General features: G+C 47.0%; 1 protein-coding gene across 7 annotated transcripts; it reads left to right on the forward strand.

Moving 5' to 3' along the window:
- Positions 1–57,234: 57,234 nt before the first annotated feature.
- On the forward strand, positions 57,235–107,235 carry LOC142295483 (cysteinyl leukotriene receptor 1-like). 7 transcript variants are annotated; one of them, XM_075338584.1, is made up of 6 exons: positions 57,235–57,302; positions 57,433–57,504; positions 59,882–60,084; positions 82,349–82,489; positions 101,568–101,620; positions 105,957–107,235. In XM_075338584.1, the coding sequence occupies exon 6, from the start codon at positions 105,957–105,959 to the stop codon at positions 106,998–107,000; it is 1,044 nt and encodes a 347-aa protein (XP_075194699.1). In that variant the 5' UTR covers positions 57,235–57,302; positions 57,433–57,504; positions 59,882–60,084; positions 82,349–82,489; positions 101,568–101,620; the 3' UTR covers positions 107,001–107,235. The 7 variants fall into 7 exon arrangements, with proteins under 7 accessions (XP_075194699.1, XP_075194703.1, XP_075194697.1 ...); XM_075338588.1 differs by having other exon boundaries at positions 101,568–101,610; XM_075338582.1 differs by lacking the exon at positions 82,349–82,489.
- Positions 107,236–121,896: the final 14,661 nt, after the last annotated feature.

Genomic DNA, 121,896 nt, shown 5'->3' on the forward strand with positions numbered 1-121,896 from the left:
GTTTTTTTCCTGCCCCGGGCTCTCCAGACCCCTAGGTGGGCGTTCCCTTCCATCTGGTCCCGCCCACTGGTGTGCCTGTCTTTCCCTGGGGGAGGTGACTAAGGTTTCTGGTCGGCTGAGTGTAACCCTGTGAGGGAAGGTGTTAATCGGGGGCCTATGTGTGACTACCTGGTGTCGCCAGGGCATCGCAGATGCCTGCCATCACTAATGTAGGGCTTAGTAGCAGCTGTGGGCTGTTAGGAACTCCTCATTACTCTGATTTCCACCACACCAGGGCCACAGGAAGAGTCGGGCCCAGCACCAAAATTGGCAGATCTAATGGATGCGCTACTTCTGGGGCAGCTGTGGGATGCTATTGTTAGGTTGGAAAGGGCCAAATAATTATGGCCCTTCCTACCCTAATATCAGCCCTCAGTTGTCTGCTGTAGTTCTGCTGGTTTTAGAAAAATGGTGGGACCCACATCATTTTAAAAAAAAAATATTAAATCAAAAATCTATTTTTCATAACCAGCCAGGGTACATCAGACAGCTGAGAGCTGCAGCCTGCAGCTGCTGCTTTTCCTGTGCTAGACATCAAAATTGTGGGTGACCCCACGTCATTTTTTTACCAAAAAAAAAAAAACAGCTGGTCAAGCTAGTTATCCCTCTATCACTCTATTCTGTTCTTTCTATCTATCTACAGTATCTATCTATTCTTTATATTTTTTCAACTTATCTATTTTAGGTATCAATTATCCTATCGTGTTATATTTTTTTTCTCCTTTAAAAAATGCATTGACAAAAATGCTGCAAAAACACACCATTATCACAAGCGTCTTTTAACATTTCCAGGCTCTCTGTGACAGTTTTGGTTGCAGTTTGGGTGCAGTTAAACCTGCAGTGTGTGCATGTAGCCTAATGCCATGTGAAATAATGGTGCAAATCAGGTAGCGGCACTATGCCTGGGTGACATCACATGTATATTGCATGGCTCATATGCTCAACCTGGTTGTACAGACATTTCTTTTGCACTATTCTGACCTGTATGCATTGCTGCAAAAGCCAAGGTCGCTGTGTGCTCACTTTTTAAAATGAACTTAATGAGTTCACTTTACATGTAGCAGAGGAAGGATCGTAGTGTTACCTCGTGTGGATTACGTTGGACTAGGGTGTTTTGGGGGTTAATAAATTGGAGAAAGGGTGTTTTTTGTATTTTATTTCAAATAAAGTATTTGTTCTGAGTTTGTCTTTATTTCTTTTCACTTACAGAATAGTAATGGGGGTTCTTGTAGATGTCTACTATTACTAATCTAGGGCTTAGTGGCAACTGTGAGCTGTCATTAATCCCTTTTTACCCCGATTTCCACCACACCAGTGCAATTGGGAAGAGCTGAGCAAAATTCCAGGATTGTCACATCTACTGGATGCGACAATCCTGGGTGGCTGCAAGCTGCTAATTTTAAGCTGGGGAGGTCCAATAAGCATGGATCTTCCCAGCCTGAGAGTACCAGCACACAGCTGTCGGGCTTTATCTTGGCTGGGTATCAAAATTGGGGGGGCCTCACACCATTTTTAACATTATTTATTTAAATAATTAATAAAAATACTCATGTGGTTCCTTTCTTTTTAATACACAGCCAAGATGAGTGCACGGCTGGGTGGGGCTGCATCCTGCAGCCATATGTTGTATGTGTGCTGGGTATCGTAATATACCCAGCACACATACAACACATTGGACCCTATGCCAACACATTGGCCCCTATGCCAATTTGTTAAAAATCTATTTATTTTTACAGTACGATATTGATGCACATAACATCTGTGCTGTGATTGGAAGTAGATATATGGGATCGGCAGGATTAACCGGATTTTAAAAGAAAAACGGGTCCTGACTGGAATTGACCCTGGATATCTGGCCAGATGCAAGTCCCCATTTAAGTCTATGGAAACCAGAAAACAGCACTTACAAATGGTGGTGAAATGGATAGGGGATTAAAGCAAGCGTGCTGTACTTACCGAGTATCCGGCACAGCTGTAACTTCCGGGCTACTCATTTTACTTCAGGGGCCGCTCATTATGACTCATGCATATTCACTGCTTCTCCCTCCTTGTGTGGGTTATGTCAGCTTTGGTGTTTTGGGATTAATAAAGGGGAAAAGAGGGTGTTCTTGTTGTATTTTATTTCAAATAAAGGATTGTTTTTGTTTATTTCTTTTCCCTTACAGATTAGTAATGAAGGTCTCTCATCGACCCCTCCCACAACTAATCTAGGGCTTAATGGCATCTCTGAGCTGTCATTAACCCCTTATTAACCTGATTGCCACCGCACCAGGGCAATAGGAATGAGCCAGGTAAAGTTGTAGGGTTGTCACATCTAATGGATGCATCAATCCTGGGTGGCTGAAAACAGCTATTTTTAGGCTGGGGAGGGGTCAAGAAACATGGGTCTCACCAGCCTGAGTATACAAGCCCAAGCTATTAGGCTTTATCATGGCTGGTTATTAAAATTTGGGGGGGGACCACATGCTTTCTATAAAAATGTATTGATTTAAGTAATTTAAAAACAAGCTGCATGGAGTTCCTCTTATTTTGATACACAGCCAGGATTAGCGCACAGCTGGGGGCTACAACCTGTAGCCCTATGCTTTATCTGTGCTGAGTATCATAATAAGGGGGGAGCCACGCCAATTTTTTTTACATTTATTTAGTTTTACACCACAATAGGGACCTGCAGATAGGGTCTGTGATTGGTTGCACTCAGACATGCTGTCACACAGGGTGGGGGCGCTGTCTGACTGCAACCAATCACAGATGTGGTAACTGTCTGTGAGAGGGGAAAGCAATGCATATGGATGAGTAATAATGAGCGGCCCCGGAAGCACTTGTAGCTGCCAAGGAGACGACTCAGTAACTCTATTTTTGTCCTTTTCTTTATTTTTCCTTTTAAAGTCTCCCTGAGAACTCTGCACCCAGATGCTTTTGATACCATGCCGATCCACACTTTTGCAGTCCGAGTCCACCCATCACTAATTGGAAGCAGTCAGACACGGTGCCAACCAGGCTGGGGGCGTGTCTGACTGCAACCAATCATAGATGCCAGTGGGTAGCAGTGCACATGCAGGAAGCTAACAAGTTGCTCCGGAAGTAGAAAGAGTTTGCTGGAGCAGTTACAGCCACACCGGAGATTCGGTAAGTATAGCGCGCTTTCAGTATTGCTTTTTCCTTTATTAACCGAGTGCTTCAATACCCGGAGTTCTCTGAGAACTCCAGGTCTGGGTCCAGCACTCGGGTACTTTTGAACTGGCTCAGGTCTGGGTCCGCCCATTACTTTTAGTAAAATCAATCAGGAAAGACTAAAAATGCAGGACAAAAATACACAAAGAATATCAGCATTATTTAATTCTCATACATTTTGCTAGGAGAGGGAAAGACATGAAGTTTTGGTCAACAAGCTGCGCTAAAAAAATGCGTCAAGAAAATGCACCATGCGTATATAACCTTACTCCAGCATTCCTCATCCCCATTTAGGCTCTGTGCACACTTGCCGGATTTTACCGCAGATTTCCCGTGGATTTGCATGTTTCGCTGCAGAAAATGTTTATAACCTTCCTGCAGTGATTCACCAGCCAAACCTATGGGAAAAAAAATGCTGTGTGCACTAGGCGGATTTTGACAGCTACCGGTTTTGCTGCGGTATTCCCGCAGCAAAAACAATTGCATGTCACTTCTCTTCTGCAGGTAGCTGCGGCATTTCACTCCATTGACTGTAATGTAATCGTGAAATCCCACAGGGAATAACGCAGGTAGCACATTCTGTGCGTTTCACTGTTTTCCTGCGTTATTCACTGCGGTATTTCACGTTTTTCGAGACATAATGTTCATCACTGCCTGCGTTTTGCAGGGAAGTGATGTCACTAAGAGAGGAAGAGAAGCAGAGCAGAGAGTAAACACACACAGATCACACTCACATACAGACATATAAAATGCACATAGAAATCAAACATACATATTATAAATAAAAAAACAAAAAAAAAAAAACGGGGCGTATTTTTACCGTCCAGCCGAGGTAAACACACAGCGGCGGCCCGGTATTCTCAAGCTGGGGAGGGCAAGGGCCAGGGTTAATGCCCCCCCACCCGCAGCCTAGAATATCAGCCCGCAGCTGCCCCGGGACTGTCACATCCATTATGCGACAGTCCTGGAGTGTCCCCGGCTTTTCCAGATTGACGTGATGCGGTGACAATCAGGGTAATATAAGGAGTTAATGTCAGTGCATCGCTGCCACTAAGTCCTGGCTTAATAATGGCAGTGTCTATGAGACAGCTTACATGATTAACCCGTAAGTAAAGTGAATAAACAAACACACCGAAAAATCCTTTATTTTAAATAAAATAGCAAAAAAGCCCCTCTTTCACCAGCTTATTAACCTCTCCAAACACATAGCTCCGGCGAAATCCACGCAGGTCCCACTATGCTTGCAGACTGCTGCAGCCGCGTCTGACACACTGTACTGAATGCAGCATTGTAACTGCAGAGGTAACCACAGGACATTTCTCACAGTCGGTAATGTGAACACATTACCGCTCGTGAGAACTGCAGTGTATCCTCACAGGGACTCTATCTATTGATTATCTATCCCTCTATCCATCTATCTATTACTCTATCTATCTATCCATCCCTTTATCTATCCATCCCCCTATCTATCTATCCATTATCTATCTATCTATCTATCTATCCCTCTATCTATATATCTATCTATCTATCTATCTAGTTATCTATCTATTATCTATCTATATCAGACGGAAATTACTTTTTTTTTTTTCTCTTCAATGTGCTTTACTGCATTGAATGCATTAAAACACATGTACCAACCTGCGGACAAACCGCACCAAAACCGGGGCGTTTATTTTCCACGGGTGCGGAAATCTTTCAGAGCCTGCAGAATTTTCTTAACAAAATTCCATTTTCTAGTGCGCACAAGGCCTTACTGTTCATGAGAACTAAATTAGTGTATGAAATCATTTATAGGAAATTGCACTACAGTCTTTTATTGCACAAAAGACACAGCTCATCAAGCAAACCTGTCTGAAGTGTTCACATTTGAATCTAAAAAAAGCTATTTTATAAACCCTGAAGCCACAAACAAATGGTTGTACAGTGGAACCTTGCTTAACGAGAACAATCTGTTCTGGGACTGTGCTTGTTAATCAAGGTACTCATTCAGCAGAGCAAGATTTCCCATAGGAAATCATTGCAATGCTGACGATCCGTTCCACAACTTCTAAAATGTCCCATCCTGGTCCCCTATTCTACCATTCCACACATGCACAAACACACAAGCACGCCCACAAACACACACAAACTCACACAAACACACATGCACGCATGCACACGCACATGTTATATACTCACCTTACCTTCCGTTCCATCGCCAGTCTGCTGGGACTTGCTGTTCTCTGGTACGGGGCCGGACTGTGTAACGCCTTACCATAACGACGAGGGAGGAACTTCTCTGCCTTTCATTAGCGGTGACAGGAAGTTCCTCCCTCGTCGCTATGGATGCAGATACACAGCGTGGACTGGAGCGCAGCGGCGCACTACAGCACCCAGGAGGACGGCGTTGAAACGAAAGGTAAACATATTATGTTATATTATATGCTCACCTTACCTTCCGTTCCATCGCAGGCCTCCTGGGTCTTGTAGTTCGCCGCATGGACGTCGCGATGTACCCGGGAACTACAAGCACCATGAGCCCGGCGGTGGAACGGAAGGTAAGGTGAGTATAATACTGTGTGTGCGTGCGTGCGTGTGTGTTTGTGCGTACATGTGTGTGTTTGTGTGGACTGCAAGTGCGGGTCAGAGCCTGGTGAATGGACGAAACCGGAAGTGTGTGCGGTGAGAATTTCGCTCGTACAGCAAAGCTTTCTCGTAAAGCGGGTTACAAATTTACAGAAAGCTTTGCTTGTTAAGTGAAATTCTCGTTAAGAGGGTTACTCGTTAAGCGAGGTACCACTGTATTTTGGAGTTGTGTTGTACAGATTATTTTTTGTTACTTACACTATTAACCCCTTAAGAATGAAGCCAATTTTGTACTTAATGACCAGGCCAAATTTTAGAAATGTGACCATTGTCACTTTATAAGGTAAAAACTGTGGAACACTTCAACGCATCCTGGTAATTCTGAGATTGTTTTTTCATGATATATTATACTTCATAACAGTGGTAAATTTAGGACGATATTTTTTGCTTTTATTTGTGGAAAAAATTGAAAATTTGACGAAGATTTGAAAAATTTTGAAATTTGCCTTAAATCAGAGAGTTATGTCACACAGAATAGTTACTAAAAAACATTTCCCTTCCCACATGTCTACTTTACATCACCACAATTTTTTAAACAAAATTTTAGGGGGTTAGGAAGTTAGAAGGGTCCAAAGTTCATCAACAATTTCTCATTTTTTCAACAAAATTTAAAAAAACATTTTATTAGGGACCATATCATACTTGAAATGATTTTGAGAGGCCTAGGTGACAGAAAATACCCAAAAGTGACACAATTGTAAAAACTGCACCCCTTAAAGTACTCAAAATCACACCCAAGAAGGTTATTAACTCTTCAGGTGTTTCACAGGAACTAAAGCAATGTGGAATGAAAAAAATAAATTAATTTTACCGAAAAATGTTACTGTAGACATTTATTCACTTTTAAAAGAAATAATACAACAAAATGGACCCCAACATGCGTTACCCATTTTCTTCAGATCGTGGTGATACCCCACATGTGGTCAGAAACCTTTGTTTGGACAAATGGGAGGGCTCGGAACAGAAGGAGCAATATTTGAATTTTGGAAAGCAAATTTGACTGAAATAGATTGCGGGCACTATGTTGCATTTGCAGGGCACCTAAGGTACCGAAACAGCAGAAACCTCCCACCATTGACCCCATTCTGGAAACTGCAACCCTCAACGATTTTATCTAGGGGTATAGTGAGTATTTTGAACCCACATGTACTTCACAGAATTTGACAACATTAGATCGTCATATTTTCATTTTTTTTCAAAAAAGTTTTGCTTTAGCACCAAATTTCTCCCTTTTTCAAGAGGTAACGCCAAAAAAGTGGACCCCCTGGTTTGTTACTCACTTCTTATGAGTGCAGTGATACACCACATGTAATCAGAAAGTTCTGTCTGTTTGGACAAATGGGGGGGGTCGGAACTGAAGAAGCAGTATTTGAATTTTGAACAGCAACTTTGGCTGAAAAAGATTGCAGGTACCATGTTGCATTTGTAGGGCCCCTAAGTTTCCTAAACAGCTGAAACCCCCACAAGTGACCCCATTTTGGAAACTAGACCCTCAAGGAATTTATCTAGATATTTGGTGAGCACCTTGAACAACCAAGTGCTTCATAGAGTTTTATAATGTTGTGCCATGAAAATAAAAAATACATTTTTACTAGAAAATTGTTACTTCAACCAGATAGAATTTTTTTAACATAGGTAACAGGAGAAAATCCACCATACAATTTATTCTGCAATTTTTCCTGAGTACGCTGATACCTTAGATGTGGAAATAAACTTTTTTGGCACACGGCAGGGCTCGGAAGGGAAAGAGCGCCATCTGAATTTTTGAAAGCAAAATTAGCTAGAATCATTAGCGGATGCCATGTCGCATTTGGAGACCCCCTGAGGTGCCTAAACAGTAGAGCTCACAGCTAGAGCTTCCCATGGCCCTCCACCTGTGATCGCTGGGGAGGTCACTGAGTTGACAGACCTGCATCTCCTGGCATAAAACTGCAAGATTTTTGCCAAGAGATGCAGATTTGGTGCTGAATCGCACGCCTGGACACTACTGCACTTGATCCACTAACGATTTGACATCAGGGCAATGGTCTACAGGGTGCACACTTGGGTACCATTCTCCTTGATCTACCAACAATCTGTCATCTGGTAAAAAGTCCATTATTTCCACAATCCTTGTTCACCTAGATGAACATACAACGCAGGCTATGTAATTATACTTATTGGTAATTGCAGCTGACATCTGGGTGGTGTGTGGTCGCCATCTAGTGACAATTTACTATAATGCTTCTATAACGTATTTATGAGCTGTGTGCAATAATAATTTAATATGTCTTCATATGCCTCTTCATTTACTTCACATCTTTCTGTACTATGGGCTATTTTGATGAAAGAATTGATATAAAGCACAATGTATTTTTTATAAGGAATTTTTCTATGTGCTGCTGTCACTAATGTTGGTGTATGAGATTACTATTAGTACTATCACCATACTATTTTGTGGGGATTTTGGACATATTATTTGCCCACGGTATGTTTTCGACTCTCCAGCCACCTGACTTTTTATACACCATTTAGTAAATAAAATAAAAACATGAATTTTGGACGTATGATTGCTTTTTCTTTGTGCAATAAAACTGTGATTTGTCCTTTTTTTTGTGTCCATGCATTCTAATTATTTTTTTCTATTTCTACTTATTGAACTTGTATTATATCTATGATATTATATAGGATGCATATGCTTGCACTGTTGTCTATTTTTTTTTTACATCTGAACTGACAGCGTGCAGCCATATAACATGACCGCACGCTATAACTTCAGGCAAAGAATGAGCCACAGTGGTCACAGGTGTAGGGCCGTGAGAACCTCCACTTGTGACCACAAATAACCTGAGTGACGTCACTGCTTACCACGGCTGCCCAGTCTCTGCCTTAAGTTACAGCATACAGTCATGTTCTATGGCTGCATGTTGTTGTGATGCCCTGGCAAAACCAGGTAGTCACAAATAGGCCCCTGCATAACACCTTCCCTCATTAGGAAACACACAGCCAACCAGTAAACCCTAGTCACACCCCTTAGGGAAAGATAGACACACCAGTGGGCGTGACCAGGCGGTTGGGACATGCCCACCCTCATAGAAGACAACAGCCCACCGATTAGGGATAAGAGGTCACCGCCAGGGCCCATAGATCCCATGGGCTAGCGTCTGCGGACACGGTTCCTTAGGCCACATGCAACCGGGAGTGGACTCCTGAGTTTTATACTGGGAAAGTCCACCTTTACACAATGGTGCAGGAAAAGGATAGAGACCACCAGCTGGATAAGGTATCCCAAACGCAACTGGCCGTGGCACCGGCCACCACCACCTTGGTTTACCAGAGACTTGTGTGTTTTCCTAACAGTGAGTACTCCAGCATCCCCTGCGGTCGTCATCTCTCCTGCACCAGAGCCACCGGGTCCCGGGGCCACCATCCCTACCAACGGAGGGGTTAACAACTTGCTGCACAACATCTCCCCCGGGTGCCCCGTAACAGCAGCGGTGGTGTTCCACCTCATCACACACCGAGGGTGGCGTCACGAACTTATTATGGCCTAGCCCGTACATCTACGTCCTCCATTTTATTTGGTGTGTACGCGAGACCCCCGGGTCCGGAGACCCTCGAGCCACCACCCCTGAAGGTCCGGATCTGAGCAGCGTCGGCTGCTGGCAAGGGGCGGCACATTGTCCATTCAGATGTAGCAGAGCTGAAATCATTGTGGGACCTTGTGAGGATTACGTCAGACCTGGGTCTTTTGGGGATTACTAAAGTGGTAAAAGAGGGTGTCTTTTTGTATTTTATTTCAAATGAAAGATTTTTTCACTGTTTTTGTTTATTTCTTTTGTCATACAAATTAGTAATAACAGGAAATTGTACCGCCCCACGCTCGGCTGCAGCTGAGCCGCTCAGATACGGGCTCATTGGTGGGTGGCTCGAGCGCCTCCGGACCCGGAATCACTTCGCTCTGAAAGGGGTGCTGGCGCTACTTAGGGGGGTGGTAGGTAGGTGTACGGCCGGAGCCGTGTTTGAGTTCGTGACGCCACCCACAGGATGTGGTGAAGGTGTAGACACCACCGCTGCAGTTACGGGGCACCCGGGGGGAGATGGTTATGCAGCAAGATGTTAACCCCTCCGTGGGCAGGGGTGATGGCCCAGGACCCGTTGGGGAGAGTAGCTAGGCGGTGCAGGGCAGTGCGCGGCCAGATGGCACTGTTGTCTCTGGTAAACAAAGTTGATGGTGGTCGGTGCCCGCAGCCGGCTACGTCTGGTCCCCCACCCGGTTCGGTGCTCTTGGCCTTTCTCCTGCACCGTGTAGTGTATGTGTAGACTGCCTGCGCTTCAGCGACGGGAGTCCGCTCCCCGGCTTTGTATATGTCGGGAGAGCCCGTTTGCCCGCAGACGCTGGCCCGTGGGATTTCTCTGCCTGTGCGGGGGCTTTCTATCCCCCTCGGTGGGCTGTTGTCTTCAGTCAGGACTTGGGTGGGAAAGGACCTATAGTCCAGACCGCAATTAGTCAATTAACTCGGTCTAGTGGCTTCTGGACCTTGTTTCAGGGTCTGAGTACCCCCTGTGTGCTCCGGTTTCCAGTCGGTTCCCCGGGTCGGTACCGGCGGGCCACTACCCTGTCCCGCTCCACCATGGTTCCACCGAGCCGTCTTCCCGACTCCTGCAGGCTAGGCTACCGTCTGCCTCCTAGCCAGGGTACCAGGGCTCTGATCCCAGCACCTGTCAGTCTGTCACAGGCCTGTACCACAGGCCTGACCTCCTTCACTGCACTCTCAAACTGAACTGTACTGAACTGAACTGTCTGTCAAACTGCACTGTGTTTCCTGCCTCAGGCCCTCTGAACTCCTTGTTGGGCGTGGCCAACCACCTGGCTCCGCTCCCCCCCTGGTGAGTCCATTAAGCACTGAGGGAGGTGACTAGGGTTTTTGGTTTGGCTGGTGTTACCTTGTGTGGGACTGGTGTTGTGCAAGGCGCTATCTGTGACTACCTGGCTAGTCCAGGGCATCACAACATGACTGTGCATGTTCCATATTACATAAGCTGTTATTAAAAAGTCCCTAGATTGTGTAAGAACAGGATAAAGAGCATCTTGGACCATACAGAGTGCCAAGAATATTATCTTGATATCCATTTGAATCAGGTGGTCTCTGATTTATGTAATATTCCAGATGAACCAATCAGTATAGATGATAGACAAGGGTGTAACCAATCATTATGCAATAGTGATAAGATTGACCAATGTATGATGGTCTACATTAACTTATATGTTAAAGCTTTTCAACAAATCACCCCCTGGGCATCTGCTCAGCTGTGGAACCACACGATTGACGTTGCTGGCTGGCTTCCTCTCGTTGAATGAACCATTCATTGGGCACATGCCTTGGCTGATTGCCATAACAGGTGTGGTTTTTAAAAGGGTATCACTTTTGGAGATTTTTTTATTGTATAGGCCCCTCAAAGCCTGTTAAACTCTGAAGAGTTACCAAAGGAAACAGGTTTTGTATATTTTTCGAAAAAATAAAAAATTGCAGCAAAATTTTAACCATTCTAACATCCTAATAAAATAAAATGACATTTGAAAAATGACACAGATGTAAAGTAGACATATGAGAAATGTTATTAATTATTTTGTATTTAATATTTATTTAACAGCCTTCAGTTTAATCTCGAGCCATGGCTACTTGATGAATACATGGATGAATGCTCTGGAGGAAGTCAATCTTGTGCAAGCCTAGACAAGTCCACCAGGGTCTTTCCCACTGTTATTTTTATAGTATCAAACCATAGGGTTGCTGGTCTTCATCTTCGCCTTGCTCCTTCTATTCTTCCGACCATGATGTCCTTCTCCAGTGATTGCAAGTCGTACCTTGGTGATTCTTGCTTCGAGTGACATAGATGCTATGATTTGTTTCAAATTGATTTGTTTGTACTTCTTGCAATCTGTGGTATTGATAACATCCTTCTCCAGCACCACAGTTTCAAAGAGTTGATTCTTCTTCTCTCATGTTTCTTTATCATCCAGATTTTGCATCCATGTGTTACTACAGATGATATGCTCGCTGGTGCGAGTGGGAGTGAACCCACTAAGCTGCAGCACCAACTTGACCTGAGGGGCATAACTAAGTTACTATCTTGACTTCACTTTGGCCTCTGATGATGAGGATAGGCTTGTGCTGGAAAGTAGCCACCAGGTACTAATGGGGGAAACACGGTACTGCATCAGGTGACCTCAGAGGTAGGAAATACCAGTACAGGTACACGAAAGGCGAGCCTCCAAGCACGTGGCATGATATTAACAAGATTTATTAAGACAAACTTGCCCCTGTTTATGTACCGCCCCCGTGCCAGCAGCTGGGCTGCTGCTGCTCGGATCCGGATCCACGGTGGCTCGAGGGGTCTCTGGACCCGGGGGTCGCGTGGCCACTCAGAAAAAAAGGGGGGTTTATTTACAGGGGGGGATTGGAAAGTTCGTGAGGCCATCCACGGTTGTGGTAATGTGAGGGACCACCGCTGCCGTCGGGGAGCCTGGTCACGATGGTGTGGCAGCCTGATGTTTAACCCCTCCATGGGTAGGGGGTTTGTGTCCCCGGACCCGTTGGATGGTTGGTACTCGGGTGCCATGGGGGATAGGAACAGGGGTTTTCAGTGTACTCACTCAGTCCAGGAAATAACAACACCGACAGCTTGTAAACCAGAATTCTGAGCACCACTGTAGCTTGTAGGGAGCATGCTTGGGTCCGTGCCCTTGGTGTTGCTGTTAGCCTGTGGCCCTGTCCTTTTCACCTCTGTCTCTGTTGGACCCTTGGGTATAAAACTCTTCGGGTCCCGCTCACCAGTATGGCTAACGGAGTGAGCTTGCTCTCAGGGTTCACGCGTAGGATTCCTTTGGTCTGTATTGGGTAAGTCCTATCCCATCGGTGCGCTAGTACCCCGATTTTGGAGCGGGTTGGGGATGAATCTTGAAGTCTTCACCCCCGTCGGGTAAATTACCGGAACGCGTGAAGCTACTTTCCGGCCTAGGGTCAACGTACCCCGTTGTGCCCTGGCCCCTGTCTGGTGATAGCTCAAGGCCGCCAGCTGCCCTCCTCAGCTGTCCATGCCCCCTAACACTATGCCCTGCGACCGGGGTTCCAGCTCCTACCAGGCCCAGATGAAAGTCTGCCACCTAGTACTACAGGAGCCCTGCTTCGTGACCTCTCCTCACGAGGGTCACTACTCCACCACCTCCACTCTCCACTCTCTAAGCTCAACTCTAGCTAAACCTCAGCTCAACTGTCACTTTCTTCACTTTCCCCTCACCAACCCCCCATGTGGGGGGCCCTATTCCCTTCAGGCCCCCCAATGGTGTGTCTGGTGGGTAAAGTGCGAAGTGTTCCTAGGATTTTGATTGGCTAAGCTGTTAGCAACACCAAAGAACCAGGACCCGTAACCAAGGAGGGTGGATACTGTGCAGAAGGGCAGATTGCACAATACCCTGTGACGACCTGATAGGCCAGGGCGTCACATTCCCCCTTGGTTAAACATAGCTCATCCGCGAGCTACAGGATACCAGAGGTTTATTTTTGTTTTGCTTTTAAACTGGAAAAGGGTTAACACATTTTTATTAACGGGTCCATCCCACACAGGCGAGGCAATGCACTTAAACATTTCTAAAATTTTGTTAAAAGTTTGTCGCCCAACGGTGGGATGCTACCGGTTTCCATGGTAACGGAGGCTTAACCTACTCTATTGCAGCCCCTGCCTGCGACAGTCCAGTCCCAACGTCCCGGATCCCAATAACCCACCACCCAAACAACCTGTTCCCCCTGGAAACCTAAGGTGGGTCCTTGACCGGGTTAAGGACCCGGATGTTGTTCTTTAGACGACTCTGGTTGGCACAGGAGGTGCAACTATTATACAAGTAGCCCTCAGCCCCTCCTGTGATGTAAATATTGTAGACCCCAGCCTCTCCTGTGATATATACACTGTAGCCTCCATCCCCTTCTGTGATGTATATAATGTAGTCCACCAGACTCTCTTGTGATGTATACACAGCTGTGTCAGTGTGCACTGTGCACGGATAGGAGTCCAAGAGAATTCCAGCAATCCAGTCCAAAAAATATATTATATAAAAATTACAAATCTTATTTTTAGTTCGTTAAAAAGTCCATGTAGGTCAACATCAGCCCACAAAGAGGACGCGTTTCGAACGTGTTGTTCTTAATCTGTCTCTAACCCATCTGAAATGAAGGACTCATTAAAAGAACTTAGACCCGGACATAAAATCACAAAAAGGAGGGTGCAGCAAACAAAATGAATCTCATTAAGGGCCCATTCACATGACCGTTCCGTTTGTCCTGGTCAGCTCCTGTTTTTTTGCGGACCTACGGAAAGGACCAACTTTTCAATGTCTTTTGTGTAGGATCGGATGGCACATAGAAGCACTTCCGTGTGCATACAATCCTACACAAAAACACATCGGATGTCCGTTCCGTCATTATGGAACATGTCCTATTCTGTTCCGTAATAACGGGCCGTGACTCAATACAAGTCAATGGGCCCGTAAAATCCCTGGAAGCCACACGGAAGCACTTCCGTGTGACCTCCGTCGGGTGCCCGTACAGTCTGTGTCCCACTCCCCGCCAGCCCCGCGGCTGCTCGCACTGCAGTGTGTCAGTGTCTACCCGCACTGTAGTGTCAGCAGCTTCTCACCCTGCAGTGCAGGCAGCCGCAGGGATGATGAGCGCTGCTGTCAGGAGGTTGGATGAGATCATTACCTGCTGTGACGATCTCCTGCACTCCTGACATCAGCGCTGTCACTGCCTTCTATGCCCGCCTCGTTCTCACATCACATCTCGCGTGTGGCCCGAGACTGTCACTAGCAGTGACGTCACGGGCTCCCGCGATTCTTCGCTGTGAACGCGGTGGGCAATTGAAGGCAGTGACAGCGCTGACGTCAGGAGTACAAGAGATCATCACAGCAGGTAATGATCTCATCCAACCTTTTGACAGCAGCGCTCGTCATCCCCTGCAGTGACCTGGGCTGACCTATTCATGTTAGCTCAGGTCACAGCACTGCTCTCCCAGCCAATGGGGAACATTCTGTTCTTGATTGACTGGGACAGTGACTATGGTATGGATCGTCACTGGACCCCCCCCCTTATTGGATTACGCCGGACCTGGATTTGATTGTTCTTTCAATAAATTGGTGAAAGAGGGAATGTTTTGGGGAGTGTTTTTTCAAATAAAACTTTTTTTGTTGTCTATTTTTTTTTATTACTGACTGGGCTGGTGATGTCAGGTATCTGATAGACGCGTGACATCACTAACCCCAGGGCTTGATGCCAGGTGACATTACACATCTGGCATCAACCCCATATATTACCCTGTTTGCCACCACACCAGGGCAATGGGATGAGTTGGGGAAAAGCGCCAGGATTGGCACATCTAATGAATGTGCCCCTTCTGGGGCAGCTGTAGCCTGCTATTTTTGGGCTGGGGAGTGTCCAATAACAGTGGACCTCCCTAGTCTGAGAATACCAGACCCCAGCTGTCCGCTTTTACCTTGGCTGGTGATCCAATTTGGGGGGGACCCCGTGTTTTTTGTTTTAAATTATTTATTTAATTTAAAATAACAGCGCCGGGTGCCCTCTGTTTTGGATTACCAGCCAAGGTGAAGCTGCCAGCTGTGGTTTGCAGGCTGCAGCTGTATGCTTTACCCTATCTGGCTACAAAAGATAGGGGGGACCCCACATCGTTTTTTTTTTTAAATTATATTTTTTGGCTAAATACAAGGCTAAGCACCCTTAAGTGCCACATGAAAGTCACTAAAGGGTTCCAGCTTACAATATACAGGGGGGTGGGATGTTATATATGTCTTTCTCATCTATCTATCTATCAATCCCTCTATTCATTCATTCATTCATCCCTCTGTCTCTCTATCTCTATATCTATCTATCCATCTCTATATCTACTCATCTATTTATCTTTCTTGCTGCTTCCGTTTTTTTGCGGTCCTCAAAAAAAACGAAAGGCACACGGATGACACACGGACCGTGTACGGAACGGCACGGATGTCACACGGATGCCACACGGATGCATCCGTGAAAAAAACAGACCGTTTTTTGCGGCACGCAAAAATGAAATGGTCATGTGAATGTAGCCTAACCCCATAAGAGCCCACATATAGAAATAAAACAAAACAAAAACAAAAAAGTTCATAAAATGACATCAAAAGAGTTTTTTTATACATCGAGAGAAAATATGGAATGCAATAATTCAGAGGATAAATTTACCAATATATATAAATCCCAACTATAGATATAAAACAAGATGTTAATTTTAGTAAGTATATAACATATCATTTCTCTTGCTCCTTCAAATTTCTACCTTTTTTGGGCAATCTCACTTTTTCTATTGCATTAACCTGCATGCTGTTCAAATTGCCCGCATGCGTTTTTAGGAAATGTTGGGACTTGAAGGCTCCTGATGCTTCTTGTTGTAATGTTGTTAGCATCATATGCATGTTCCGACACTCTCTTTCTCAGGGGGCTCGATGTGCAACCAATGTATTGCAAATGACATGTTGTACAGGAGATCAGATAGATTACATGATCTGTACCACAATTTATCATGGAATTTATTTAAAAAATCCTGTTGTTTGCATAAGATGAAATATTCTTAGTATTACCATAAATTTGCACAAACCACAGGACCTGTGTCCACACTTATAAGATCCTCTTGTGGGTAGCCAATTGCCGGTGATATTTTTCCCATCATATTTTTCTAACTTATTTGTATGGTCGCTCGGTGATAAAATAGCACTCAGAGTGGTGTTTCTTTTGGACACGAATTTCACTCCCTTATTTAAAATTTGATATTGATAAGTTTGTATTTTTTATATAAGATATTTTTTGGACTGGATTGCTGGAATTCTCTTGGACTCTAAACCTAAAGCCTTGCCAACTTTTTCCTTCCGTACACGGTCCAAAATCTAACGGTCTCCGTGGAGCAGGTGAGCTGGATAAACCTTTTTTCTCTGTGCACAGCTAGGTCTGTTAAAGTGACATCCATCATCCAGCAGCCTGCTCAGCCACATGCCCAGGAGGAGCTAGGTTAAGACAAGCGGAGGAGGTGAGTGAGGCAGCTGCCGGCTACCCCATTTTAAAAATATCTGTAATGTGTCTGTGTGTACATGTATGATGTGTATCTATATATGTCAGTGTGTATGACTGTGTGTGTGTGTGTGTATGAAGAGGGGAGTCAGGTGATGGCCGAGAGTTCGTTGCCCTGCTTCAGACACTGTGAATGTGCGTATGCAGCTCCCATTTGGACCATACGCATCAGCCGATATCTTTGGTATTTCCTCCATTTCTCCTTGCTGACAATGACAATATACTTTCAGACACATGCAATTTATACTAACACCGTCTTTGTAGGAGAGGGCACTATTCGCCTTCTCCTACACTCCTCCTTTCTTTAATATCAGCCGTCCAGGTCGATTATTTTTCTCTGTAAGATGCTTAGCATCCCGTTTTTCTACTTTTCAAAAGCACACATTTTCCTATCTTTCAAAAACATACATTTTCCTATTTTTCAAAAACACATATTTTTCTACTATCCCACTTACCAGGTAGACTTCCGGGCTACCTTGGGACCCCGGGGATCCAAAAAAGGGCTCGTAATACCCAAAATACCCCACACCACTTGCATTATGACCAACATATCTTTATGTTTACACACAATACTTTAAAATTAACCTTTTTTAATGCAATCCAAGTTGTATCCGGGCCAGCATGACCCGGACAAAAGCAATTCAGTTCTTCTCTATGAAAAAATGTTTTCCTTTGAAAATCACACATTTAATTTTCTAGCCCTTCCTGTATCTGAGCAAATACGACCCGGACTAAAGCACTTTGGCTCCGGTCCGATGACTGGATGAACCAAAAACAGTCCACGCGGAAACCGCCCTTATAACGGTTCTTTTCCAGGTTCGATGACCAAAACACAGTTCTCACAAAAACCATCCTTGAGACAGCACATGTTCCCAGTGCCCACTGACACCAACAGTCCAGGGCAGCTATAGGCTATATGGGCTGCCATTAACTCCTTATTACCCCGATTGCCACCGCACCAGGGCGATTCGAGATGAGCCGGGTGGAGTCCCAGGGCTGTCACATCTGCTGGCTGATATGTTTAGGCTGGGGGGCTCCTCATAACGTGGGGCTCCCCATCCTGAGAATACCAGCCTTCAGCCATGTGACTTTATCTTGGCTGGTATCAAAATTGTGGGGGACCGCACGCCGTTTTTTAAAAATGATTTATTTATTTATTCTACTGCACGATATGGACCCGCCCACCAGCGGCTGTGATTGGTAGCAGTGAGACAGCTGTCACTCAGCATGGGGGCGCGGTGGGGGAAGCAGTGAATACGAGATAGAATAATGAGCAGCTGGCATTTTCAAAAACAGGAGAAGCCGCCAGAGCAGTGTGACAGCTGTGCAGCACTGTGCCGTGATCGGTGAGTATGAGAGAGGGGATGAGAGGGAGAGACCAACTGACAGAGAGATAGAGACCAAGAGAAAGAGAGAGAGACCGACCGGCAAACCGACCGAAACAAAGAGAGAGACTGACAGAGAGAGAAAGAGACTAGAAGTGCTTTTAAACGATTTAGAACGTTCTGCTGGGCATGCTCAGTAGAATGTGACGGAATCCTGCGCTGGAATCCAGCACCATAGAGGTTCATTATGCCTCCTAACGGATCCCAACGGAATCCTGCGGAGTGTTTTTTTTCACAGGAACAAAAAAACGCTACATTAAGCGTTCCTCCCGCCCGATGGTCAGTCACTAAACGACTGATGCGCTGCGGGGTAGATGCAACGCAAGACCATCAGTTGCAATCCGCCCTTAATACAAGTCTATGAGGAATAAACGGATTCCTGCAACGGATGCCACGCAGCGGAAGTGTGAAAGTAGCCTGAAGCTGCTATGTCCTTCCCTCCCCCTCTCAGTCCCGACTGCCTGTAATGATAACGGGGGGAGAGGAAAAGCCCTGGATTATAGACTTGCAGTGGCTTCTAAGAAGTGATTGGGAGGGGGTGTTAGACTTTATCAAGTTTCCAGGGCTCCTTCATGTACCCCTTCATCCTGCCGGCAGGCCCAGCCCTAGACCCCCCCATAGTCCAGCAGGATCAGTCTGTGGTACTGCCATCTGGAGGACACAACAATTATGTTTTCTACTAAACAGAAAACATAATTGCTGAGGATTCCTGATGCTGAGCACCGACGGCCGTTGCACAGTGATGTCACACTACCCATGAGTGGCCTAAGTGGCCCAGTGACTCACCAGCCCAGTGGGCATTTGCCTGCTATGCCAGATTCCCAGTCCGGGCCTGCAAACAATAGACACTGTATGAAAATCTATGAAAGTCTCAGTACCCTTACACAATACTGCCAGTTGTATTTGCCTTTATTCAATATTAGGCAGTCATGCGAGTGCTGCTGGCATTAAATAAACCATCATCATTTTCCTTTGGATGTATAAAGGTTTCACAGCATCTATTTTGTGCTGCTTTAGTAAATGAGCTAATTAAAATGACAAAGGAGTACAAGCAATTCTCTTCTACAAAATCATTTACTAGACAAATTGCTTTCATCCGACGGACTCTAGCACTGTGATCAATATCCACACTGATAAAGTCAATCATTTATGGCTTGTTTATTCTGATTTGTAGTCTTAGTGGTCTGCTTTTATAAATCTGAAATATATTACACTCATTCATTCCCACACTGCATGATTGATGTCCATATTTATACAGCTGGAGAAAGGTTCAGAAACAATATCATACAGAAATAATAGGCAGCTGTCTAAGTTGTTAATTAATTCATGCAGCGCTGCAAGGCTATGTGACTAAATAGAAGTGTAGTTTTCACAAGTAATCCCACACCATCTGCTCTATTAGCATTCAAACTGGATGATGAATGTACATACAACTCAGTCAATAGCGTAAGGTTAAAATTCTGCAGAAAATACATTTCTCTTAAGTAAAACTCTGAAAACGTTGCATCAAGTTTCACTGCAGTGTTATGTAAGACTTTTCAATATGGTCAAAAAGTGACTTATTCATACATTATTAAGTTATAATCTCTCCTTATGTTTGGTAATAATTCACTGATTGTTGGAGTCACACCACTGGAAGAAAACTGGGCAATGAAGTGATCCATGTGATGCCACTTGTTTGTGGACCTGCTGGACATTACAGCACTATGATGTCTCCTGCAATCCCAAAGACAATGACTGGCATAGCTATTGCTCAATTTACTGTAAACAGGACAAACTAGAACCCCCTCCTTGGGATTGACAGGGTCCCAATGGAGATAGGTGATAACTTGCTGATTGCTAATTATTAATTATCAGTCATATCAAACTAATCTGCGCCCACAGCTGGAGTCCTCCACCTGAGAGCGGTGGTAACCTGAGTGACGTCATCGCTGATCACGCGGCTCACTTCAGTTGTTGCGTGGAACTGACAGAGAGCAGTCGTGGTCTGTGGCCGCTCGCTGTCAGCTTCATGTAGCAGAGCTGAAAGCGTTGTGGGACCTCATGTGGATTACGTCGGACCTGGAGGGGTATTTGGGGATTAATAAAGTGATGAAAGAGGTTGTTTTTTTTTTCTTTCATTCCAAATAAAGTATTTTTTGGATGTGTGTGTTTATTTTCTTTAAGTTACAGGTTAATCATGGAAGGTATCTCGGGGAGACGCCTGCCATGATTAACCTAGGACTTAGTGGCAGTTATGGGCTGCCATTAACTCCTTATTACGCCGATTGCCACGTCACCAGGGCAAATCGGGATGAGCCGGGTAGAGTCCTGGGACTCTCCATAACGTGTAGCTCCCCATCCTGAGAATACCAGCCTTCAGCCATGTGGCTTTACCCTGGCTGGTTTCAAAATTGGGGGAGACCGCATGTTGTTTTTTTTTTAAAATATTTATTTATTTTTTTACTGCACGATATATGTACCGCCCCACGCTCGGCTGCAGCCGAGCCGCTCGGATCCGGGCTCGTTGGTGGGTGGCTCGAGTGCCTCCGGACCCGGAATCACTTCGCTCTGAAAGGATGCTGGCGCTACTTAGGGGGTGGTAAGTAGGTGTACGGACGGAGCCGTGTTTGAGTTCATAACGCCACCCACGGGATGTGGTGAAGGTGTAGACACCACCGCTGCGGTTACGGGGCACCCGGGGAGATGGTGATGCAGCAAGATGTTAACCCCTCCATGGGCAGGGATGATGGCCCCGGGACCCGTTGGGGAGAGTAGCTGGGCGGTGCAGGGCGGTGCGCGGCCAGATGGCACTGTGGTATTCATTGTTATTGACACACACAAGTCTCTGGTAAACAAAGTTGATGGTGGTTGGTGCCCGCAGCCGGCTGTGTCTGGTCCCCCACCCGGTTCGGTGGTCTTTGGCTTTCTCCTGCACCGTGTAGTGTATGTGTAGACTGCCTGCGCTTCAGCGACGGGAGTCCGCTCCCCGGCTTTGTATATGTCGGAGGAGCCCGTTTGCCCGCAGACGCTGGCCCGTGGGATCTCTCTGCCTGTGCGGTGGCTTTCTATCCCCTTCGGTGGGCTGTTGTCTTCAGTCGGGACTTGGGTGGGAAAGGACCTATAGTCCAGACTGCAATCAGTGAATTAACTCAGTCCAGTGGATTCTGAATCTCGTTTCAGGGTCTGAGTACCCCCCTGTGTGCTCCAGTTTCCGAGTTGGTCCCCGGGTCGGTACCGGCGGGCCACTACCCTGTCCCGGTCCACCGGGACAGGGTAGTGGCCCGCCCTGTCCCGGTCCACCACGGTTCCACCGAGCCGTCTTCCCGGCTCCTGCAGGCTAGGCCACCGTATGCCTCCTAGCCAAGGTACCAGGGCTCCGACCCCGGCACCTGTCAGACTGCTGCAGACCTGCTACACAGACCTGATTCCACTCTCTTTCACTCCTGTCACTAATGTGTTCTTGACTTAGACTTAGACTACCTGTGTTTCCTGCCTCAGGCCCTCTGAACTCCTCGGTGGATGTGGCCAACCACCTGGCTCCGCCCCTCTGGTGTGTCCATTAAGCACTGAGGGAGGTGACATGGGTTTATGGTTTGGCTGGTGTAACCTTATGTGGGACTGGTGTTGTGCGGGGCGCTATCTGTGACTACCTGGCTAGTCCAGGGCATCACATATAGACACACCACCGGCGGCTGTGATTGGTTGCAGTGAGACAGCTGTCACTCAGTGTAGGGCGCGTCTGACTGCAACCAATCATAGGCGCCGGTGGGCAGGAGAAGGAGGGAATACGAGATTGAATAATGAGCGGCTGGCATTTTCAAAACTGGAGAAGCTGCCACACTGTGAACGCCGTGCAGCGCTGTTCCGGTGATCGTGGATCGGTGAGTATGAAAGAGAGAGGGAAAGACCGACTGACAGAGAGAGAGACCGACCGACAGACAGAGAGAGAGAGACTGACCAACCAACCGACAGAGACCGACAGAGAGAGAGAGAGAGACCGAAAAACCTGCGTTTGTTATGTCAAAAAAACATGCGGATCGCAACAATAATGCAGTGCAAACGCACTGCTTAGCATTTTGGTAGCGTTTTTCTACAACTCATTGATTCCAATGGGTATAGTACGCAGCCAAAACGGACAAAAGAAGTGACATCTTGCTTTTTTAAACGCAGAGAATTTGGCAAATTGTTGACAATCAAAACGCTGCATTTAAAAAAGCATCATGCGCACGGATTTTGTATGATTCTCATAGACTTTGCTGGGGAAGCAGAACGCATGAATTTTGACAATGTGACCCTGCAGCTTAAAATGCTGCAGAAACGCAAAAAAAAATGCAACATGCGCATGAGCCCTAAGTTCCAAACTGGACCAAGGTATGGCTTTGGATTTTGTGTATCTGGGCTTGTCAAGGATGCCAGATATACCACATAAGAAGTTAGTACACAACCAAATTAAGGGACTATCAAAAAGATGAGTGGGTTTACAGATGATTCAAGAATATGCTGAAGTAATTATTTATAGTGAACATACAAACTTCATGCAGATGTTGTCTTTAGTGGGATTTAAACTCAGGACCACAGCGCTGCGAAGAAACGTAGCTATCCCCTGAGTCACCGGGAAGCTCAGCAAGAGATAATTAGTGAAACATAATCTAGTTATAGTTAACAGTAGGATACCATAGGGATTAGTATTGGGTCCTTTTCTTTTTATTATGTTTATTAATGAACTTGAATAGGACTTACACTGTAAGTAAAGTACATAATTATGTACTGACTATGAAAGTCTGGGTAAAACTGCAATCCAAAAAGACATAGGAATATTTCTGACGGCAAAAAGACAATTTGTTAAAGTAAATAAAATCATAGCATGGACATTTGACGCACCCCAGGGCTTTGGGGTACTCGGTCCTGGGCAGTATATTTACTGGGACAGTTCTGCGGGTGGCTATTACCTGGTTCCGTGACCCTGGGGGTCACTTAAAAGGGGAATTTGTACAAGGGAAAAATAATAAAATAAAAATAGTTTTTCGTGACGCCACTTGCAGTGTGTGGCTATATGGGGAAAGCCGCCGCTGCAAAGTCTCTCACTGCTGGGGCTGGTGGTATTGGGCAGCTTAGGTGTGATGGCTCTCCGCAAGTAGAGCTAGGCCCAAGGGGAGGATGATGGTGGTTGTAGTCTATGGGTGCAGAGGTGTAGGAAGAATTCAGACAACACAGTGGCTGCGGTTTAACTTGTGCTTTACTCAGTGGTTTGGAGTTGCTGCCACGCAGTTTGTGCTGGTCTTTACCAATCCGGTATTCCTTTTGTTCCAGTGACAGTGTAGTGAACTGGTGAGCTTTACCTCCATGCACCCTGTAGTAGTCGATGGGTCCCCGTGGCTTAAAGCGGTTTTGGGGTCCCCCTCCTGTTGTCTCTGTCTTGGCTCATACGGCAGGAAGCTTGAACCTCTCATGGGTCGGACTTCTGTCCCCATTCCCAGACTCCCTCTCTGCTGTTGTGCCCCGGACACTAACGTCGGTGAGGTCGTTGATGGTCCCCTCACCGGGCAGATTGTTATCAGGTGAGCCTAAAGTGTCTTCTTGAACTAGGGCTCTGTACGCTGTCGGCGCTCAGTCCAGTGAGTACTTCTCCATACTCTCCCTGGCAACCGTACTCCTTTTTACTCAGTAGTGACTTCACACTTTCCGGTCAGCACGTCAACTTCTGATTGAGTTGGTGTCTGGTTACTATTCAACTCACTAACTGACAAGATGTTCGCCGTCTATTCACTTCACTGACTAGCCCCTCCTCTTCCCAGGTCTCTGACTAGTGGATTGGATGCGTCCCAGCCTATAGGTGACCACCCGTCAAGTTCATCTCTAGCCTATAATCCAGTCTGGGGAAAAGGGCGTGGTTTTGTGTGTGTGTTGTGGTGTTTTACCAGCACTGGTCTTCCAGGAAACCGAGGCTGGATGCAGTACCCTGTGGTACCTGAAAGTCAGGGCGCCACACATTAATAAATGCATACATACCTGAGTTGAGTATCTCTCGAAATTCTCAGGTGGAAAAATTAAATCATATGAAAAATATTTAAATCGGGTGGGAAGGGGTTATAAAAATGTAATTTTATATTCACATCTAGTCAGCACTTACCATGCCATTCCTTTTACGCTCTGTTCTCTGATCAAATCTTTGATCTTTTCACTTATTTTTCGTTCCTGCATGGTTCTCCCTTCATTAGAAACACATGATCAAATAACATGGAATCTTCCTCACATGGTGTTCAAAGGAGCCGTTCATCTTAGCAAAGGTAAATAATAGCACAAAACATGTAGTACTATATTTTACTACACTGATGCGGATGTTTCACTGTTATAATGTGCACGCTGAATCTTACAGTCAATCAGACATCAGTCATTGTAATACTGAATGTGTTTAAAGGTATAACAATCCATATGTATTGTTAAAAATGTTAGAACCTGAGGCAGTAGCAGACACAGATATAAAAAGACTCTTGTGCAAGAAAAGAATTTGGGCCATTTAAAGTCCAATAGTTCTGTCTAAAGCGGGCTTTACACGCTACGATATATCTAACGAGATGTCGACGGGGTCACGTCGTAAGTGACGCACATCCGGCATCGTTAGTGATATATTAGCGTGTGACAGCTACGTGCGATGGTGAATGAGCTGAAATACTCACCTTCTCATTCATCGTTTACACGTCGCTCATTTTCTAAAGATCGAACGTCCAGTTGTTCATTGTTCCCGACGCAGCACACATCGCTCCGTGTGACACCCCGGGAACGATGAACACAGCTTACCTGCGTCCCATCGGCAATGCGGAAGGAAGGAGGTGGGCGGGATGTTTACGTCCCGCTCATCTCCGCCCCTCCGCTTCTATTGGCCGGCCGCTGTGTGACGTCGCTATGATGCCGAACGTCCCTCCCCCTTCAGGAAGTGGATGTTCGCCGCCCACAGCGAGGTCGTTTGGAAGGTAAATACGTGTGACGGGGGGTTACAGCATTGTGCGACACGAGCAACAAATTGTCCATGCTGCACAAATGATGGGGGCGGGTGCGATCGCAAATGCGATCGCACGAGAAATCGACACATGTAAAGCAGCCTTAAGAAAGAAGCTTATTTGGAGATGGTAGTAGCCCTGCACCAATGATATGTCCTCCCCATCTCTGAGGCCAATGTGACTTAGGAGTCTACTGTATATAAAACATTTGACAACTCCTATATTCTGTATTGAATATAGTCCTGTATTGAACTGAAATACAATAGCACACACGGTTCATAAAACTGGTATGCTGCTGTTTGGAGGAAGAAAAAACCCAGAATCCTTTTTTTTATATTGCAGGAGTTTTTCAATGGGTTTGGATATAACAATTAAGTTTATGCTAAGATAAGGTAAGTAGCTAACTACTTCATATCAAATATTATGCACAATTTATTCTGCCATCTAATCGCCTTCATTCTGCCATTAATTTACAAAAAAACAGGTTAAACGCGTAATATGGCGCATATTCACCTGAAATAATAATAAGGAGCAAACAGCAATATTTATGTTGGCCAGATGCCCAGTTTAAGACCTTCACAGGAACCAATTTTAGAGGCTTAGTGTTTAATAAATCACAAATGAAAACATGTTCAAGTGCTGTCAAAATAGTGTCAAGTTACATAAGCACCCTAAATCTGTTGTCTGTATGGTTTTCTAGTTAGTTTTTGTCTGTAGTTAGTTACCTATATATACCATTAGTCTTCAACTTTATTTTAAATGTTGTCTATTAGCAAAATTTACAAATGTTCCGTTTGCAATAAGCCAATCAAACAAGCACAATTTTAATGGTTCAATACAACTAATATAATAAAATGGTTTCTACAAGAAATGAGTGGATTGTTCTGTGGAGGATCATATTTGAGATATAAAAACATTTCAGGCAGACAGCAGGACAGTGAATTCAATTCTCCCCCATTTTCCCATAGTGTCTTTGCACAGCAGGGAGGTATTGTACATGCAACACACAGGACGTGGCTTCGGTGTCTTACATGGGTCAAAAACAGCAGTCATGGTGACTTCTGTAACAGCTGAAGGGTTCTCAGTCACCCCGACAGTAGTGGGTAAACAAGTGAAGGTTCTGTGGTAAGTGACCTGTGTGAGAGTAGTTTTGACGGTGACGCAGGAGGAGGAAGAAGCTGCAGATTCAGTTGATTTGCCGACCGGTGGTTGGGTAGGCCCGGTAGTCCACATTTTAGCGCAGTCAGATTCCCACAGTAATGCATGCTGGTTACTTGTGACGGTTCATGCATGTAGTAGTCAAATTATTTGAATTTTTTCCTCTACTAAGTCGTTGTTTATAAAGTTGGCAGATAACAAAAGTTGGGTCATCCTTTGTGGTCTCAAAAAACGCCCAGTCTAGGCAACCCTTCCTTCAAACTGCAGACCCATAACCACTGCTGGCCAAAGCCAGAGTTGTGGCTGAGGATGTAGTGCTTCTCATGGTTGCATCACAGTTATTTATGTGAGATTTTCCAACATAACCTCCTTGATTTCCTCCTTCTCCTCCTCCTCTACTCAGCTACTCAGCTGCATGCCTCTGGGTTCACACCAAATGGGTTCTACAACTTCATCGTCATGCTCTGTTTTCCCACTCCTCCTTTTCCTGACCTGACATCACAGAACATTACACATGCGCCTCAGGTATCTAAATCTCATCATCATCACCTCAACCCTCGAGGATTAATGTCAGTTACCGAGGGTCGGGATCCTGCTCAGACCCTACTTTGGCCAAGTTCCAACTTAAAAAGATTTTGGGCATCGGTGCAGATGCTTTCCTCCTTTTGAATCTGGGAATCTTTGGAGCAGACCTTTGATGCCCATGGGGTAGAATGTGTGAACACTGCAGATGCACCCATGTGTGGTTCCCCACAGTCAGTTTATCGGTTGGAGATTTGTGACGCGGGGTGAAACAAGTGTAAGTGGGGTTAGGTAATTGTGAGGAATGAAGTGAGTGTGATGTTGAGGTGGAGGGAGAGAAGGAGAGGCCACTTGATGCAGAGTTTGTCATCCTCTCTAGCACATGTGTGGCGCCCCTGACCTGGTCAGGCACCACTGAGTACTGCACCCATGCTGGGGACAGTACAAAACAGGTAATCCAGAAGGCTGACCGAGGTGTGACTACACAGGCGCATAGTGATCAGGTCTCACACATTTACCTTTGAGAGGACCCCTGGGGATCCCAGGAGGGGGCGAAGCCTCCATCTCCACTCGAGGGGTGTGGTAGAGAGCCTGGTTGCTAAGTGACGTAGGCAAGAACAGGAGAGGAGGGAAGAGTGAGCCGAAGACAGTTGAGTGGTGAAGTTCAGGGAGGGCAGAAGCAGACCCTGTAGCTCTACACAATTCTGACAACGTACGCGCAGTGACTACCGACGGGGGAGAACGGTCACCTGGTAGTGCTGCCCGAAATCCACACACGGCTAAAGAGAGAGCAACGGAGTGGAAAGTAAGGAGACTGTCAGGGAGATACCAGGCCCAAACGGGTAACAGGTCCCAGTGCAGGGATAGATCCACCTGTCCTTTGCCAAACCTGCATGAGGGGGCACTTTACACCCCCAAGGCAACACCACAGAGTCCGCAGCCACGTAGCCAAAGTAAGGGGCCCATAGCTCACAGGAGGCAAGCAGCCGGAGTGATCTGGTCCAGGCTACAAGCAAACGGGCCAAAAAGAAGGGGAGAGAGGCACCAGCAACTTCCCTGGGCGACCCCAGCAGGGCTTCAAGCAGGGGTTACCCCAAAACACAACGGGCTAAGGAAGGCGAGTTGGTAGCCACCCTGATAAGTCAGCCTGAAGGACACCTGGTTCCAGCCTGGTTCATCCCAGCTACGCCCGGGTTACTCACCCTGCCACCATCAGTGAGTAAAATCCCTGAAAGACATCCTGCTTGTGCGTGTGAGTCATTCTGCGACTTGTAGTTCCACACACCTACACGGGACCCTGGGGCATGCCTCACTCTCAGGAGGCTATTACAACTGACTGCACCTACTATCAGCCCCAGGCACCCCTAATCTGCAGTGGCGGTCTCCATTGACCGCAATTCTGAGAGTGGCGTCACGACAATCAAAATAGAGGATTTCCTACCTGTGACAAGATCCAGCCGAGTGGAGTCCCTGAAGGTAATGCACCGCTGCACCGACACCGAGCCTCGGGGCCCCACACATCTGGCGTCACGAACAGGATAAGGACTAGACCTGTTCAGACAGGTGACCATGTGCCTGGGCGGTCCGCTTGGAAAATTGGAAGCGCCGCCATATTGCCACCATGAAAAGCGCGCTGAAAAACAACAGCAGCCCGCGCTGGGAGACGTTACCGCCCACGAAGAGGTGTGGCTACCCAGAGATCCCCTGGAGGGTCCTGGCCTCGCAAGTGATGAGAGCGGAGGCGTTCAGAGACGTCGGGAAGGAAAGGGAGCCAGAAGCCTGCTGCTGGAAAAGGCAGAGCAGAAACTGATAAGCCTGCTGTTGGGAGAAGAGTTCAAGGCAGTGAAGGAACTGGCACTGAGACTGCAAGGAAGAGTCGGAGGTCTGCTGCTGAGAAAAGATCTGCAGAGCGGCGACGACGTGGTGAAGATGGCGTCTGAAGATAGGAGCCCAGAGCCGGGTTCCGCTGCCTGGTGGTCCTGGGAGCTTGCCCAGTTCAGTAACCGACTGGAAGCAAGGATCGTGCAGCAGATCCGAGAGGGACGTGCGGAGCTGCAGGAGATGGCTGCGGCGGTTCAGGCCTACGAGAGGGGAACCGCACGACGAGTGCCAGACCGAGCGGCGACGACTCAGGCCCCGACGATGTTACCGATGGGTGAGTCCTGTGTTGCCCCTGTCAGCGCGAGTGCCCCGACCCTTGCTGTCATGCCCGCGGTCCCTGAAGAGGCGCCCGGCGCTGCAACGCTGAATCAGGCCGCAGCCACGCCAGGTGCGGCCCGCCGAGCCCAGGCCGCCGCAACGATGCCCAGCCCGGCCCGCAAAGATCCGGCTGGCGCCGCGACCCTCCTCCACGCCGCAGGTGTGACGCTGACCCAGGCCGCCGCCATGCTAGGCCCGGCCCGCCAAGACCCCACCGCAGCAGCGACGCTCGTCCGCGCCGCAAGTGAGGTGCTGAACCAGGCCGCAGCCACGTCAGGTGCGGCCCGCCAAGGACCGGCTGCAGCTGCGACGCCAATCCAGGCCGCAGAAGCGCCCAGCCCGGCCCGCACAGATCCCATCGCAGCTGCGACGCCAATCCAGGCCGCCGCAGCGATGCCCTGCTCGGCCCGCCAAGACCAGGCCGCTGCCACGCCAGGCTCGGCCCGCCAAGACCAGGCCGCTGCCACGCCAGGCTCGGCCCGCCAAGACAAGACTGTACAAGTATTTACCCCGGCCTGCAAGGCCAGAGCAGACACCGCTCCTCAGCCCAAGGAAGTCCCTGCTAGGAAGTCCCTGCTGGGGGAGGACCCCGAATACTGGAGGCTGAAGGCTGAACTAGAGGCCCACTTCCCAAAGGAGATGGTGGACCGGTATCTGCTCCCTCCGCATACTCACAGGAAGACTCCTGCAACATTCATGCCAAAGGGTCCCCCGCCCTGGCCTGCTGATGAAAATCCATCCCTAGCGCTGCCACAAGAGGAGTGCCCAGAAGAACTAAGGGGGAGGGGAGGCCAGGAAGCTGAGAAGCTGACCCCAGAGCCATCAGCAGTGGATGCAGCACCAGTCCAAGAGCCCGAGATGCTGCCGTACTCCCGCTGGGATGAAGAGGGACCGACATCCTCCGCTGAGGAAGATTTGTCCAGATACCTCACCTGGGAGCCTGCAAGCGGTGAGATAGCAGCCAGGCAGGACCCAGCCCGCAGGACACGGCGCCGCAGCAGGACAAGGGATCCACCTGCACAGCAATCTCCAGATAGAAAAGACAAAGTAACAGCCAGAGACTTAGAGGAAAAGCGGTCCTTGAGAAGAGCCAAATCGCAGGTCAGAGGCCCACTTTGTCGAGGAGTTGTAGAAGACTTCAATCTAAGGTCTGGATATGGCTTTATAGTAGCACCTGGTGTAAAAGAGGGCATCTTTGTGAACAGAAGGGATGTTAGAGCACATTTACCTAGAGGACATCCAGGAAGAAACCTACAGATAGGAGACTCAGTAGAATTCACAAAGCACCAAGGAGAACGCGGATGGTACGCACTAGATGTCAGACCATGTACCAGAAATCCCTGCAGTAACCCTGCTGTCTCAACACTACAAGAAAAAGATAAAGACACAAAAGAAGAGGAAAGAAAAGACAAAGAACCCATTGATGAGACCACTACAGATGATGACAGAGATGGAGAAAGCAACAGGTGCCGCAGCCCTACAGGCCCAAGCCCTGAGGAGGAAGAAGGAGCAAAGTCCATGTAAAGTAAAGTAAGAAGTACAGCAAGTTAAAGTACAGTTTTGCAACGTTTACAAGTTCAAGCATGTGCCCACATGAACTAATGTGAGAAACCTCTTTTTGCACTTTGAAAAATGAACCTTAAGGCTATGAACTGGCTATAGCCACAAACTCTCGCAGTGTTTATAGTTACCCCAGAGGTACCACCACTACCAGGGAGCACGCCTGTTTATGGGGCCTGGCTCTCCACCACAAAGAGGGTACCTGGTCAGCACCAACTGTGGAGGCCGCCTCTACATCCTGCCAGAAGTGGCTGAAGGCGCGGCTCCATCAGGCCAGGTATACCCTGAAACCACCAGACCATGAAAGCCGCCTCTACATCCTGCCAGAAGTGGCTGAAGGCGCGGCCAACGGGAGAGGCAGATGGGAAGAAAGGTCTGGGAAAGCTGATGGCCCAGACCTGGTTACCAAAAGAAACCGGTGACCTGCCGCCTGAGAGGGTTTAGGGTGGGTTAACGGACTTGTGGGTGGAGGGTGGTGATGTATGGTACCTGTTGGTTTTAAAAACGTTTTACCATGTTTTACTGTTTTACGCATTTTAAAATGTTGTCTTGCAGCCCGAGGACGTGCTGGTGATAACTAAGGGGGAATGTGGCGCCCCTGACCTGGTCAGGCACCACTGAGTACTGCACCCATGCTGGGGACAGTACAAAACAGGTAATCCAGAAGGCTGACCGAGGTGTGACTACACAGGCGCATAGTGATCAGGTCTCACACATTTACCTTTGAGAGGACCCCTGGGGATCCCAGGAGGGGGCGAAGCCTCCATCTCCACTCGAGGGGTGTGGTAGAGAGCCTGGTTGCTAAGTGACGTAGGCAAGAACAGGAGAGGAGGGAAGAGTGAGCCGAAGACAGTTGAGTGGTGAAGTTCAGGGAGGGCAGAAGCAGACCCTGTAGCTCTACACAATTCTGACAACGTACGTGCAGTGACTACCGACGGGGGAGAACGGTCACCTGGTAGTGCTGCCCGAAATCCACACACGGCTAAAGAGAGAGCAACGGAGTGGAAAGTAAGGAGACTGTCAGGGAGATACCAGGCCCAAACGGGTAACAGGTCCCAGTGCAGGGATAGATCCACCTGTCCTTTGCCAAACCTGCATGAGGGGGCACTTTACACCCCCAAGACAACACCACAGAGTCCGCAGCCACGTAGCCAAAGTAAGGGGCCCATAGCTCACAGGAGGCAAGCAGCCGGAGTGACCTGGTCCAGGCTACAAGCAAACGGGCCAAAAAGAAGGGGAGAGAGGCACCAGCAACTTCCCTGGGCGACCCCAGCAGGGCTTCAAGCAGGGGTTACCCCAAAACACAACGGGCTAAGGAAGGCGAGTTGGTAGCCACCCTCATAAGTCAGCCTGAAGGACACCTGGTTCCAGCCTGGTTCATCCCAGCTACGCCCGGGTTACTCACCCTGCCACCATCAGTGAGTAAAATCCCTGAAAGACATCCTGCTTGTGCGTGTGAGTCATTCTGCGACTTGTAGTTCCACACGCCTACACGGGACCCTGGGGCATGCCTCACTCTCAGGAGGCTATTACAACTGACTGCACCTACTATCAGCCCCAGGCACCCCTAATCTGCAGTGGCGGTCTCCATTGACCGCAATTCTGAGAGTGGCGTCACGACAATCAAAATAGAGGATTTCCTACCTGTGACAAGATCCAGCCGAGTGGAGTCCCTGAAGGTAATGCACCGCTGCACCGACACCGAGCCTCGGGGCCCCACACATGCTGTTTATCACCCTCATTTCGTTGAAGTAATCTGCAGCTGCCAAAAAAATCTAGTAGAGTAGGCTGTCTAGTAATAGAAGTTATTTTAATTTCTCTTGGAATAGGATGAGCCGGTGTTTGCTCACTAGAGGTTTGACTAACATTAGAACGTATACATACACTTTGAACACCTCATCATAATTTACCACTCATGGCTGATGTACCCTTCCTTTTTCAAACAGATGATTTGCAACCCTACACCTGACACAAAAAATAAATGAATTTCTTGCCAGAGATGACAATATTTTGAAGACACTAAAGTACCAATAACTTGAAATGTGGTTCACTGCGTAATTTGGAACAAAACCGATGCAAAGGAACGAAAAAAAAACGCTGCAGAAATCATTCCTGGAGAATCCAAAAAGGAGCAGAAAAAAATGCTAAAACAAAACCTACAGGGAAAGGCAAAAGCCTCAAAGCTGGAGGACAAATTCAGGACATTTTCTTCTCATGGAGCAGAAACAATTATCACCGGCAAAGGCTAGACAGAAACTGCCTTCCTTAATTCCCCCCAGGCTGGACTCCATAGGCTTCCTGGAACAGCAATCATCTCCTGCACCTGTCTGAGTGACAGATAAAGAATCAGACTCACTACCAGCACTAGCCACCAGAAGGAGCCCAGAAACACTCTCATGAACAGCACCATCTCTGATGATATTCACAACAGCAGACACAGCTGGGTCAGGGGTTTCACTCTATGTGCTCTCTCAAATTTTAATGTGCCTATATTTCTCAGGGTAGTAATCAACTCCTCCATACAGATTCCCATAAACTGATTAGGAGTGATTGTTTCTGGTAAGCTTATTATTGTTAGATTATTTCTCAATGATGGATTTTCCAGGTCGACTTTGTAAGAAAGCTGCTGGATAAGTTTGCTTGCTCTCTGCATCTCTGATTGTAACTTTCCCACCTCATCTTCTGCTGAACTAATTCTAGTCTCTGCTATACTGTATCTATCATTTCAGCATGCTGTTAAATAGCTGACTGCATTTGTTGCAGTATATCAGAGACTGCTTGCTCCAGTGTCTGTCTTATTTCTGGGGCCAGCATTTTTGTATGTTTTGTATATAACGGGCCCTCAGGGTCTTGGGGATTTAATTGTCATCGGGCCGGTGTTTGGGGGGAGTTTGGGTTGTCACAGTGGCCTGGCCCGGCACTGTAATCCTGCGATGTCAACCAAAAATGATGAGGAGGGATGATGGTGGTGATGAATGCGAGTAGTTGTCTTTTATGACGCCACCTGTGCAGCTATAGTTGGAGCTGCTGCTGTGGAAAGTCTCTCTGCTGGGGTGGATGGTAACGCAGCTCGGATGTTGCAGCTCTCCACAGGTAGAGCTATGCCCCAGGGAGGATGATGGGGGTTGCAGTCCACCCCAGTGTGGGAAGGACGGGGCATGGGAAGATTCAGACGACACAGCAGTTGCAATTTAAGGCGTTTACTCACTGAGTTGTTCCTGCCGTTGGACTGCCAGACTCTGCTGTGATGGGCTCCAGACAATCCCAGTGAGTTCGGGGGCCGGTACCAGAGGAATTTGTTGTGAGTCCTTCCTTCCTGCGCTCTGTTGTGTGACTCCCTGCGACTTGAAGCTACACAGGGACCTCGGTCCTTTGGGGTGCTTATGTTCCCCGTTCCGTCTAGCAGGCAGTGCAAGTCCGTTGGTGGGCCACCCTATGGTCATGGCTCCTGGCTCTATATGCTGCTTAGCCCCGGGCGCTGTTGTGTGCGAGAAGACTTGAAATCCTCTGCCCAACGGGGGTCCCGTTCGAGTTTGGCTCGTCGAACGTTCGACGAACCAAACTCGAACCTATAGGCTATAATGGGAGGCAATCACAAACACATAAAAATGCATGATAAATGTACACAAACAGTTAATAAACATTGCCATAACACTTACCGGTCCCCGCGATCCCTCCTGCACTCTGTCTCCTGCCGCTATTCCATCCGATGATCGCTGAATCCTCCCGGTGACCGGCAATGCAAGCAGTGATGCAGGACCTATCGTGACGTCAAAATAGCCATGTGACCAGTCACGCGGCTATTATCTCATTGGCTACAGACTGGTCATATGACTATGACACGTCATGTAGGACCTGCGAGTGCATCTCTCCGGTACACAGTGCACATTTGTGTATCGCCGTGTACCGGCGACATGCTCTAGCACACGGTCGACTCCCCGTTCCGTTAGGGACTGGCTGACACAGCCGGTCATTAACCGAGATCACCGTTGCCATAGCAACGCAGTTAGCGGTGATGTCACCGCTAACCACGGCTCCGAGAGCACCGTTGCTATGGTAACGCGTCTGTCAGCGTTACCGCTGACAGCCAGCAGCACTGATCACTCACGGAGTGAAGGCTGCACGCTGCTTCTCGTGCAGCTTTCACGGAGTGAAGGCTCCACGGGAAGCAGCGTCTTCCCCCATGCAGCAGTGATGTAGCAGAGCTGCATTTGTTGAACGAGAAAGACAGAAGAGCAGGATCGTGGAGGGCTGACAGGGGGTAATAAAGATGGAGTCTCTAATGTGTCTGTGTATTTCTATTAAAGTATTTTTTCTCTGTGTGGTGTCTTTTTTTTTAACCCTTTATTGGAGATTCTTAATGGCGTGCCTGACATTAAGAATCTCTAGCTTAATACTGGCTAGTAAAACAAAGCCAGTATTAAGTCATGATTACCCAACAAGCCACCCGGCTCCAGGGCTGTTGGAAGAGTTGGATACAGCGCCAGATGATGGCGCTTCTATGAGAGCGCCATTTTCTGGGACGGCTGCGGACTGAAATTCGCAGCAGAGGCGCCCAGAAACCTCTGGCTAACCTGTGCTGCGGATTCCAATCCCCAGCTGCCTAGTTGTACCCGGCTGGACACAAAAATGGGGCGAAGCCCACGTCATTTGTTTTTTAATTATTTCATGAAATAAGTGAAATAATTAAAAAAAAAAAGGGCTTCCCTATATTTTTGGTTCCCAGCCGGGTACAAATAGGCAACTGGGGGTTGGAGGCAGCCCGTGGCTGCCTGCTGTACCTGGCTAGTATACAAAAATATGGCGAAGCCCACGTCATTTTTTTAGTGGGCAAAAAACTTCTGCATACAGTCCTGGATGGAGTATGCTGAGCCTTGTAGTTCTGCAGCTGCTGTCTGCTCTTCTCCATACAGACACACAGCAGCTGCAGAACTACAAGGCTCAGCATACTCAGCATACTCCATCCAGGACTGTATGCAGAAGTTTTTTGCTGAAAAAATTATGTGGGCTTCGCCATATTTTTGTATGCTAGCCAGGTACAGCAGGCAGGTACGGCTGCCCCCAACCCCCAGTTGCCTATTTGTACCCGGCTGGGAACCAAAAATAAAGGGAAGCCCTTTTTTTATTATTTCATGAATTTCATGAAATAATTAGAAAACAAATGACGTAGGCTTCGCTCCACTTTTGTGTCCAGCCAGGTACATCTAGGCAGCTGGGGATTGGAATACGCAGCACAAGTTGGCCTGAGCTTTCTGGGCCCCACTGCTGCGAATTGAAGTCTGCAGCCGCCACAGAAAATGGCACTTTCATAGAAGCGCCATCTTCTGGCGCTGTATCCAACTCTTCCAACGGTACGAAAGAGATGTCAATCATAAAGTAACATGTGCAGTAGGTGTAGAGCTACACTATGCATGGCAGAGCTAATGGGTAGACCGACCATAGAAAAAGAACGGAGAAAAAGTGGAGAAGAAGTGGAGAAAAGGTGGAGAAAAAGTGGAGAAAAAGTGGAGAAAAAGTGGAGAAAAAATGGAGAAAAAGTGAAGAAAAAGTGGAGAAAAAGTGGAGAAAAAATGGAGAAAAAGTGGAGAAAAAATGGAGAAAAAGTGGAGAAAAAGTGGAGAAAAAGTGGAGAAAAAGTGGAGAAAAAATGTAGAAAAAGTGGAGAAAAAGTGGAGAAGTGGAGAAAAAGTGGAGAAAAAGTGGAGAAGAAGTGGAGAAGTGGAGAAGAAGTGGAGAAGTGTTTGTTCATGCCAGATGGGAGATAAATAATTTTTTACCGGCGCTGTCATTTACTGTAACGTGATCATCGGTGTACGGTGTATACCTGTGATCACGTGAGCGGGGACCGGAAAAACCGTCCTGAATCATGATCTCCAGGGTCTCAGCTACCCTGAAACCCCGGAGATTTTCTGACGCTGGGGGGCGTTATTCACTTATCTCTGCCTGCTGGTAATAAACGGCAGATCAGAATAAGGCTACATTAACACGACCGATCCATTTTTGTGGTCTGCAAAAAACAGTCCGTTTTTTTTCACGGGTGCATCCGTGTGGCATCCGTTTCCGTTCCGTAGACGGTCCGTATGTCATCTGTTTGTCATCCGTGTGCCTTCCGTTTTTTTGTGTACTGCAAATAAACTGAATGAGGGTAAATGCATAAATTTACCCAGGATCCATAGCTTCATCCTACATGAGGCGGTCACATGTTCACTCCAGTGCCATTTTCTACTGCTTTTCACAGCGTAGAGCGTTCTGGTGATTTTCCTGTGCTTGTGCACTTCATATCAGTCTTTTCTGTCATTATAATGGCAGAAAGACACATAATGTCCCACTCTCCTGCATTTTGTAATTTTGCACCCTTTGGTGCCTTTCATGTGGTACTAAGGGGTGCTTAGCTTTGTATTTAGCCAAAAAAATGAAAAAAAAAAATGACGTAGGGTTCCCCCTAGTTTTGTAGCCAGCTAGGGTAAAGCAGACGGCTGCAGCCTGCAGACCACAGCTGGCAACCTCACCTTGGCTGGTAATCCAAAACTGAGGGCACCCCACGCTGTTATTTTAAATTAAATAAATAATTTTAAAAAAAAAACACGTAGGGGTCCCCCCAAAATTGGATCACCAGCCAAGGAAAAGCAGACAGCTGGGGTCTGATATTCTCAGACTAAGGAGGTCCATGGTTATTGGACTCTCCCCAGCCTAAAAATAGCAGGCCGCAGCTGCCGCAGAAATGGCGCATCCATTAGATGTGCCAATCCTGGTGCTTCGCCCCAGCTCATCCCGCGCCCTGGTACGGTGGCAAACGGGGTAATATATGGGGTTAATACCAGATGTGTAATGTCACCTGGCATCAAGCCCTGGGGTTGGTGAGGTCAGGCGTCTATCAGATACCCGACATCACCAACCCAGTCAGTAATAAAAAAAAATAGACGACAAACACATTTTTATGTGAAAAAACACTCCCCAATACATTCCCTCTTTAACCAATTTATTAGAAAGAAAAACAAATCCAGGTCTGGTGTAATCCAAGGGGTTGCCATGATGATCCACACTGTCCCAGTCAATGAAGAGCAGGATGTTCCCCATTGGCTGGGAGAGCAATGCAGTGACCTGAGCTAACATCAATGGGTCAGCCCAGGTCACTGCAGGGCATGACAAGTGCTGCTGTCAGCGAGGTACATTACCTATGCTGATCTCCAGCACACTGACAGCACCTGTCACTGAGTTCAATGACCGGCGCCTTCACACCAAGTATCGCGAGAGGCCCGTGACGTCACCGCTAGTCAGTCTCGGGTCGGAAGCGAGAGAAGGTGATGTGACAAGTGGCGGCCATGGAGGACAGTGACAGCGCTGAGGTCGGGATGGCGGGACTTCATCACCGCAGGTAAGCCGAGCGGGACCATGTGTGTGTGTGTGTGTGTGTGTGTGTGTGTACATGTGTACATGCCGCGGGCAGGAGGGGGCAGAGTGAGCTGAGCGGGGAAGTGTCGGCTTCCTGCACGTAACTAGGATAAACATCGGGTTACTAACCAAAGCGCTTTGGTTGGATACCCTATGTTTATCTTGGTTACCAGCTTGTGGCAGGCTGCCAGCGATGGCTCCTGCACACTGTAGCTGTAAAAAGCCCTGCTTTTTGCTGCTAGAACCGTTCTCGAACGTATCTAGAACTATCGAGCTTTTGCAAAAAGCTCGAGTTCTAGTTTGATCTAGAACAGCCCCCAAAATCACTCGAGCCCCGAACTGGAGAACCTCGAACCGCGAACCGCGCTCAACTCTAATGTGCGCCAGTCCTGAGGGAGCTATTAGCTCTCCCCTCAGCGACCGTATTCTCCTGCGTCCCACTTCGTTCCCGGTGGTGACTAGACTGACTAAGGGTAAGTTCACACAGTGCGTTTTTCGCGGCGTTTTTGCGCAGTTTTCGGGTGCGTTTTTGCTCAGAAAACTGCATGACTTTGCTTCCCCAGCAAAGTCTATGAGTTTTCATTTTTGCTGTCTGCACACAGCGTTCTTTTTCAGCTGCGTTTTTGTGGTGCCACAAAAACGCAGCATGTCAATTATTCCCGCGTTTTTCACTGCGCTTTTCATCCATTGAGTGCAATGGGATGTTGAAAGACGCAATGAGAAACGCAAATAGCTGCGTTTTGGTGCATTTCTAAGACCAAAAACGCAGCTATAAATGCAGGAGGTGGGTAGTAAAGTGACGTGTACAGGAAGAGGATTCCTTCTGTCAGTAAACACAGAAGCGTGAATCCTCCCGGTACCGTCACCGCCGCTTCCACCTCTGGTCCTATGCTCCCGTGCGGCGCCATGTCTGGGCGGGAGGTGGAAGCGGCTGCGAAAACAAAAGTGAACAGTAGAAAAAAAAAAAGTTATACTCACCTGTCTGCAGCCTCCCGGTGCCATGCCCGCTCCCAGCTCCTCTCACGGCATCGCCGCTCCCGCTCCGGCTGTGTGCAGACGGCCGGGACATCTCCGATAGATGCAGAACCTGGCGATGGATCACCTGATGCAGTCACCTGACGCATCAGGTGATCGTAAGTATCGCGGTGACGCGGGCGCCCGGCCGGTTTAAGCTATCAGCGGATGCGTCAGGAGACTTCATCCCTGATTACCGGCAGCTGCTGCAGCGATCGGACAGGATCAGACTCCCGCCCCATCGCTCCAGGAGCTGCCGGTAATCAGCACATAAGTGAGTATTTTTTTTTTTTTTGCACCGATGCATCTGCTGATTGTATAAACGGCTTTTATACAATCAGCTGATGTGTGATGTGATTCAGGCACTTGATTCTGACACATCATCTGATCGCTCTGCCTTCCAGCAAACGAATCAGATGATATTGGATCTGGATTGGACGGCGCGGGACCCTTGACCCAGGATTACTGCGGAGGGGGGTTCTTTATTTCAATAAAGATGGAGTCACTAATTGTGTTGTGTTTTATTTCTAATAAAAATATTTTTCTGTGTGTTGTGTTTTTTTTTTATCTTTACTAGAAATTCATGGTGGCCATGTCTAATATTGGCGTGACACCATGAATTTCGGGCTTAGGGCCAGCTATACAGCTAGCCCTAACCCCATTATTACCCAGCGAGCCACCCGGCATCAGGGCAGCTGGAAGAGTTGGATACAGCGCCAGAAGATGGCGCTTCTATGGAAGCGCCATTTTCTGGGGTGGCTGCGGGACTGCAATTCCCAGCGGGGGTGCCCAGAAAGCATGGGCACCCTGCACTGTGGATTCCAATCCCCAGCTGCCTAGTTGTACCCGGCGGGACTCAAAAATTGGGCGAAGCTCACGTCATTTTTTTTTTAAAATTATTTCATGAAAATCATGAAATAATTAAAAAAAAAAGGGCTTCCCTATATTTTTGGTTCCCAGCCGGGTACAAATAGGCAGCTGGGGGATGGGGGCAGCCCGTACCTGCCTGCTGTACCCGGCTAGCATACAAAAATATGGCGAAGCCCACGTCATTTTTTTTGTTTGGGGGGGCAAAGAAATCCTGCATACAGTCCTGGAAGGAGGATGCTGAGCCTTGTAGTTCGACAGCTGCTATCTGCTCTCTTGCATACACTATTGGATGGAGGATGCTGAGCCTTGTAGGTCTGCTCCCCCTGACTCTCCCTCAAGCATACAGTCCTGGATGGAGCATGCTGAGCCTTGTAGTTCTGCAGCTGCTGTCTGCTCTCCTGCATACACTATTGGATGGAGTATGCTGAGCCTTGTAGTTCTGCAGCTGTCTGCTCTTCTGCATACACTAGTGGAGAATGAAGAACACATTGAAGAAGGAAATGACATCAGACCTTTTTTTTTTGTTCACTGATAAAAAACGCATAAAGACGCAGTGAGCAAAAACGCAGCAAAACGCAGCAAAAAACGCACCAAATCGCGTGCGTTTTTTGCCGCGTTTTTTTGATGCGGGTGCGTTTTTGTGCGATTTTTGCCGCAAAAAACGCACAAAAACGCAGCGTCAAAAAAACGCAGCGTGTGAACCTAGCCTAAATGTGTGTATGGCTCCTGCTCCCCAGATCAGTTGCCCCACCCACTCAAACCCCAGAGTTAGTGGGTAGGAGGCCCCAGACGATATGGTGACCATCCTAAATGACCCTACCCTAACCCCGTCCCAGTGAGTGGGCAACTGCCTTATGTGTGGTGATGGATGTTGTGAACCGGCACGACCTCCTCCTTACCCAGGATGAGTACCGCACCTCTGGTGAGATGCAGTACCCTGTGGCGACTGAAGCCTCAGGGGTGCCACATTCTCCCACAACGAATCCCAGCACGTCCACGGGATGGAAAAAGAAAAACAATACAATGGCAAGTACTTCCAAATTGTGTGATGCTGTAAACATTAACATTTCTTCCCTTTATGGGAGGCATGGTCTCTTGAACATTGCGAACACTTACAACTCTAGCATATCAATAAAACCTTTGGCAGAGGCAATTCAATAAAACTTTTGGCATATTAAAGACTTATACATTTTGGCATTACAATTCTATAAAACATTTTTACATTCTTACATAAAATTTAGCATTTGGACATTTGGCAATTGCACTTTTCCTTGGAGTCCACTGTGCCAGATCTCTTTACACTGCTCCCATGGTATGCAACAAATGCAGCATCCACATTATGGAACTGAGGAACCTGCCACCCCCAACATAGGCTCTGAGCATGTGGCAGAGCGTTCCTAAACACGCTTCATTGCTTGGGAACGCATGACAGGTTTTGAGTCTTGTGGTCACATTAATTCTGATTTGGTGCACAACAGGTGAAATTATTTACAAACAAAGTTCCAGCCACCCATAGTTCAGTGACCCGGTTGTCCATCAAACAAAACACATCAATTACTATGCAGAGGATTCTAACTATTTACATTCTCTATAGCAATACTTTACTCCTTCTTGATGGTTGGTTCCTGAGGGCCGATTCCTGCCTTCAGGTTTGGTCCACTCATGGGACATTCTCGGGCATAGTGCCCTGCTTTATCACAGCGACGGCAAATCAGCTGTCCGTCGGAATCATAGTGATCAGGAATCTCGGGCAATGGCTTTCGTCCTCGCCGTGAGAAGGTTGTCAGAACTGGAGGCCAGCTCGATGGTTGTCGGTCGCTTAGCTTCCTGCTGTGTTTGCACTATTTTGGTTAGAGTATTCATACCGCGGATTAGTCCCAGGATCTGGAGCCGCAATTCAGCAATAGGATCTCCCCCTAGGGTCTGTTCACTGGACCCCACGGTCACTCGAGTAGCTGGTGCAGACCCCAGCTCGGTTGCAGACAGTTGACGAGATCCTGAGTCTTGCAGAGCCGACTCTTTTAACACTCTGATGGCCTGCTCTTTGAACTCGGCAAAGCTGAGGTTGGAATTCTGCAGAGTCATGATATGTAGCTGGGCCCGATGGGTATCAGATAGGAGTCCCTCTATGAACTGATCAGTTAACAGCCGGTCCTCATCCCAAGCTCCATCTGGTTCCACCTGTAGGACAGCTTTCATAGCCTCTTGAAGATTTAAAGCGAAATCCCGGATACTGTCCTGCATCTTTTATTTACACACATAGAATCTCATTTTAACCTCGGCTGCTGTGCGGGTGTCAAAAGTTTCCTTCAGCTTAGCCAAAATCTGCTTCATGGTTTTCTTTTCAGCCTCCGGCCAGGATCTAACCTCCCGCTGAGCTGCCCAAGTTAACTGGCTGATCAAGATGCTGGTTTTCTGGCCTTCGCCAGAGGGAAAACTCCGAAGAAACTGTACAGTCTTTCTTAAAATCAGCCAGAGTATATGCCTCTTCCGAGTACTGCGGTAGCCAGGTTGCTCCGGGGAAGTACGGCATCGAGAATGGTAAAACCGGCGCTGTAGCTACAGCGACGGCCTGTTCCTCTTCAGAAGACATATCCCATTTTCTCGCCTCTCTCTAGCAGCGGGGCTCTACTTCGCGCGCTTTCTTGAGTTCCACCCACAATGACACGCCCTTTTTCCTTCCCGCACTGCGCAATTAACGGCGACTGTTGTTTTCAGCATACACGATATACACAATTTTTTTAGGCACACAGTACCCATTGTTGCGGGCATGAAATCCTGTTTGTGACGCCAAAAGTTGACATGCCCGCGGGGTCTTGGGGATTTACTCGTCACCGGGCCATTGTTTGGGGAGAGTTTAGGTTCTTACAGTGGTCTGGCCCAGCTCCGTGATCCCGCGGTGTCAACCAAAAATGATGGGGAGGGATGATGGTGGTGATGAATGGGAGTAGTTGTCTTTCGTGACACCACCTGTGGCATGCAGCTATAATGGGAGACGCCACTGCAGAAAGTCTCGCTTTGCTGGGGCAGATGGCAGTACAGCTTGGATTTTGCAGCTCTCCATAGGTAGAGCTAAGCCCCAGAGAGGATGTTGGGGGTTGCAGTCCACCCCAGTGTGGGAAGCACGGGGCATGGGAAGATTCAGACGACACATCAGTTGCAATTTAAGGTGTTTACTCACTGAGTTGCTCCTGCCGTTGGACTGCCAAACATCACTGTGATGGGCTCCAGATGATCCTGGATAGTTCCAGGGCAAGTACTGGAGGGATTCTTCATGAGTACTTGTGTTACGGGGGGCTGTCTGATAATATCTGAAAGGAGTATCAGACAGTCAGGGTCCACCGTGCAAAGACTTTGCTGCAGACTATGGCAGAGTGCAATACCTCTGTTAACTCACAGAAGGATATAATAAGTAAGTAAAGCAATTCCTCCCTTACTTGGAGGGTGTGTGGAATGATCTCTGTTAATAATCACAGAGACAAAGGCAATGTGTGCGAAATGGCACCTACCTAGGTCCGCTCTTCTAGTGGTGCAAAAGAGACGAACAGCAGCTTAAGCCGCACAAAGCTCCTACCTGCGTTCGCTCCACTAGTGTGCGAGGACACGAACCACTAGATATGGCACCTGCCTAGGTCCGTTCTTCTAGTGGTGCAAAAGAGACGAACAGCAGCGTAAGCCGCACAAAGCTCCTACCTCTGTTCGCTCCCCTAGTGTGCGAGGATACGAACAACTGCCAGACGCAGTATAAGGAACGTTACCCTAACGGCAACGTCCACCTACGAGTAGAATCACAAGGCCCAGCCAGACCATGTGCCTCAGGCACCTGCCTATGTCCGCTCCCCTAAGAGGTAAGGATACGGACAGCAGCCGAAGCTGTAAGGTATAAGAACGCTACCCTGCCGGTAGCGCTCACCTAGCATAGACAGAGGAATGCCTAGAGGAACGCGCACAGAGCGTCTACTCATATGCATGAACCAAGAGGACTGAGCACCATGCGGCGTGTGTCAGGGTCTTATATAGACTCTGTGCCTCATCCAAGATGGAGGACACCAGAGCCAATCCGCTGCCAGAACGACAGGAGTGACGTCATGCTGGCCTATCACCGAGCAAGACGTCACAAGCACATGACCAGCGACCAATCGGCATAGAAGGTGTCAGAGACATGTGACCTCGTGTCAGCGATGATGTCACCCGCACATGTGCAATGGCTCCAAGATTGGACTTAGTCTCCGGCGCTCGCACATGTGCAGTAGCAAGAAATCTGGACTTAGTCTCCAGCGCTCGCACATGTGCAGTAGCAAGAAATCTGGACTTAGTCTCCAGTGCTCGCACATGTGCAGTAGCAAGAAATCTGGACTTAGTCTCCAGTGCTCGCAGCAACCGTAACAACTTGCTTCCTCCGCTCTGTTGTGTGAGTCCCTGTAACTTGAAGCTACCGAGGGACATCGAACCTTTGGGGTGGTTATGTTCCCCGTCCCGTCTAGCAGGCAGCGCAAGTCTGTTGATGGGCCGCCCTATGGTCACGGCTCCTGGCTCTATATGCTGCTTTCCCCTGAGCACTGTTGTAGGCCAGAAGACTTGAAATCTTCTGCCCAGTGGATTCTGCTGGCATGTTTTGAAGTGCCCACCAGCTTAAGGGCTCCACACCCTGAGATGTGCATCGGTCCTGAGGGAGCTATTAGCTCTCCCCTCAGTGACCGTATTCTCCTGCGTCTCACTTCGTTCTCGGTGTTGACTAGACTGACTAGACTGACTAAGTGTGTGCATGGCTCCTGCTCCCCAGATCAGTCGCCCCACCCACTCAAACCCCAGAGTAAGTGGGTAGGAGGCCCCAGACAATAGGGTGACCATCCAAATGACCCTACCCTAACCCCATCCCGTGAGAGGGCAACTGCCATATGTGTGATGATGGATGTTGTGAGCTGGCACCGACCTCCTCCTTACCTCTGGTGAGATGCAGTACCCTGTGGGGACTCAAGCCTTAGGTTCGCCACATATACCACATTTATTCTGCGAGAATTTCTTTCTCATCCCCTGTCTTTCTCTCCTGGAGTGTATGTGAGGGTTGTGTACAGGACTTAATGGTCCTCCTGGACCCCGTGCCATCTTTTTCCTGACGCTTCTCTGTGCCAGAGGGTATTTTTGCACTGCAATTGCTTCTTTGTTAAGGTATCTCTCCATATAGTGGGAGAGGCGAGCGGAGGATCTCACTCATAGGTACTGATCCTTTTTGTAGCTTGTGTGCATGCGGGAACCTAGGGGATTAGGTCTGTGGTGTGGATATTCTCTCACTTGCTGCCATCCACTCTTGTGCCTGAACTGGAAGTCACTGGCCAGTGGTTTTGACATTAATGGCTGTGTGTTGAGCTATTTAGGGGGCACACCACATATACACTGTTATACAAGTTGTACACTGACTACTTTACATTGTATCAAAGTATCATATCTTCAGTGTTGTCCCATGAAAAGATATGATAAAATATTTACAAATTTGTGAGGGGCATACTCATTTTTGTGATATATTGTATGTTCTTGAGGTTGCAAAGATGTTCTTGTCGGCCAACTTTTTTGGCTCCAGTAATGACTCTTATCTTGGCTGTCCCATTCACACAAAAAACATAGGTACTTTGTGTATCCCTCTTGCTGTCCAGGAAGCAAAGATAGAATTTTCAGATCACCACATATTGACCATCATTGATACTTGTAGTTAGGTTTCTTGAGAATAAAGTGTAAATTCTCACAGCTTTCCTTCAAGTGCACAGACTGCCCTACAGGCACTCAAGCATACTTGCTGTCATTGTGCAGTAGCCCAGCTTTCTGACTTTTTGGGATAAATCAATAGAATTTCCATAGGCTCACATTGTACTCAATGTAAAATTTTTCCATCAGCGCAGAAACATTATTGCAATAAACTAAAACACCATCTTGAGAAAACTATGGAAGAAATTTCTTTTGGAACTCTATGGAATTCTGTTCTTTTGGATGCCTATGGAGTCGGTGTTTGTGAAAAAAAAACTGTATGTGAAGGAATTTTTTTGATATTTTTTCAGAGTGCAGCAATCGAAAATTTATAAAAGTCACCTATTAGTTTTCAAACAATTTTACCGTTGTAGACCTGTGCAATTTCATATCTTTTGTATTACATTATTGTTACCCACTTCCTTTATGTATTAGAAACAGCAAGATCAGTGTTTTAACACTTCTCCAAAAAGAGATTTCAAAATATTGCAGGTTTGATTATTTCCTTCTTTTAACACAAGCCAATGAGCTGTTCAGATACTATTGTTAGTGCCTTACAGTTGATACTTAGGGTGTCTTCTCTTGTTTCTTAAAGAGTATCTTTCACCAGGTTTTTGCTATGTAATATGAGAGCTCTGAAAGAGCAGCATCCCTGATTACATAGATCTGTTACTAATTAGGCTGAGTTTTGCTGTTTCAGTATAATTAGTGTTTTACTAGCAGGAGATTACTATTACAGGACAAACTGGCACATGCACGGTATTTCAACCACTTACCCTACCCTGATTAGCAGCTCTCTTTCACTATACAATGTACACAGGCAGGGCCGGCGTCAGCACCCGGCAAACCCAGTCAAATGCTGGGGCCCTGGGCTACCGGGGGGCCCACTCGCGGTGGCAGGAGTGGCGTACCACTACTCATGGGGTCCGTTGCCTGAGCTGTCACCGCCCCCCCTCCTGCCGAGGATCGCGCTTTCAATTGTATCGGCATCACAGTTGCTGATACGATTGAAAGCAATGATGAGAGAGGGAGCAGCGCGCTCCCTCTCTCATCATTCTCCTCACTATGACTGTCTGCACTCTAACAGTCCTGCAGTGGAGCGCGGTGACGTCAACACTGTGCACCTGCTGAGAGGTCAGAGCGACAGCAGTGAACGCACCGAGTAGACCGGAGCAGCAGGGGAATGAGGAGAAGTGAGTATGCACAATCACTGTGGTCAGACGACCAGGGGGGCTGTATACTACGTGAAGGTGCCTAATGCTATCTTGGTTTGTACTGTGCTATATGGGGCTGTATACTACATGAAGGTGCCTAATGCTATCTGGGTCTGTACTGTGTTATATGGGGCTGTGTACTACATGAAGGTGCCTAATGCTATCTGGGTCTGTACTGTGCTATATGGGGCTCTATACTACATGAGGGTGCCTAATGCTATATGGGTCTGTACTGTGCTATATGGGGCTGTGTACTACATGAAGGTGCCTAATGCTATCTGGGTCTGTACTGTGCTATATGGGGCTGTATACTACATGAAGGTGCCTAATGCTATCTGGGTCTGTACTGTGCTATATGGGGCTGTGTACTACATGAAGGTGCCTAATGCTATCTGGGTCTGTACTGTGCTATATGGGGCTCTATACTACATGAGGGTGCCTAATGCTATATGGGTCTGCATTGTGCTATATGGGGACTGCTTAATGTTATATGGGGGCTGCATAGTGCCAAATGGAGGCTACATAGTGCCATATGGGGGCTGCATAGTGCCATATGGGGGGCATAATGCCATATGGGGGCTACATAGTGCCATATGGGAGCTGCCTAATGCCATATGGGTAAATAATAGGATAAAGAGTTACACAACAGTCACAATGTATAGGGGAATAATGAAAAGCAGAACTGCTATGGGAATACTAGACTGAAAAATACAATGGACTATCTGAAAAAAGGGAAAAACATGAAAATGGTATGTGCATATTGTGATGACATGGACTCTCATGGGTTAACGTTTCTTAACATTCAGCCAGACGTATTGTTCTTTTGTGTTAACTCATGTTTGCTAAACTATTGTTTGGGACCAGACCCTTCGGAGCAATCATTGTAATGTAGTTGTGTATTGCTAATGTGATTACCTTAGTAGCCATTGTCGAGTCTGTGACTTGCAGACTCCATGTAGACATCCTCAGTCCTTCTGTAGACATCATTTGGATGAACATTGTCCATGCAGCTTGAGATTCATCCAATGGGAGAGGCGATCTTGTCCAACCAATCGATGAGGACGCAGTGTATCCAAGTGGAAGGCTGTGGCTATAAAAGGGATTTCTTTAAGCCACCAGGTTGTCATTGATGGATGCTGATGGATCCAGTCTAAGCTCTTTGGAGCTGACTCGAGGATCAGGATATCTTATGGCTTCAATCTAGGGACTCCGGTTCCGGTTGGAGACCATATCCACAGCCTAGGGATTTTGACTCCGGCTGCCAGGATTGTAACATCATACCAGGACTACCTAAGGAGGACACTCAGGTTGGGACAGTTCAGTCACCTGGTACAGACTTTGCAGACCTCATACAGCTTCCTAAATCTGACATTATTCCTTTCTCGGTGGGTGCCCGCCAAAAGCGGGGTGCTGCTGGATTGGAGTAAATAGCCCTGGAACCTCTGAGGCATGGACATTCTAAATCCCTGGTGAGCCAGCGGAAGGGTGAGACTCTGTTGCCTGTTACATTTGTGTTTTGCTGGTTATATGTTATGTGTCGTTAATTGTTTGGGGATCCAACAAAGTCTAATTATTGTGGTTCCCTCACCCTGTGTTGTCTGAGTAGTGTTACGCCCACGGTTAAGGAGGCCGGCGTTCAGTTGGGATGAGCCCTGAGCCACGCTGTCTTTCTAAAGGTGGCGGGTTTTAGTGGACGAGAGCACCCACTGAGCCCCGTGTCTCCACACATATTTGCTATGAAAAATAGTAATGAGAGATGTTTAGCCATTGTATTGATTAATGCAAAGGAGCCCCAAAACCAAACGCCAAGGTAACTTTTGGGGTCCCTAACCTACGTGTAACCTCACCTGCAGTTAAAAAACTTGCTCTGTATGGGAAGCAAAGGACAAAGCTATAAATGTAAAATAGCCATGTGTCTTATTTTGCATATATAGCTTGGTCCTTTGCTTCCCATACAGAGCAAGTTTTTTAACTGCAGGTGAGGTTACACGTAGGTTAGGGACCCTAAAAGATTACCTTGGTGTTTGGTTTTGGGGCTCCTTTGCATTGCAATACAATGGCTATACATCTCTCATTCCTATTATTCATAGCAATTATGCACATACCATTTTCATGTTTTTCACTTTTTTCAGATAGTCTATTGTATTTTTCAGTCTAGTATTCCCATAGCAGTTCTGCTTTTCTTTATTCCCCTATACATTGTGACTGGTGTGCAACTCTTCATCCTATTATTTAGTTGTATATTTTTGAGTCTTGCACCTTGTTCATACTATATGGTGTTCCAGACGTCCATTCTTTAATTAATGCCATATGGGGGCTCCCTAATGCCATATGGGGGCTGCCTAATGCCCTATGGGGGCTGCCTAATGCCATATGGGGGCTGCATATGGGGACTGCATAGTGCAATATGGGGGCTTCATAATGCTACATGGAGGCTACATAATACTATATGGAAGACTATGGGGGCTTCATAACACTATATGGAAGACTGCATAATACTATACCCCAGAGCTGCATGTCTCCTCCACCCCGGTGCTGTATATGACTCGCCCACCCCAGGGCTATGGGACACCCGGTGCCGGGCCGAACTAGTCCGGTAGTAGTCAGTGGTGGCTGGGCCCGGCTCCGTGGCCCTGGTGGGTGTCAGTAGAATATGTGGCTTGAATTAAAGTTTGTGTTCGTGACGCCACCTGTGGTATGCGGCTATTAAGCCGCCGCTGCTGTGTAAGGCCTCCGGGGTGATGTTATGGCAGCAATGGTGGTGCTGCTCCCCACAGGTGGAGCAATGCCCGGGGCACAGTTGGTGCTCGTGAATGTCTATGCAGCTGAAATAACAGAGACCACTCCAAGGGTGCAGTTCAAGTTCTTTACTCACACTTCTTGTCACAGTACTGTAGGGACCCTTGGACTGCTGGGACCACTGTCAGGGACCTCCGCCGTTTCTGGGTGATTCTGAGAGTGAAAGCCGGTACCCTTCTCTTAGTGTCTCTTTCTTTTGCTGTTTTCCTTAGCCTTGCCTTTGATAGGATAAACCTGGCTTGGCCTCCACTACAGCCTCCAGGCTGGGGGGTCACCTGTCGGCTGATTACCCCTTTTCTGAAAGGTCTGCTATGGGTTCTTGCCCTGGGAGTCTACAACGTTCCCTGGGCCTCGGTTTTTACTGTTTGGAGATTGTCTTTGCACTCCTCCAGTCTCTAGGGACCGTCCCCTGTCGCAGCTTGATCACTCCACCGATGTTCTTGTGGAACAGGCCACCATAGCTCTAAACTGCCCCGACAGCTATACAGACTACCCGTGGCCCTGCGACTCCTTCTGTCTCCTACGTGGTGTCACCTGGACCTCTGGGTCCCAGGATCTTCACCAGGAAGCGTCTCCTTCTGTTTCTCTGCTCCTGTCTGACTTGGAGCTTTCTTTCCTTCTTTCTTCTTGCTTTCTTTCTTTCCTCCTCCTTGCCTGCCTCCAGCAGGCCTCCTCCTCCCTCCTTTCTCTCGTTCTTCTTCTCCAACTACATGCTGGCTCCTCACTCTCTCACTCCCTGAGGTAGACTGACTAAACTTGACCTTCCTCTCTGTGTCTGCTCTCAGATGGCTCCTCCCACCTCCCCAGTTGCCCTGTTCTACCCTATAGGAGCAGGGATGGGTCTTATGACCCCTCCCAGCATGCAGCATGGGAGGGTTGTCTGCCACTTTCCCTGGTCTTAGTGTGTTCCTAGCAATGGGTGTAGTGTGGATTTACCAGGGGACCGGAGTTCACTCTCTTCCTCTCCCAGAATGGGGCATCACACCGCTGGATGGGGTGCAATGACCTGTGGCGACGGAAGCCTCAGGGGCGCCACATATACCCCTCAGAGCTGTATGTCCCCCCCACCCCAGAACTCTATACCCCTAGAGCTTCATGTAACCCCCCGATCTCAGAGCTGTTTGTCCCCCAACCCGAGCCACTGCCTCCCTCTAGAGTTGTATGCCCCCCCATTGCTGTATACCCCTTTCCTCAGTAATATGTATGCCCCCCCAGTAATGTGTATGTCCCCAGCTTCTCTTGTGATGTATATACAGCAGTTTTAGTGTTCTCTATGTGCAGCCATGTCTGTTAGTGATTGCCACCAATCAGCGTGGCACATACACATGCCCAGGAGGAGCTGGATGGAGACAAGGAGGTGAATGAGGCTGCTGCTAGCTTCCCAATATTAGAAATATCTCTAATGTGTCTGTGTGTGCATGTATGATCTGTATCTATGTATGTCTGTGTATATGACTGTGTCTAGATTTATGTCTGTTTATATGTGTTTTTGTGAATTTCTCTTTAAATATATATGTGTATGTATGCCTGTATGTGTATGTCTATGTGTGGATGGGGCCCACTGAGACTCGGTCGCCCAAGGCCCACAAAAACCTGGATCTGGCCCTGTACACAGGAAGTTGTGTTGTGGGCAGCGTTATACACAGATTAACAACTAAGAAGACAGGGACACGGGGTCTCTGCCCCTACTTCATATTTTTGTCAGATTACATAACAAATACTTGCTGAGAGATTTCACTTAAAAGTAGTCTGTCAGCATAGAATGACTGTTCAGACCAAATAGAGGCACGCATTGCACTCTGGGTATGGCCAAACATTTAAAGCACCAATCCAGCGGGTTTTTATCAGCACTGAAGTGGTTCTTTTAACATAAGGTCCCTGCCCCTAGTAATATACTCACCTGCCACCGTCTTCATCATACAATGCCACTTGTCCAGTCCTGCAACACCATCTTTTGATCGCAACTACTGTCTGGCTGGAAGTAAGAAGTTAAGTTACAAACACTGAGTGCAAGTCTATGAAAGCCAGAAAGAGGCTCTCCTAAACTTGTTTTGAAAGATGACCTCTAGCTGTCTCCATGAAACACTTGAGCAACTGGCAGATCAAACAAGAGAAGACAAACTGGAATGGTAAAGCTTAGATATGAAGATGCGGGAGGGTAAGTAGGAATTGGACTTACATTTAAAACACCACTCGAGTGCTGAAAAAAAAAAAATATTGGTGTGGTGCTTTAAGTGCCCCTTTTCACCCACTTGATTTCCATCTATGTCTTCTCTGCCCTTCTCTGACTCTGTAAAACCAAAACTATCAATGAAAGAAGAGGGGAGAGGAGTGGAGGAAAAACAAGTATATTTTAAGGTGCACTTAAATAATTGGCAAGGGTGCACTAAGCATCCCAATGTATTGTTACCCCACTATAAATCACTTGTAAGGCCATGACTTAGAATATGGCATTTATGACTCAACATTTTAAAAAGGATATTATGAAGTTAGAGTTAGTTCAAAGGCGGGCAACTGAATTACTAAATTGGATGGAAGGATTCTCCTTTGATTGGAAAAGATGGTCAACTCAGTGACGTCACCGCTCACAGCTGCGGCTCAGTCAGTGTCTCACTGATGCCACAGTGAGCAGTCACAATTTTAAATGTGATCTTGCACTGTGATCTCAGATGTAGCAGAACCGAGATCATCATGGGACCTTGTGTGGATTATGTCAGACCTGCAGGGATCTTTTGGGGGTTAATAAATTGGAGAAAGAGGTTTTTTTTTAATAAATAAAGGAATTTTCTTTGTTTTTATTTCTTTTGGCTTACAGGGTTAGTAATGGGGAGGTCTCATAGACCCCTCCCCATTACTAACCTAGGGTTTGATGACAACTGTAAGTTTTTGACAAATCACTGCTCTCTTTAACTCCTTATATTACTCACAGCAACAAGAGGGCAGCAGCTTTAACCTGTTCAGGCCAAAGGATCTAATGCACTGACAAGCTGTAGCAAAGCCACCCAATAATGATGGAGGCATCACAGGTGCAAAACACTAAGGAAGCAACCACTCACAAACTTCCAATGCATGGAGGTGGTGATTGCTTGGTGATAACATTGCACACAAAATAGACTTGTTTGGAGGGAATTATATTCCTATCTTTGTTCTTATAAAAAAAAATTGATTGATATATATATATATATATATATATATATATATATCAATCAGTGTAGGGACCCACAAATTTGAGGACCCTCAATATTGGGTTGTGGGCTTCTGCATTCTGGACAAAATATCAACTAATACCTCATATATATTTGATATATATTTTTCTGCAGATAATATGGCACATTAATGTAGGCCTTGTAAACTGGGATCTCCATTCTTGTATAGTGCACTTATATAGTGCTGAGCAGCCCGCCTAGTCTAATAGTGTGGACGTAACTATCAGGCTGCTTGCCAGACACTGTGCACCTACATGTGTGAACAGTGCCCCATACAAGTCTATTGTTACGGTTCGGGATTTCCCTGAGCTTCGAAATGCCTCTGTGCCATCTTTGTCTCCTGAGTTCAGGTTGGCTGACTCCGCAGCGCCACCTGTCCATTGCTCTAGGCATCTGGCTGAGAGGAGTCAAGTATCTAGGGTCTTAAGCCATCCTGAGCCTAAGTCCCCATTTAGCATTACCGCGCATGTCTCTCCAGGCTCTAAGTACGGGATTCCTATTACTGTGCATGTTTGTGATGTCACCAATGACGCAGTGGCTACTGAATGGCGGTCGTGGGCGTCACCGATGATGCAGTGGCTGCTAATTGGCCATCAACGACGTCAGTGGTGATGTGGCGGCCAATGATTGGCCACTGATGATGTCAGTGGTGATGTGGCGCCCATTATATGGCCACAGCCGGCGCCACTGCCATCTGGCGTCTGGCTTGGGGCAGGGCTTAGAATATAAAAGACCCTAGGCCACGCCTATCGGCGTGCAAGCGTCATTTTTAATTGTTTGTGGCTCAGTCAGCAGGCTGAGCTGTGAGCTGCAATTGCGTCAACAGTGCTAGTCTGCAGTGCTTGTGGCAGACTAGCGTGTGTGTGTGTGTATAGGACAGTGGTATGCAGGGCAAGGCGAACAGTGCCTGTCGCGCCAAGACACCCACGACTCGGCACACCTAGGGTCAGCTCCTGTCCTACCATCCATTAGGTGCCCCAGTGACGCTAACTGGGCAGCCTCCTCGGTCTGTTGTGCCCCTATGCACGTGACCAATCCTGCGTCCCCTGTGCAGCTAACAGAAGAGGAAGGATAAATCCAGTGAGCTCAATGGTTGTTGATGAATAAAAATTATTTTCTTTATTTCAAAAATAAATAAAAAATACAGATAGCAGCAAAAAAGGCAGGCAGAGATGGAAGATTACTGCTGTAAACGCACGGCAAGACGCGTTTTGGCTACACCTTTATCATTGCCATAATACACATTGCTGTTTCACTGGGAAATAAAAAAAATAATTTTCAAGGTGGATGGTGGAGGTGTACCACCCCGCTCTCAGCAGCCGACGCTGCTCGGATCCGGACCTTCAGTGGGTGGCTTGAGGGTCTCCGGACCCGGGGGTCTCGTGGTCACTTCAATTGAACAGGGGGTTATGGTGTATGGGATTTTGGATGGTTTGTACGTGACGCCACCCACGGTATGTGGTAAATGGGGTTCCACCGTTGCCGTTGAGGGGACTCCCGGGGGCGTTGGGCTGGCAGCTGGATGCTATTAACCCTCTGTGGGTAGGGATGGATGCCCCGGGGCTCAGTGGGAGTTGTGGTGTGGTGGCAGAGATTGCAGGGAGAAGGAAACTCACAGTTCGGTTGTCCTGGTGTTGGAAGAGGCTGCTTTCATGTGTAGGGTCAGGAAACACAGAGTCCAGCACTTAACCAGAAATTGCCGGTGTCCGTAGGCCTTTGGTACGGGGGTGTTCGGATCCCACACCTGGTACAAGAAGCAGGGCCCTCTCTCTCTCCTACACGCCAGCTAAGAGTCACCTACTCTGTTTCAGACGAGGGAAGTCCTCTCTTTGCACAAGTCCGGGGTCCCTTGCACACTACTGGCGAGATGGCAAGCGATCGTACCTGCCCCCAAGGGTTGTGCGGCACGGGCAAATCGCTGCCCGTCGTGTACAACCTCGCTTACCGCCGTCACACGGACTTACCTGTCCTGTGACGTCGCTCTGGCCGGCAAACCGCCTTCCTTCTAAGGGGGCGGGTCATGCAGCATCACACGGCAGGCGTCCAATAGAAGCGGAGGGGCGGAGATGAGCGGGACGTAAACATCTCGCCCACCTCCTTGCTTCCACATTGGCGGTGGAGGCAGGTAAGGAGATGTTCGTTGCTCTTGCGGTGTCACACATAGCAATGCCGCAGGAACGACGAACAACATCGCTAACATGCAGAGAACGATTTTTTGTTTCAGGACGATCTCTCCGCGGTAAACGATTTTGCCCGCTTTTGCGATCATTTAAGATCGCTTGAACGTGTCACACACTGCGATATCGTTAATGACGCCGGATGTGCATCACTAATGACGTGACCCCGACGATAATTCATTAACGATATCGCAGCGTGTAAAGCCCGCTTAAATGTTCTTATACAAATCTCTGAGGCCTTCACAGTACAGCTGTAGCTATACTGAGAATAAGATACACAAATATGGACTCCTTTTTTTAATTTGATGCATTCTGCAGGCAATTGGTCACTTACGACTTTACTAGAGGTGTCTTACTTACTTACTATCTTTACTTAGATCCTGTGATCCCAACATATTGTTACCCCTCTTTAAATCACTTGTAAGGCCACAGCTGGAATATGGAATCCAGTTTTGGGTTACAAATTTTAAAAAGGATATTAAGGAGATAGACTCAGTTAAAAGGTGGGCAACTAGACTGCTACAAGGAATGTAAGGCCCGCCATATGATGAGATGTTGAAAAAGTTGGATTTTGTTCGGTTAGAAAAATGACGTCTCAGCGGAGATCTCATTTCTATGTGTAAATACATGTGTGGTCAATATAAATGACTGGCACATGACTTATTCCTTCCAAAGACAATTCTAAGGACCAGGGGGCACTCACTGCAAGTGGAAGAAAAGCTAAATAGGAAAGGGTTCTTTGCAGTTAGAGCAGCCAGACTGTGGAATGCCCTAACTGTCAACTTTTAAAATAGGGCTGGATGATTTCCTCAGTACACACAGCATTTTTGGTTCTAAATTATTTAATGACAAAATATATAATTGTGTTCACATATCACATAAAATCCAAATAAAATAAATTTAATTTGTGTTTAACGTGAAAAAAATGTAAAAAGGTTTACTAGGTAAGAACACTTTTTTAAGGTATTGTATCCCCATAACATATCTATTAGTTTGTTTAAGGCCTGCGACACACATCCGTGCATCCGGTACGTGTGTGCCTTTTTTTTTCACGTACCGGAGACACGGGCCCACGTGGTCCTATGTATTGTTATTGTTTTGGACAAACATAAGTATTCAGGAACGGAACGTGTGTCCGTTCCGTACTTACATGTGTCCGTTTTTTAAAACCGCTGACATGTCCGTGTTGCTCCAACAGCACGGGTGTCACACGGCCCGCACCCTTACCACACGGATGTAGTGTGGATGCGGGCCCGTGTGACACGCGCCGGAGAAAGACACGTGTCAGGTTAAAAATAATAAAAACACATACTCAACTCCACCATACCTGCAGTCTCTGCCGCGGCTGTCCCCTGCATCCGTCCCCCAGTGAATTTGAACAACGCTTCTTCTTCACTGGGGGCTGGAAGCAGCGTCAGCGGGGCGTGGCTTTGGCCGGACGCTGTCATTCAGTACCACAGACAGCACCGGATGATGCAGGTAGGCGGGGCTTTCCGTTCTCCGTGTGTTATTACGTTTAACACATGGAGAACACGTACGTGCCACAAAAACGGCACACGGGGAACAAACCACCCCTTTAACACGTACGTGACAAAAACGTTACGTTTTGTCACGTAAGTGTGGCAGAGGCCTAACAGGAAGTGCGCTAACATCATGCTGATTAGACCCATAGAAGCCATCGTCTGCTCGGATTCTGCATATCCCCTTAGCATGTATCTTTTTACAGTGTTTTTTGAATAAAGTTTTTTAATGTTTGAGTTCCTCTGTTTTGGATATCATACACCTGTTTTCTGAAGGGTGTACGGCATTAGAAGGTTAAACACTATATAAAATAACGTAACCTTTTTTTAATTAATATTTATCACTCGGTTCTTGAAAAACATAAATGACGTAATGTTTGGTCATTTCTAGGGTCTGCTTAGTTTGTATCCAGGCATTAGTCCTAAGTGACAACAAATAGTAGCCTTAATATGTGTTCTGTTGCTTAAACTACAGGAAATAAGAATTGTGTAAGCATAGTGGAATTATATCAACATATGCAAAAAAACAGATACTTCCCCATTTGTCTCTGCTTTCTCATTCTCTTGCATTCTATCAGTGTGTCTATACTCTTGGTAATATTTCTCTCTTTACTTTAAATTATTTCCTTTGATTGTTTTCAGACAGAATATTTAATAAGGACGTCAGGATTTAAAGCACATTTTAGCTTTTGTATAATGCTTTGTTTTCTTGTCTCTAAAATAGCTCCTCGCTACGGATATAAAGATTCCTGCAACTCTATAGGATCCCTTTATAACAAGTAGTAATTTCTCCAAGGTAAGAAACCATTTTTCCACAAGAGGGCGCATCAAATACGTAAGTCAGTTTAATACTCTTTGTATCACAACAGTATTATAGAATTTAATAGTATTAAATGTGCATTACTTAAGATTTTCTGATATTCATTGCTTCACCAATATGTTATTAGTTCAATAGTTTATTAAGAGTTTTATGATTTTCAATATGTTGATAAAATATCTTTAGAGCATGTACAGTGCTTTTAAAATGACTATAACACATTGTATTTTGCATTTAGACTTTTTAATCACTAATCAACAGTCTGCTATATGGAATCTGTCAGCATGCTTTTGCTACCTTATTTGAGAGCAGCATGCAAGGAGGTTCTGATTCCAATGATTGATCACTAAAGGCCCCGTTACACGCTAAGATATATTGGGCGATATGTCGTCGGGGTCACGAATTCCGTGATGCACATCCAGCATCGTTTGACATATCGTAGCGTGTGACAGCTACAGCTGTTTACGAGCAAAAATACCTTATCGTTGCTCGTTGACACGTCGTTCATTTTCAAAATATCGGTCACATTCCTGGATGCAGGTTGGTCGTCGTTCCTGAGGCAGCACACAACACTCCATGTGACACCTCGGGAATGATGAACACAGCTTACCTGCGTCCCGCCGGCAATGAGGAAGGAAGCAGGTGGGCGGGATGTTATGTCCCGCTCATCTCCGCCCCTCTGCTCGTATTGGGCAGCCGCTGTGTGACGTCGCTGTGACGCCTCACGTCCCTCCCCCTTCAGGAAGAGGATGTTCGCCACCCACAGCAAGGTCGTTCGGGAGGTAAGTATGTGTGACAGGGGTGACCGACTTTGTGCAACACGGGCAACAAATTGCCCGTGACGCACAAACGATAGGGGCGGGTGCGATCGCAAATGCGATCGCACGATAAATCGACGCGTGTAACGGGGCCTTTAGATTGCTGGGTGCAGCGTTTCTGATATAATCAAAGTTTTTAGATTTAGCCATGCAGCAGAGCTGAGAAAGCTGCCATCGCCCACTCCGGGCTTTGTATATTCATTTCTATAGATAGTGAGCTGCTAATCACAAGAGGAGCAGAGTTGAACAACATTGCATGAGCCAGTTAAGCTGGGTTCACACTAAACGACAGCGAAAACGACGTTGCTGTTACGTCACCATTTTCTGTGACGTAGCAGCGACCTTGTAAGTCGCTGTTATGATCGCTGCTTAGCTGTCAAACACAGCAGCCGAAGCAGCGATCATAACGACACGCGTCGCTGTGCTGCAACATGTGCAGAGAGCAGGGAGCCGCGCACACTGAGCGCTGGCTCCCTGCTCTCCTAGCTACAGTACACATCGGGTTAATTACACGGTGTACTGCAGCTACATGTGCAGAGAGCAGGAGCCGGCGCTGGCAGCGTGAGAGCAGCGGAGGCTGGTAACGAAGGTAAATATCGGGTAACCACCTTGGTCACCCGATGTTTACCTTGGTTACAGCTTACCGCAGGCTGCCAGACGCCGGCTCCTTGTTCGCTTCATTTCGTCGTTCTCTCGCTGTCACAGACAGCGATCTGTGCGTCACAGCGGGAGAGCGATGACCAAAAAATGAAGCTGGACATTCAGCAACGAGCGGCGACCTCAGAGCAGGGGCCAGCTCGTTGCTGGATGACACACACAGCGACAGCGACGGTACGTCGCTGCAACGTCACAGAAAATGGTGACATAGCAGCAACGTCGTTGTCGTTGTCGCTGTGTGTGACACCACCTTAAGTCACAGCAATGATAATGTCCTAATGATTTAATTGTGAAGTGCTGGAAGATAAGAGGAAGCGTAAATAGGGTCTTAAACGAAACTAGAAAGTCTCACATTTTGAGGGTTGTGTGAGTCAGAATCAATTGCATAAAATATGTGTCACACGACTGCTGCAGCCCCACATGTAAGTAGAGGAAACAGATGAAGAGACTGAGTGTTGATGCCGCACCGCTGTTGTAAAAAGATGATTCCAGTTATATTAATAAAAGTGATTTTACGCATTTTGGAGAGCCACCCTCTCCTTCTTCAGGAAGGTATGATAAATGGGATTTTGTCCTGAAGAAAGAGAGGGTGGCTCTCCAAAACGCGTAGAAATAAATCCCTTTTATTAATATATCTGGAATCATCCTTTACAACGGTGGTGCGACATCATCATCCAGTCTCCTCATCAATGTCCTAATGATTAAACACTTAGTTTAATCTCTTAAGGACCGGGCAATTTTTCATTTTTGCATGTATTGTTTTTTTCCTGCCCTTATTCCAAGAGCCATAACATTTTTATTTTTCTAGAGCTGTAGCCATACGAGGGCTTATTTTTTGCAGGATGAGTTATACTTTTGAATTAAACCATTCATTTTATTAGGTCAGGGAAGGAGTCTTGCGAGGATAATTTGCATATTCCCAGTGCCTTCTGGGATAAGTGAAGAGTCACCGCGAGCTCAAGGAGAACCGGGTTTTGGCCGTTACATCCGGAAGGAAGACTTCTGAAAACCGCGCGCCGCTAGGCGCACGAATTTTAGCCTGTCTTCTTCATTGTGAGCGTGAGTCAGCAAAGTGTGAGCAAAAGTAAGTGTGAGTAGAATTGTTTGTATTTAGTTGTTTAATTACTTAACATTTGTTTAGTGCTATCTCCATTAGAAAATGTGCTCCACTATTGCTAATGCGATCCAGTGTACATCTTGTCTCATGTATGCAGTCCTTGAAAAGCCGTTCGAGGGTGCATACTGTTGTTCGAGATGTGCGCAAGTTGCACGTCTGGAAGCCCAGATACTGGATCTAAATGAGCAGCTGGCAACTCTGAGATGCGTTAGCAATGTGGAAAGGAGTTTGCTGCTCACTGAGCAGCAGCTTGCTGTGTCAGATGTGGGGGAGGATCGTAGTAGGGAGCGTCAGGACTGTGAGGTAGGTAGCTGGGTGACAGTTAGAAAGGGGGGTAAAGGGAAAAGTGCTAGGAAGGCTAGTCCTGAACTGACACACCCCAATAGGTTTGCAAACTTGGCAGATGAGGGGGATGTCATTACAGGGGTAGCATTGCTGCAGCAAGGCATGACCTCTGAACGCCAGAGGAGTGTCTGCTCCAGTAAGGGGGGGAATAGGAGTGCAGGGCAGGCAAGACAGGTACTGGTAGTGGGGGACTCAATTATTAGGGGGACAGATAGGGCAATCTGTCGCAAAGACAGGGATCGCCGAACAGTGTGTTGTCTTCCTGGCGCTCGAGGTCAGCACATCGCTGATCGGGTTGACAGATTACTGGGAGGGGCTGGGGAGGACCCAGCGGTCATTGTACACATTGGCACAAATGACAAAGTTAAAGGTAGGTGGAAGGTCCTTAAAGATGATTTCAGGGAATTAGGTTGTAAGCTTAAAGCATGGACCTCAAAGGTGGTATTTTCGGAAATACTACCTGTGCCACGAGCCACACCAGAGAGGCAAAGAGAGATCAGGGAGGTTAACAGGTGGCTCAGGAATTGGTGTAGGAAAGAGGGTTTTGGGTTCCTGGAGAATTGGGCCAACTTTTCAGTTGGCTACAGATTCTATGCTAGGGATGGGCTGCATCTTAATGGGGAAGGTGCAGCTCTGCTGGGGCAGAAAATGGCTAGAAGGTTGGAGGAGTGTTTAAACTAGGAATGGGGGGCGAGGGTATTCACTTTATAGAAGGGGAATGTAGTGCAGATAGTGACCAGGGCACAAGTAATGAAATTGGGGGTGGTACGGGGGGAAGGGTTAGGACAGTCAATACAGTAAGCAGGAATACAGGTACAGAGTCATACGTAACGTGCATGTACACTAATGCCCGAAGCCTCACAAATAAGGTGGAGGAATTAGAATTAATATTGTTGGAAGAAAATTATGATATAGTGGGGATATCAGTGACATGGCTGGATGAGAGCTATGACTGGGCTGTTAATTTACAGGGTTATAGCCTATTCAGGAATGACCGTACAAATAAGCGAGGGGGAGGTGTGTGTCTATATGTAAAATCATCCTTAAAACCCATCCTGCGTGACAACATATGTGAGGGTACTGAGAATGTAGAGTCCCTATGGGTGGAGATAAGGGGGGAGAATGAATAATAAAATACTGATAGGGGTGTGTTATAAGACGCCGAATATTATGGAAGAGGTAGAGAATCTCCTCATAAAGCAAATTGATAAAGCAGCGAGTCTCGGAGAGGTAATTATTATGGGGGACTTTAACTATCCTGATATAAATTGGGGAACAGAAACTTGCAGTTCCAGCAAAGGAAATAGATTTTTGATAACAATGAAAGATAATTACCTTTCACAAATGGTACAGGACCCCACAAGAGGGGGAGCACTACTTGACCTTGTACTAACCAATAGGCCAGACCGCATATCAAATATACAAGTTGGGGGTTACTTGGGGAATAGTGATCACAAAATAATAAGTTTTCATGTATTCTTTAGTAAGATGTCTAGTAGAGGGGCTACAAGGACACTAAACTTCAGGAAAGCAAATTTTAAACGGTTGAGAGATGATCTTAGTGCAATAAACTGGGATGATGTACTAAGTAATAAAAGTACACAAAGCAAATGGGAGACTTTTATGAGCATCCTGAATAGGGCTTGTGCAGAAAATATACCCTATGGGAACAAACATGCTAGAAATAGGAGGAAACCCCTATGGCTAAATAGAGCTGTAAGGGAAGCAATAAAAGAAAAACAGCCTTAAAAGAATTAAAGAGGGTAGGTAGTGATGAGGCATTATATAATTATAGAAAATTAAATAAAATATGTAAAAAGCAAATTAAGTTAGCTAAGTTTGAGACAGAGAGACTCATTGCGAGAGAAAGTAAAAATAATCCTAAAATATTCTTTAACTACATAAACAGTAAAAAACTGAAAAGCGATAGTGTTGGCCCCCTTAAAAATAGTCTTGGTGAAATGGTGGAAGGGGATGAGGGTAAAGCCAACCTGCTGAATGACTTTTTTTCTACGGTTTTTATACAAGAAAATGCCATGGCAGATGACATGACCAGTGGTACCATAAATTCACCCTTGAATATTACCTGCTTAACCCAGCAGGAAGTACGCTGCCGCCTCGAAATCACTAAGGTTGACAAATCTCCGGGCCCGGATGGCATACACCCCAGAGTACTACAGGAATTGAGTTCTGTGATAGATAGACCATTATTTTTAATCTTCTCAGATTCCTTAATAACAGGGTCGGTACCGCAGGACTGGCGCATAGCAAATGTGGTGCCAATATTCAAAAAGGGGACAAAAACTGAGCCGGGAAATTATAGGCCGGTAAGTTTAACCTCTACGGTTGGTAAAATCCTTGAGGGTTTCTTGAGAGATGCTATACTGGAGTATCTCAAGAAAAATAACCTTATGACAGAGTATCAACATGGGTTTATGAGGGATCGATCCTGTCAAACTAATTTGATTGGCTTCTATGAAGAGGTAAGTTCAAGTCTGGACCAGGGAAATGCAGTGGATGTTGTGTATATGGACTTTTCAAAAGCTTTTCATACGGTGCCACACAAAAGGTTGGTACATAAAATGAGAATAATGGGGATAGGGGAAAATATGTGTAACTGGGTTAAAAACTGGCTCAGTGATAGGAAACAAAGGGTGGTTATTAATGGTACGTACTCGGACTAGGTCTCAGTTCATAGTGGGGTACCACAGGGGTCAGTATTGGGCCCGCTTCTTTTCAACATATTTATAAATGACCTTGTTGGGGGCATGTGGAGTAGAATTTCAATATTTGCAGATGATACTAAACTCGGCAGGGTAATCAATACAGAGGAGGATAATTTTATATTACAGGGAGATTTATGTAAATTGGAGGATTGGGCTGAGAAGTGGCAATTGAAGTTTAATGTAGATAAATGTAAGGTCATGCACTTGGGTAGAGGAAATAACATTTATGATTATGTACTTAATTGTAGAACACTGGGTAAAACAGACACAGAAAAAGACTTGGGTGTATGGGTGGATGGTAAACTTCACTTTAGTGGACAGTGTCAGGCAGCTGCTGCCAGGGCTAATAAAATAATGGGATGTATTAAAAGAGGTATAAGTGTTCATGAAAAAAATATAGTTCTACCTCTGTACAAGTCACTAGTGCGACCGCACTTAGAATACTGTGTACAATTCTGGTCACCGATATATAAGAAGGACATAGCTGAACTGGAGAGGGTGCAGAGAAGAGCGACCAAGATTATTAGAGGAATGGGTGGGCTGCAATACCAAGACAGGTTATTAAACTTGGGGTTATTTAGTTTGGAAAAACGAAGGCTTAGGGGGGATCTAATCACAATGTATAAATATATGAGGGGACAGTACAGAGACCTTTCCAAAGATCTTTTTACACCTAGGCCTGCGACTGGAACACGGGGGCATCTGCTACGTCTTGAGGAAAGAAGGTTTAATCATAATCACAGACGAGGATTCTTTACTGTACGAGCAGTGAGACTATGGAACTCTCTGCCGCATGATGTTGTAATGAGTGATTCACTACTAACATTTAAGCAGAGCCTGGATGCCTTTCTTGAAAAATTTAATATTACCAGTTATGTATATTAGATTTTATGACAGGGTATTGATCCAGGGAACTAGTCTGATTGCCGGATGTGGAGTCAGGAAGGAAATTTTTTCCCCATTGGAACTTGTTTGTCACATTGGGGGTTTTTTTTGCCTTCCTCTGGATCAACATGTTAGGCTACGGGTTGAACTAGATGGACTTAGAGTCTCCCTTCAACCTTAAAAAGTATGATACTATGATACTATGATACTAGGTGATGTAATGATAAGCAGGGGAAAAATTGCAAGTGTGGAAAAAAAGCAAAAAAAAGTGAAACCCTTCAATTGTTATTTTTGTATTCATCTACAGTGTTCATTTTACCATAAAACTGACCTGGCAGTATGATTTTCCAGGTCAGTACGATAACGTTGATACCAAACAAATGTACTTTTTGTTTTAAGTAAGTGGTATAAAAAAATCATTAATTTTGTAAAAAAAAAATCTTTCATGTAGCACGACTTTCTGAGAGCCGTAACATTTTTAATTTTTCGACTATGTAGCTATTTGAGGGCTTGTTATTTGCACCCCAATCTGATGTTTTTATTTATATTATTTTGGGGTATATGCATTGTTTTGATTGCTTGTGTGATGCCCCTGACCTATTCAGGGTGTCACAGGGAACTGCACCCCTTTCCTTATGGTGCAGAACTCACCCTCCATGGTTCTGAGATCCTAACTGTTGATATTGCTTCCATCAGCACCCAAATCCTAGCCACACCTCACACCACACCCTGTCAGGCACACCAGTGGGTGGTCTAGCTGGAAAAGGGCAAGCTGAACTAGGGGTCAGGCAAACTAGTGGGAGGGACATAGTCAGTTGAGTGGCAGCCCTCAGAGAGTGAGAAGCTGAGGGAGTTGTAGCTCCCTGTGAGATGTTGGCTAGGTCGCAGACGGTGGTCTGAGACCAGAGGAGTCGGAGACCTGGTTGCAGGAAATTGGAGAAGGGTGGCCAGATTTAGTTTTGGAGAACGGTCGGCACCGGAGAATCTAGTAACCGAACCCGTACCGAGCACGGCGGGGTACTGGACCCTAGATCAGGGAGTAGCTTCACGCAACCTGATAATTCACCTGTGGAGGATAGTCTCTATGTGAACTTTCCCCAAGAGCTCGGAGATCGAAGGCACCAACACGACGAGGGGGATAGAGCTTTCCAGCTTATGCGGCCCACTGAAGTCCCAAATGTCAGGCATCGAGAGCACAGCTGCTTTATTTACCCGTAGGGAGCGGGACCCCGACAGCTTCAAGCCGAGGAGTCACTCAGAACATCTAAATACTAGTGCATGGAGGCAGGTCTCAGATCATCAGCAATACCAACAGGAGCGGACTCCCGGACGAGCTCACCTGAAGTGGCATTGGCACCCAGCGACTTGGTTTACTCCTGTGAAAGAGTCTGCTTAATGGTTGCATCAACACCAACACGGCCTGAGGGAGTACGCTGCCCTCTCCTGTGTCTGGTCTGCCCGCATAGCCTGCACCATGCTTCCCTACACCTCCACCATCCAGAGTTCCAGGGTCTCCCCTACCCGTGGAGGGAACATCATCTGGCTGCCCCACTCCATCTTCCCTGCGTACTCCCATCGGCAGCGGCGGTACTCCCTTTACCACGAACCATGGGTGGGGTCACAAACTCTTATCCCCTGTAAATAGCCCCCTTTATTTTTGAGTGGCTGCAAGCCCCCGGGTCCGGAGACCCTAGTGCCACAGTAACCCCGGATCCGAGCAGTCTGACTGCTGCAGGGGCGGTACACTTGTTATTACATTGTTTATGTTGTTGCAGAAGATAAAAACTACAATTCTGACAATCAGATTAATTTACTATATATTTTGATACATTAGACATATATGCAAAGGCGTATCTAAAGGGGGCTAGCAGGGCCTGTGCCCCAGGTGTATCTGTCATGGGGTGCCATTGGGCCGCCTGGAGCAGCGCTCTGAGAGTCTCACTGGTGGCTGCATTTTGCAGCCCCTCTAGTTGAAGCCGGCTATTCTCTGAGAAAGTGCAGCGCGCGGCTCCCTGTGATCAATTGTACTTGTGTCTGCCAGATGGGAGTACAAGTTAACCCTGAACGCTGATACTTCCAGGTCAGGGTGACATCAACAGTGAGATCAGGTCAGCTGACATCAGTCGTCGGTGTCGCAAAGGCAGCAAACAGTGCTCGTGGTAAGTTCTCTATTAGAGCTGAAACACCGAAGAGGAACAACAGAGGGTTAGGAAGGAAGTATCTATGGACATAGTATGGGGCGAGGGTGAGGAGAGGAATGTATGTGAAGCCCCACAGGTGTAGTGTCGGTGCATTACCTTCAGGGACTCCACTCGGCTGGATCTGTCACAGGTAGGAGATCTTCTTCTTGTCGTGACGCCACTCTCAGTATTGCGGTCAGTGGGGGGGGACCGCCACTGCAGGTTGAGGGACGCCTGGGGCTGATGGTGAGTGCAGTTAGTTGGAATAGCCCCCTGAGAGTGAGGCAAGCCCCAGGGCCCTGTGTAGATGTGTAGAACTACAAGGCGCAGAATGACTCAACACAGGCAGGATGTCTTTCAGGGTTTTTACTCACAGTTGATGGCAGGGTGAGTGACCCGGGCGTAGCTGGGATGAACCAAGTGGGAACCAGGTGTCCTTCAGGCTGACTTGTGAGGGTGACTACTAACTCGCCTTCCTTAGCCCTTGGTGGTTTGGGGTAACCCCGACTTTGAGTCCCTATGGGGGTCACCCAGGGAAGATGCTGCAGCCTCTCTCCCCTTCGGTTGCCGTTTGCTTGTCGCCTGGACCAGGCCACTCCAGCTGCTTGCCTCCTGTGACCTATGGGCCCTAACTGTGGCTACGTGGCTGCGGCTTTTGTAGTGTTGTGGCGTGGGCTTTGAGAGCCCCACACCGGCAGGTTTAGCAAAAGAAAGCTGGATCTATCTCCGCTTCGGGATCTGCCGCCCGTTTGGGCCTGGTACTCTCTAGCAGTCTCCTTACTTCCCACTCCGTGCTCTCTCTTTAGCTGAAGATGGATTTCGGGTAGCCCTCCTAGTTGACCGTTCTCCCCCGTCAGTAGCCACTGCGCGGGTGCTGTCAGACTGCACAGCCCCAGGGATCTGCTCCTCACTCGAGCTCCCTGGACTCTACACTGCTCTGGCTCACTGCCCCTCCTCTCCTGTTCTTGCCTACGCCACCTAGCAACCAGACTCTCTTACCACACCCCTTGAGAGGAGATGGAGGCTTTTGGCCCCCTCCACTATTCCAGTGAAGGTGAAGGCTTTTCCCCCTCCTGGGATCCCCAGGGGTCCTCTCATGGGTACATGTGTGAGACCTGATCACTATGCGCCTGTGTACCACACCCCGGTCAGCCTTCTGGATTACCTGTGTTGTACTGTTCCCAGCATGGGTGCAGTACTCAGTGGTGCCTGACCAGGTCAGGGGCGCCACATTCCCCCTTAGTTATCACCAGCACGTCCTCGGGCTGCAAGACAACATTTTAAAATGCATAAAACATTAAAACATGTAAAACATTTTTAAAAGCACCAGGTACCATACATCACCACCCTCCACCCACAAGTCCGTTAACCCACCCAAAACCCTCTCACGTTGGCCGCGCCTTCAGCCACTTCTGGCAGGATGTAGAGGCGGCTTTCATGGGCTGGTGGTTTCAGGGTATACCTGGCCTGGTGGATCCGCGCCTTCAGCCACTTCTGGCAGGATGTAGAGGCGGCCTCCACAGTTGGTGCTGACCAGGTACCCTCTTTGTGGTGGAGAGCCAGGCCCATTAAACAGGCATGCTCTCTGGTCGCAGGCGAGCCAAGGCCCTATATACGGACGGGCTCCTCCTGGTTGCAGACGAGCCAAGCCCCTAAACAGGCTGACTCTGGTGGTGGTGGTGCCCTTTTGGTGTAACTATTTACACTGCGAGAGTTTGTGGCTATAGCCAGTTCATAGCCTTAAGGTTTATTTCTCACAATAGTTTATGTGGGCACATTCTTGAACTTTAAAACGTTGCAAAACAAACTTTCCAAACTGGTCAAAACTTGCTGTACTTTACTTGAACTTATGCAGACTCCTCTTCACCAGGGCTTGGGCCTGTAGGGCTGCGGCACCTGTTGCTTTCTTGACCTTTTTCCTCATCTGTAGTTGTCTCGTCAGTAGGTCCTTTGTCTTTTCTTTCTTCTTCTTTGGGACATGGCACTACATCTAGCGCATACCACCCTCTTTCTCCTTGGTGCATGGTGAACTGTACGGAGTCTCCCATCTTTAAGTTTCTGCCAGGGTGTCCTCTGGGCAGATTAGCTCTGACGTCTCTCCTATTGACAAAAATGCCTTCTTTGATACCAGGTGCTACGATGAACCCGTATCCTGACTTGAGGCTGAAGTCCTCCACTACTCCTCTGCAAAGGGGTCCTCGGACCTGTGCTTTGGCTCTTCTCAGGAACCTTTTTTCTTGTAGGTCTCTGGCCGTGATGTCATCTCTCTGCTCTGGGGATGGCGGTGCAGGGGAAAACTGAGTTCTGCTGCGGCGCTGTGTCTTGCGGGCTGGATTCTGCGAAGTGCAGCTTACAAGCTCCCAGGTAGGGCGGTTGGGCAGGTCTTCTTCGTCAGCAGGAGGTGTCAGGTCTTCCTCGTCCCAGCGGGAATATGGCAGCATCTCCGGCTCTGGGACTAGCACTGCTGCTGGCTCCGGGGGCAACTCCTCAGCTTCTTGCCCTCCTCTCCCCCTTAGTTCTTCGCTGCACTCTGGTCGTGGCAGCGCCGGGGATGAGTGTTCCTCAGCTGGCCCAGGCGGTGAACTCTTCAGCGTGGTTGCTGCAGGGGTTGCCTTAGGGGTGTGCGGAGGGAGCATGTATCGGTCCACCATCTCCTGTGGGAACTTGGCCTCCAGGTCAGCCTTCAGCTGCCAGTATGCGGAGTCTTCACCTATCAGGGATTTCCTAGTAGGGACTTCCTTAGGCTGGGGAGCGGTGTCTGCTCTGGCCTTGCAGGCCGGGGTAAATGGTGATGCAATCTCTTGGCGGGCCGCGCCCTGTATGGCGGCGGCCTGGATCTGCGTCGCTGTTGCGGCCAGTTCTTGGCGGGCCGGACTGGGCATTGCAGCCGCGGTCTGAATTGGCGTCGCATCCTCGATGGGGTCCGTGCAGGTGGAGCTGGGCATCGCTGCAGTGATCGGGGCTTGACGGGCCGCACCTGGCGGGGCTGCGGCCTGGTTCAGCATCTCACTTGCGGCTCGGACGAGCGTCGCTGCTGCGGTGGGGTCTTGGCGGACTGGGCTCAGCAGGGTGGCAGCCTGGGTCAGCGTCACACCTGCGGCACGGATGAGTATCGCCGTGGCAGTCGGACCTTTGCGGGCCAGGCGGGGTGTCGCTGCGGCGGCCTGGATTTGGCGGGCCGCACCTAGCGTGGCTGCGGCCTCGCTCAGCGTCGCCGCGCCAGGCGCCTCTTCTGGGACCGCGGTCGTAGCAGCAGGGGTCGGAGCACTTGCGCTGGCCGGGGCAACTCTGGACTCACCCATCGGTGGCACCATCGGGATCTGAGTCGTCGCCGCTCGATCTGGCAGGCGTCGCGCGGCTCCCTCCTCGTAGGTCCGAACCGCCGCAGCCATCTCCAGAAGCTCCATGTGTTTCTCTCTGAGCTGTCGCATAATCCTGGCCTCCAGCTGATCGCAGAAGATAGCAAGCTCCCGGCACCACCAGGCAGCAGAGCCTGGTTCTGGGTATCCACGTCCGGACTCCATTTCTTCTCTCTGCAGCAGCAGGCTTGTGGCTCTCTTTCCTTCCCGCCGTCTCTGGACGCTTCCGCTCTCTTCACAAGCGAGGTCAGAACTCTGCAGGGGATCTCTGGGTAGCCACACCTCTTCGTGGGCGGTAACTTCTCCCAGCGCGGGCTGCTGTTGTTTTTCAGCGCGCTTTTCATGGTGGCAATATGGCGGCGCTTCCAATTTTTCAAGCGGACCGCCCAGGCACATGGTCACCTGTCTGAACAGGTCTAGTCCTTATCCTGTTCGTGACGCCAGATGTGAAGCCCCACAGGTGTAGTGTCGGTGCATTACCTTCAGGGACTCCACTCGGCTGGATCTGTCACAGGTAGGAGATCTTCTTCTTGTCGTGACGCCACTCTCAGTATTGCGGTCAGTGGGGGGGGACCGCCACTGCAGGTTGAGGGATGCCTGGGGCTGATGGTGAGTGCAGTTAGTTGGAATAGCCCCCTGAGAGTGAGGCAAGCCCCAGGGCCCTGTGTAGATGTGTAGAACTACAAGGCGCAGAATGACTCAACACAGGCAGGATGTCTTTCAGGGTTTTTACTCACAGTTGATGGCAGGGTGAGTGACCCGGGCGTAGCTGGGATGAACCAAGTGGGAACCAGGTGTCCTTCAGGCTGACTTGTGAGGGTGACTACTAACTCGCCTTCCTTAGCCCTTGGTGGTTTGGGGTAACCCCGACTTTGAGTCCCTATGGGGGTCACCCAGGGAAGATGCTGCAGCCTCTCTCCCCTTCGGTTGCCGTTTGCTTGTCGCCTGGACCAGGCCACTCCAGCTGCTTGCCTCCTGTGACCTATGGGCCCTAACTGTGGCTACGTGGCTGCGGCTTTTGTAGTGTTGTGGCGTGGGCTTTGAGAGCCCCACACCGGCAGGTTTAGCAAAAGAAAGCTGGATCTATCTCCGCTTCGGGATCTGCCGCCCGTTTGGGCCTGGTACTCTCTAGCAGTCTCCTTACTTCCCACTCCGTGCTCTCTCTTTAGCTGAAGATGGATTTCGGGTAGCCCTCCTAGTTGACCGTTCTCCCCCGTCAGTAGCCACTGCGCGGGCGCTGTCAGACTGCACAGCCCCAGGGATCTGCTCCTCACTCGAGCTCCCTGGACTCTACACTGCTCTGGCTCACTGCCCCTCCTCTCCTGTTCTTGCCTACGCCACCTAGCAACCAGACTCTCTTACCACACCCCTTGAGAGGAGATGGAGGCTTTTGGCCCCCTCCACTATTCCAGTGAAGGTGAAGGCTTTTCCCCCTCCTGGGATCCCCAGGGGTCCTCTCATGGGTACATGTGTGAGACCTGATCACTATGCGCCTGTGTACCACACCCCGGTCAGCCTTCTGGATTACCTGTGTTGTACTGTTCCCAGCATGGGTGCAGTACTCAGTGGTGCCTGACCAGGTCAGGGGCGCCACATGTACAGTATAGACCAAAAGTTTGGACACACCTTCTCATTCAAAGAGTTTTCTTTATCTTCAGGACTCTGAAAATTGTAGATTCACATTGAAGGCATCAAAACTATGAATTAAAACATGTGGAATGAAATACTTAAAAAAGTGTGAAACAACTGAAAATATGTCTTATATTCTAGGTTCTTCAAAGTAGCCACCTTTTTGCTTTGATTACTGCTTTGTACACTCTTGGCATTCTCTTGATGAGCTTCAAGAGGTAGGGTACTTTGCACGTTGCGACATCGCTACTGCAATATCGTCGGGGTCAAATTGAAAGTGACGCACATCCGGCGCCAGTAACGACGTCGCAACGTGTAAAGCCTAGATGCACCGATAAACGATCGCAAAAGCGTCAAAAATCGGTGATCTGTGTAGTGTCGGTCATTTCCATAATTTAACTGCAGCGACAGGTACGATGTTGTTCCTCATTCCTGTGGAATGTACAGTATAGACCAAAAGTTTGGACACACCTTCTCATTCAAAGAGTTTTCTTTATCTTCAGGACTCTGAAAATTGTAGATTCACATTGAAGGCATCAAAACTATGAATTAAAACATGTGGAATGAAATACTTAAAAAAGTGTGAAACAACTGAAAATATGTCTTATATTCTAGGTTCTTCAAAGTAGCCACCTTTTGCTTTGATTACTGTTTAGCACACTCTTGGCATTCTCTTGATGATCTTCAAGAGGTAGTCACCGGAAATGGTCTTCCAACAGTCTTGAAGGAGTTCCCAGAGATGCTTAGCACTTGTTGGCCCTTTTGCCTTCACTCTGTGGTCCAGCTCACCCCAAACCATGTCGATTGAATTCAGGTCTGATGACTGTGGAGACCAGGTCATCTGGCGTAGCAAGAAAAAAGGAGGGGAGCCAGCACTGCTTATGAATGGCATGCAACAATGAAGCACAAATTCATTCCTACTGTAACAATTCAATGAGATTTTTTGCAAATGATTGATCAATGATTTGAGCCCCCCTGCCCCGTCACGGCAAATCTCTATAGGGGGGTCCCTAACGCTATATTATAAATTATTATGTACCATAAGGTCTCATATAATGAGCAGGACCATATGAAAACACCACTTACCCGAGACATGTCTGAACCTCTCCCATGCTGCCAGGACTGACAACCGCGAATAAAGGCAGCCCAGGTGCCAGTGTGTGTGGCAGAACCACACACACCAGCACAATGTCAGGTCGGTGTTACTGGTCGGTGGTTGACCGCCACCTTGCCGTGCATGCCCAGTGTGGTTTGCAAATTCTTTCTGTTGCCATCAAAATTCATGTTGGTGCCTGTTCACACACAGCCACCACCCCCTGGTCCATAGGCATCATTATTTAAGCACCACCTGCCTGAGGCTGTTCCGCCCTTCATCCATGCTTGCTGGTCTGGCACTGTGAGGGCCAGTTCTGACATTGTGCTGCTGTGTGTGGTTCTGCCACACACACTGGCACCTGGGCTGCCTTTATTTGCAGTTGTCAGTCCTTGCAGCATGGGAGCGGTACTGACATTCCCCGGGTTAGTGGTGTTCTTATATGGTCCTGTTCAAGTCATTATATGAGACCTTATGGTACGATATTAATTTGTAACATAGTGTAGGGACCCCCCTATAGAGATTTGCCGTGACGGAGCAGGGGGGCTCAAATCATTGATCAATAATTTGCAAAAAATCTCATTGAATTGTTACAGTAGGAATGAATTTGTGAATTTTACACTTTTTATTTTTTCATTGTTGCATGCCATTCATGAGCAGTGCTGGCTCCCCTCTTCTTTGCGTTTACTGGTCGGTGGTTGACCGCCACCTTGCCGTGCACGCCCAGTGTGGTTTGCAAATTCCTTCTGTTGCCATCAAAATTCATGTTGGTGCCTGTTCACACACAGCCACCGCCCCCTGATCCATAGGCATCATTATTTAAGCACCACCTGCCTGAGGCTGTTCCGCCCTTCATCCATGTTTGCTGGTCTGGCACTGTGAGGGCCATTTCTGACATTGTGCTGGTGTGTGTGGTTCTGCCACACACACTTGCACCTGGGCTGCCTTTATTCGCAGTTGTCAGTCCTTGCTAGAGTTGAGCGCGGTTCGTGGTTCGAGGTTCTCCAGTTCTAGGCTCAAGTGATTTTGGGGCCTGTTCTAGATCGAACTAGAACTCGAGCTTTTTGCAAAGGCTCGATAGTTCTAGAAACGTTTGAGAACGGTTCTAGCAGCAAAAAAACAGCTAATTCCTAGCTTGGTTTCCGCTGTAATAGTGTAAGTCACACTATTATGACATTTCAGTGTATAGTGTGCGTGAACAGCGCCTTCAGATCACTGCTGTTTCTATAATGGCCATTTTTTTTTTTTTTTTTTCCTTGTCTTCCTTCCCTAAGCGCGCGCGTGTAGTGGGGCGGGCCAGCATGTCAGCCAATCCCAGACACACACACAGCTAAGTGGACTTTTAGCCAGAGAAGCAACGGCATGTGTGATAGGATGTCCATGTCACATGTCCCTGCATTATAAAACCGGACATTTTCCTCCAGGACGCCATTATCTCTTCTGCGTCTTTGGTGTCAGACATCACTGTCGCAGCTCCGTCCTGAGTCCTATCGCTGATACAGCTGTATGCGCTCCATACACAGCGCTGGACAGCTTAGGGAGAGCACTTTCTAGCAGTCCTTTTAAGGGCTCAAACCGGCAGGGTCAGAGTTAAGGTGACAGGTCCTGAAAACAGCGACAGCGTCTGTGTAGCCAAGGTCAGGGATTTCCTCCCTGCATTTCCCTATTAGGAGGGAATAGGAGGGAATAGAAAGGCAGGCTTCCATTCCTCTACCCAGAGCCCCACAATCCTGGCACTGTACCCTCCTGTCCTCTGCACACTCCAACTCATTATAACTAAGCCATTATACTAGCAAACACTCAGTGTACCTAGTGGCATCCTAAACGTGGCTATTGGACTTTGCTATAGTCCCACTAGTGCAAAGACATTTGCAGAGCACGTCTGCCTGCATTGCACACTCCAACTCATTATAACTAAGCCATTATACTAGCAAACACTCAGTGTACCTAGTGGCATCCTAAACGTGGCTATTGGACTTTGCTATAGTCCCACTAGTGCAAAGACATTTGCAGAGCACGTCTGCCTGCATTGCACACTCCAACTCATTATAACTAAGCCATTATACTAGCAAACACTCAGTGTACCTAGTGGCATCCTAAACGTGGCTATTGGACTTTGCTATAGTCCCACTAGTGCAAAGACATTTGCAGAGCACGTCTGCCTGCATTGAACACTCCAACTCATTATAACTAAGCCATTATACTAGCAAACACTCAGTGTACCTAGTGGCATCCTAAACGTGGCTATTGGACTTTGCTATAGTCCCACTAGTGCAAAGACATTTGCAGAGCACGTCTGCCTGCATTGCACACTCCAACTCATTATAACTAAGCCATTATACTAGCAAACACTCAGTGTACCTAGTGGCATCCTAAACGTGGCTATTGGACTTTGCTATAGTCCCACTAGTGCAAAGACATTTGCAGAGCACGTCTGCCTGCATTGCACACTCCAACTCATTATAACTAAGCCATTATACTAGCAAACACTCAGTGTACCTAGTGGCATCCTAAACGTGGCTATTGGACATTTGTCTAGTCACACTAGTGCAAAGACATTTGCAGCACCTCTATCTGCATTGCACACTCCAACTCATTATAACTAAGCCATTATACTAGCAATGTTTGCTGCCAGTTTAAGGGCCGTAGTTGCATTGTCAGGGATATTTATTCTTTATTATTCTGCTGTTAATAAAGCTAGACCACCACTGCAATCTACACCACCTCTCAATTTTTACTACCACATTTTCAGTCCACAATCTTGTCGCAATCAACATGAGTGGCAAAATGACAGATGCTGGTGGAAAGGGGAAGAGGCGTGGTGGAAAAGGCAAAAAAGGTTTTGTCCGTGGGGAAGGTGGCAAAGCTCCATTATCATCTGCTGAAGATAGACCATCTACCAGCAAAAGTAAGATGTCTACTACTTACCGTGGACAATCCGATGTGCTCCCTTTTTTACGGACACGAACAACAGGAACAAAGGTAGATGATGGGCAAAAAAGGAAAATGCTTGAATGGATCTCAAGTGGTCCAACAAGTGCCCTCTCAGCCACTTCAAGTACCGCATCCAAAAAACACCAGTCCTCTGAGTTGTCATCCCAATCAAACTTGATTTCTCCCAGCTCTGAAGTCTCCATCAGCCCTGCACAGTATGGTGGAACTGAGATGGCTGAGTCTGCAGAGCTGTTCAGTCACACTATAGCCTGGGAATCAGAGGTCTGCTCCCAAGCTACAGTGAGTACAGAACAGGAAATGGTCTGCAGTGATGCCCAGAACCTTTGTGACTCTGATTCAGGCCGTGAGGACCAAGTTTCGGAGCATAATGTTGACCCTTTGTCACAAACTGTAACACCTGTGGTTATAGACAATGAGGAACATACTGATGAAGATGAGACTCAGATACCCGATTGGGATGACAACTTAAATATTCGGTCAGGGCAAGAAGAGGCTCGGTCTGAGGGGGAGGGGAGTGCAAACACAACAATTGATGATGAAGTTCTAGATCCCACCTACTGTCAACCCACAGTCAGGCACTCGAGGAGGTCAACAGAGGTGGTGGAGGAGGATGCAACTGATGACGAAGTTACCTTGCGCCTTCCTGGACAGAGTCGGAGTACTTGTAGCACGTCTACAACTGCATCCTCAGCCACCACTCTGCCTCTGAGCATTATTCGGGGTGGATCAACAGGTTGCATGGCCTCTAAGCCTTGCCTAGCCTGGTCCTTTTTTGACATAGAAAAAGATCGCCCAAATTATGTGATCTGTAAAATTTGTCATGGTTCTCTTAGTAGAGGTCAAAACCTCAGCAGTTTGACAACTTCTTCCATGAATCGTCACATGAATAAATATCATATGGCCCGGTGGGAAGCTCACCGTGCTGCAATGCGGCCTAGCGGAGCGAACCATCCACCGCCTGCCCCTTCCAGTGCATCCGCGCGCTCGTCATCTTCTAGGACTGTGGGGACAGCTGTCACACCTGTTTTTCCACCCACAACTTCCACCACTGTAACCGCAACAGGCAGTTTGCTTGGTAGGTCGTCAGTTGTTTTGGAAGGGGAAACAAGTGAGTGTGTACAGCTCTCTCAGACATCGATAGCACCAACTTTGGATGAAGGCAACATCATGTCTCCGCCTGCACTTTCCTCACAAACCTGCATTTTTCCAGGGACACCCTACTCAACACCGTCTACACACAGCAGCCAGATCTCTGTCCCTCAGATGTGGACAAATAAAAGGCCATTTCCTGCGACAAATGACAAAGCTAAGAGGTTGACTCTATCCCTCTGTAAGCTGTTGGCTACAGAAATGCTGCCTTTCCGCCTAGTGGACACACAGGATTTTATAGACCTTATGTCTGTCGCTGTGCCCCAGTACCAGATGCCTAGTCGCCACTACTTTTCCAAGAAAGGTGTGCCCGCGCTACACCAGCATGTCGCACACAACATCACCGCTTCATTGAGAAACTCTGTGTATGAACGGGTGCATTTCACCACCGATACTTGGACCAGTAAGCATGGACAGGGACGTTACATGTCGCTGACTGGGCACTGGGTAACTATGGTGATAGATGGTGAAGGGTCTGCTGCACAAGTCTTGCCGTCCCCACGACTTGTGTGTCAATCCTCTGTTTGTCCAAGTTCCGCCACTGCTTCTGCATCCTCCACCTCATCTGGGTCCTCCACCTCCACCCCAAGCCTGCCTGGTCAGGCCACCAGCGTTCTCACTGCGCAGAAGGAATCACGCACCCCTCATTACTATGCTGGCAGCAGAGCGCAACGGCATCAGGCGGTCTTTAGCTTGACATGTCTTGGGAATAAGAGTCACACAGCTGAGGAGTTGTGGTCAGCTCTGCGGTCCGAGTTTAATAAATGGTTGTCTCCACTCAACCTGCAGCCTGGTAAGGCCGTGTGCGACAATGCTGCAAACCTGGGTGCGGCCCTTCGCCTGGGCAAGTTGACACACGTACCTTGTATGGCTCACGTGTGGAACCTTGTCGTGCAGCAATTTTTAACACAGTATCCCGGCCTAGATGGCCTTCTGAACAGGGCACGAAAACTGTCTTCTCACTTCCGCCGTTCAAGCACCGCAGCTGAGCGACTTGCATCGCTCCAGAAGTCTTTCGGCCTGCCGGTTCATCGCCTGAAATGCGATGTGGCGACACGCTGGAATTCAACTCTCCACATGTTAAAGCGACTGTGGCAGCACCGCCGTGCCCTGGTGCAATACTTCATGACGTATAGCCTGGGCCAACGAGATGCAGAGGTGGGGCAGATCACCCTGATGGAGTGGTCTCAGATCAAGGACCTATGCACCCTTCTGCACTGTTTCGACATGGCGACGAATATGTTTAGCGCTGACAATGCCATTATCAGCATGACGATTCCAGTCATTTACATGCTGGAACACACGCTAAACACTATTCGGAGTCAGGGGGTGGGACAACAGGAAGGGGATGAACTACAGGAGGATTCATATGCGCAAGACACAACATCACCAAGGTCCAGACGTTCATCATCACCAAGGCGCCAGGCATGGGAGCATGGGGGACAGGGATCAACAAGGGCGCATGGTAGCAGGCGAGATGTTGAGGAAGGTGGAGGAGGACATGAAGAAATGGAGGACGAACTGTCCATGGACATGGAAGACTCAGCAGATGAGGGAGACCTTGGTCAAATTTCAGTTGAAAGAGGTTGGGGGGAGATGTCAGAGGAAGAAAGAATGGTTAGCACCTCTATGCCACAAACACAGCGTGGACTTGGTCCGCATGGCTGCGCAAGACACATGAGTGCCTTCTTGTTGCACTACCTCCAACATGACCCTCGTATTGTCAAAATTAGAAGTGATGATGACTACTGGCTTGCCACACTATTAGATCCCCGGTACAAGTCCAAATTTTGTGACATAATTCCAGCCATAGAAAGGGACGCACGTATGCAGGAGTATCAGCAGATGCTGTTACTCGATCTTAGATCCGCTTTTCCACCAAACAACCGTGCAGGTGCAGGGAGTGAATCTCCCAGTTGTAACTTGACAAACATGGGACGGTCTCGTCATCTTCAACAGTCTACACGTACCAGTAGCACCGTATCTGGTGCTGGTAACAGCAATTTTATGGAATCTTTTCATAATTTTTTTAGACCCTCCTTTGCAAGGCCACCAGAGACAACAAGTCTGACACATAGTCAACGGCTGGAGAGGATGATACAGGAGTATCTCCAAATGAACATCGATGCCATGACTTTGCAAATGGAGCCTTGCTCCTTTTGGGCTTCAAACCTAGAAAAATGGCCAGAGCTCTCAACTTACGCCTTGGAGATTTTGTCGTGTCCAGCTGCCAGCGTTGTCTCTGAACGTGTCTTCAGTGCTGCTGGGTGTGTGCTGACAGATAAGCGCACGCGTCTGTCCAGTGACAATGTGGACAGACTGACGTTCATCAAAATGAACAAGTCATGGATCCAGAAGGAACTTACAACCCCTGTGTCATCCTGGGGAGAGTAAATGCTTGTGGATTTGGAATGTGCTTGATGCAAATCTAGCTGTGAAGTGTACAACTGGAGCACAAGTGCTGCCCCTGAAGGGGTGGGTGTGTGTGTGGGGCACAATTTTTGGAAAAAAAGGGAGACTCCGCTTGGAGTAACCCTTGCTTACATTGTTTTTAAAAGAAGCCAAGATGAACAAGTCATGGTTCAGCAAAGACTTTATCTACCTACCCCGGTGTCATGCTGGGGACGGTTAATTATGGCGTATTTTTGAATGTGCTTGATGCAAATCTAGCTGTGAAGTGTACAACTAGGGCACAAGTGCTGCCACTGAATGGGTGGGTGTGTGTGGGGCACAATTTTTGGAAAAAAAGGGAGACTCCGCTTGGAGTAACCCTTGCTTACATTGTTTTTAAAAGAAGCCAAGATGAACAAGTCATGGTTCAGCAAAGACTTTATCTACCTACCCCGGTGTCATGCTGGGGACGGTTAATTATGGCGTATTTTTGAATGTGCTTGATGCAAATCTAGCTGTGAAGTGTACAACTAGGGCACAAGTGCTGCCACTGAATGGGTGGGTGTGTGTGGGGCACAATTTTTGGAAAAAAAGGGAGACTCCGCTTGGAGTAACCCTTGCTTACATTGTTTTTAAAAGAAGCCAAGATGAACAAGTCATGGTTCAGCAAAGACTTTATCTACCTACCCCGGTGTCATGCTGGAGACGGTTAATTATGGCGTATTTTTGAATGTGCTTGATGCAAATCAAAACATCCTGTTTGCAACTAGGGCACAAGTGCTGCCACTGATGGGGTGGGTGTCTGTGTGGCCCAATTTTTGGAAAAAAGGGAGACTCCGCTTGGAGTCACCTTGCGGTGTTTTACATGACTTTAGAAGGGCGTGCCATGCCTATATCTGTGTCTCCTCCTCTTTTTCCTTGTCCAGCTCTTTTGTTTTTGCATAAGTATATGTCCTTGTCACTTTCCCATGTGTTTGTGTTGTGTTGTGAGTTGTTTGTGACCTTTTGGACACCTTTGAGGGTGTTTTCTAGGTGTTTTTATGTGTTTGTGATTGCCTGCCATTGTTTCCTATGCAGTTCGAGTTCGGTTCGTCGAACGTTCGACGAGCCGAACTCGAACGGGACCTCCGTTCGGCGAACCGACCTCGAGCCGAACCGGGACCGGTTCGCTCATCTCTAGTCCTTGCAGCATGGGAGCGGTTCTGACATTCCCCGGGTAAGTGGTGTTCTTATATGGTCCTGTTCAAGTCATTATATGAGACCTTATAGTGCGATATTAATTTGTAACATAGTGTAGGGACCCTCCTATAGAGATTTGCCGTGACGGGCCAGGGGGGCTCAAATCATTGATCAATAATTTGCAAAAAATCTCATTGAATTGTTTCAGTAGGAATGAATTTGTGAATTTTACACTTTTTATTTTTTCATTGTTGCATGCCATTCATGAGCAGTGCTGGCTCCCCTCTTCTTTGCATCTGGCGTAGCACCCAATCACTCTCCTTCTTAGTCAAATAGCCCTTACACAGCCTGGAGGTGTGTTTGGGGCCATTGTCTTGTTGAAAAATAAATGATGGTCCAACTAAATGCAAACTGGATGGAATAGCATGCCGCTGCAAGATGCTGTGGTAGCCATGCTGGGTCTGTATGCCTTCAATTCTGAATAAATCCCCAACAGTGTCACCAGCAAAGCACCCCCACACCGTCACACCTCCCCCTCCATGCTTCACGGTGGGAACCAGGCATGTAGAGTCCATCCGTTCACCTTTTCTACAAAGACTCGGTGGTTGGATCCAAAGATCTCAAATTTGGACTCATCAGACCAAAGCACAGATTTCCACTGGTCTAATGTCCATTCCTTGTGTTCTTTAGCCCAAACAAGTCTCTTCTGCTTGTTGCCTGCCCTTAGCATTAGTTTCCTAGCAGCTATTTTACCATGAAGGCATGCTGCACAAAGTCTCCTCTTAACAGTTGTTCTAGAGATGAGAAGGTGTATCCAAACTTTTGGTCTGTACCGTATATGCGGCCAGAGTATGTGGGGAGAGGTAGGAAGGTATATGCGACCACAGTAGAGGGAGAGGAATGTATATGCAGCCACGGTATACGGTCAGGGTGAGTAATGTGTATGTGGCCACAGTAGAGGAAAAGGGGAGGAATTACATGCGGCCACAGTAGTGGAAGAGGGAGGAATGTATATGTGGCCCCATTAGAGAGGCAGGGGAGGAATATATATGAAGCCACAGCAGATGGATAGGGGAGAAATTTACATGTGGCAACAGTAGAGGGGGAGGGAAGGAATATATATGCAGCTATAGGAGAGGGAAAGGGGGAGGGGAAGAAAGTATATGGGTGGAGGGGGTGGAAAGGGATATATATATATATATATATATATATATATATATATATATATATATTATATATTTGCCCAAAGTATTTGGGAGGAAGAATGTATATATGCGCACACAGTGTGGGGGAAGTATAAATAACCGCACAGCATGAGGAGAGAGGGTGGGGAGGTGGAAGTATATATGGCCACACAGTATGGGTGGGGAGGAGGAAGTATATATCGCTACACAGTATGGGGAGAGAGGGTGGGGAAGGGGGATTTATGTATGGAGACAGTATGGGGGGAGGGGGAGGGGGGATGTATATATGGCCACACAGTAAGGGCAGAGATGGTTGGCTGGGTGAATTATGTATGGCCACAAAGTATGGAGAGAGAAGGTGGGGAGGTGGAAGTATATTGGAAGTATATATGGCCACACAGTATGAAGAGAGGGAGGGTGGGTAGGTGTAATGTATGTATGGCCACACAGTATATGGAGAGAGGGTGAGGAAAGGGGATATTATATATATATATATATATATATATATAAATATATATATATATATATATATATATATATTATACACTATGGGGAGAGAGGGTGAAGGGAAAATTTATACAGATATAGTATGGGGAGCGAGGGGGGAAATGATGCAAACACAATATGGGGAGCAAATGGGGAAAGGAAATTTTGAGAACACAGTATTTCCGGACTATATGTGAGAAAGAGGGGAATTTTGAGTACACGGTATGGGGAGCAAGCGGGCATGAATGGGGAGCGAGGAAGGAATGTTTGCGGACATAGTATGGAGAGTGAGGGAGATTGAGTGCGGAGGTAGTGAGGAGACCGTATGGGATGAGAGAAATATCAGGGGGCACAAAATAGAGACTGGGTAGTAGGGAGTATGCAGAAGGGGCAGCATTGGGGGACATTGTGAGGCCATAGTGCAGAGGGGTATGTGATAAGGTGACACAGTATAAAAGCTGGGCATTATAGGGGGACACAGTGTAGAGGACAGTGTGAAGAGTGGATTCAGTATGGAAAGGAGAGGGCAGTGTGGAGGGCATGTACCATTAGAGGGACAGTGAGTGCACCATATTATATATATAGTGAGAGGAAATTATTTATTCAGGGGCATAGCATAGGGCAGATATTTTTATATTAGAGTATTATAATCATTCTTCTATTTTTTAAGGGTATCGTGCAAGGATGTGCTGCAGAAGACCGGAAAAGATGGAAGACTGCAGAGATGAGCTGTGGATGTGAACAGTCATCATGTTGTCTGGACAAGATTAAGGAAGAGATGACGAGTATCAGAGACAACGTCATCTATAAGGTACCTGGATGTAAATGATTATTTGTGATAGGGACTAATTTTCATCAGTACTGAGGCTCCTGTATGACCGTATCACAAAAATGTTCAAGAAAAATACTAAACCTTTAGCGACATGACAAAAATAGTTATGCTAAATATATCTAGTAGTGGTTAGAGTAAACATGATTCAAGGGTTAAAGAAGGTGGCGCCGAAAACACACGTCGGGGTGGACGTCACAGCTACAGATCCGTTGCTGCTGAGTGCAGAGGTATATATATTTTGTCCTTTTTACTGCCATTGTGTGCTATCTATATATATCTTTAATCTATATATGGGATTGTCAGCTCTGGTCTTTTGGTTCCAGGTGCGGTGGCCATTTACCAAATGTACATGCCCCTGTGAGTGATTACTCACTTCCGGCAGTATTCTTACCTGACTGTAATGGCTTTATGTGCCATTGTGTGCTCTCTCTATATATATCTTTAATCCATATATGGACCTATCAGCCCTCGTTTTATGTTCCAGGTGCAGCTGCCATTAATCATATGTACATGTTCTTGGTAGTGATTATTCATTCCCTTGCAGTATTCTCACCTGGCTGCAATTGATATAATCGATATATGTGAATTTGGGGAACTTTGCCTGTACCCACTAATATTCTAGATTCATGCACATACCAATACCTCTTTTCCCAAACTACCTCATTGTACTCGACACTTTATTACCATCTGCTCACATACTAATTTGTTCTCTGTCAGGCATGTTTCAGTGTTTATTATAGAACTTTTGCTTTTACCTTATGTATAAACATTACCTGACTTTTCATTTTATAAAGTGATCAACTTAGTCTGTATACGATCTCTGTGACGCCCCATTTTTCCAGAACAGCTTTTATGTCTTGTATGTATTTAATAAAATATTTTTTTGTATAGACCTCTTGTTTGGTTTTTCTCCTTTGGTCCTCTATGACTGCTGATTGATGATGACTGATAACTCCCGGTATCTCCTTACCATTGTTAAGGATGTACTGGAAGTTGTAGGTTCATGCAATACAAGTGTATATGGGGATGACCTGACACTACAATTGATCTACCATATATTGCTTGTGGTTCTGGTGATGTATTTCTGTACTGATGAGGGTTTCAATGCAGTGTTTCTGTACTAATGGGGTTATATGGCTGTGTTGTGGGGTTATAATTCTGTACTGCTGGTGGTTCTGGTGATGAATTTTTGTACTGCTTGGGGTTCTGGTGATGTATTTCTGTATTGCTGGTGGTTCTGGTGAGGAGTCTCTGTACCGTTGGTGGTTCTGGTGAGGAATTTCTGTACTGCTGGTGGTTGTGATGCTGTGCTTCTGTTCTGATGGGGGTTCTAATTTGTATTTTTGTAATTTGTATTTCTGTACCTCTGATAGTTCTGGTGATGTATTCCTGTGCTGTTATTAGCTCTCATCCTGTACACAAGTAACAATTCATAATTTGTAAATCTATGTTACACATGGCTATATTAAAGACGTTGTACACTACTTTAACATTTATGACCTACCCTTAGAATAGGTAATCAATATATGATCGGATGGGGTCTGCTTCCCCCTGCCAATTGCCTGTTGCAGGCACCGGCTGCGGCAGAAGACGACCGGAGTGCTCAATTCCGGATCTCCCCTGTCTTCTGATAGTGGCCTTGGCTGGGTACTGTACATCCACTGCTATTCAAATCAATGTGGTGGATGTGCAGTACCCGGCATACTCACATGATTGTCCAATCTTGCCACTGGCATGGTAGAATCCTAAATGTATGCAGAGCATGTATTGTGAGAATCCAGAAGTCTGCAGTTACTTAGTGACTGCAGAGTAGAGTTGAGCGCGGTTCGCGGTTCGTGGTTCTCCAGTTCGTGGCTCAAGTGATTTTGGTGGCTGTTCTAGATCGAACTAGAACTCGAGCTTTTTTGCAAAAGCTCGATAGTTCTAGATACGTTCGAGAACGGTTCCAGCAGCAAAAAGCAGGGCTTTTTACAGCTACAGTGTGCAGGAGCCATTGCTGGCAGCCTGCCAGAAGCTTGTAACCAAGATAAACATCAGGTATCCAACCAAAGCGCTTTGGTTAGTAACCCGATGTTTATCCTAGTTACGTGCAGGAAGCCCACACTTCCCCGCTCAGCTCGCTCCACCCCCTCCTGCCCGCGGCATGTACACACGTACACACACACACACACACACACTCTGCACACATGGCCCCGCTCAGCTTACCTGCGGTGATGAAGTCCCGCCATCCCGACCTCAGCGCTGTCACTGTCCTCCATGGCCGCCGCTTGTCACATCACCTTCTCTCGCTTCCGACCCGAGACTGACTAGCGGTGATGTCACGGGCCTCTCGCGATACTTGGCTGTGAAGGCGGCGGTCATTGAACTCAGTGACAGGTGCTGTCGGCAGTGCAGGAGATCAGCGCAGGTAATGTACCTCGCTGACAGAAGCACTTGTCATGCCCTGCAGTGACCTGGGCTGACCTATTGATGTTAGCTCAGGTCACTGCACTGCTCTCCCAGCCAATGGGGAACATTCTGCTCTTCATTGACTGGGACAGTGTGGATCGTCATGGCAACCCCTTGGATTACACCAGACCTGGATTTGGTTTTCTTTCTAATAAATTGGTTAAAGAGGGAATGTTTTGGGGAGTGTTTTTTCAAATAAAAATGTGTTTGTCGTCTATTTTTTTTTATTACTGACTGGGTTGGTGATGTTTAGGCTGTGAAGGCCCAATAACTATGGACCTTACCACCCTGAGAATACCAGACCACAGCTGTCCGCTTTACCTTGGCTGGTGATCCAATTTGGGGGGGGACCCTACTTTTATTGTGTAATTATTAATACTTATAAAATAATTATAAAAAAGAGCCTGAGGGGACCTCCACATTGGATCCCCAACCACGGTAAAGCTGCCAGCTGTGGTCTGTAGGCTGCAGCCGTCTGCTTTACCCTAGCTGGCTACAAAACTAGGGGGAACCCTACGTCATTTTTTTTTTTTTTTCATTTTTTTGGCTAAATACAAAGCTAAGCACCCCTTAGTGCCACATGAAAGGCACCAAAGGGTGCAAAATTCCAAAATGCAGGAGAGTGGGACATTATGTGTCTTTCTGCCATTATAATGACAGAAAAGACTGATATGAAGTTCACAAGCACAGGAAAATCACCAGAGCGCTCTACGCTGTGAAAACCAGTAGAAAATGGCACTGGAGGGAACATGTGACCGCCTCATGTAGGATGAAGCTATGGATCCTGGGTAAATTTATGCATTTACCCTCCTTCAGTTTTTTTGCAGTACACAAAAAAAACGGAAGGCACACGGATGACAAACAGATGACATACGGACCATCTACGGAACGGAAACGGATGCCACACGGATGCACCCGTGAAAAAAAACGGACTGTTTTTTGCAGACCGCAAAAATGGATCGGTCGTGTTAATGTAGCCTTATTCTGATGGGCCGTTTAGAAACAGCAGGCAGAAATAAGTGAATAACGCCCCCCAGCGTCAGAAAATCTCCGGGGTTTCAGGGCTAGCTGAGACCCTGGAGATCATGATTCAGGACGGTTTTTCCGGTCCCCGCTCACGTGATCACAGGTATACACCGTACACCGATGATCACGTTACAGTAAATGACAGTGCCGGTAAAAAATTATTTATCTCCCATCTGGCATGAACAAACACTTCTCCACTTCTTCTCCCCTTCTCCACTTCACTTCTTCTCCCCTTCTCCACTTCTTCTCCACTTCTTCTCCACTTCTCCACTTCTTCTCCACTTTTACTCCACTTTTTCTCCACCTTTTCTCCACTTTTTCTCCATTTTTTTCTCCACTTTTTCTCCGTTCTTTTTCTATGGTCGGTCTACCCATTAGCTCTGCCATGCATAGTGTAGCTCTACACCTACTGCACATGTTACTTTATGATTGACATCTCTTTCGTACCAGAGCTGTCTAAGCCTACTCTGACCCCATATTTGTCATTACTATATTGTCCTTGTACTGTATTATGACATTTGTATCATGTGTTTCATTTCTTGCTGTGTTGCAATTTTTTTGCTGCATCCCAATTGTACCTCTACATTGTTCGAGTTTATGTTATTGTTCTCTCACTCTTATGTGATACTGATTATTGTCATTTTTCATGATTACATGCAGATAAGTCCAATCTGACGAAGGCTCAGGCCGAAACGTCATTTGTAACTTGTTTTGGACAAAAACATATATGCTTATGAAAATTTTTTTTTCTTAATACGGACCAATAAAGAGTGATTTTGCATTACTATCCGTTGTGACTTACTGACTTAGTCTGGGAGATTTAGAGTGCCAAGGTTACTCACTAATTTTATCTATTATTACCTCTGAGCACCTATATACCAGTGAGCAGAGCTTCCTCTACAGTAGTTCTCCTGATTAGGCATGCCCTTACCTCATGAGCAGGGCATTGCAGCTTTGGTAGCAACCATTACGACATGGACTCTGCTGCTGTGGACCCGGGGAGAGTGAGTGCATATTCATTGCACCCACACTCCTCACATGAAGGGTCTGCACTCCTAGAAAATGGGGGATACCTTCCCTGAGTGTCTCCCCCCCCATATTCTAGACGGTCCAAAGTCGTCGTGGGACCCCTTTATTTTTTTCTTACAATAAATCGGTGAAAGAGGAAATGTTTTGGGGACTGTTTTTTCAAATAAATTTCTTTTGTCGATTATTTTTTTTTTTGTTAGTACTGACAGTTTATGATGTTGGGTATCTAGTGGATGGCCACGTCTGGGGTGCCTGCGGCCTGCTATTTTTAGGCTGTGAAGGCCCAATAACTATGGACCTTACCACCCTGAGAATACCAGACTACAGCTGTCCGCTTTAACTTGGCTGGTGATCCAATTTTTAGGGGACCCTACTTTTATTGTGTAATTATTAATACTTATAAAATAATTATAAAAAAGAGCCTGAGGGGACCTCCACATTGGATCCCCAACCACGGTAAAGCTGCCAGCTGTGGTTTTCAGGCTACAGCCGTCTGCTTTACCCTAGCTGGCTATCAAAAATGGGGGGACCCAACGTCATTTTTTTTTTTTAACTATTTTTTAAATAGAAAAAATTAATGGGCTTCCCTGTATTTTGATTGCCAACCAAGGTAACGGCAGGCAGATGGGGGTGGCAACCCATAGCTGTCTGCTTTATCTGCGCTGAGAATCAAAAATACCGCGGAGCGCTACGTCATTTTTTTAAATATTTATTTTTACAGCACTGTGATGTCCAGCAATCAAAATACAGGGAAGCCCATTTTGTTTTTAGTTATTTAAATAAATAATTAAAAAAAATATATATGGGCTCCCGCTGCATTTTTTGTATTGCTAGCTAAGGGTAATCCAAGCAGCTACTGGCTGCTAACCCCCACTGCTTGGTGTTACCTTCACTGGCAATGGAAAATCCAGGGAAGCATTTTTTATTTTTTTTGCCAAAAAACTACAAAAAAAGGACGTGAGCTTCGCCATATTTTTGTATGCTAGCCAGGTATAGCAGGCAGGTGCTGGAAGAGTTGGATACAGCGCCAGAAGATGGCGCTTCTATGAAAATGCCATTTTCTGAGGCGGCTGCAGACTGCAATTCGCAGCAGTGGGGCCCAGAAAGCTCAGGCCAACCTGTGCTGCGGATTCCAATCCCCAGCTTCCTAGTTGTACCTGGCTGGACACAAAAATGGGGTGAAGCCTACGTCATTTGTTTTCTAATTATTTCATGAAATTCATGAAATAATAAAAAAAAGGGCTTCCCTTTATTTTTAGTTCCCAGCCGGGTACAAATAGGCAACTGGGGGTTGGGGGCAGCCGTACCTGCCTGCTGTACCTGGCTAGCATACAAAAATATGGCGAAGCCCACATAATTTTTTCAGGGGGCAAAAAACTTCTGCATACAGTCCTGGATGGAGTATGCTGAGCCTTGTAGTTCTGCAGCTGCTGTCTGTCTGTATGGAGAAGAGCAGACAGCAGCTGCAGAACTACAAGGCTCAGCATACTCTATCCAGGACTGTATGCAGACGTTTTTTGCCCACCAAAAAAATGACGTGGGCTTCGCCATATTTTTGTATGCTAGCCAGGTACAGCAGGCAGCCACGGGCTGCCTCCAACCCCCAGTTGCCTATTTGTACCCGGCTGGGAACCAAAAATATAGGGAAGTCCGTTTTTTTTAATTATTTCACTTATTTCATGAAATAATTAAAAAACAAATGACGTGGGCTTCGCCCCATTTTTGTGTCCAGCCAGGTACAACTAGGCAGCTGGGGATTGGAATCCTCAGCACAGGTTAGCCCGAGGTTTCTGGGCGCCTCTGCTGCGAATTGCAGTCCGCAGCCGTCCCAGAAAATGGCGCTCTCAGAAGCGCCATCATCTGGCGCTGTATCCAACTCTTCCAACAGCCCTGGAGCCGGGTGGCTTGTTGGGTAATCATGAGTTAATACTGGCTTTGTTTTACTAGCCAGTATTAAGCCAGAGATTCTTAATGTCAGGCACGTTTGACCCGGCCATTAAAAATCTCCAATAAAGGGTTAAAAAAAAGACACCACACAGAGAACAAATACTTTAATAGAAATAAATACACAGACACATTAGAGACTCCATCTTTATTACCCCCTGTCAGCCCTCCACGATCCATGGTCTTCTGTCTTTCTCGTTCAACAAATGCAGCTCTGCTACATCACTGCTGCATGGGGGAAGACGCTGCTTCCCGTGGAGCATTCACTCCGTGAAAGCTGCACGAGAAGCAGCGTGCAGCCTTCACTCCGTGAGTGATCAGTGCTGCTAGCAGTAACAGCGGTAACGCTGACAGACGCGTTACCATAGCAACGGTGCTCCCGGAGCCGCGGTTAGCGGTGCCGTCACCGCTAACTGCGTTGCTGTGGCAACGGTGATCTCCGTTAATGACCTGCTGTGTCAGCCGGTCCCTAACGGAGCGGGGAGTCGACCGTGTGCTAGAGCATGTCGCCGGTACACGGCGATACACAAATGTGCACTGTGTACCGGAGAGATGCACTCGCAGGTCCTACATGACGTGTCATAGTCATGTGACCAGTCTGTAGCCAATGAGATAATAGCCACGTGACTGGTCACATGGCTATTTTGATGTCACGATAGGTCCTGCATCTCTGCTGGCTGTGCCGATCACCGGGAGGATTCAGCGATCATCGGATGGAATAGCGGCAGGAGACAGAGTGCAGGAGGGATCGCGGGGACCGGTAAGTGTTATGGCAATGTTTATTAACTGTATGTGTACATTTATAATGCATTTTTATGTGTTTGTGATTGCCTCCCATTATAGCCTATTGGTTCGAGTTCGGTTCGTCGAACATTCGACGAACCGAACTCGAACGGGACCTCGGCTCGGCGAACCGACCTCGAGCCGAACCGCGACCGGTTCGCTCATCTCTATTAAATTGATTAGATCATCTCTAATGTTCATGCATTAAAGTAAATCAAGCCTAACTTGATCTTATAGTTCATTGTGGACTAATAAATCCTGGGACATACATGCCCCTAATTAGTAAGTCGAAGAAGTCTCAGCCATTGGACTGGAAATAATATGATACTACTCAACTGGAAGCAAAAGCATTCTGAATGTTTGTGCTTGTAGAAAGCATGTGAACTTGACACGCCCGCAACAAGTCCTAGGGTGACTCGTTACCGGGCAGCAGTTCTGCTTCTTTGGCGCTGCGGTGACGACGCCCAGTTCCGTGGCCCAAACGGTGTCATTTAGGGAATAGGAAGATGATGATCACAGTTTATTCGTGATGCCACCTGTGGTATACGGCAAGTTAGATGTCGCCACTGCGGATTTGAGACCTCTAGGGCAGATGATGATGCAGCTTGGATGATGCAGCTTAGATGGTGCAGCTCTTCACAGGTAGAGCTGGGCCCCAGGGAACCCTGTGCCAGTGCCTGTGGACCCTGTTGGGTGGCGTGAAGCTCTATCCCTTGGTCCTTTTGGGTCACCTTCCAGCGAATTTCTGTGTGGTTGTGATTTTGGTGGTTGAAGTCACCTTAACCGCTGGTTTTGCTAGTGGAGTACGTAGGTTCTTCTCCTCTAGCCTAGGGACCAGTTCCCGTGTTGCGGCCAAGTCCTTCCACATGTAAATTATATGTGGAACAAGGCCACAGAAGGTTAACTCCCGTGGTCTCTAGGACCCCTTCTGTCTGTGCCCCGGCTGAGCTGTACCAGATCCAAGACTGGGTTCTTTGCTCCTCCAATGCTCCTCTCCTTTCCTTCTTCATCCACACTCCACACTGTCTGAATGTTCCCACTCTAAAGACTCCCCCCCCCCCGGCTTTGTTTCAAGGATAATCACGCCCTTGCCATGTCTGGGGACGTGTTATTGAGTGAGGGTGTTGTGATTTAGGTGAACCGGTTGTGACCTCCTCCTTGCCCAGAATGGAATACCGCACCTCTGGATGAGGTGCAGTAACTCTGTGGTGACTGAAGCCTCAGGGGCGCCACAAACTCACACACTCATCTGGAAATGCTCTCATGCAAGCTCAAGAGAAGTATTCAGTTTCACTTATCCCCTCACTGGTCCTTTATTATAACCTTACTATTGTTGTGTGGACTACAACAATATTGTCTTGGTCTTGAATCAGTAGTTAGACATTCTAGATGAAACCATGTGAAAAACTTTGGCTGCACACATAGGATCGAACATGTGAGATTTAAAGTCAATAGTTGTAACCTGTTAAAACGTATGTAGTAAATAGTCAAATCAAAGATAAAAATAACATTACATCAGTTACTGTATTGCCTACTTCAACCTTGTGGTGATGTGGTTTTCCCATTTTTTGTAAAGAAAGATTATTCATTGTATAATGAGTAGAGATGAACGAGTACTGTAATATTCGTAATTAGAGATGAGCGAACCGGTCGCGGTTCGGCTCGAGGTCGGTTCGCCGAACGGAGGTCCCGTTCGAGTTCGGTTCCACGAACCGAACTTGAACTGCATAGGAAACAATGGCAGGCAATCACAAACACATAAAAACACCTAGAAAACACCCTCAAAGGTGTCCAAAAGGTGATAAACAACTGACAACACAACACAAACACATGGGAAAGTGACAAGGACATATACTCATGCAAAAACAAAAGAGCTGGACAAGGAAAAAGAGGAGGAGACACAGATATATGAGTATATGCAAGGAAACATCGATGCCATTACTGTGCAACTTGAGCCCTGCTCATTTTAGCCTTCCAATCTGGATAAATTGCCAGAGCTTGCCACGTACGCCTTGGGGATCTTGTCGTGTCCTGCAGCCAGCGTTCTCTCGGAACCTGTCTTCAGTGCTGCTGGGGGTCTGCTGGCAGATAAGCACACGTGTCTGTCCACTGACAATGTGGACATGGCTCTCAGAGGACTTTTCTTCCCGTGGGTCAGCCAGGGGACGGGAAAGGCACGCGTATTTTTGATTTTTGAGAGTGCTTCATGCAAAGCATCTGTTTCATTTTGAAAAGGGGGATCAAGTGATGCCAGTCAAGTGGGGTGTGTGTGGCCCAATTAGTGGCAATGAGGAAGACTGTGGTTGGAGTCCCCTCGCTGTGTTTCTAAAAGAACCAAGATGAACAAGTCATGGCTCTCAGAGGACTTTTCTTCCCCTGGGTCATCCAGGGGACGGGAAAGGCACGTGTATTTTTGAGAGTGCTTCATGCAAAGCATCTTTTTCTTTTTCAAAAGGGGGGTCAAGTGATGCCAGTCAAGTGGGGTGTGTGTGGCCAAAAAAGTGGCAACGAGGGAGACTGTGGTTGGAGTCCCCTCGCTGTGTTTCTAAAAGAACCAAGATGAACAAGTCATGGCTCTCAGAGGACTTTTCTTCCCCTGGGTCAGCCAGGGGACGGGAAAGGCACGCGTATTTTTGAGAGTGCTTCATGCAAAGCATCTGTTTCATTTTGAAAAGGGGATCAAGTGATGCCAGTCAAGTGGGGTGTGTGTGGCCCAATTAGTGGCAACGAGGAAGACTGTGGTTGGAGTCCCCTCGCTGTGTTTCTAAAAGAACCAAGATGAACAAGTCATGGCTCTCAGAGGACTTTTCTTCCCCTGGGTCATCCAGGGGACGGGAAAGGCATGCGTATTTTTGAGAGTGCTTCATGCAAAGCATATTTTTCTTTTTCAAAAAGGGGGTCAAGTGATGCCAGTCAAGTGGGGTGTGTGTGGCTCAATTAGTGGCAACGAGGAAGACTGTGGTTGGAGTCCCCTCGCTGTGTTTCTAAAAGAACCAAGATGAACAAGTCATGGCTCTCAGAGGACTTTTCTTCCCCTGGGTCATCCAGGGGATGGGAAAGGCACGCGTATTTTTGAGAGTGCTTCATGCAAGGCATCTTTTTCTTTTTCAAAAGGGGGGTCAACTGATGCCAGTCAAGTGGGGTGTGTGTGGCCCAATTAGTGGCAACGAGGGAGACTGTGGTTGGAGTCCCCTCGCTGTGTTTTACATGATTTTCGAAGGGCATGACATGCCTAAGAGGTTGAGTTTCATCATCTGCAACTTGTTGGCAACAGAAAGGCTGGCTTTACACCCTTTTGAGACCAAGGATTTTCGAGACCTTATGCCCATTGCAGTGCCCCAAGAGCCGATGGCCAGTCGTCACTCCTTCTCCAAGAAAGGCGTGGCCGCGCTACCACAGCAGGTCGCACACAACCTCACCGATTCCTTGAGAAACTCTGTGTGTGACAGGGTGCATTTCACCACAGATACTTGGACCAGTAAGCATGGACAGGAGAGTTACATGTTGCTGACTGGGCACTGGGTAACTATGGTGAGAAATGGAGAAGGGTTTGCTGTACAAGTCTTGCCGTCCCCACGACTTGTGTGTCAATCCTTCCTCTGTATGTACAAGTTCCTCCACTGCTTCTGCCTCCTTAACCTTGTGTGGGTCCTCCACCTCGGCCCAAACCCTGTGTGGTCAGGCCACCCTTCCTTGTAACTGCGCCCAAGGAATCCAACACACCTCCTTACTATGCTGGCTGCAGAGCTCAAGGCCATCAGGTGGTCAAATGTTTACTTTGAAATGTAGGGGAAATGTGAGACACTGCTGAGGAATTGTGGACGGTTAGCTCTGGAGAGTGAGACCGAGTTTCATCAATGGTTGTCTACACTCAACCAGCAGTCAGGGAAGGTCGGGTGCGACAATGATGCAAACCTGTGTGCGGCCCTTCGTCAGGGCAATGTGACACACGTGCCTTGTATGGCTCACGTGTTGAATCTGATTCTCCAGCAATTTTTAAAATACCATCCCGGCCTACATGGCCTTGTGCAGCGGGCACGCTGCTATGTGCTCACTTTCATCCTTCGCACCCAGCAGCTCAACAACTTTCATCGCTCCTGAAGTCTTAGGGTCTGGCGGTTAAACGCCTGAAATGCGATGTTCCGACACGCAGGAATTTGAATCTGCACATGTTTCAGCATCTGTGGCAGCACCGCAGAGCCCTGCTGAAATACGGTATGACGTATACCCTGGGCTAACTTGATCCAGAGGAGGTGCAGATCACGCTGCTGGAGTGGTGTCAGATCAAGGACCTATGCACCCTTCTACACAGTTTACAAATATCGACAAAGATCTTTAGCACTGGCGATGCCATTCTCAGCGTGACAATTCTGGTCATCTACAAGATGGAGCACACTGTATGCATTATTCGGAGTCAGGTGTTGGTCCAAGAGGAAGGGGAGGAAGTACAGGAGTCATATGCAGAAGGGATAATAAGATCTACAAGGTCCAGACGGTGAGCGGCACCTAGGCGGCAGTCATGATGGGGGAGAGGGATTAACAAGGGCGCATAGTATCAGCAAAAATTGTTGAGGAAGGTGCAGGAGCCCATGAAGAAATGGAGGACAAACTGGTGATGGGCCTGGAAGACTCAGCAGATGAGTGAGAGCTTGCTCACATTTCGGTTGTGCGAGGTTGGAGGAGAGGGCAGAGGAAGGAGGCACGATTCTCACCTCTCTGCCACCAACACACCAAGGACTTGGTCCTCCTGGATGCACAAGACACATGAGCGCCTTCTTGCTGCACTACCTACAACATGACCCTCGGATTGTACGAATTCGAAGTAATGCTAACTACTGGGTTGCCACACTGTTAGATCCCTGGTACAAGACAAAATTTGGCGAAATAATTCCTGCCATAGAAAGGGACGCACGTATACAGGAGTATCTGCAGAAGGTGGTACGGATTCTTAGATCTGCTTTTCCAGTAAACACCAGTGCTGCACAGAGTGAATCTCAACGCTTTGTCATGGATAAGAGGAAATGGTCTTTTACTTGTCCACATCTGAGGGACCGAGGGCTGGCTTCTGTGCTGAGATGGCATTGAGTACGGTGTCCCTGCAGAGTTGCACTTTTGGTCATATACCAAATCAGTTGAAAAAGGACAAATGCTGGTGGAAAGGGGAACAGGTGTGTTGGAAAGGGGAAAAAAGTTTTTGTCCGTGGGTTTTTTGGTTAAGGAAAAGTAACATATGATGAAGAAACACCATCTGTTACGGTGGGACTGGCAGATTTGGATAAGGTGGTATATACTATGTTACCGCTATATAACGAAAATTAATAAGAAAAGAAAGAGAAACGTATATATCCCCATCAGCAGTCAATGTCCACCGTGCTCCCAGATGGAAAAGGAGAGGTTGGCAACTGGAAGGTTAGGTGGAGGATACAGATCTGTGTGGCTGTGAAACTAATAGTTGCCTGAACCGAGTTAGACGCCACTCGGATCTTGAGACTGGGAGCCCTTTTAGCGTCACAGGGTCCACACGCCCACCCAGCCCAGGAACTCCCTGTTAACATTACAGGGGCCATTGAGTACGCTGACTGTGTGCATTGGGGCCACACCTGTGGACAGCAAGCGCATCAGCAGCAGCAGGCCTGTTAATGCCACTGGGCTGCACAAGCAGGACTTGTAGGACAGGAGCTAGTCTTAACCATTCTGCGTTACCAACTGTGGTGGCGGCCTGCATCGACGCCCTATCCCTGCCTACCTCTGGCCTAAAGCCGCAATGGGTTCAACACATGGAGGTGTGCTCTTTCGGAGCATAATAGAAGACTGCGCACCTCCTTGTTGGCTCCAGCCCGTTTTATAACCTGGGTCCGCCCCAAACCAGGGTGGACCACAATGCACCTCCTGGAGACAAAAGCAGAGTGACACGTCCTGAGTGGCATAACTAGCGTCCTATTTGGAACCGCAACTTCATTAATGACCTCATGGCTGCCACGACACAAACACCTCACCAGTCATCGTCTGACCATCAATAATGAGGTGACAAGTCATAGGGGCGGGACTCTGCAAGCCATTTGGGAGTGGCCTGGCCACATCGTCAGGACACCTGATGCCCTGTAGTCTATATGGGCCCCCCCACATCAGGGGCAGGGCCAAAGAGTTCATTACCGGACCTAGTTTCTGATGCAGTAAGTGCCTGAGCATGGTCAGTTGCATGAAATACAGTCTCTGAAAAAAAACTATCAGCTTTAGCATGGTGTCTCGGCACAAAACAGGACTTAGACCAGGCACGGAATGTAAGTACCTGTGCAAAGAGGCTTTTCACACTAAGTGTGGGAGCATGCGCTGTATCCCGAAATGAAGACTTAGCCTCAGGAATGGCACAGTCAGGCTGAGCATACTCACTAGGTGAAACACTGTAGTTAGGCTGCAGCTGGGGTAAATCGGCACACGCATGCGCACTAGCTGCCTCTCCACACTTACACGTGGAGGAGAAATTAATTGCTCTTCGGGTGTGGACTTGGAGATGCTGTCTATGAACAGAAGGAAAAGCTAAAGGAAGCCTCACTTTCTATCCCTCCGAATTATCAAATGCAGCAATGAATTCCCTGAGTTTGCTATAACATTAGCGTAGCAAAATGTGCATGAGGGTGTCATGCAGAGGTGCTAGAAATAGCTTGTCACCAGTGGGACAATAACGAAATACAACATCCAGTTCTATGATGCCACTAAATGGCAGTATTTTTTGCTATCATTATAGCTTATTAAAAACAGGCCAGGTGGGTGTCCTGCAGAGGTGCTGCACATAGATTTGCACCAGTGGGGCACTAATGGAGTACAACAGCCACTTCTTGTATGCCACTAAGTTTACTCAATTTTTGGTATTATAATGTCTTAGTAAGTAACAATGAGTTTGAGTGTGCAATGCAGGCAGAGGTGCTGCAAATATCTTTGCACTACTGGGGCAATACAGCAGTCCAACAGCCACATTTAGGATGCCACTAAGTTCACTCAGTGTTCGCTAGTATAATGGCTTAGTAACAATGAGTTTGAGTGTGCAATGCAGGCAGACGTGCTGCAAATATCTTTGCACTTGTGGGACGATACAGAAGTCCAACACCCACGTTTAGGATGCCACTAAGTTCACTCAGTGTTTGCTAGTATAATGGCTTAGTTATAATGAGTTTGAGTGTGCAATGCAGGCAGACGTGCTGCAAATATCTTTGCACTACTGGGGCAATACAGCAGTCCAACAGCCACGTTTAGGATGCCACTAACTTCACTCAGGGTTTGCTAGCATAATGGCTTAGTAACAATGAGTTTGAGTGTGCAATGTAGGCAGACGTGCTGCAAATATCTTTGCACTACTGGGGCAATACAGCAGTCCAATAGCCACGTTTAGGATGCCACTAGGTTCACTCAGTGTTTGCTAGTATAATGGCTTAGTAACAATGAGTTTGAGTGTGCAATGCAGGCAGACGTGCTGCAAATATCTTTGCACTAGTGGGACAATACAGAAGTCCAACAGCCACGTTTAGGATTCCACTAAGTTCACTCAGTGTTTGCTAGTATAATGGCTTAGTAACAATGAGTTGGAGTGTGCAAAGGGCAGGAGGGTACAGTGGCAGGGTTGTGGGTCTCTGGGTAGAGGAAAGGAAGCCTGCCTTTCTATCCTTCCTAATGGGGAAATGCAGCGAGGAAATCCCTGACCTTAGCTACACAGACGCTGTCATCTTGTGTAGCTGTTAAACTCTGTTTTCACTGACCTGTCACCTATGGCTCTGACCCTGCCGGTATGAGCCCTTAAAAGGACTGATAGAAAGTGCTATCCCTAAGCTGTCCAGCGCTGTGTATGGAGCGTATACAGCAGTATCAGCGATAGGAGCTGCGCCAGTGATGTCTGACACCAAGGACGCAGAAGGCAGATAATGGCGTGCTGGAGGAAAATGTCCGGTTTTATAATGCAGGGACATGTGACATGGACATCCTATCACACATGCTGTTGCTTCTCTGGCTAAAAGTCCACTTAGCTGTGTGTGTGTCTGGGATTGGCTGACATGCTGGCCCGCCCCACAACACGCGCGCGCTTAGGGAAGGAAGACAAGGGAAAAAAAAAAATGGCGATCGCCATTATACATACAGCAGTGATCTGAATGCGCTGTTCCCGCACACTATACACTGAAATGTCATAATAGTGTGAGTCACAGAGTGACTTACACTATTACAGCGGAAAGCCAGCTAGGAATTAGCTGTTTTTTTTGCTGCTAGAACCGTTCTCGAACGTATCTAGAACTATCAAGCTTTAGCAAAAAGCTCGAGTTCTAGTTCGATCTAGAACAGCCCCCAAAATCACTAGAGCCGCGAACTGGAGAACCTCGAACCACGAACCGCGCTCAACTCTATTCGTAATCGCTATACTCATAACGAATACTTTGTTTTACTTGTGTATTTGTTACGAATAGCGAATACAATGCAAGTCATTGGGAAATTCTGCTGAACCCAACAAAGAGTACTGGGGGCCTAAGAAAAAGGCTGAAATGGATGGGAAAGTGATGAACTGAATGGGGAGAGCCTGGATAATATACCTGCTGCATTTCTGACTCACATATAGTTTCTGGGAATAAGGATGACACAGTATTACGCCACTCATTCTCTCTCCCTCTCCCTGTCTCTCTCTCTCTAAGCGCTTCATACTTACTGATCACCGCCGGTGTGGCTGTCACACTGCTCCCACTGCCTCTCATTCTTCTTCCCTACCGTCTCATTAGCCTCATTACATATTCACTACACCCACTCATTAGGCTCATATATATTCACTGCTTCTCCTGACCACCGGTGTCTGTGATTGGTTGCAGTCAGACCCGCCCCCATGCAGCATGACAGCTGTCTAACTGCAACCAATCACAGCCGCTGGTAGGTGGGTCTATATCGGGCAGTAAAATAAATAAATAAATAATTAAAAAACAACGGGTGGTCCCCCCTAATTATGATACCCAGCTAAGATAAATCCTCACAGCTGGAGGCTGGCTATACTTTTTAATATTGATGTTCTCTCACTTCAATCAAAATGAAAAATAATTTAATGAATTCTAAAATGCTAGGTTTGAAGTTGCTATACATAGGTACACAACCTGAATAATGAACATGCTAATGAACATGCGGCAACAACAAGAGGCGATGCTGCAGGCCTTAGGCTTTGAGGAAGGGGCGTACTGGTGACATGAGTTATTAATCTGCTGGCGATGGATGCAATGGGCTTTAAGAAAATGGTGTCGGAGCAGCGCATGTGCAGATAGAGATCTCGGCTCTCCAAAAGTCTGTGCTGTAAAATGGTTGTAAAATGGATGTAGTAAGGTCTAAAGGGTTGAAAAAGGATGCAGAATGGGGAAATTGCCCTGCAAACAAATGTGGATAGAAAATAAAAAAAATCAAAAGAAGACCGTGGGCTCCCACCTATCTTTGATAATCAGCACAGGTAAAGTAGACAACTGTGAGCTGCTTTACCTTGGCTGATTATCAAAAATAGAGGGGATCCTATGCCATTTTTAATTTATATACATTTAAAAAAAAAAGCATGGGCCCCACCTTATTTTTGATAACCAGCCAAGATAAAGCAGACAGCAGGGGTCTGATACTATCAGGCTGGGAGAACCTATCCAACCTAAAAACAGAAGCCCACAGCTGCCCCAGAATTGGTGCATCGATGAGATGTGCCAATTCTGGTGCTTTGCCCAGCTCTTCCCAATTGCCCTGGTGCGGTGGCAATTGGGGCAATATTTTGGGGTTGTCATCTGTGAATTGAAAGCTGACATCAAGCCCAGGGATTAGTAATTGGCATTATTGGCATCTATCAGACACCCCTATTAGTAACTCGGGAAATATAGAGTTTAAAGAAAAAACACACATAGGGGAAAAAAGGTTTATTAAAATAACAACTCCCCACACTCTCTCGCTCACCAATTTATTGAATTTAAAAGTTTTTAGTTCCATGTTGTACAAGTTTTGTTTCTTTCTTTTTTTTTTTTTTTTTCTCCCTCTATATATTTATATATATGTATGAGTCAAACCCTAAGGGCCCTACAGTTATATTAGTTCTAATGTGTTATGGGGGGATTCTATCTATGCTGTGTATAAAGTGTACAAGGTGTATGTCTTAAATTTGTATGTAAAAAATATTTAATAAAAATAATCTGATAAAAAAATTAAGCTTGTTCACAGCCTTTCAACAAGCTTTAGCATATGAACAGTACCCAAACTCCGAACTTCAGTCGTATATAAATTTATAATTCTCCCAGAATAATGCGACTATCAGCAGCAAATACACATCTTTCTATAATCTCCATTCAGAAAAATGGGACAGTAATAGAAACTTTTGGAACTTTTTAATATATGTTTATGTCGCGGGCGGAGGAGGGGACGCTGCGCTCTCCCACTGCTCGGGTTCGGCTGCTGCCGCGGCTGCTGCTCGGTGGTGGCTCAAGCGGTGGGCCGGATCCCGGGGACTCGAGCGGCGTTCCTCGCCCGTGAGTGAAAAGGGGAAATGTTTGTGGTTTAGGGATATTGTCCGTGACGCCACCCACGGTTGTGGTGAGATTGGTGACACCACCGCTGCTCTGGACGGGGATCCCGGGAGCGATGACAGGGAGCAGCCTGGATGTTAGTTCTCCCCTCTGTGGGTAGGGGGTTGGTTGTCCCGGGGCCCGGTGAGGGGGTAGGGATGGATGGCAGGCGGGTTACAGGGCCTGGTGAGGTGCAGGGTCGCGGGGGCAGCGCTGTGCCGCACGGCACGGTGGTACTCACTCAGCCAATGATGAACACAGAGTCTTCGGTAAAACAAACGGCTGAATGGACGGGTCCCACAGACGGCTGCGGTGTTTCTCCTCCCAGCAGGTTGATGGTGACTGCCTTTCCCTGCACCTGTGTAGTGTAGACGGCTCCAATGGGTTCCCACCGGTAACCCGCTCCCCAGCTTGGATATGTGCTGAAGGAGCCCCTTTTGCCCGCAGGCTCTGGCCCTGGGAACTTTAGCCTTGGCGGTGACTGTGTTTCCCTCTCTCGGTTGGACTGTTGCCTTCTGTCGGGACTTGGCTGCTGGGAAACCCAGGAGGTTCCCTTTGCTAACGGATTTGACAAATTGCACGGCGACTCCTAGCCTTGTCGGGGTCCGTAAGCCCCTGCCGGATGGTGCTGGCTTCTCTTTGCGTACTGGTTTGGTACCGCCGGGCCACCGCCCGTCCACGGTCCTTACGGCTAGCTCCAATAGGCCTCTCCTGCAGACGGTCACCACCGTCTGCCAACCTTGCTGTTCCGTCCGGGCCACACACCCGGACCACTTTCTGTCTGCTCCTCTACCACTTCATTCCTTCCACTTAAAACTCTAAAACTCAACTTCTTCCTTTTCCCGCCTCCAGGACTGTGCACTCCTCGGTGGGCGGGACCAACTGCCTGGCCCACCACCTGGTGTGAACATCAGCCCCTGGAGGGAGGCAACAAGGATTTTGTTTGACTTTGGTGTGCCTGACCGGGAGTGTGGGGTGTGTTGGTGTAGTGCTTGTGACGTCCTGGCTTGTCCAGGGCGCCACATTTATATCAGCCCTGTTTATTAAAGTAGGGGAGGGCACCGACTTTGCTAACCAAATGCGACTAATTTATAGTGAAATCACATATTGCATATTTAGTCGCAAAAATGCTATCAACTGAAACCTTATTCCATGTGATTGTTTGGTAAACCAATGGATTTCTGAATGTCCAACAAATGCATGGGACAGTAAAGAAATGTTAGCAATGGATATGCCACATTTACATTGACATTTCACTGACTTATCTTTTTTTCTTTTACAAGGATTTCTAACTATATATCAACAGGAATATTCCATGGGAAAAAGGTAAAATAATGTAAGTGTGATATTGTCACCATTAGTAGAATATATTTATGATGGCTTTAGACACCAATCTCCCAAGCCGTGGACCAGCCACTGACTTTGCTTTCTATTTTTATATTCTAATGCTTCATACATGAATTGCGCAATACTAAGGCCTCATTCAGATGTTTGTTTTTCACATATGTCTTCTATCTGTGGATTTCATGGATAGATCATGTGCACATTATAGTCTATGGGGCAATTCACGTGTGAGTGGGGTTTTTTTGTGGACTGAGTGGTGAACAAATAAATCATGATGATGTGTCCATTATTGATAGGAATTACACTTCAAAACTACCCATAAAGGCTCTTTCAGATATCTGTGATCATCGGTCCAATCTTGCATTTTAATGCACGGACTGGCTGTGCGTTTCCTGACCTGAACATGACAGCCTCGTATATTTCTATGAAGCTGTTATGGCTCAGGTCAGGAGAAGCATAGCCAGTCCATGCAATGAGGTCCAAGACTGGACCAATGATAACGGATGTCAGAAACAGCCCTTAAAGTGTATAGGTCCATGAATATCACATACAACACATGGATGTTATCAGCATTCAGTCGGTGGGACGTCCATGATTCATATTGAAATCAGTACCAGAGTAGAGAATTCGGGTGTATGCCGCACTGTCGCCAGAATGACCAAATGTTGATTGTATTATAATTTCTTTTATTCAGCTCAACACTTTTTGGAGAGATCATCTCCTTCATCAGGACAATCAAGAAAAATCAACCTGGGATTGTCCTAATGAAGAAGACTGAGCTCTCTGAAACACGTTGACCTGAATAAAAGAAATTATAATACAATCAACATTAGGACATTCTGGTGACAGCGCGGCATACACCCGGATTCTCTACTCTGGTACTGATTTTAGCAGCCACCATTTCTGAAGCGTACTTAGGGGTTGTGACTGGCACAACCCTAATAGGTGAGTTAATCCGCCTTCATTATTTCACTTCATTTATCTAGTAAGACCCTATCTGCACCTTTGTCCGTAGTTGTCCATGATTCCTATTGGATAGTAGAAGCTTAGTATTTTTATATGTTTTATCAGTAAATCACTGCTGAAACACTGATGATAATAACTGTCACACTGACCAAACAATAATGAGAATAAGTCCTAACACACTGATGAAATACAGAGGTTTTTTTACATACATGGAAATTCCCTGATGTCTGAATGAGACCTTATTCCTTTTTTTAATTGTAACTTCAACAGATTCATAACATATTTATACATGAAACAAAACTGACAGAAAATGTGACTAAAATATAATAATGTGTTAAAGTGTTTTTGACAGAACAAAACAATGGATTACAATAAGGTATTTTAATTATCTATGAAGGAAATTACTTTGTGGAATTTTATTTTAATTAGCCTTCATTTCTCAATAAGCTCTATTCAGCTTCACAAGTCATACATCAAAAAACTACATAACAAACCCTGAACTTTTGCAATGCTTTTCTTGACAATACAACACTCTACCACCCGGTGAGCGCTACCTGCAATAGTTGTATAAATGCAGCTATATGACAGTTATGTTGATTTCCAGTTAAATCCGAATATGAGCAGAAAATATTTCCTTTATCACTTATGTCACCAGAGAACTAAACTTCACAGTCTCCCTAGTTTTCCAGGCTTCGTATACATATCTATTCAACTAATAATGTGGTCACTGATACCAGATCATGGTTCACACTTTATAGCAGGAATATCAAATTGTACCAGTGTCAAACATCAAAATAAAACTTAGAGGTATTCTCATCAGAGAAATTCATTATATATCAACACTATAAGTCCCTACACACAGGGGTTTCCAAATATTTGTTTATGTCAACCTTCTTCACAAAATTTCATAAAATATTATGTAGAGTGCAGTAGTGGCATACCGCTAATAGCAGCTAACCACGCCTCCATCAATCTCACTGTATGTCTGACATATCAGTGCAGCAGGCGTGGTGGCATGACTACAGAAAGAAAAAAACTTAAATAGACCTGATATCCCCTTTAATTAGATCTCCCCCATGCCATTTAAGGGTGCTTTAGACACTGCGACATCGTTAGCAATATCGCTAGCGATCGCACCCTCCCCCGTCGTTTGTGCATCACGGGCATATCGCTGCCCGTGATGGACAAAATCGGTAGTACGCGTCACACGTACTTACCTACCTAATGACGTTGCTGTGGCCGGCGAACAACCTCTTTTCTAAGGGGGCGGTTCGTGCAGCATCACAGCGACGTCACACAGAAGGCCACCAATAGAAGCGGAGGGGCGGAGAGCATCCGTATGAAGGACACTCCCACCTCGTTGCCGGAGGACGTATGAATGCTGTTGTTTTTCATTCCTGGGTTGTCACACATAGCGATGTGTGCTGCCTCAAGAACGACGAACAACCTGCGTCCCAAAATATCAATGATATTTGGAAAATGAACGACGTGTCAATGATCAACGATGTGGTGAGTATTTTTGATCTTTAGCGGTCGCTCGTACATGCCCCACGCAACGACGTCGCTACGAGGCCGGATGTGCGTCACGAATTCTGTGACCCCCAACGACATCTCATTAGCAATGTCGTTGCGTGTAAAGCGGCCTTTAGTCTGTACTTTTTAGATGGTTTGAAATGCTAAGATCATCTTTTTCAAATGTGCTAAAATAGTAATGTCTTGATTCATTATGGCTGTTTCACCAGTTTTCTGAAATAATTTCTTCCTTTTTAGTGGCTTTAGTATTTGTGTCCTATTCTCTATGTTTTGTGTCACTTTTTAAGTTGTCTTTCTTATTTGTCTTTTTTTTTAATTTTTCCTTGACAGCTTTGCTTGTTCTACACAGTTTCATAAAATGTGATTTTTCCCAAACGTTATATATTTCGGGAGTGTACACCTCATGCCAGTCGCTGCCTGGAGTAAGATTTATGGAGGAGTGTTCAATTTGGCACAATTTTGGTGCTAAAAAGTTGCAAAATATGATTAACACCAATAATAAAGAACAATTTTGTGCGAAATTCATGAACTGTTTACACCATTTTGAAGAATCTGTTACAAAAAAAGTCAATAAATACGACAAGACAGCACAAGAAAGTGACGTCTATAAATTGCAAATGGTGAATTGGCCCTAACAGCTAATAATTTGATTTTTATATTTTACATTTACAGTATATAATAAATGTATTCTTCAATTTCTGCATCCTCTGTCCTAAACACTAGAGGCCACAAGAGCAATCTAGTAAATAAATGGCCTTTGTGGTTTCACAAGAAATTCTAGACTAAATAGTAAAAAGTTATAAACCTTATCAAGTATGTTTTTCCATCACATATAAAAACCACGGTGTGTGTGAACCCTACTTTAGTATCAGTAAGTTACTAATTGCTACTGTGTTAATGAATGATGAGCTCTGGCTGTGTAGTTGAATGGATTTTGTACTTTCACATTATATTTTATGTAGACTTTTTTATTTACAGACACCAGTTTTTAAGAGTTTGTTAACAAACCTTTCACTCCTTGGAAGGAGTAATACAGCTCAGTTTTTGTTTTATTGCACATAACTGAGCCTATGGACAAAGGTTTGTTGAAAGGCAACCACCCCTTTAAATGTTGTTGTGTGGTATAAAAAAAAATCTCAATCGCACTGTCCAGTAGAAGGCTTTATGATTTACAGTCTATAGCATTCTGCTATTTTTTGGTTCACAGTGAGAATGGATGCGCTATCAATTTCAGGTTGCTGCTCTCTCCTTTGTAGATTTTCTTAAAGTGAACCTGTCAGGTGCAATATGCACCGAGAATCACGAGCAGTTCTGGGTGCATATTGCTAGTCCCTGCCTAACCGTCCCTGCATCTAGTAGCATAGATAAAGAGATCTTTAGAAAAAATATTTCTAAAGATTCTTTATAATATGCTAATGAGGTCAGGGACTAGTCATGGGGGCGTTATATCCACCGATTAGTCCGCCCTCTTAGCATGATAGCACACCCACAGGGGTGTACTAACATGCTATCCAATGCAGTGTCACTAGCAATGATGTGTTTACCTGTATCCGCGGTGAACGGTGAGCTGAATGTCCCACACTTCTGGTCATGTGCGGTATGAACCTGACCGGGTGTACAGGTCCCAGCTTCAGACAGGTCTAGTGCGCATGACCAGAAGTGCGGGATATTCAGCTCAACGTTCATCACGGATACAGATACACGCATCACTGCTGGTGATGCTGCATTGGATAGGATGGATTGGAAACACTTTACATTGCTAAGTCTGGTTGCAGTGGGACATGCTGATACAACATATACTGTAATGCACTTTGTTTCTATCTTTCTAGATGAATGACAGTGAGGCAAACACAACACACCCTTGCCCAATAGACGATGATTACAAGAACCTGTTATATACAGTGATCTACATCATTGTTTTCCTCAGTGGGCTGCTGTTTAATGGGGCTGCCGTGTATGTTTTTTGCAAGGTTAGGAGAAAAAAAGGAATTTCAACGATTTGCCTACTGAACCTCGCAGCTGCTGATCTTCTGTTCATATTATTCCTGCCTCTAAGAATATCTTACTACCACAAGAATGGAAGTTGGATTTTTGGAGACTTTCTGTGCCGTGTTACTACATTCTCTTTCTTCTACAGCATGTACTGCAGCATCTTTTTCTTGGCTTGTCTGAGTATTTTCCGCTATTTGTCAGTGGTGCACCAACGAGCAATCAAAGTAAAGACCGCCATTAAAGTTTGTGCCGGTGTCTGGATTTTTACGGGTCTAAGCACAATACCCTTCCTCCTTTCTGGAATCATTGTTCGGGAAAATGTTACAAGGTGTTTTGAGCCCTCCTTGCTGTCAGCATGGAAGAGGGTAATGTATATGAATTATTATGCTTTGGTTGTTGGATTCACACTGCCTTTCTTGGCCATTTTGGTGTGTAATGGATTGATTATCAGGCATATTGTTATTATGCCTATGGAGAAGAAAACCATTCAAAAGCAAGTTACTATGATAGCCTTGATTCTTTTGGTTTGCTGTGTCTGTTTTTTGCCATATCATATTCAAAGGACAGTTCATCTACATTACTTGGTTCATCATCCGGATATCTGCACCTTACATGGTGTCCTTCAGAAGACAGTTGTTATAACACTGTGTTTAGCTGTTCTTAATACCTGCTTTGATCCTCTGTTATATGTATTTATAGGTCATGGTTATAAATCATGGCTGCTATATCTATGCAGGCCAAAAAAGGCTACAAATGGAAAAATCTCATCTACTGACTCAAGTGGTGTCAATCAGGCAATGGTAGAAGAAGTACCAATGGATGAAAATGGTCAAAGATCAAGCAATGATAATGAGCTAAACAATGGAACTCTTATTTGCTAGAACTATTAAAACAGTTTATATACACAAGTCTGAGCATATGTTTGTATTGGGTTATTTTTTTTACTGAACTATTGACATATAGAGGAAAGAGGCACAAATATAACATCATGTTAAAAAGATAGGAGAATGAACTCCTAAGAGTTTAAACATGAACAACAGGTAAACCCCTAAAAGTCCCGCAAATGTCATTTGAATATGTATATTTGCATGTCAATAAAGGTGATTTTTAAACATACAGCAGTTTTATATTTCTCGGAAATATTTAGCAAAAATGTTATATTTTTTCAATATGGCTCATAAAATATAATTGTAAGAAACCTGATTCTGAAATATCCATGCAAAGAACTGAACTTACAGTGGACTATATACTTCACCTGTATGTTTGCCTTTTCCAATTGCTATAGTTTAGGGTTTTCATACTCTGGCTTGCCTTAGCTGAGCTGTAAGGAAGAGGGGGGAATCTCTATGCACTCTTGGAACGAGAGGTTGAGGGAGCGGGTGGAGACCCTAGAGGAGGTGGAGAAAGCAGAAGTGGTGGAGGAATCGGTAAATCCAGCGGTTTGTCCTACAAGGCTTGGGGATTTCCAGACTTGGGAAGCAGCCCTTTCCCTTCCTGCCCCTGCAGCCACCAGAGTAACCCAGTGCCCAGTCAGTGAGATGTAATGTCCCTGACCATGTGTACTCATCCAGGTGTCAGTAGTAAAATGCACCCTGGGAGACACAAGTGTTTCAAGGAAAAGGTAATGTTATCTGTGACATGATGGTGTAACAGGCACAACTTTAGTAGAGAAGTAATGGCGACTGGGCAGTTTGTACTGAGGGACTGCAAGGGCTATCAGGTTTCGGAAACCACCTGTATCTACCAGGCAGAAAGGCAGCATTTCCATGGCCAACAGTTTACAAATGGTGAAGTTCAAGCTCTTTGGTTTGGCATGTGTGGGAGGAAATAATCTTTGTTGTCACCAAAACTGCGGAGCAGAAGACTGGTGGCTGTGCTGAGTGAGGGTGGAGTAAGGTGTTCTTGACCAACCGATGGACTGTGAGGAATATGTAGGCGGCGATATGCAAACCTGTTGGCAGCCCTACGCCTGGGCAACATCACACATGTGCCTTGCATGGCTCACGTCCTCAACCTGGTTGTACAGAAATTTCTAGCCTATTATCCTGGCCTGGAAGCGCTGCTGCAGAAGGCTCTGTTGCTGAGTTCTCACTTCCACCATTCGCACCCTGTGGCTAATCTACTTACAACGCTATGAAATGTCTTTCGGCCAACCGATTAACTGGATGATATGTGATTTGCCAACACAGTGAAATTTCATTCTACACATAATGCAGCGACTGTGGCAGCAGCAGCAGCAATCCCTGGTGCACTAAACCATGAGGCATAGACTGGGACTACACGATGCAAATATGGGACAAATCACGATTGCAGAGTGGGCCTAGATGAAGGACCTCTGTACTATCCTGCATAGTTTCGAAATAGCTAAAAAGATGGTTAGGGCTGCCGATGCCGTCATCAGCATCCCTATTCTGCTCATCTACATGTTGGACCAGATTCTGAATAGTCTGCGGGAGGAGGTGGGGGTCCCAATGGAAAAGGAGGAAGCAGTGAAAGATGAGGAAGGGATACCATTTCCTGTAAGGTCTAGACAGTCATTGCACAGGCGGGTGTCATGGGAGGGTGGAGTCTATTGATCAAGGCAGGCTCTTGGTAACAGATAAACTGGTAGTGAAAGTGCAGGAGTTGAGGAACAAATGGAGCAGGAAAAGGTGATGGGCACCGAAAACTCAGGAGATGAAGAAGATATTGATTCCGTCTTTTTTTTCCATAGTTGGTGGGAGGGGAAAGAGGAGGCAAGCTTGTGCATTACTCTGCTACCAACACAATATGGACTTGGACCTCATGGAAGCATCCGACACATGAGCACCTTGCTGCTGCAACATAATGTCCGTATTGTTAGTATTAGAAATAGTTCTGACTACTGTGTTGCCACTCAGTTAGATCCACGGTACAAGAGTAAATTTAGCTAGATGCTTCCCCTCTGGAAAGGGATGAGTGGATGCTGGAGTGGAACAGCTTAACAGTAGTTTTCCACAAGACAACAGTCAGGCACACAGCATGCATTGCAGTTCTAGAATTCCAACTCAGGAGCATTGCGTCGTTAATGCAGAAACATAAGCAGTAGCAGCAGTTCAATTGGCAGAAGCAATTTCTATGAGATTTTAAGACTGTCACGTGCACCAGCAGAACAGGGTAAAAGTCTGACACATAGTGAACGACTGGAGAGTAAATTGCAGGAGTATCTATAGCTCAGCATCATTGCCATTTGGAGGCAATTGGACCCTTTTACATTTTGGTCTACAAAAATGAAAGAGTGGCCTGAGCTCCCAGTCACGCCTTAGACGTATTGGCCTGCTCGACAGCCAGCATTCTCTCCAAACATGTCTTCAGCGCTACTGGTGGTGTATTGACCGATATACGCATCCGTCTGTCCCCTGAAAGCATAGACTTCCTAAATTTCATAAAGATGAACAAGTCATGGATGTCCGATGACTTTGCCACCCCAGTCCCAGAGTGTGCAGATTAGACGATGGTGTAGTGTCGGGAGTCTAGAAGCAAAACGCCTATGCCTGTCTATCATCTTGCTGTCTCTGGTGAAAGTAGAAATGCTGGTTCAGGCCTTGTTACAGGGCCAGTCCCACGCAGCAATGTTGTGGTGTTGGACTATTTGTAGTCTGTGCCAATTGTTGCCACTTTTGCAGATTACTGACCTTAATTTTTGGAAATGTGAAGACTCCAAGTAGGATCTACTAGTTGTCTTTTGCCTGTAGTGACAGGAATATGGGAACAAAAGGCCTAATCCTGTCACTCATGCAGCTCTTGATTTCAAAAACTGAAACGCCAGCCCAAATCCTGTGTGTAAGTCAATGTAATAAGGCAGTGCTGAAATTAATATGCATTGGAGAACGCAGTCACACAGCTGCAGTGCTGTGGACCACTATGCAGGCCAAGCTTGATCAATGGCTGTCTCCACTAAACCTAGAACCAGAGAAGGCCATGTGCAATAATGGTGCAAATGTTGTGGCAGCACTACGCGTGTGAGACATCACACATGTGCCTTTAATGGCTCAGATCGTCAACCTGATTGTACAGTAATTTCTAGGACACTATTCTGGCCTTGATGCACTGCTGCAAAAGAGACGTTTGCTGTGTGATCACTTTTAAAAATGGAGATGCCAGGCCACATCCTGTGTTTTGCATGGACCATACCTCCCTGATGTGCAAAGACACTATGGGGAAATGAGGGGGGGAGAGGGGGGCAATTGATGCCACTGTCCTGCTGTGTGCCTGAAAGGTTTTAAATCTTAAGAGTTTAAGATGGGTCTCCAAGTTGTGTTTTGTCGGCACTTGTATGGACACACCAGCCCTACACCTGTCTCTCATCCACTTCAATATTTTTTATATTAATAGACTAGGAAGCTAATGGCTAAGCCAAAACAGTGGGGCTGCACTGTAAAACATAATTTGCTGTTTTGGAAGCTTTTTGACCCTCCTTAAGTTGTTTTTTCTGCCTTAGGCTTATCCTCCTATTGAATCCAATGGGGTTTGGAAAGGTTTTGATTTGGTTCAACAAACAGTTTGGTGAACATAGCATTTGTTCGGTATTGCTCAGCAAGCTGAACTTTAAAAGATTCGCTCATCTCTAATGCTGAATAATCAAAACATGGCCACACCCTCAGAGATTTGTGGTTAAAATCCAAACTTGAATGGGTCTTGGTCATGGGCCATAACTTTGTAATAAAAAAGAAAAAAAAAACTGGTACAGAATCAGCCTTGCAGCACCAATTAGAGGACATTCTCAGTGTATAGAGCAGGGGTGGGCAATTAATTTTCCCATGGGGCCGCATGAGAAATTGGGATTGGTTTAGAGGGTCGGACTAATATAATTAACTCAGTTCTACCCAATATACTACATTACTACACCCCCTCCATATACTACACCTCTAATAAACTACATCACTACACCCCTATATACTACACCTGTAATAAACTACACCACTACACCCCCCCTATACTACACCTGTATTATACTACACCCCCTCCATATACCTGTAATATACTACACCACTACACCCCCATATTCACCTGTATTATACTACACCACTATATAATACACCTGCGATATACTACATCACTACACCCCATATACTACACCTGTAATATAGTACACCCCCATATAGTACATCTGTAATATACTACACCTCCATATAGCACACCTGTAATATACTACACCTCCATATAGTACACCTGTAATATACTACACCTCCATATAGCACACCTGTAATATACTACATCACTATACCCCCATATACTACACCACTATATACAACACCTCCATATAGCACACCTGTAATCTACTACATCTCCATATAGTACACCTGTAATATACTACACCCCCATATGTCACACACCCTGCTCCCCATACAGCCTGCACCCCCATATCACACACTACACCCCCATGTCACACACCCTGCTCCCCATACAGCCTGCACCCCCATATGTCACACACCCTGCTCCCCATACAACCTGCACCCCCATATCTCACACACCCTGCTCCCCATACAGCCTGCACCCCCCAGATCACACACACTATACCCCCATATGTCACATACCCTGCTTCCCATACAGCCTTCACCTCCATATCACACACACTACACCCCCATATGTCACACACCCTGCTCCCCATACAACCTGCACCCCCATATCTCACACACCCTGCTCCCCATACAGCCTGCACCCCCCAGATCACACACACACTATACCCCCATATGTCACATACCCTGCTTCCCATACATCCTGCACCTCCAAACCATACACACTACATCCCGATATGTCACACACCCTGCTCCCCATACAACCTGCACCCCAATATCTCACACACCCTGCTCCCCATACAGCCTGCACCCCCCAGATCACACACACACTATACCCCCATATGTCACATACCCTGCTTCCCATACAGCCTGCACCTCCATATCACACACACTACACCCCGATATGTCACACACCCTGCCCACATATCTCACCCTGCCTGTACCCCAACTTACCCCTCTCAAACACTTTGCACCCCTTCACATCCATCTGTCAGTCTGCAGCCCTCATATGCCACTCACCCTGCACCCCCTCTCATGTCCCCTCTTTTCTTATTACCAGTCATCATGTGTCCAAATCTCCTTCAGGAATCAGTATCTCTTGCTTTCTGCCCGGCATCCTGTGTCTCCTCCCACACAGTCACATGGGCATGACGTCATCGCAGGTCCTGCAGGATGGATTATTCCGTCTGCTGTGCAGGTCAGGAGCACTCCTGCTCTGCCGCAGCTCAGAAACGGCTGGTGGGCCTCTCCAGGTCAGGGGCCTCTCTACTGACACTGGGCTCCCCTGACTCACAGGCCGACCCCCTGACAGTTGTATTGTCGGCCACTACACAACGGCACTACACATAGGGGCCCGGCAGCCGGCTCTGCAGAGCGGCTGCCGGGCCACTATAACCCTGTGGGCCCGGTCGCAGTGGCGACCTCTGCCACCGCGGTCGTTACGCCCCTGAACCCATGTACTACACCACTATATACTACACCACTATATACACAACACCATATACTACACCTGTAAAACTACACCACTACACCCCCAGTATTAGTCACCAGTCCCCCCTCCCCCATTGTCCCCTCCTCAGCTTATTAGTCACTACTTACCTCTCCCTTGTTTTTGTCACCATCCTCAGGCACCTCCTTACAGGCCCCCCCGCTGAGCTGCTCTTTCTGTTGTACGGACCCCCACTGAGCTGCTCCTTCTCTTATATGGGCCCTGGCTGCGCTGATGCTGTTCTGCGAAAGGCCCCCGCCGTTGCTTCTCTCCGTGAAGGCCCCCGCTGTGCTGCTCCTTCTCCTGCCGGGCTGGAACTTTTGAAATGACACACGCAGCGCAGTACTGATAAATTCAGAGCGCGCGCGTGTGTCACTGACAAAGTGCCGGCAGGGAACAGAGGAGAGACTCCTGCGTTCCGCTGCCTGCACTTACTGTGCGGACCTGCAGGATCTCTCCCTGCCCGGCACGCTGCAGCCCGGCTCCCCTGCACCGCCTGAAGACGGGCGGGCCGGTCACAGAGAGTAGGCGGGCCGGATGTGGCCCGCGGGCCGCCCCTTGCCCAGGTGTGGTATAGAGGATCTTTCACTGGATTTTTTTCTATATATACATCTCTATTCTGCAACCCCAATATTGGTTTAAAAGCCATTTGAATACAACATTATGAATTAAAAGATCTCATATTGACCATGAACACAAACTGAAGATTTTTTTTCTTAGCATTTTATCTTGGAGCAAAAGGTTGTCTAAGCACAGCCAATGGGTTCTTTGCTGATGACCTAAAGTAATTAGCACTTACATTAATTGTCAGATTGTAAGAATGTATCAACCTCTTAACAGGGAAAGTCATGCTTTAACGATTATATTTTAATCTTCAACACACCAATTAAGGTTTTTTTAAATTGCCTATGTCATTTCACTTGAATAGACATTTACTTTTATGTGGAGTGATTAAAGCTAGATTTTGAAGATTTAATGGAAACTTCTCTTATTTTGTCCATAAAGATGAAAAGTAGAGGATAAAAAGACTTGTTGGGATCCCAAATGTGGACTTTGGTATAGCATTGAGGTGCACATTATTCATTTTTTTATATGTTTTTTTAACCTGAAGAAGGCTCTATGAATAAAGTCGAAATGCATTGTTTTATTATATGCACACATACGTATGTATGTTTTATTAAAATAATCTACCAAGACCGACCTTATCAAAGCTGGATATATTGCAAGCGCAACATGCGATCTATTGCATCTTTTTAGACTCCATATGTGGTATCTACGACAGAGGGGATTATTCACAGAACATTGATTGAGCAGCAGACCATTACACCAGAAATAAGGATATATTTTACATGAGCCTTATGTGCTCACTAAGGGCTCATTCAGACGACCGTTCCGTTTGTCTTGTTCAGTTACTGTTATTTTTGCGGACCTACATACAGGAGCATCTTTTCAATGTCTTTTGTGTAGGATCGGATGACACATGGAAGCACTTCCGTGTGCATCCGATCCTACAAGAAAACAGATCGGATGCCGTATGTCCGTTCCGTTATTATGGAACATGTCCTATTCTGTTCCCTAATAAGTAACTGTGACTCCATACAAGTCAATGGGTCCGTAAATTCCCCGGAAGCCACATGGAAACACTTCCGTGTGAGTTCCGTCAGGTGCCCCTGCAGTCTGTGTCCCGCTCCCGCAGCTGACCGCACTGCAGTGTGTCAGGATCTGGCCGCACTGCAGTGTTAGCAGCTTCTCACACAGCAGTGCGGGTAGCTGCGGGGATGATGAGTGCTGCCATCAGGAGGTTAGATGAGATCATTACCTGCAGTGATGATCTCTGATTCACCTCTGACGTCAGGCTCATCACTGACTTCCATGACCGCCGCGTTCTCACATCAAGTCTCGCGGGTGTCCCGAGACTGTGACTAGAGGTGATATCATGGGCTCCTGCGATACTTCGCTGTGAATGCCGCGGACAATGGAAGTCAGTGACAGCACTGATGTCAGGAGTGCAGGACATCATCACAGCATGTAATGATCTCATCTAACCTCCTGATGGCAACACTGGTCATCCACCCTGCGGTTACCTGGGCTGACCTCATGATGTTAGCTCAGGTGACTGCTCTGCACTCCCAGCCAATGCGGAACATTCTGTTGTTCATTGACTGGGACAGTGAGTATGGATCGACGAGGGACCCCCTTATTGGATGACAACGGACCTAGATTTGATTGTTCTTTCCAATAAATTAGCGAAAGAGTAAATGTTTTGGGGAGTGTTTTTTCAAATATTTTTTTTTTTGTTGTCTATTTTTTTTATTACTGACTGGGTTAGTGATGTTGGATATCTGATAGATGCCGTGACATCACCAACCCGAGGGCTTGATGCCAGGTGGCATTACACATCTGGTATCAACCCCATATATTACCCCATTTGCAACCGCACCAGGGCAACGGGATGAGCCGAGGTGAAGCACCAGGATTGGCGCATCTAATGGTTGCGCCACTTCTGGGGTGGCTGCAGCCTGCTATTTTTAGGCTATGGAGTGTCCAATAACAGTGGAGCTCCCTAGTCTGAGAATACCAGACCCCAGCTATCCGCTTTACCTTGGCTGGTGATCCAATTTGGGGGGGGAATTCCACGTTTTTTGTTTTAAATTATTTATTTAATTTACAATAGCAGCGTGGGGTGTGCTCTGTTTTGGATTACCAGCCAAGGTGAAGCTTCCAGCTGTGGTCTGCTTTACCTTAGCTGGCTACAAAAGATAGGGGGGATCCAACAGGGTTTTTTTTTTAAATTAGTTATTTATTTTTTGGCTAAATACAAGGCTAAGCACCCTTTAGTGCCACATGAAAGGCACCAAAGGGTTCAACATTACAAAATTCTGTGGAGTGGAACTTTATATACAGTACAGACCAAAAGTTTGGACACACCTTCTCATCTCTAGAACAATTGTTAAGAGGAGACTTTGTGCAGCAGGCCTTCATGGTAAAATAGCTGCTAGGAAACCACTGCTAAGGACAGGCAACACAGAGACTTGTTTGGGCTAAAGAACACAAGGAATGGACATTAGACCAGTGGAAATCTGTGCTTTGGTCTGATGAGTCCAAATTTGAGATCTTTGGATCCAACCACCATGTCTTTGTAGAAAAGGTGAACTAATGGACTCTACATGCCTGGTTCCCACCATGAAGCATGGAGGAGAAGGTGTGATGGTGTGGGAGTGCTTTGCTGGTGACACTGTTGGGGATTTATTCAAAATTGAAGGCATACTAAACCAGCATGGCTACCACAGCATCTTGCAGCGGCATGTTATTCCATCCAGTTTGCGTTTAGTTGGACCATTATTTATTTTTCAACAGGACAATGACCCCAAACACACCTCCAGGCTATCTAAGGGCTATTTGACTAAGAAGGATAGTGATGGGGTGCTATGCCAGATGACCTGGTCTCCACAGTCACCAGACCTGAACCTAATCGAGGTGGTTTGGGGTGAGCTGGACCGCAGAGTGAAGGCAAAAGGGCCAACAAGTGCTAAGCATTTCTGGGAACTCCTTAAAGACTGTTGGAAAACCATTTCCGGTGACTACGGGGTACTTTGCACGCTGCGACATCGCTAGCCGATTATAGTGATGCCGAGCACGATAGTACCCGCCCCGTCGCACATGCAATAACTTGTGATAGCTGCCATAGCGAACATTATCACTACGGCAGCTTCACATGCACTTACCTGCCCTGCGACGTCGCTCTGGCCGGCGACCCTCCTCCTTCCTAAGGGGGCGGGTCGTGTGGCATTACGGCGACATCACACGGCAGGCGGCCAACAGAAGCGGAGGGGCGGAGATGAGCGGGACGTAAACATCTCGCCCATCTCCTTCCGCATAGCTGCTGGACGCAGGTAAGGAGATATTCCCCACTCCTGCGGCTTCATACACAGCGATGTGTGCTGCCACAGGAATGAGGAACAACACATCGTACCTGTCGCTGCAGTTATATTATGGAAATGACCGACACTACACAGATCACCGATTTTCGACGCTTTATGCGATCATTTATCGGTGCATCTAGGCTTTACACGTTGCGACGTCGTTACTGGCGCCGGCTGTGCGTCACTTTCAATTTGACCCCGACGATATTGCAGTAGCGATGTCGCAGCGTGCAAAGTACCGCTACCTCTTGAAGCTCATCAAGAGAATGCCAAGAGTGTACAAAGCAGTAATCAAAGCAAAAGGTGGATACTTTGAAGAACCTAGAATATAAGACATATTTTCAGTTGTTTCACACTTTGTAAAGTATTTCATTCCACATGTTTTCATTCATAGTTCTGATGTCTTCAATGTGAATCTACAATTTTCAGAGTCATGAAAATAAAGTAAACTCTTTGAATGAGGTGTATCCAAACTTTTGGTCTGTACTGTATGTCTTTCTCATCTATTATCTATCTATCTATCTGTCCCTCCATTCATTCATCCCTTTATCTCTCTATTTATCCCTCTATCTATCCATCTATCTATCTCTATATCTATCCATCCATTTTTCTTTCTAGCTGCTTCTGTTTTTTGCTGTCCGCAAAAAAACACGGAAGACACACGGATGACACACGGACCGCCTACGGAACGGAATGGATGTCACACAGATGCCACACAGATGACACATGGACCATATACTAAATGGAACGGATGTCACACGGATGCCACATGGATGCATCAGTGAAAAAACAGGACCATGTTTTGCGGACCGCAAAAATGGGACGGTCGTGTGTATGTAGCCTAAAGGTGAGTGTAATAATTACATATTTTGCCAATATAAGTTTAATGGTTTACTATGCTCAGAAAAAGCGCTGCACAGTGTCTTTTCCTTCTTTCCTACAGTGGGATATATTGAATCTTATTTTGACTATGTATGTGGGATATTTTTGCGTGGCCATACACTTCTGGCAGCTGCCAGCTGAATGTTTGATTGCTATTAATCTTGACTCCCTCAATAGACATGCATGCTCAACTTGGTTGTGCTTGTTTGTTTGTATTTTTATACATATTTATATTTTCTTTTTCATATTTAGAATTTGAGGTAGAGATGATCAGATCAATGTGTACAGAATCAAGTTAAGTTATACATGAATTTAAATATTTTTAAATGCTATTCAAAGTTCACTAAAAACCTGGGCCGGCACCATTTTGCTCACAGCTGGAGCATCAGCATGGGAAACATAAATATTGTGTTGCAGCAAGAGCCACAAACAGGGCTCCTTTTCCTCCCAAGGGTTGGAGATGATGGTTCAGACAGCTGACTGTTTGCTATATTGAGGGCCCTCTGGTTGGCTAGGTGGGTTGAGTTGCCACAAGGATATACTAGGTTAGCATTCTCAACACAAGTTTCTGATGTAGGATAGCTTCCCGAACTATTACAGTGCCTTGTGAAAGTATTCACCACCACCATCATCCCCACACACACACACCTCCTTGGCATTTTTTTTTTTTGCTATCTCACTCTTCTTCTTGTCTCTTCCACAGATCTTCGACTGTTGTGTGGTTCGTGGTCATAACTTTGTAACGAAGGATTTTCCAGAGGTTTTCTGTTGAGTTTAGATCAGGATTCTGGGCTGGCCATTGCATTGTTTCAATGCTTTTTGTTTCAAGAATTGGCTTTACCTGTTTGCTGTGAGACAGGGGACATTGTCCTGCATGAAAATTGCTGGATGGTTGATGAACACAAGTAAGGAAGCACATGTTGCTGAAGAAGGTTCTGATACACACTTGCATTCACTCTGCCATGCAGCTGTAAAAGAGGTCCAGTCCTTCCTGCAGAAAACACTCCTCAAACCATGACACTTTCTCCACCACCTTTCACTGACTTCTTTACACACTTTTGTTCAATTTTTCCCCAGTTTGTCGATGAACATAATGTTTCCCATCAGACCCAAATAAATTAAACTTGCTTTCATCACTGAAATGACCATTGAGGAAGGATTCTCCAGTCGTGCTGTATGTGTGTTACCCACCAATACCATCTGTAAATAATACACGAACTGCATGTGACTTGGTTTAAAATTGGCCACAGCAGCCTTTATTACCTATTATTTACATACTAACACAAGGGGGCGCCGTCCAACGGGCGACCCCAACAAATAACAATAGGTAACACAGTAACCAATACAGTAAATATACAACCCTGAGTAGGCCCAGTCCAGGAACCACTTCTCACCCCAGTATCCCTGGCCGCAACACACCGACCCAGAGATGAGGTATTAATCACCTACGGATTAACCCCCCAACTTTGCAGAACCCCGTGCCTGCAACATCCCGGAACCTGGAGCCACCATACCAAGATGGTGTCTCTCTGTCCAGTTACCATTGCCTTCAACCGCCTCTGGACCAGACCTACCCCCCGCTGCTGTGACAAAGAAACAACCCAGACCAAATTCCCCTCGGCATTATACACAAGGGAGGGTGGGCGGGGATCGTTCCATATCCGGAAGTCAAGAGAGAGGGGGTAAGTCAAAGTCCTTTACTTACACCCCTCAACTGTCCCACCTCTTCCTCCAGGGAACTCCTCCTACCCACCAATCCCTTTACTCTGCCTTATAAACAAACCATTCCTGTTTCCATTAACCCCATCACTCCTTCCCTTCCCTCTAGTCATGTCGCCCCTCCACCCTATGGGTTCCATGGCTTTCTTGACCATTGAGGAAGGATTCTCCAGTCGTGCTGTATGTGTGTTACCCACCAATACCATCTGTAAATAATACACGAACTGCATGTGACTTGGTTTAAAATTGGCCACAGCAGCCTTTATTACCTATTATTTACATACTAACACAAGGGGGCGCCGTCCAACGGGCGACCCCAACAAATAACAATAGGTAACACAGTAACCAATACAGTAAATATACAACCCTGAGTAGGCCCAGTCCAGGAACCACTTCTCACCCCAGTATCCCTGGCCGCAACACACCGACCCAGAGATGAGGTATTAATCACCTACGGATTAACCCCCCAACTTTGCAGAACCCCGTGCCTGCAACATCCCGGAACCTGGAGCCACCATACCAAGATGGTGTCTCTCTGTCCAGTTACCATTGCCTTCAACCGCCTCTGGACCAGACCTACCCCCCGCCACAGGACAGGGCACGTGACTCCTTACGTGGCCTGGACCCGCCACACACCAAAAGCTTGTACCACACCTCCACGCAATCCCAGCGTCCACAAAACAGCACCAAGCACGTGAAGATGCACCCCCATCGCATCCCCAAAACCACCCGTTCAGCGCCACCAACCTTTGGCGCCGCCCCCCCAATAAGGCTCAATTGATACTGCCTATCGCACGAGCCACACGCCATTCCAACCTGGTCACACTATCAAAACTACCCCACGATTAAGCTCAGGTATGTCTTACACTATGCAACAACCAACAATTTTTTTTTTTTTTTTTTTTAAAACATTCATAAATAACTTCTCGAGATACCAAATCGCTGCCTCCAATTTACTGGACCAGTACCATCGACCCGTCCAGACCCAACTGGCAACATTCAGGCGAGCCTCAGACCGTCGAGGCCCCGAGAACCAACGAATGCCCAAATATCCAAATGAGGCACACCCTCACCACAAAACCCAGGGGTTATAAACCCACAGATAACACCAACCTGTTACGCCAACCCATTCCACTCCCAAAAGACTCAAATGCCCCCATTGCCTTAACCCGATAACAACTGAGGCCAAACGTAACACCGAAACAAGAGGACTCCCACCTCCCAATACTTCTCACAACCCCTTTTCTGAGCCCACCGAGGGGCCTCCGTGGCAGCCCAATCCAGAAGGAATACGACCCATAGTATTCCGGGCGCCCACCCCCGCCACCTGCAATCAAGTCTGCAGCACTGCCACAAAATGGTACCTTAACAAACGCGACACAATAATGAGCCTGGGCGCCCTCACAACATAATTCCGCACCCGGGACCGCGTATAACAACACCAACCTTCACCACCCGCCTAATCTAATTCGGTGAGCGACAAAGCCGGCGCTCAACCCACTGCACCACCTCGGACACATCCTCCAACATCCAACCTCCGCTCTTGACCGTAGATGGGCTGACCAACCCCACAATCTCAAAGCCCCCCAAAAGGCTAACACAAACCGTTTTGGACAAGGGAAACAAAAACCCGCTCGTGCTCAGATGAACATAGCCGCCACAAACCACTCACCAAACGCTGCCACAAAACAACGGAGACAGACCCTTGTATCCCGCTCCCTCACACCCTTACGACCAAACCCTTCAAGGCCTGCCGCGCTCTAAGATCCTGCGAAAACATCTCTCCACATCTAATCCTTAACAAGACAGCCACAGCCGCCACCCTCTGCTCCACTGCGGACGCCGGCCTAGCAGCCTGAAAACCGTTACTCACCACTGCCAACGCCACCATCAAATACTCCACTGGGCCTTCCTCACACATTGTCCCAAACGTTATCCGCGCCACCCATACTTCTGAATATCAGCCCCAAATAACCTCAGTCACTGGGCACCGAGCCGCTCCCCAACACAGCCACACCAGACTCCACAAGCCCTCCGGACACACCGTGCCCACCTCGTCTGCTACCCGGCCTCAACTCCCGAGACCTGCAGAACTGGAAGGAAACACAGCAGCTGCTATTCCCTTGGCGAACCCCAGTACTGGTTGCGCCACACATAACATTTTTTTTTTTTTTTTTTAAAACACATCCAATTGAGAAACCAACTGTCGCAAGTACGCCACCCTTGGCCCCAGGATTAGCAAACCAACTATTAATCGAATTCTCCACCAACTGATAGCCAGAATGACAGCACACCTTCCTCTTGGAAAAAACTGCCAACCTCCACCACCCGACCACTACCACCGATTGGAAGCGCTACCCCACAATGCCCAACCAGAAAACAACTGGACCCGCTGCCTCCGAGTACCGCAGCTACGTTCCATCAGGTAGCACCTTACCCAGCCACAATCCGCGGCCACTAAATCGCCGTAAGAAAAAACCTCCTACACCATCAGATCATCATTGATCTCCCTCGTGACCACACACAAAGGATCCGATGGCTGCACCCTTGGCGCAGCCATCGCCAGCCGTCCAGCAGACACGCACCCCAGCGGCGTAACTCTGCACCCGTGGTTCGACCGCCCCTGCAAAGACTGCACCGCCTGAAACCGCACCGTCTTAGCTGACCTAACTGCCTCTATCGCAGCCCATAGGACCACACCATTACCCACGAATCCTACCCCTCTGAC

The sequence above is a fragment of the Anomaloglossus baeobatrachus genome, chromosome 3 (assembly GCF_048569485.1).
Source record: "Anomaloglossus baeobatrachus isolate aAnoBae1 chromosome 3, aAnoBae1.hap1, whole genome shotgun sequence".
Classification (NCBI taxonomy): Eukaryota; Metazoa; Chordata; class Amphibia; order Anura; family Aromobatidae; genus Anomaloglossus; species Anomaloglossus baeobatrachus.

Bases quoted from the DNA above. Each gene is read 5' to 3' on its own strand.
- LOC142295483 (XM_075338584.1), top strand. From the start codon at position 105,957: ATGAATGACAGTGAGGCAAACACAACACACCCTTGCCCAATAGACGAT.